The 111,477-nt window shown below is 40.6% G+C and overlaps 5 protein-coding genes across 8 annotated transcripts in view; 3 read left to right on the forward strand and 2 right to left on the reverse strand.

The window, feature by feature from the left end:
- Positions 1-4,291, reverse strand: part of hapln1b (hyaluronan and proteoglycan link protein 1b) — a gene marked incomplete at both ends in the record, with an annotated part of 5,572 nt that extends 1,281 nt beyond the window's left edge. The window contains 4 exons of the mRNA XM_083907795.1: positions 1-200; positions 320-518; positions 756-919; positions 4,186-4,291. The exon at positions 1-200 is cut by the window's left edge and continues 103 nt beyond it. Coding sequence (XP_083763921.1) covers positions 1-200; positions 320-518; positions 756-919; positions 4,186-4,291 — 669 coding nt within the window. The remainder of the gene's footprint in view (positions 201-319; positions 519-755; positions 920-4,185) is intronic.
- Positions 4,292-31,347: 27,056 nt separating this feature from the next.
- Positions 31,348-34,228, forward strand: cetn3 (centrin 3). The gene is made up of 5 exons (XM_083896088.1): positions 31,348-31,451; positions 32,602-32,737; positions 32,961-33,075; positions 33,192-33,383; positions 33,668-34,228. The coding sequence occupies exons 1-5, from the start codon at positions 31,435-31,437 to the stop codon at positions 33,712-33,714; spliced, it is 507 nt and encodes a 168-aa protein (XP_083752214.1). The 5' UTR covers positions 31,348-31,434; the 3' UTR covers positions 33,715-34,228.
- A 5,210-nt stretch (positions 34,229-39,438) lies between these two features.
- On the forward strand, positions 39,439-65,089 carry LOC310928208 (myocyte-specific enhancer factor 2C-like). Of its 4 annotated transcripts, none has more exons than XM_083890705.1 (11): positions 39,439-39,640; positions 42,675-42,795; positions 50,674-50,838; positions 53,411-53,614; positions 60,747-60,890; positions 60,994-61,186; positions 61,280-61,324; positions 61,470-61,642; positions 62,365-62,494; positions 62,828-62,951; positions 63,870-65,089. In XM_083890705.1, the coding sequence occupies exons 3-11, from the start codon at positions 50,785-50,787 to the stop codon at positions 64,189-64,191; spliced, it is 1,389 nt and encodes a 462-aa protein (XP_083746831.1). In that variant the 5' UTR covers positions 39,439-39,640; positions 42,675-42,795; positions 50,674-50,784; the 3' UTR covers positions 64,192-65,089. The 4 variants fall into 4 exon arrangements, with proteins under 4 accessions (XP_083746831.1, XP_083746833.1, XP_083746834.1 ...); XM_083890707.1 differs by having other exon boundaries at positions 60,997-61,186; XM_083890708.1 differs by lacking the exon at positions 61,280-61,324.
- Positions 65,090-73,081: 7,992 nt separating this feature from the next.
- On the reverse strand, positions 73,082-89,030 carry LOC310935243 (arrestin domain-containing protein 3-like). The gene is made up of 8 exons (XM_083899100.1): positions 88,573-89,030; positions 83,850-83,931; positions 82,968-83,115; positions 82,644-82,746; positions 82,263-82,519; positions 78,548-78,701; positions 78,289-78,443; positions 73,082-75,071 (listed from the first exon to the last, which is right to left on the reverse strand). Exons 1-8 carry the CDS (start codon positions 88,934-88,936, stop codon positions 74,994-74,996), a joined length of 1,341 nt encoding a protein of 446 aa, XP_083755226.1. The 5' UTR covers positions 88,937-89,030; the 3' UTR covers positions 73,082-74,993.
- A 3,748-nt stretch (positions 89,031-92,778) lies between these two features.
- Positions 92,779-93,522, forward strand: LOC310942513 (tetraspanin-7-like; the record flags this gene model as incomplete). Its single annotated transcript, XM_083907913.1, has 1 exon — positions 92,779-93,522. The coding sequence occupies one exon, from the start codon at positions 92,779-92,781 to the stop codon at positions 93,520-93,522; it is 744 nt and encodes a 247-aa protein (XP_083764039.1).
- Positions 93,523-111,477: the final 17,955 nt, after the last annotated feature.

The following is a 111,477-nucleotide window of genomic DNA, read 5'->3' on the forward strand; positions in this document are numbered from 1 at the left end:
TTCTCTGGGTGTGGTGATGGGATACTGGACTGAGCCGTCGCTCAGCCAGCCGGCATTGCACCAGTCGAAGCCTCCACTCCAAGCGTCGTAGAGTTGGTCGAAGGACGCCACAATGGCATCCTGGTCCCGACACGCCTGCTCGGCGTCGTGGAAGTTGAGATTGTAGCGACCCAGGCGGGGAAAGTACGGGAAGAGAACGCCTACATGGAGAGGAGAGAAAAATCTTATTCTCTGGCTACTATCGAGCATCATGAAGCTACTCTGACATTCATCTCACGGACATTTTATGTCCACGTGGTCATTCTCTCTCCATTCATACCTTCAAGGTCAAGAGCTACAACTGCTGTTCCATCTTCCAGACCATCAATAACTTCACATTTGTATCTCCCATAATCCTCCAGGGTGAGTTCCGTTATGACCAGAGAAGCATCCATGGGAGAAGAGTCTTGTAAGTGGACCCGTCCATGGAAACTGCCGTAACTCCGTTTGTGAAAATCCATGGAGACAAAAACATCCTCCTAGAGCGAGATAAAGAGTGATGATCAGTGTTTGAAATGGGCCCGTACCGTCCCGTACTGTTCGGAACGCAGTCTTGGCACTTCTTAATTAGGTAAGAGATCCATTTTGAATGCCCATCAGAAAACTTAGACAATAGATGTGTAACAAACACATGTGCAGACTCACGTTAGCATCACAGACTGCTTAGCACAACAACTGAATAATCTTATGTCATAATAAATGAATATTAAGTTAACCTCTTTCAGGTAGTCTGAGGTCAGCTTCGTCCATTTAATCCTCATCTTGTGATTGGGAGGCATTGATGGGTGCCTTTGGATCCTGCATGGTAAAGTAGCATTCCCTCCTCGCCTCGACACAACCTTTGACTCTTTTGCCACCACCGAGAGCTGTGGGCCATTTTCTGCAACACAGAAGAACAAGAACACAAGAACATTATTCTCTCTGTCAGCAGTAATCAATTACATTTACTTGCGTTACTGTAATTGAGTAGTTTTTTGTGTACTTTTGTGTTGTGTTTCAGTTTTCTAACTTTAGGTTTACTTAATTATGTTTTTTGGACGCACTGTTCCTCACTACGTTTAAAATCACATTCATTACTGAGTAAAAACTTAGGGGAAAAAAATCATGCACTGGAAACTTTGATGAATGAGTGAATGATGAAGACAGACAAGTGAATGATGAGGACAGGTGAATGATGAAGACAGACAAGTGAATGATGAGGACAGACAGGTGAATGATGACATGAAGACAGGTGAATGATGAAGACATGAGGACAGGTGAATGATGAGGACAGACAAGTGAATGATGAGGACAGGTGAATGATGAGGACATAAAGACAGGTGAATGATGAGGACATGAAGACAGGTGAATGATGAGGACAGACAGGTGAATGATAAAGACAGACAAGTGAACAATGAGGACAGGTGAATGATGAAGACAGGCAGGTGAATATGAGGACAGGTGAATGATGAGGACATGAAGACAGGTAAATGATGAGGACAGACAGGTGAATGATGAGGACAGGTGGATGATGAAAACAGATGAGTGAATGATGAGGACATGAGGACAGGTAAATGATGAAGACAGACGAGTGAATGATGAGGACAGGTGAATGATGAAGACAGACAAGTGAATGATGAGGACAGACAGGTGAATGATGACATGAAGACAGGTGAATGATGAAGACATGAGGACAGGTGAATGATGAGGACAGACAAGTGAATGATGAGGACAGGTGAATGATGAGGACATAAAGACAGGTGAATGATGAGGACAGACAGGTGAATGATGAGGACATGAAGACAGGTGAATGATGAGGACAGACAGGTGAATGATGAGGACAGACAGGTGAATGATAAAGACAGACAAGTGAACAATGAGGACAGGTGAATGATGAAGACAGGCAGGTGAATAATGAGGACAGGTGAATGATGAGGACATGAAGACAGGTAAATGATGAGGACAGACAGGTGAATGATGAGGACAGGTGGATGATGAAAACAGATGAGTGAATGATGAGGACATGAGGACAGGTAAATGATGAAGACAGACGAGTGAATGATGAGGACAGGTGAATGATGAAGACAGGCAGGTAAATGATGAAGACATGAGGACAGGTGAATGATAGACATACTCTGGTATATAGAGTACATTAAAACTGTATTCTCAACAGACAAAATAACCTGATCACTATGTTTTCTCAATGATAATAATCATATTCTAACTCAACAGTTGACACATCTCTGCTTTCATGTGACTCATTCAATGATAGATTTCTAGGAGCTACACAGTGATAGTTCTATGGTAAGGATAAGGCCGAGTTGCTGTTTTAGGACAGGGGAGATACTCTGAAACCCCAAATTAAGAGGCAAAATCTAAATCATCAAATACTGTACTCTACTGTAGTAGACTGTACTACAATCCTTTTATTTCTTTTTTAAATAATACTTTGATCTCTAGGACTGTGATAGGCTAATAAGGTAGATAACCCTATCTTACTGAAACTAATAATCCCCCACAGAGCAGCATTATCAGCGAGCCACAGACGCAGAACACACTGATAAACCGAGGAAACAAATGACACGGCACAGTGAGTGTCATGAACGCAAAACAGGAGAGGACACTGCAGGAAAAAAGGTTTGTGCTGATGCTGCAAACCTCCGTGTGTCAAAGAAATTAAACTTCTGAGTTCTATTTCTGGGACACCAAATCATAACATAGAATATCTCAGGGGACAGAGTGAGGTCAAAACTGTTATTACAGACATTTTGCACCGTTAGCAAACACCAGCTGTCATAAGAGTGCTTTACATCCTCACTTGCATTTTTTGGCTCCTCTCTCAAATAAGAGTTAAGGTTTTTCGATGTGTGAGACACCAACACTCTGGAGAAACGACCCGGCGAGGCACGCTCACCGACAACACACTAAATGGTGATGTGCCTCACTGGTCAGATCAACAATAGTATTAATGTGTCATGTCTGGGTTTACCAATAGATCAGGGTCCTAGTAAGCTAATACTAGCGAATACAAGCTAATACTATCTACAGAACCTGCAACTCAAGAAAAACACCATCCAATAAGAGTCCACACCTCTGCATTCACACACACTGACTACAACATCCCCTGCTGTGTGGTAATAAAGTAATACAGGGCAATATTTAAGATTTTCCACTCACAAGCCCCCCCCCCCCCCCCCCCCCCCAGTTGCAGAGTGTAACTGCGCTGCTGTCAACAAGGTATGTTTTTTCAGGAATATTACTGATCTCACACAGTTGTAGTCATTTTGTCACGTAAAATAAAGTAATATCAAGTCAAGTTTATACTTCTCTAAACCGTGAAAACAAAGAAAACGTTAACACATGAAGAAAACGTTAATTAATCAAATTTTGTAGTGTGTTGTTAACGTTGTTTCCTTAAATGTTGTTAATGGTATGACCAAAAATTTCAACCATATTATGTTGTCCAAAATTTGAAAAAATTATGTGGGAAAAAAATGTTGGTCCAAATTTTGACAAAAATGTCATACTATACTGTCGACCAAAATTTGACAATTTGTTTTGGGAAATCATTTTTTGGTCCAATATTTGACAAAAACGTCATACTATACTGTAGTTCAAAATTTGACAATTTGTTTTTCGGAAAAAAAAAATGTTGGTCCAAGATTTGGCAAAAACTGTGTTTTCTTAAATGTTGTAGTGTCAAACAGACATGCCAGACATTGCTCTGCTAACCTTGCTAATGTTGCTAAAGTCATGTTGATCTGATGTTTGCCATGTTTGACAGCCTTGCTGCAGTTTGTCCAAGACAACAAAGGAAGAAAACATTTTTCTCAAGCTCAAAGTAGACCGGTTATGCTTGAGCTAAATGCATGAATGCACCCGAGTTGGAATTTTTTGCTTTTTCGTTGCCCAATCGTTGCATTGCCCCTTGGAAAGTTGGGGGTGAAAGGCGGGGTTCAAACAACCATTCACTGTCACAGTCAAACCTCATTGGCTCAACGAGTGTCCAAATCACCTCTGCATTTGGTCTGGTTTGGTTTGGTTTGGTATCCAAACCAGTGACCTTCTTGCTGTGAGACAACAATGCTAGCCACCACACATTGTGTGACCAAATTTAATTCTATGAAAAAAGTTTGCAGAGTAAAAATGGAGGAAATCAAAACTCACCTGTGACATAGATGGTTCTGGAGAGCTCCAGGTCTGGGTAAAGTGTGTCTAAGTCGCTGTCTGCTACAGTTAGTGAAATCAGAACACAGACGAGCACAGGAATCATCTTCACTCACCAAAGTGGGGTCTGATCACTGCAGAGAAAACACAGAGAAGTGAGAGGTTGTTAGAGCCACGGACAGGAACATGCTGTAGTCACATCTCAGCCCTGGGAGTCAAAAACGCCAGAGGAGGAGGAAACGCTGTGCTCGTGTAGATCTGTGTTCTGAATGCAGCTCCGTCCACAACGGCCACAGTGACACAGGGTTTCTCTCTGCATTGCTGTTTCTCCCCCTGAGAGCTCTGTGATTACTGCATCAACCCCCACCACCACCACCAAATATCACCGTCTCTTTCTCACAAAGTCTCACACATTCATATTAAACTACAAAACACCACCAACTTGTCCTTGACGGACAAAGCCGACACACACGATCACAACACAGAGAGAAGTAGAACATCACATATATACACTGTCTGTTGTACATACTGTGCAGTAAATGTTCTCTGTCATCCAGCAGTGAGAGGAACAAGCTGCATGTCCCGCTGACAACTTCAGAGAGAGAGAGAGAGAGAGAGAGAGGCTGATACAATGCAGCGTCACTCCAACACCTTGTGCTTCATACACACACACACACACACACCAACATTATTTTGTTCTTATATATATATTATTATCTACAGCAAAACATATTGAACACTTATATACAAATATTACAAATATATATCTTCAGGTGAAGGATTATTCTCTTTGTAATAACATAAAACATCCAACACAACATTAACAACACACTAATGCCGCATTTCTACCACCTCGTCTCTGCACGGCATGGTTAAGCTTCCGCTAGCATACGCTCTTAGAAATAAAAATGCTAAGTAGAACCATATAAGGTTCTTCGGCTTGTCCTAATAGGAGAACCCTTTTTGGCTCCAGGTAGAACCTATTTATAAAGGTACCCTTTTGGAGGGTTCCACCAAGAACCCCTTTAAAACCCTTTATTCAGGAAAGGGTTTTTAAAGGGTTCTCTGGATCAAAATGGTTCTTACTGGAACCATTAGTGTTACCAAGAACCCTTGAAAAACCCTTCTGGAGAGGGTTTACTCTGGTAGAACCTCCGTCCTTGTAGAAGGACCCTTTTGGAACCCTTATTTCCATGCCGTGCTGAGTCAGGAAAGGGTTTTTAAAGGGTTCTCTGGATCAAAATGGTTCTTACTGGAACCATTAGTGTTACCAAGAACCCTTGAAAAACCCCTTTCTTCGGGAAAGGGTTTTTACAGAAGATTTCCAGGAAGAACCTCAGCCCTTGTAAAAGGACCCTTTTGGAACCCTTATTTCTAAGAGTGTAGTACCTGGTACCAGGTACTATTTTGTAGTACTGGCTTTGGCGAGGTTCCAGGGGCACTGAGTACCTACTCAGCACGGCATGGAAATAAGGGTTCCAAAAGGGTCCTTCTACAAGGACGGAGGTTCTACCAGAGTAAACCCTCTCCAGAAGGGTTTTTCAAGGGTTCTTGGTAACACTAATGGTTCCAGTAAGAACCATTTTGGTCAAGAGAACCCTTTAAAACCCCTTTCCTGAATAAAGGGTTTTAAAAGGGTTCTTGGTGGAACCTTTATGAAAAAGTTCCACCTGGAGCCAAAAAGGGTTCTCCTATGAGGACAAGCAGAAGAACCTTATATGGTTCGACTTAACACTTTTATTTCTAAGAGTGTACAATGATATTTACACCTGAGTTTGATCAACAAGAGCCTCTAAACTCAAAATCATGTTCTTTCAAAGAAGATCTGAAACACGTGGTTGACACCATTAACTCTTACTGTATATTTTCAAACAGCGGAGTCGCCCCCTGGTGGCTATTGAACATATTCTTACTTCAGGGTTGGCCTCAGCCGTCAAACCGTATCCACTTTTTCTACACAGTCCATGCTTTTTTGGATCGCACGTGTTTGAAGAGGTAGTTCTTTGAATCTGAACTGATCCCAAACCATATTTTACATGCACCTCTTTTCCATAACCCTTCCACCCTGCACCCCCACAGCCAGGTGTAGCTCTTGCTGTTAGCAGAATAACCTTGCAGAACACACACACACACACACACACACACACACACTCTGCCTGAACAAAGTCATTATGTATATCGGCATGCGGGTGTGGGGGGGTGAGATATGTCCTTTTTAAAGAGGAGGAGGAGAAAGTGTTCAGTCAGACAGTTCTCTGCAGGACATGAGGGGAGCAGCTGATGTGTGAAATGAGGATAGAGGGAGATACAGAGGGAGGTGAAGCCAATAAAACACAGCAAGAAGAAGGCTAGAGCCAGGAGAGAGGGAGGGAGGGAGGGAGAGAAGGAGGGGTGAGGATTCTGCAGCAAAAAAAAAAGAATGCAGGGGAATCAAAGTGTGGAGCTCCATTAGTAGTTACTCACTCAGATATTAGGTTCTCAACTGTTTACAAGTGAGAGACTGCACATGCATGGTTATTATCTGTGTGTGTGTGTGTGTGTGTGTGTGTGTGTGTGTGTGTGTGTGTGTGTGTGTGTGTGTGTGTGTGTGTGTGTGTGTGTGTGTGTGTGTGTGTGTGTGTGTGTGTGTGTGTGTGTGTGTGTGTGTGAGTGTGTGAGTGTGTGTGACTAAATGTGTCCTCCAGAGTGACAGCATTCCTCAGCCGCCATCTGTGTTGGACTGTAAACAACACCAAGTCTTTATAGGCCAGGTGTGTGTGTGTGTACTTTTGATTTGTGTCAATATCATCAAACAACAAAGTGTAAAAAAATGAAAACCACAAACTCAATATCATTCAAAAATAATTGTATTTTATTTGTTTGAAAATAGACCTTTTTGTTTCCAATGATAAGGATTTCCCTTGCTCCACTTCTTTTGCGCTTGGAGCTCGTTCCCTAATCTCAAAGATAATCTGACAAACGTTAGCTACTGATGTACCTTGTCAGATGTCGGCAGGGAAAACTTGGGGGAACGAGTTCCAGACGGACGGCCACTCCAAGCCTACTGTCTACTTCCTGTCCATTGAGCTGTCACTCCAAAAACTCAGTAGCCAATCAGCAGGCAGCTTCCGAAAGCCCCCCCCCCCCCCTAAAAAAAAACCAGGGAACAGACGCAAAAGAGTCTGAGCAAGTGAAATTTTGGTCGTTGAAAACAAAAAGTCTATTTTCAAACAAATATAATACTATATTTTTGAATGATTACATCAATATTTTATAGTATCATATATTTTATATAAGTTCTTCCTATAAGCAACTTCCTGTTTGTAATGTATAGACAAACACCTAAATGTGTTCCTGCATTCTTAGAAATAAGGGTTCCAAAAGGGCTGAGGTTCTACCTGGAACCATTTGCTTCTGAAAAACCTTTTCCCGAAGAAAGGCTTTGTCAAGGGTTCTTGGTCACACTAATGGTTCCAGTAAGAACCATATAGATCTTGAGAACCCTTTAAAACCCCTATCCTGAATAAAGGGTTTTAAAAGGGTTCTTGGTGGAACCTTTATGAATGATGATGTCTCCTACGAGGACAAGCCGAAGAACCTTATATGGTTCTACTTAGCAATTTTATTTCATTTCAGAGCCGTTTCTTGCTATATGCGGACTATGCAGCTGCATAGGGGCCCCACAGCCACCGGGGGGCCCCCAAACTGCAAGTTCAGACTCATATTTTATTATATTTTTGGAGAATTAAAAGTACCTGTCTTTATTTGCATGTATTGGATGCATTCATTATGCGTATATTTGCAAAGCATGTAAGTGTTTGTGGGGTAATCAGAAAAAAGTACCTCGATTTTGTAAAAATAGGGGCCCCCAAATAGTATCTCGCATAGGGCCCCCAAACAGCTAGAAACGGCCCTGTTTCTAACAGTGTGTTAAATCATGACGTTTACAAAAAATGATCATAAATCTCTTCTCAGTTATTGGATGAAATATTTGATGTACGCTCAATCAGCCACCACTGTTTCTGATCCAGATTGGGGATTTGGCAGGAATTCAAATGTAAAGTTCAGATGTGAGCATCTCAGCAGCATCTTAGCAGATCAGGATGGATGTTGTCATGCTTATATAAGATGGTAATAACTATTAGCAGGTAAAATGTCAACATTTTGTGCTTGATGCTTGGTCTGAGTTCACTGAGTCTTCTTGTTTTGCTATCACACGCTGCGTGGCTCAATCTTGCGTGGCGCACCTTTAACGATCCAGTAAATGCTGTGAAAACATTATCTCACCTCTCTTACCCTGAAATGTCTTCCAAAACTTACAAGCAAATCCATTTTTTTTTTGCATGATATTTAACACCACGAGGAGCAAGCAAGCAAACCTGGAACATCTCCTGGGAATGAGGTCAGACCTAAGCGTGGTAAAAGCTGGAGATGTTTTGCACTTGGAGCTGAAGTAATCTATTGTTCCTCAGAGAAGAGTGAGGCCGCTCCCACTCTCTGACGGCCAAGTCAGGGACTGGAGCTACAAACGGGCCAATGCAAACTTACTACAATAACTCTGCTGTTTTTTGTGTGTATGTGGCATGAGAGATGGTGATTATTACATCCATCCATCCATTATTTACCGCTTTATCCTCCACCGGAGGGTCGTGGGGGGGTTCTGTGCCTATCTCAGCTGACATAGGGCGATAGGCGGGGTACAACCATCACAGAACCACATATAGAGACAAACAACCATTCACTCTCACTTTCACACCTACAGTCAATTTAGAGCAGGGGTCCAAACTGGTGGCCCGGGGGCCACATTCGGCCCCCCAATCGATTACAGGTGGCCCCCGCACTTAATATCATGTTATAATAAAAACATGGCCCATGACATCACCGTCATTTAAACACAGTGTGTAGCTGAGGCACAGCTGCCAGCAAGGTAATAGAATAGAATATATATTTGCTAGCAATGTTTATTATAACCGTAATAATAAGACATTTGGTCATAATTATCCCATTGTTAAATGTATCGTAAACAACATTCAATTACAGTGGCCGAAACGTGTCCTGGTAAGAGTTTTAATTACAGTTGTCCACACTATTATTTATGTTATTTAAAATAAATGTCTGTTTTTGATATTAATACATTCATTTTGCATCATAAATACTATTATTAAAGGTGCATTATGTAATAAATCTAAAGCAACTGGCCATAAAACCCTCCTAATATGTCACAGAGACTAATATAATATAATGTTCATATAACAAACTGAACTCACCAACAACAACAGTACAGACAAAATATTTGCATTAAAAAAATATATTTTGCAGACTGCAAATCATGTTTATGTTTTGAAATCACGTTTTGGCATGTGGCGCCACCTACTGCCATCTACCTATCATTGCAGTCAGTAGAGTCTCAGCTGCCGAGCGGGTTGCCAGTTACGTCAGAAAATGAAACCTAAAAGACCTCGATATATTGAATTTGAATGTAGTAACTGTTTTTGGCCACAGTCTTACATATGGCGCCTTTAAGGCACAACCAAAAAAATCCTGAATATAAATGTGATGAAAAACTCTTTAACTGTAACTCCATCAATCAGTAATTCCCTTATTCCTGGGGCAACATTCATAAAAAAAAAATGTGCATAGGTACAATAAAAACGATCTAAATTGACTTCACAGGGACTTAAATCATAAATCATCCCTTAGGTTGCACACTTACATCCAGTTGGTGAACAATGTGATTGTGTAAGGCTTTTAAAGTAATGGATCCCCAGGAGCTTGGAAAAAAAAAAAAAAACCTCTTAAAACACACACTCGGTTACGAGGAGAGAAGCAAAGTTGAAGGTTAAACCATCACAAAGAAATACAGCTGGCGTGAACACAAAGAGTTTCCACTCCTTGTTTGGTTGTGCTTGAGCTTTTAGTCCCGAGTTTTTGTTAAACAGCAGAAAAGCAATTGTAATTGTCAGTAATTGGATCCATGTTTACATGGCCTTAAACCTCTTCAGCAGAGGAGACGCACTTTCACTGAGTCGTCGCTCCAATGACCTGATAAATGACTATATTCCACATTACGTCGATGTATGTGTTTGATGGACTCTGCACAGTTAAAGGTAGGAGTTTGACTGAGACACAATATAGCTTAAATGAATAAGATCTATCCTAAATCCCAGAGAAGCAGAAACCATGACCCTGATTTTTATCTCCACAGCAGCAGCTTCGTCACCGAGCCTCAAAAACACTGTTGGAAAACTCGGCAGCGACCGTTTTAACCACCGTGAATAAATATGACGACATCACTCCATCTTCAGCTTAGGGTTAGCGGTGATTCTTTTGCATTACTTCTCCAAACAACGTCAAACTTGGCACTGAACTTACTCGTATCAAGACACCTGGAATTTCTAGATAGATTTAGAGAATGTAGACTGGTTTAAAGACTAATGTTTATGTTTTGCTATTCCTGGAGAGTTAAGAGATTGATAGAAGTGTTTATTTTGGTCTTAAGAGAAGTTTTATACATTCTTAGAAATAAGTGCTAAGTAGAACCATATAAGGTTCTTCAGCTTGTCCTCATAGAAGAACCCCTTTTGGAGGGTTCCACCAAGAACCCTTTTAAAACCCTTTATTCAGGAAAGGGATTTTAAAGGGTTCTCTGGATCAAAATGGTTCTTACTGGAACCATTAGTGTTACCAAGAACCCTTGAAAAACCCTTTCTTTGGGGAAAGGGTTTTTTCAGAAGCAAATGGTTCCAGGTAGAACCTCAGCCCTTGTAGAAGAACCCTTTTGGAACCCTTATTTCTAAGAGTGTACAAGTAATGTTCATGTTCTTGAAATTGCGATGACACAATCGTTTAATAAAATCCAGACATTTTTTTTTTGGAGGTTTTCCAAAGGTTTTTTTTCAGTATGTTTTTAAAAATCAGAGGTGAGTCAAAAACAGAAGTTTGAACCGAATTGTGGGTTTGGTGAACCGTTACACCCCTAATCCCTACACATTTACGGTACACTCTTAGAAATAAGGGTTCCAAAAGTGTTCTTCTACAAGGGCTGAGGTTCTACCTGGAACCATTTATTTTTCAAGGGTTCTTGGTAAAACAGGTGGTTCCAGAAAGAAACATTTTGATCCAGAAAACCCTTTGGAACCCCTTTCCTGAATAAGAGGTTTTAAGAAGGTTCTTGGTAACACTTAGGGTTCCAGGCGGAACCAATAGGGGTTCTCCTATGAAGACAAGCCGAAGAAGGGAGGGCTGAAAACAAAAAAAACGGACTATTACTATTACTACTTATTATTGTCGTGACATTGTCTGGTAAGATGTTTTACACTCTGTGCTGTGACACTGTCCCCAGTGTCCTCTGTCCCCAATGTCCCCTGCAGTGGAAAAACCCTCTCACTGGGACCAGATGTGGCATCTCGAGCACACTGAACAAATACTTGAAACCTTGTTCTCGAACCCCCAACAACCCCCCCCCCCCAAACGGGTGCGTATGCAGTGCCATGAAAAACCCGGTCTGAATTAGTGAATTAGCCGATAACCTCATGGCGTTTCTTCCGTGTCCCACTTTAATTAATCTCAGGATGGTGTCGTCGTCGACATGTTCGATGTGTTGTTGTCACTGTTGTTAACGTTTTTTAAAAACACTGACGGTAATCGGTGTGGGTCTAATGTGAAACAAAGCAGTGACGATATTCTTAAGATGTCAGAGTGACAAAAGTCTAAAAAAAAAGTTTTCTCTGGTTCCCTCACTGGCAACCATGTTTTCAAGCTGAGTATGTATTGGAAATATACGGTGGCCCTGAGGTGCAAAACACAAACGCAAAACACAAAAACATTAACTCAAAAGTTTTCTGCTTTTGTTTTTGTGTTTTTTTGATTTGTGTTTTTTGTTTTGCATTTGTGTTTTGTGATTTGCGCTTGTGTTTTGCGCTTGTGTTTTGCACCTCAGGGCCACCATAGAAATATGACATATTGGTTTCACAAGAATGAATAAAACCCCCCCTGACCTCAGTCCAGACGCATAATAAAAACTGGTTGAGGTCCAGAACGTCAATCTGCTGTCAATATAAATGCGCACAACAATAATTGACACATGCATATGATTCATACTTCCAACTCGTCAAAACTCTCTAGTTTTGAGAGTAAATACATTCCTGCTTTGAAGCTGTTTGACAGATACTTAAGCGCTGGAGCAGAGGAGGTGAGCGGCCATTTGACCCCTCGCAAAACCACCTTCTGAGGGAGAAGTAAATGAGGCGTAAAAAGGCAAAAAGGAGGGCGTTACAGACGTGAAGCATGACTGATGACTAAAACCTGATCCAAATAGATATTAGCAGTGGTGTAAAGTTGTATATAAAGTATAACAAAAACGATGCTAATCTCCAGCGATCGAGGGGCACACAATGGCGTAGTGGAGTTTGGAGTAAGATAGCGCTCCCTGTGTTCAGTCCAAAAACTGGACACTTTATTGGACACTCTAAATTGCCCATAGGTTTGAGTGTGAGAATGAATGTCTCTGTGTGTGTGTTGGCCCTGCAATGAACTGGTGACCTGTCCAGGGTGTGCCCTGCCTTTGGCCATGTGTCGGCAGGGATTGGCACTAGCAGCCGTGTGACCGCTCATGTGGAGGTTAAAACAGACAACAAACATTTACAGTGACACTACACTCTTAGAAATAAGGGTTCCAAAAGGGTCCTTCTACAAGGGCTGAGGTTCTACCTGGAACCATTTGCTTCTGAAAAACCCTTTCCCGAAGAAAGGGTTCTTGGTAACACTAATGGTTCCAGTAGAACCCTTTAAAACCCCTTTCCCTTTAAAAGGGTTCTTGGTGGAATACCAAATATTTGCGTTAAAAATATTTTGCAGACCGCAAATCACGTTCATGTTTTGAAATCATCTTTTGGCATGTGACGCCACCTACCGCCGCCTACCAGTCATTGCAGTCAGTAGAGTCTCAGCTGCCGAGCAACCACGGGTTGCCAGTTACGTCTGAGCTACAATGACGGAGAAAACGAAACCTAAAAGACCTCGGTATTTTGAATTTGAGTGTAGTAACCGTTTTTGGCCACATTCTTACATATGGCGCCTTTAATCGTTTACTCAGAAATAAGGTTCTGCCTCATTAAGTCCAGGTTCTGATCCATTTGGACTTTCTCACCCACCACATTGAAAAGATTGAAACCAGGGAAATAAAATAAAACCAGATATGTAACATTTACACTCTTATCGTTTGATAAACCCATCTTCCCTGACAAAGAACAACTTTTTGTTTCTCATCCAACTCTGTTTATATAAAAGCACTGGACTGACTGTTGCTCAACTGTGGCTCTCACCATCTGCACTTACTTTGTCTCCACCCTCCACTGTCCAGCCTCAGGAGGGAAGAAATAATCCCATTCATGTTTGGAGCGTCAGCACAGAGAGAGAGAGACGCCTCAATCACAAGCAACTGTTAACCATGAGCACAAAGGTAAGACTTAGAAGAGTGGCTGATAGAAGCTTTACATTACAGTGCTCAGTAGTGTGATCAAAATGTTTACCACATCTTCTTTAAAGACTGACAGTATCACTGATATCACTGCATTGATGTACTTCCTTGTTTATTTTCCATAACTGTGACTCTGTGAGCCTAATTAATCACCAACAGGTGGCAGCAGAGGCAGCAGCAGTGTGGTGCAATAGTAACAGAATAAGTACATTATACTGACATAGATAAATAAAAACAAATCTAATCTAAATAACTGTTTAACTTTAAAGAGAGAGAGTGTGTGTGTGTGAGTGTGTGTGTGAGAGAGCGAGAGTGTGTGTGAGAGAGAGTGTGTGTGTGAGAGAGAGAGAGAGAGAGAGAGATAGTGTGTGTGTGAGAGAGAGAGAGAGCGAGAGTGTGTGTGTGTGTGTGTGTGTGTGAGAGAGAGAGCGAGAGTGTGTGTGTGAGAGCGAGAGTGTGTGTGAGAGAGAGAGTGTGTGTGTGTGTGTGTGAGAGAGAGAGAGAGAGAGAGAGGGTGTGTGTGTGAGAGAGAGAGAGAGTGTGTGTGTGTGAGAGAGAGTGTGTGTGAGAGAGAGAGAGTGTGTGAGAGCGAGAGTGTGTGTGTGTGAGAGAGAGAGTGTGTGTGTGTCTGTGTGTGAGAGAGAGAGTGTGTGTGTGTGTGAGAGAGAGAGAGAGAGAGTGTGTGTGTGTGAAAGAGTGTGTGTGTGAGAGAGAGTGTGTGTTTATGTGTGTGAGAGAGAGAGTGTGTGTTTATGTGTGTGTGTGTGAGAGACAGAGTGTGTGTTTATGTGTGTGAGAGAGAGTGTGTGTGGGAGAGAAAGAGAGCGAGCGTGTGTGTGTGTGTGTGTGTGTGTGTGTGTGTGTGTTAAGGTTAGTCATATTAGGACGACTTACTATGGGGAAAAAATGTGTTATAATTGAATAAAAATCTGCATTTTCCTTAATTGTGTTTATTGTGTGTTTGTATGCTGCCTGATTTACACTGAAACAATACAATTTACTGCTTTTTTTAAAAATATAAAGACATCAAATTAAAATTGAGCAGAATTAATTCTGACCATTGGTCCGGCCCTCAACAGTATTTTGAGTTTCTCATGTGGCCCCTTACACTCGAGATTGTGTGCATTATATTAAGTTGCTAAAAATCAGTTTCCCCACGAGAAGCCATATTTCCATGGGGAAATATGGCGTAAGAATAAAAATAAAAACGGCGTAAGACGGCTCTTACGCTGTTTTTTGGCACCTGTAGTTTGTTCAATGAAGTCAGTGCTGTGTGTGTGTGTTAGTTCCACACTTCAAACCCACCCCAAAACACTTTTAAGAACTGTGGCTGAGAGTCAGCTGAACACACAAACAGAGCGTTCACAAACAGCTCGGTCAGTTCTCTCACTGAAAAAGCATACATACATTATTTTACTCCCAACCCAGGAGTGTGTCACGTCACCCTCACACCACCTTAGCCATGACAAAGAGTCCTCAGTGTGAAACACAGACGCTCTGTGATGGCGGCAGGTTAATGCTTCATTTAACTGGAGGGGGGGGGTAAAAAAAAAAAAAGGCCTGCGTATGACACAGACATCAAATATAGTTTTTAACGTCAACACTGGAGCAAAAAAACCTCATCAGCCTCATCGCCAAGAAAAAAACCTCCTACTTCCTACAAGGGCCAGTTCTGTCCAGGTACTAAATGGATTATATGCATCACTTTGAGTTACCACAAATAAAACTGCCGACATCAGTCGTCAGACTTTATTTATTGGAAACCAGGGACGCATGTTAACAGCAGGTGTAAATGCATGTAGTGAAGTGCTATCTGGTCGCTATCCGATCCAAGAATTAGGGCCAATTCCAATTCCTATCTTAACCCTCAAGCTCAACCCTTAATCTTAACTGTCCCTCAAAACCAAGTGTTGAGGGTTATTTTGTCACTTAGAAATGGGACACCCCTTAAATGCAGATACGTCTTCAGACTGTAGGGGGCAGAATAACGCGAAAGCTGCGTCCAGTCTGTCAACTCCAAAAAAGATGAAGAAGAAGAACGCATTTACGCCACGATTATTTATTACGATCCGTTTGTCAGTCAAGTTATTAGGTTGTCAGTTAGTTATAAGATGATACTCATACAAATACCACAACCACGGACATATTCAGCTGACAGTTACCACACACCACGGCTTATTGAAAAGTAAACCATAGCAGACGATCGATTGTCCGCGCCGGCTATTGACAAAAGATCGTAAAATAATAATAAATGTTACGCAACAATGACGTAAGTAATCCATAATATGGGCCTAAACTAAGATAATACAATGGTTTTCGTCATTTTTATATCTCTATTAACAAAGAAAATACTACTTAATTTGTAGCGTACTCGTTTCGCTGCTTGTGAAAACACGCAATGCATTCTGGGTAGCCCTTGCTCCCAAGGGGGATTTCGGAAAATCTCAATATTGAAGGCGATACAGCCCTTAAACTCGCCCCTCAACTTAATTTTTCTGAGAATCGGGACAGCACTTAGCACTAGCGGGAGCGCGCATTTTTGAGATTGAGGGTTAAGCAAGGAATTGGAATTCACCCTTCCTCCAAACTAAAGCAGTCCAGAAAGAGAGAGCTCTCCAAATGGATCTTCTTTTACTGACCTCAAGAAAAGAGTCTAAGGAGGTTTCACACTGGATCAGCTGGTCATGGCTCCAGCCCCCCCATGACCCTCATGTGGAGGATAAAGCGTGGATGTCTCAGCATATTTTAAATGCGAAATCATCAGATGCGAAATCATCTTCATCATCTATATTCCTACGACATGACTTTGTCCTGTCTGGAAAATGACAACAGAAAACGCCAACACTGAGCGACAGTGACAAAGACGAAGAAGACACCTGAGGCCGTTCCATCCTCAGGAGACACAATCCCATTGTAAGCTAACGTGATGTCTGCACCACAACAGTGAACCGTAGTGTCTTCTCTGTCATGTGACGCATGACGATCACCTCAACATGCAATCACATGTGTGTTTGTGTGTGGTACGTGTTGTGTGGTGACTTTGTTTGCTAACAATTGAACCTATCTTGAGCTCTACAAAGCATGTTCCTGATCGTTCTCCTTTCAACCTGAAAATATTAAAAGGGGACATATTATGCAAAAAAATCTACTTTTTAATCATTTAAATCCTTATATTTGGGACTCTGAAGGCCCTATCAGTCGGCAATGTTGAAAAAAGATGACTAGCTCATGTTTTTGTGGTCCTCCTCAGTCTAAGTACAGGAGATAAAACCCGATGTTGACTTCCGCACTCACTGGGACATCACAATGCGCTAAAATTCCTGGAATTGTTGTCTCGCGGAGCTCCGCTTTGTCCGTAAAACACGCGAGAGTGCAAAGTCTGTGAAAAGTTATATTCTTGGTTCCACAGTGCAGCACAGAGTTCTACACAAACTTCCAGCCTCAGAGGATTTATCTGTCCAGTGGATACATGTTATATATGACGGCAATGTGCTTGCTAGAGCCTGCAAATCCTCACTTTCCCAAATGCTAACTGCTGTTAGCTCCCAGTAGCCTCTGTGGCTGATGTCATTTCCTGTCCCTTAAGTTTTGTTTTACTTATTTTTAAGGTGGACCTGAAGAGATACTACTAAAGCGAGCGTTCTGAAAAAGGCTTAAGATTAAGATCTTTGATTGCAGAAGATGCTCCACTTTTTATGTTCAGCTTTTCTTTTCTATTTCTTATTTCTAAATCAGGCCAGTAAAGCACAGACATCAGATTCGGACAGTGAATGAATCACTCCTGTGTGTCTTTGACCCTGAGCAGAATCATCAGTTTAAAGATAATCTCAATCCCTGTGCACTGACGACAGAAGCAGCTGTGTATGCAGGTTCAGATTCTCTCTTCATACTCCATCACATGGTGTCAGAGGTCAAAGCCAGAGGTTAAACTTCAGGGCTAGTCACAGTGTTGTAAACAGGGTTAAATCTCATTTCCTCCCCTGCATGACTTTCTATATTTGTGTTGTATTTAGGTTGGTCTGAATAAAATTGTCTGGATTGAGGTTGAGATGCATGATATTGGACCTTTCTCCCCGATTTATGCCAAAACACAGAGATTATTTTGGCTCTTCTGTGTTGAAACTGACATATTAATCAAACTCGGATATACACATTTTCTTCAATGTGCAAAATAAATAACCCTAAAACAATAGGAGTTGCAGAGGATGAAGTCACAGTAGAAGACGTTGTCATAGTGGCGTGTTTGACGATATCCAATAATGCATTTTAAAGCCGATATATCGTAGAATATCGTGCATCATCTAGATTATGGTTTGAAAAATATTATTCACGTACAAATACATGAATAAAATTGTGTACATGAGAGGCAAAAATAGTGAACGTGAGAGGCAAAAATAGTGAATGTGAGAGGCAAAAATAGTGAATGTGAGAGCCAAAAATAGTGAACGTGAGAGCCAAAAATAGTGAATGTGAGAGGCAAAAATAGTGAACGTGAGAGGCAAAAATAGTGAATGTGAGAGGCAAAAATAGTGAACGTGAGAGGCAAAAATAGTAAACGTGAGAGGCAAAAATAGTGAACGTGAGAGGCAAAAATAGTAAATGTGAGAGGCAAAAATAGTGAATGTGAGAAGCAAAAATAGTGAACGCGAGAGCCAAAAATAGTGAATGTGAGAGGCAAAATGATGGCATACACTGGCCCCCATACCAGACAGCTGAACTCTTTCCTTCTAAAGAAATGTTTATCCGTCATTTATATTTCTTATGAACATGGGGAAAGTTTATAAATGAACACATACACAGACACTATTTAGAGTAACACTGCAGCCCGTAAATGGCAAACACATTACTCACCACGACACAAATGTTATTCATGAGGCAAAACGTACACGGCTAAAGCCGCAGGAGAACACACACACTCATTTAACCTGTTGTTCCCTCATTACTGCTCATTTACACAAATTGGAGTCGACTGTGAATGTGTGTGTGCGTGTCCCCCACCCTCCCCTTTTTCATTAGGAGTTGGGGGTGGTTAACATGAGCCACTGCAGGCCACAGTCTTGTATTTGTGTATGTGGACTGGGTGGGTGTAACGGTAATGGGTGGGGGTCAGGGTGGAGCCGCTAAGTCTAAGCCAGCGCACACAGAGAGGGGCTGTGAGGAGCTGGAGCCTCTAAATCACTCCAGAGCTGCAGCACAACATGGTCAACCACAGCTATGATAACTCTCACAAATATGATCGTCTGAGCCCATTGACCGTGAGCAAACAAACGACTCTGACGAGAGACAAAGGAAAAACCTTCGTTTCGAGTCGACGCTTCTTGCGTGTTTTGATGGACGGTCGAATCGAAAGGTGACAAAATGCAGCCTCAAAAATGAATGGTTTCATTCAAAGAGCTTTAGTGAGAGGAACTTCCAGACAGCGATGATACCTTCAGGAAACTGCAGCGCCCCTAAAGCTAAAAATGCTCTAATAACCACACAGTGGAGAGTATTGTTAGTGTAGATGAGGTGAAATGGTTGTATTATGGTATGTCACACGAAAATAATATAAACCCTGGTGTCCTCATGAACATGTCTGTGACATGCTTTGGTCAAAATACCATAAGGATGAAGCACCACAGCAGTTCAATCACCCTGTCAAAACAGCCCTGTTCAGAACGCTCTGTTTAATAGTATCTCTTTAGGTCCACCTTAAAAAAAAGTAAAATGAAACTTAAGGGACAGGAAATGACATCAGCCACAGAGGCTACTGGGAGCTAACAGCAGTTAGCATTTGGAAAAGTGATCATTTTGTAGGCTCTAGCAGGCATATTGCCGTCATATATAACATGCATCCACTGGACAGATAAATCCTCTGAGGCTGGAAGTGTGTGTAGAACTCTGTGCTGCACTGTGGAGCCAAGAATAGAAATTTTCACGGACTTTGCAGACTTCCCGTTTTCGGATGCTGTTGCCCTCGTTAGCGCTCTCGCGTGTTTTACGGACAAAGCGGAGCTCCGCGAGACAACAATTCCAGGGATTTTGCGCATTGTGACGTCCCAACGAGCGCGGAAGTCAACATTGCGTGTTTCATCTCCTGCTCTTGGACTGAGGAGGACCACAAAAACATGAGTGAGTCATCTTTTTTCACACTTTCCCGACTGATAGGGCCTCCAGAGTCCCAAACATAAGGTTTTAAATGATTAAAAAGTTGATTTTGTGTACTATGCCCCCTTTAAATAAAAAACCTGAATCCTGATCCGCGCTTGGATCACTCCCAAAATCAAACCATTAATTCCTTTGGACCTAGCCTACATTCCTAGCATATTCCAGTGAAATGTCCAGTTTGCTGATGATTGATGCTGTTCTCAGACAGACTGATGTGCTGCTCAAACCATAACCTCATCGGCGTCGGAAATAACAGTAACATAGCACTCTTTGGTCTGAGTGTAGTTAGCAAGCCTCGGTTTTGACCGTCAGTCCATTCCTGTACCACAGGAAACGTCACACTCATGTATTCCTGCCAAATGTCCAGGACAAATACTGCATATTTTTTAACTATGAAGCGTGATAACCACGCTACAAAGCTGATCAATTACAGCAGCAGTGGAGAAAGACAAGTGAAGACACTTGAAGACTTTACCTGTGTCAAAAATTTTTTGGGATATCACTGTTACAAGGAAAAAATGCTAACCAAATATGTGCAAATGCAGATAAAGCTGACATTTAAACAGAATTGATTAAGAATTTGAATAAATCTTCCCTTTCAGATTTACCAAATTAAAATATGTGCTTTGAAAATCTGAGTACGAGCTGGGACTGTTAGACTAACTGAATGTGAAGATGAAAATTCCAGTTGAGTCCAGTTGAGGTACGTATACCAAACTGTGACTTTTGCGTACGTTACACCTCCTAATATTGATCTGGACTCATCTGTCGCCACTGTCGATCCCTATCAGGCTGTAACACTCGTCTTTCTAGAAAATAACATTTGAAATGAAGTTGTGCCATTTGCCTTGAACATATCATGTCAAATAATCATTTTTCAGCTGTTGGGGCTTCCTCCTGTTGTCAGCGATTTCCCCTTCCACGAGTGTTTGTGCCGTCTTACTGAGCGCTGTATGTTATGAATAATCTGCCTGTTATTAAAGTAACAATGATTAAAAGTGTGAATAAAGGAATGATTGTGAGTTAACAGTCTGGCTTTTTGCAAAAGTCAAGTTTAAACTAATCTAAAATGATCCTGTAATTGGTTTGAACTTATGTTTTTAAGTGTTTATGAAGCAAAAGACACAGTGAAGAAAAAAATCTGTCTCGGTTGCTTTTGTTCCGTCATGTCGGCTCAACTGTGTCAACTGTTGCGTAGCGGATGTGATTTACAAGACAATAAGTCATCGCAATAACACATTGTGTAAGTTTTTATTTGAGAACATGACGGTCAAATTGTTGAGTGTGAACTATGTGAGTATTTGAACATAAACAGTGGCTGAAAATGTGACGATGTGAGCTACAAACGTCATCGTGACATAAATAAATCACTCATTAGTGTATGTGAGAGATCGATCCACACATTTATCTGTAGTTGTTGCTCTGTCAACGATGAATGCATGAAAAGTAAATGGTATAAAGTGAAATATGAAGTGTAAGAGTATTAGAATACTATAATAATAGTTAATGCAGAAAAGTTTGAGTATTTGATGTCTTATTGAGATGAGTGACAAACGGATAAATCACTAAAGAGTCGACAAAGTCAGGCCTCGAATCAATAAACACCGACACTGGTGGTTAGAAAACATGAATCACCACAACGTAATACATCTTTTATAATATTACTTCAGTTTTTCAACATTCTGAGGGGAAATAAACATGATGGAGGTTTGTTTATTTCCTGTTTTAAGACTTTTCCTTCCATCACCAGCACAAAACTCTGCTCTATTTAAAGGGAAAATATCATCTCTGGACTTCAACATGTCACAAAAACTACAAATTCAGTTCATTAAGTACTGAAAGTAATGGTTTCTAAGTGTTTCCAACCTGAGACTGAAAACCATATGGATTATTATTCTTCCTGCTGTGACACATTTGAACACTGAGATGGAGAAAAGGCTGTTTAACAGTGAGATTTTAGGCTTAAAACGGTGTAGATTATAATCCTTTATCCCTGTTTGCAGCCATGTTTTCAAAAAATCTGAGTAGTTAAAGGAATAATTCAGTCCACAAATACATCATTGAAGTGGAAACTCAATTATTTGTGTTGTTAATGTAGATAATTGAAGTATCTAAGTTATCACTCTTCATAGTTAAACATATACAGTAATTAATGTACATTTAGATGATCTAATCCTAAGCCTATTATCAATATTGTTTGTTTCCCTCTTGTTTAAATTGCGTCACAGTACAAAGACAACACTTCATCACACTCACATCAACACAAACGCAACAAATGTCAAATATTCTACCTTTTTTTCTCTTTCTCTATCTCCTCAGAGCGCTGTGAAGTGTCCACGGTCGGGATGCGGAGGAAAAGCGCAAACACTTTTGCGCACGGTGAGTGAGGTACGAAGAAGAGCAGGAGCAGGAGGAGCAGGAGGTGCATGCGCTCACAGTTCCTCACTGAGCAGAGAAGTGTGACACGGAGCAGAGACTCACTCCTCCTCCTCCTCCTCCTCCTCCTCCTCCTCCTCCTCCTCCTCACTCCTCCTCAATCCTGGGCTTTGTTTTGCGCTCAACTCGCAGTGATGTGACGAGTCTGCGCTGCCAGGACGCGGCCGGGCAGGTGGAGTGTGCGCCCACCCGCGCGCGTAAGTGCGCACATTTTAAAGTTTAATTAAATTAATTAATTTGTGGACATTAAAACTGCAGTTCGTAACTTTTGGGGATTTTTGTTGATGACATTATAAACAGTAGATCAATTAATCCTGGAAAATGTATGTCTTTTATATTATATTATATTATATAATTAAAATGATGATATTATTATATATTTTATTATATAATATTTTCAAACAACAATTTTTAAGAAGCAAAAAAAACATCAATTTAATAATTCTAAAATATATTGAAATAGAAAAATACTTTTCTAATTTTTTTTTGTGGGCGGGCCTTAGAAAGCTGCCTGCTGATTGGCTACTGAGTTTTTGAGTGACATCTCAATGGACCTGTCCGTCAGGAAGTCGTTCCCAGTCGACAGCCGACAAAATAATTGTAAATATCTAACGTTTGTCAGATTATAAACGTTAGTATATTTATATTTATATTATATTTTGTCGGTTGCTGACGGGGAACGACTTCCAGACGGACATCGACTCAGGACCGCGTTGCGACTTCCGGTCCAAAAACTCATGTCCTCTGTCGTTAACCACGACTTAAAGGCGCCATATGTAAGAATGTGGCCAAAAACGGTTACTACATTGAAATTAAAAAATACCGAGGTCTTTGAGGTTTCGTTTTCTGACGTAACTGGCAACCCGTGGTTGTTCGGCAGCTGAGACTCTACTGACTGCAATGACTGGTAAACGGCGGTAGGTGGTGCCAAAACATAAACATGATTTGCAGTCTGCAAAATATTTTTTTTTACGTAAATATTTTGTCTGTACTGTTGTTGTTGGTGACTTCAGTTTGTTATATGAACATTATTCCTGAGTCTCTGTGACATATTAGGAGGATTTTATAACCAGTTGCTTTAGATTTATTACATAATGCACCTTTAAATGTGACAGCATAGCAGAAATTAAATCATGTTTAAATACTTCAAATAGATCTCTGAATTGTGTTATCTCTTCTTTTCTGTTTCGCAATAGTTTAGTTTTTTTCTTTTGTTTATGCTTTAAAAAAGAAAGAATGGAGAAAATGGGAGCAGGGTGGAGTAGAGAACAGATCACTGGTCACAAGTCAAACAACTTTGCCGTCTTTGTTGAAACTCAAGCGAGTTGAGTGAACTCAATATTTAGACGGACGCATCACATGCTTTCCATGAGGCCTGCTGACAAGCCTGATTTAGGGCAGCCCTCGCTGCTCCATGTGGCTCTGCTTCCTCATGCTGTCAGCTCCGTAAAACATCATTAAAGCACTTGTACTTTACATCTGCTCCAATTTAAGGCTTATGTTCTCACTGTGAAAGCTTCATGATATGCTGTCAAAGTTAAACGCTCCCTTTGCTCAAAGCAAAGCGTGCGCTTTTCTGTATTTAGCCGTCACGTACACGACAATAAGACGGGCAGAAGTATATACAAACAAACTTTATTCATCGTAATCTACGCGTTAAAGTGATAGTTCGGGATCTTTGGACGTGTAATTGTACGAGGGTCTAAACACCTCTGATGACATGGATAACATGGTTGGGATGAAGATCAGCAACTCTACATCTGAGGCCATAGTTCTCAGCTGGACAAGGGTGGATTGCTCACTCTGGATGGAGCAGGAGATGGAGACGTTTTTAAATGTCCGTCTACGTTCCAACCATCTCCTATGGTCATGAAGTTTGGGCAATAAAGAGACGTAAACAAAGAGACTGCAAATACAGGCAACCAAAATTAGTTTCCCTCATCTAAAAGAAGCCACCTGGAGGATTCATCAGGGAAGAGCTGAGGAGGCAGAGCTGAGGAAGTTGCTGACGGCTGAGGAACCAGCTGCTGAGGAGGTTGTTGAGGGTTGAGGAGGTTGTTGAGGGCTGAGGAGGTTGTTGAGGGCTGAGGAGGTTGTTAAGGGCTGAGGAGGTTGTTGAGGGCTGAGGAGGTTGTTAAGGGCTGAGGAGGTTGTTGAGGGCTGAGGAGGTTGTTAAGGGCTGAGGAGGTTGTTGAGGGCTGAGGGGGCTGCTTAGGGCTGAGGAACCAACTGCTGGGGGCTGAGGAGGTTGTTGAGGGCTGAGGAACCAGCTGCTGAGGGCTGAGGAGGTTGTTGAGGGCTGAGGAGGCTACTTAGGGCTGCGGAACCAACTGCTGAGGGCTGAGGAGGTTGTTGAGGGCTGAGGAACCAAGTGCTGAGGGCTGAGGAGGTTGTTGAGGGCTGAGGAACCAGCTGCTGAGGGCTGAGGAGGTTGTTGAGGGCTGAGGAACCAGCTGCTGAGAACTGAGGAACCAGCTGCTGAGGAGCCAGCTGCCTCGTGAAAGTCTCCCTGGAGAGATGTTTTGGACATGTCTTTCTGGGGAGGAGACCTTGGAGCCAACCCAGGAAATGCTGGAGGGATTATCTCTCTCGACTGGCCTGGGAAATGCTTGTGATTTCCTGGAGGAGCTGGTGGAAGTGGCTGGAGAGAAGAGAGAGCTGTCTGTGCTTCATTGTTAAGGCCGGTGACCCCCCCCCCCCTCCCCGACCCAGACCCAGACCCGGATAAGTGGAAGACGTCGATGACGGCTCATATCACTTTTTCCTTGTGACCTTTCCTGGCAGACTAGGTAAATAATGATAGATTTCAGTGAGAAGCCCACACTTGCACCCAGAAAGTGAACCGCTGCCCCCTCACACAAGCCTGCAGAGGACTGGTGGAGAGCATCCTCACTACTGCTATTACTGTGTGGTATGGCAACACCAGGAGGCCTCTCCAGAGAGAGCATTAAAATAATTAGGACATAATATACACACAACGCTGCAAGAAGAGAACCAATAACATCATCATCATCTCTTCAACCCTCAGCTGGAGATTTATCTGTTGACCTCAGTAAGGATATCATTGCAAACGGCCTTTTTTCTCCCCCACTTCCCAGTAAAATAATCTGGTTAAATTGTACTTGTGATGTCAGAGATTTGATATTCAGATCAGAGAGATTCCTCTATACTTGGACAGATTACATTTCATGACATGTTCTAAGCTCCAGGGGCGGGGCCTCTGATTGTTTTCAGATGCTAGATCAGCAACGTCCGATGATTTTTTGCATTACAACATCTCGTCAGTCATATCACTGTTTTCATTGTACTTTGTCGCACTCAAAAAAAAAAGTGCTAAGTAGAACCATATAAGGTTCTTCGGCTTGTCCTCATAGGAGAACCATTTTTGGCTCCAGGTAGTACCTTTTTATAAAGGTTCCACCAAGAACCCTTTTAAAACCCTTTATTCAGGAAAGGGGTTTTAAAGGGGGTTTCAGGATCAAAATGGTTCTTACTCTAACCATTAGTGTTACCAAGAACCCTTGAAAAACACCTTCTTCAGGAAAGGGTTTTTCAGAAGCAAATGGTTCCAAGTAGAACCTCAGCCCTTGTGGAAGGACACTTTTGGAACCCTTATTTCTAAGAGTGTACACTCTTAGAAATAAAAGTGCTCAGTAGAACCATACAAGGTTCTTCGGCTTGTTCTCATAGGAGAACCCTTTTTGGACTCCAGGTAGAACCTTTATATAAAGGTTCCACCTGGAACCCTATTGGAGGGTTCCACCAAGAACCCTTTTAAAACCTTTTATTCAGGAAAGGGGTTTTAAAGGGTTCTCTGGCTCAAAATGGTTCTTACTGGAACCATTAGTGTTACCAAGAACACTAATGGTATAAAGAACACTTTATATAAAGGTTCCACCTGGAACCCTTTTGGAGGGTTCCACCAAGAACCCTTTTAAAACCCTTTATTCAGGAAAGGGGTTTTAAAGGGTTCTCTGGATCAAAATGGTTCTTACTCTATCCATTAGTGTTACCAAGAACCCTTGAAAAACCCTTTCATTTGGGAAAGGTTTTTTCAGAAGCAAATGGTTCCAGGTAGAACCTCAGCCCTTGTAGAAGGACCCTTTTGGAACCCTTATTTCTAAGAGTGTAGAGAACACCTCACACCATGTGTTTAGAAAGGCCGTCCCTGACTCACAGCTGAATGCTCCTCACTCTGTCTTCAGTCTAATGAGGACCAGTTGTTGGGTGTTTGCTGGTCTTTCTGTCAGAGAAACCACACACTGCGAATGAATGTTTACTTGAAAATGAGTTATTATCACATTCCCTCTCTCTCTCTCTCTCTCTCTATCTATCTGTTCCTTTGCCTTCATCTATATCGCTCTTATCTGGCTCTTACTGCATGACCTCGCCTCATCATGACGTCACCTTCTCGTCAAACACCTCTTCCCCTCGACATGTGCCGTCTTTCAGTTCTCACTCGCTGTGTTTGAGTGTTTCAAACAGTTAAGTCTCTAAAATAAACAGCTTGTCTGGGTTACTGAGGATATTACAACAGCTATTATGTCGAGGATGAAAGATATATGAGGGGAAAAAATGGCTTTCCTGTAATTATATCATTAAATTCAGATATCTATCCTGAGGCCTTGTTTCTCGACGTCTGAGGCGTTAAGACGGAGGTGTGTGTGTGTGTGTGTGGGGGGGGGGATTTTGTGGTGGACGTGGCCTTTGTTTTGGGGTGTGTACCAACATGGTGTTAATTTTAGACCCTTTAAACAAGGTTTATAGCTGCTTTGATCCAAATCATCACACATGGTTGCTTTTATAGCGCTACCAAAGGAAGAAGATAAAGAAGCTAGAAAAAAGCATGAATAATACAATCATTTAAAGAATTTAAAAAAAAATCAACAATGACATTTTATGTCCTTAATGACTGTGGTTGGACCCATTTGTTAATATACACTATTATAAATAGTAAGGGTTCCAAAAGGGTCCTTCTGCAAGGGCTGAGGTTCTACCTGGAACCATTTGCTTCTGAAAAACCCTTTTCCCCTGAAGAAAGGGTTTTAAAAGGGTTCTTGGTAACACCAATGGTTCCAGTAGGAACCATTTTGATCCAGAGAACCCTTTGAAACCCCTTTCCTGAATAAAGGTTTTTTCAAGGGTTCTTGGTAACACTAATGGTTCCAGTAAGAACCATTTTGATCCAGAGAACCCTTTGAAACCCCTTTCCTGAATAAAGGTTTTTTTCAAGGGTTCTTGGTAACACCAATGGTTCCAGTAGGAACCATTTTGATACAGAGAACCCTTTAAAACCCCTTTCCTGAATAAAGGGTTTTAAAAGTGTTCTTGGTGGAACCCTCCAAAAGGGTCCACCTGGAGCCAAAAAGGGTTCTCCTATGAGGACAAGCCGAGGAACCTTATATGGTTCTACTTAGTACTTTTATTTCTAAGAGTGTACCACTGCATGTTGTCCTTTTTGTGGAAATATTGCTAATCCAGCACCTTCTAAAAGTGGGTCAGAATAAATCTCCACAGCTGTGGAGCAGAGACTGTTTCTCTCCAGTCTCCATGACAAACAGGATATATCTGATTTATTTGAATGCATTGATTAAAAAGATGAGTTCAGTACTTCCTGTATAACTGAATAACTCTGTCTGACACAGTCGCTGAATTATTTATCCACTTTGTTCTTTGAAGTCTCTACACCATCAGTTTGTGGAAAGACTGAATGAAACCAGGTTTAAAAAAAAAGAAAACAGAAGCTGCTTTCTCAGGTCCGGTCTGTTTCTCCCTCCACCCACAGGCTGAATTTCTCTACACATGTGGTTTTGTCAGAAAGCTGCTTCTGTGCAGCTCTGGATAATGTAAACACAGGCTCGGGGTCTTTACGGTTCCCCCTCACTGTGTCCACGTCCTGAACACAAAGTGGCTTCATGACCGATCTGCTCATAGAGCGGCAGCATGAACACAACCTCTGTGTGTAGACGGTGGCTGGAGTTCAAACACAGGACAGCAGCGAGTCATTGACCTCACATGTCTGAATATCTCTACACTCTTAGAAATAAGGGTTCCAAAAGGGTCCTTCTGCAAGGGCTGAGGTTCTACCTGGAGGTTCTACCTGGAACTTCTGAAAAACCCTTTCCTGAAGAAAGGGTTTTTCAAGGGTTCTTGGTAACACTAATGGTTCCAGTAAGGACCATTTTGATCCAGAGAACCCTTTGAAACCCCTTTCCTGAATAAAGGTTTTTTCAAGGGTTCTTGGTAACACTAATGGTTCCAGTAAGAACCATTTTGATCCAGAGAACCCTTTGAAACCCCTTTCCTGAATAAAGGTTTTTTTCAAGGGTTCTTGGTAACACCAATGGTTCCAGTAGGAACCATTTTGATCCAGAGAACCCTTTAAAACCCCTTTCCTGAATAAAGGGTTTTAAAAGTGTTCTTGGTGGAACCCTCCAAAAGGGTCCACCTGGAGCCAAAAAGGGTTCTCCTATGAGGACAAGCCGAGGAACCTTATATGGTTCTACTTAGTACTTTTATTTCTAAGAGTGTACCACTGCATGTTGTCCTTTTTGTGGAAATATTGCTAATCCAGCACCTTCTAAAAGTGGGTCAGAATAAATCTCCACAGCTGTGGAGCAGAGACTGTTTCTCTCCAGTCTCCATGACAAACAGGATATATCTGATTTATTTGAATGCATTGATTAAAAAGATGAGTTCAGTACTTCCTGTATAACTGAATAACTCTGTCTGACACAGTCGCTGAATTATTTATCCACTTTGTTCTTTGAAGTCTCTACACCATCAGTTTGTGGAAAGACTGAATGAAACCAGGTTTAAAAAAAAAGAAAACAGAAGCTGCTTTCTCAGGTCCGGTCTGTTTCTCCCTCCACCCACAGGCTGAATTTCTCTACACATGTGGTTTTGTCAGAAAGCTGCTTCTGTGCAGCTCTGGATAATGTAAACACAGGCTCGGGGTCTTTACGGTTCCCCCTCACTGTGTCCACGTCCTGAACACAAAGTGGCTTCATGACCGATCTGCTCATAGAGCGGCAGCATGAACACAACCTCTGTGTGTAGACGGTGGCTGGAGTTCAAACACAGGACAGCAGCGAGTCATTGACCTCACATGTCTGAATATCTCTACACTCTTAGAAATAAGGGTTCCAAAAGGGTCCTTCTGCAAGGGCTGAGGTTCTACCTGGAGGTTCTACCTGGAACTTCTGAAAAACCCTTTCCTGAAGAAAGGGTTTTTCAAGGGTTCTTGGTAACACTAATGGTTCCAGTAAGGACCATTTTGATCCAGAGAACCCTTTAAAACCCACTTAACTGAATAAAGGGTTTTAAAAGGGTTCTTCTTCTACCTGGAGCCAAAAAGGGTTCTCCTATGAAGCCGAAGAACCTTATATGGTTCTACTTCACACATTTATTTCTAAGAGTGTACCACACAGTTCTCTTCTCCATCAGTGATAGAACCTGGTACCTGATATTTTTTTTTCAGTTCCTGCTCTGATGAGGTTCACCTGAGCCGATACTAAAGTGTGACGTCAACAGACTGGAGGTCACTGATCGGTCGTCAACCCTTAAAAATAAGGGTTCCAAAAGGGTCCTTCTACAAGGGCTGAGGTTCTACATGGAACCATTTGCTTCTAAAAAACCCTTTCTTCAGGAAAGGGTTTTTCAAGGGTTCTTGGTGACACCAATGATTCCAGTAAGAACCATTTTGATCCAGAGAACCCTTTACAACCCCTTTGCTGAATAAAGGGTTTTAAAAGGGTTCTTGGTGGAACCCTCCAAAAGTTGAGTTGGTGGAACCCTTCGTAACCGACCTGGAGCACTTTACGCAGGAGTAAAAATTGGATGAAGATCAGTTAAAAAGACTTAAAAATCCTGAAAACGTGCGTTCATCTCCATTATTTAGCAAAGCAAATGTCTAATGTAATCTTTAGAAAATAAGCTATTATTTTGCTAGCTAATAAGCTCTAGCACTGCTGAAAGCCGCCGATTGTGACCACGTTCGGTGGTATTTCGGTTCAGTGGTTGTGTAAAAGGATGTCACGGCAGTTTGTTGACGAGGTGCTATAGTAATGGAAAACCATACCAAACCAAGAGTCGAGCCGAGCCGAGCCGTGCTGAAACCGTATAGTGGAAAAGCTCCATAACATTAATCGTCGCTGTGTTTTCCAGTAAAAACAGTGAATCTGGTAATGAGCAATTTTTTCAACCCCAATGCTCACATATGGTCTGGGCGGTTTGACCATTGACAAACCCATGAGATCTGAGACACAGCTTTTCTCTCAGCCACTATCTCAGCGTGCACATGTTGCGACAAATGATGCTCTGCGAGATAAGCGGAGACCTGGTGGCACCTACTTTACCCTGATCTGTCCCTGTTGCTGAGAACTCTGTGGGAAACCCGTGATAGTGGTGAACAGGATGTCAGGGGTCAACAGGATGAAAGGCCTCAGACAGCTCAGGAAGTGTTACCCACAAAGTGTTCCCCTTCCTCAAAGCCTATCATATGAATATATCATAAACCGGAACTGAGTGGTATTTCTGATCATTAACAGTGTAATTCTGTGTGATGTGTGATTCTGATTATTATCTTTCATATTTCTTTGCTCCAACTATGGCTTAAGTTTCAAATGATGAACATAAACAAAAGACAGGGACATTCACACTATGTGGTTGCAATGCTCTCTATTGACCAGCAGATGGCAGTAATGACACAATCTTGATTTACAGAAAAGTGTTCAAAAATGTTAATGTTTAATATTATTTATTATTTAGTAATTGATTTAAAAAAAAAAAAGCTTGAATCGATGACTGAAAAAGCTATGAATGAGTATTATTAATATAATAACAATACTTATTATTGTTGTTATTATTCTATTATATGTAATTATTATTATTATTAGTAGTAGTAGTAGTAGTAATAGTAGTAGTAGTATTCAGCAGTAAACTAACGAAATGTTGGTGTGTACCAACTCAACTGCTGAACATGAACGTCTTTGTCTGCGAAAGCGTGTTTCAATAAAGTTTTAGAGAGAGAGAGAAAAAAGAGGTACGCTGTGAGCCAATCAGAGAGCGCTTTGCTGTTTCCTGGTGACCACTGACCAATGAGCGGCTCCTGTGTGTTAGCGCGACAAAGAAAGCGGAAGAGTTGTTTTCGTCGGAACCGTTTGCTGTTTTTTGTTTAACCACGGTGCTTTTTCACCCGAACACGGAGAATGAGTTTGACTCTCAGGTAAAACGCCGTCTCTTATACTATGTGTGTGTTTGTGTAGTGTGTATATGTACTGTGTATGTGTACTGTGTATGTGTGCTTCGTATGTGTAGCCTACTGTGTATGTGTAGCCGACTGTGTATGTGTACTGTGTATACGTACTGTGTATGTGTACTGCGTATGTGTACTGTGTATATGTACTGTGTATATGTACTGTGTATGTGTAGCCTACTGTGTATGTGTACTGAGTATATGTACATGATGTTTCAGAAAGCTAAAACTCAGAGTTAGCTAACCCTGAGACGAGGGAAACTGTGGTTTTTCGGTTTCAAAAAGCTAGTTTAGCTTAACTTAGCTTAGTCGGTTACACTGGCAACATACTACGTGAACTTAACCTGCTCTTAAGCTGAAGCCTGCAGACTGAAGGCAGTGACAGATATTATGGTCTGTCCTTTTCTTGAAGAGCCAGTTGATGTCGAGGCGCAGATACTCCCTTAGCAAAAAGTAGTTTATTCAAGTGTACTACGAGTATACTTATTGTATGCTAAAACTGAGGCCGTATACTTGACGTTTACTTTTTATATACTTAAGAATAGTCTAGTGTACATTACACTATACGTAATGTACATTAATACCTAAACTTACACTTGTACACTTGTATACGTTTTACTACTTTCTGCCACAAAGTACTAATACTTAAACACACAAACAAGTGTTCACTTTTCCTTTACCATTTTACATAGATTGATAGATGACTGTATACGTGTATACTTGAAAGTGTACTTTTGTATACTTACTATGACCTAATAATGTATACTTAAAATATAAACTTAAAAATGGTCCAATTTGGTCCAAAGAAGTATTATTACCTTATTTGTTATTATATACCTTACCTGTTTGAACTACATTTTTATATTTCATATTAGTTTTTCATCTTTAGTTGCTGCCAAGTTTAAAAAAAAATAAAATATATACTCAGAATTGATTGAACTAAGTGTTATTGTAAGTGCTATTAAACCAGCCAGTGTGTGTTTTAAAGTGTTTTAAAGCAGACGATTCCCACACTTCTTTCTGGTTCCAATTCCAATCGTTCCCATGAATGTTTGTGCTGTGATTTCTTCTTCTGTACCGCTTTACTCTATACTACACTTTGGTATCTTTTTCTTTCCAGAACTGAGCTCGTAGCAGACAAAACCAAGCGTAAGAAGAGGCGAGAACTCACGGAGGATCAGAAACATGAAATCAAAGAAGCTTTCGAGCTGTTTGACACCGACAAAGATAGAGAAATTGATTACCACGAGCTGAAGGTAACCAAAGACAACAGAGAATCTTGAACCATAAATAATCAATAGCTCAATGAATCAACAACTGTTTTCACAATCAATCAGTTTGAGCTTGCTTTTTACATTCCTTTTTATTCACCAAGTTGTTGAAATTACGCATTTGAATTTACTGATAGAGGCAGCCGTGCTGTGTCATAGTGACAGACTTGCGTGGTGTTCAGGTCTTCTGCTTGTCTTCGTCTTCCAGGTGGCCATGCGTGCACTTGGCTTCGAGGTCAAGAAAGTGGACGTTCTGAAGATTCTTAAAGATTACGATCGAGAGGGAAACGGGAAAATAACCTTTGAGGATTTCAATGAAGTCGGTAAGTTCAAGCTTCCAAGACGCTTAATCGAAACCGCCTGTCACTGTTGCTCTGAAAGGGATGAATAGTGGTCACACGCGGCATTGAAGAAGTCCTCTCGCCGCTTGTCTCCACAGTGACCGATCGCATTTTGCAGCGCGACCCAAAGGAAGAGATCATGAAGGCCTTCAAGTTGTTCGACGACGACGAGTCGGGAAAGATCAGCCTGAGGAACCTGAGGCGAGTCGCTCGGGAACTCGGGGAGAACATCGGCGACGAGGAGCTGCGCGGCATGATCGACGAGTTTGATACGGATGGAGATGGAGAAAGTAAGTGGTCGCTGCAGTTTCCACGTGGAGGAGGCAACTACGTAGATATGAGGGACTAATGACGCTGAATACAACACGCATGATTTGTTTTTGCTCAGTATTGAAAAGGGGCAGCGAATTATACAATGCGATTATGCAAATGTCATACAACACGGCACATAACAATACAGCATTTGTTAAATATGGCTCTGGCGAAAAGGGAAAGTTGAGTTTTACTAAGAAATCAGGCTAAACACAAAGCATTGTGGGCAATAATGTGAGTATGACGTGACTTTTTCTCTCAGTAAACCAGGAGGAGTTTCTCGCCATCATGAATGGAGACTCTTCGTGAGACCAGCTGCACTTCTGAACGTCTTCAAGAAGCCACTGAAGACATTGTTGGGTTGGTCGTCCACACTCCGTGTCCTCAGAGATGAACCTGTGCCTGAAACTTGAGCCTCTCACTCCCCTGCACCAAAATCAGAGCACATAGATGTCAATCCAGTGCTGCTGCCACCACGTGTCTGTGTGTGTGTAATTCTTCATGAAAACTGATCAAACGAGGCAGAAGACTGATTTTCTTCTAAAGACTTTGGTGCAGGAGAGGGTTACAACTAGATGATCACATTCTTAAACCGGTGCACATCTGAGTAATGGGCTTATTTTTGGGGTTAATCTGTTCTTCAGTTAACGTACCTGTTCCTGCTCATCCCAGGGAATCACAGTCAGCCGTGTCTGTGACGCTGACTCTGTGTCTGTACCTCATTTAAGCACATTTATGATTCTGTAACACTGGCGCTGACCATTTTCCACTCGTTCTATGTGCCATTTACCTGACGTGAATATTTGAATGTGCTATTTATTTTGCCCGCAATCAAATCTTTATGATACGATGACGTTGGTAAGCAAACAAAAACAATTTGTGGAGTCCTGTAACCATTCAGTCATTAAATTAACTCAAACATGTTGACGTGTTACCACTAAGTTGTGGCATTTGGCCCTTATTTGAACAGTTCCCTCATTTTCCACCAGAGGGAGCCAGTCATTCATGACAACACTGATAAAAGCAGGTCGAACTTTAGAAACAAAAGTTGGTGAATTGCAAAATAAAGTAGAAACAAAACATATTTTCACATGAAGGAACAAAACCAATACTTAAGTATTTAGTTTTATGAAAGAAAAACTGTAAAGTCACTAAATATTCACACAGGAACGTCTTCCTCTCTGTTTTTGGTGTAACGTTAGAGCGCCACTTACTGTCCTGTCATATGTACTGCAGCATGCAACCTTTATAAAAGGCCAAATAGGGTTCTCCTATGAGGACAATAAACTTATATGGTTCTACTTATCACTTGTATTTATACGAGTGTACTCTCACAAACAGAATTACATCAGATCTAGATGTCTTTTCACAAACTCCATAAAAAAATCATCAGCTACAAATGCTAGGAGAGCTACCCTTCTAAACCAAATAACATCCTGGTTATTACCAAAAGCAGAAATCACCTGGGAACCTCTCACTTCCACCCTCTCAACGTTCTTGAAACTCTGGGCCCATCAACTCCATCAACTTGTTAAAAGACATTTTGGCCACTACCATCTGCCTGAAAGCCTTCTGCATGGCTAGTGGTAACACAGAATGTGTACCACTCCTGCTAAATTCATTGGATCGCCCTTAAACTTGGTCAGATTACAATTTCTGCAGGTCCTGATCCAGTATGTCTAAGTTAGGTGAGTTTTTGTGCTCAAAGGTGTGCTTAAAGAGTAAGTAAAATAACACAAAAAGATGACAAAGGGTCAACATTTCATCAGGCAAGGCGGTAAAAATGAAGAAGTACGATTCTGAGTGCACTGTATCTGCCGGCCTTATTGCCTAAGGGCTTTGACGGCAGTATCTCCTTTAACGTCAAAGACATTCTGAAGATAACGATGAACGACATAGATTTTATTTTAACTCACCTTTTATTATTGTGTTATTGTCCCCAGTGGACAAATGAGAGTGAGGCAGTAATAACAGACTGAGAGAGCACACACACACACACAGAGAGCGACTCTGCAGGGATAGTGTTACCGAGTATGTGCTCTCAGGCTGAAGGTCAGCATCCACACTGATTATCAGAGCCTGCATCTGGTCATCACTGCTGCTGGGACAGACACCCATGACTTGCCCTTGCACTGGCACATGCTCAGCTGTTGGTCCCGGGCCTGCGCCGGAGCAACGCATGCTCCAGAAATAAACCCACCCAGTTCCTCCCCAGCTACAAGCTCAGAGTCGCCCCCCTGTGGTTTCCACGACATGACTGCGCGTACGCACCCTTTGGTATTGACGGTAATCACCGTGTGTTGATGAGACTTCTAAAAATACCACCGTCATAGCTGGTCAGGTTCTTACTTTCTGCTCAGGGGCAATAATCAAGGTTGGGCTCCAGATGGACAAATGGTAAGAGCTACGACTGGGACAGGGAAAACAACATTCTCATACATATGCAGCTGTCTTTATAGAACCACTGTAGACCTACAGAGTCTGTTAAACTAGTACAGTCCCTGTATCTCCATCTTCGGATGACTTAGCATCACAATTACGCAGATAGTTTCCTTGTGATACGATGTTCTGGATTCAACCTGTCCCACTTTAAACAGCCAGAGAGGAGATGATTAACTTCCTGATTAACTTCCCTTCATCTTCCCCACATCAGAGAGTCACAATGGACACAATCTGACGTTTTGTCTAAGATTCAACTCTTGAGTCTGCTGATTTAAAGATAGCCTTGTTGTCACTGGAAGGGTAAGGGTCTCATATTAGCATAACATTACCGTTAAGGTCAGGTCAAATTGCTTTACACTACACACACAGGTACTGTACTGGCTATAAGATGCTCATCATGGCAATGACAGTAAAAATAAGTAGCAGAAAGAAAAGATGGTGAAGGAAGAGAGGATGAGGAAACAACTGTCAGGCAAGTTGTGACCCTGTTCTGATCAAATGTCCCAAAGGGGTCAGCTAGAGACGCGTGTTAATACCAGGTGTAAACACATGTGGTGCAACACTATCAAATCACTATACGATCACCATTCGATCACCATCCGATCACAATCTGATCACATCTGATAACCATCCGATCGATATCTGATTACCATCCGATCACTATCCGATCACCATCCGATCCAGTCTGATCACATCTGATCACCATCCATAGCTCAGAGCTATGACTGGGACAACAAAACAACATCCTAATACATGTGCAGCCGTCTTTATAGAAAAAAAAATTGCCTTCCTGTTCCAACAACATGAATAAAGGTTTCTGTCATATTTAGTAATGTTGATTAATAGTAATAATCCACAGCAATCCCATGATGAATCAGATGTGTAATCCTTTGACAGCCCTCATACTCATGTCTCTTGGCATATCTACTTATGGATTTGTGTTTTTCAGTCCCAAATACCTCCGATTTCTCAAGTTGTCTCACTCTTTTCAGATTATCACCACATTCTTCTGTTCCACCTGTAAAAGCGGCCTCTCCTGATCTAAACAATGACATGAAGTTACAGCAATGGCCATAACTGTCCTCATGAAGAAGACATATGAGCGAACAGGACACAGACTTGAGGAAGGGAATGCCTCGAGACACGCTGTGGATTGTGGACAATGCTTGGCACTTGGGTGAGGACGGATTGGTTTACACATGCTCATGGCTTTCACAGGAACTCTATCTCCTGGACATTCCAGCTTCAACTGCGCCCGTGCTGCACTGTGGCGGAGCTTCTCTGACACTGGAGGAGCTTCTCTGAGTGTGGCGGGGCTTCTCCGACTGTGGTGGAGCTTCTCTCACACTGGTGGAGCTTCTCCGACACTGGTTGGACAGTGGTGGAGCTTCTCTGACACTGGAGGAGCTTCTCCGACTATGGCGGGGCTTCTCCGACTGTGGTGGAGCTTCTCTCACACTGGTGGAGCTTCTCCGACACTGGTTGGACAGTGGTGGAGCTTCTCCGACACTGGAGGAGCTTCTCCGACTATGGTGGAGCTTCTCCGACTGTGGTGGAGCTTCCCCAACACTGGAGGAACTTCTCCGACACTGGAGGAGCTTCTCCGACTGTGGTGGAGCTTCTCCGACACTTGTTCTGACTGTGGTGAAGCTTCTCTGACAGTGGTGGAGCTTCTCCAACAGTGGTGGACCTTCTCCGACACTGGAGGAGCTTCTCGGACAGTGGTGGAGCTTCTCCGACACTGGAGGAGCTTCTCTGACAGCGCTCTCCTTTTTTGAAAACCTTTTAGCTGTAAAATAAACATGTGACCGTATGCAAGACAATCAATCCGTGTCACTTAGGGAATTCCAATTTGTTCCATCCATTTGTTTTTCTACAGTACTCACATCAACATCAACTTGTCATTTGCTAAATGCTAAGCTAACGTTAACGTTAACTGTCGTAAAACTGTTGTAAAAGATGAGTTTTAGATGGACAGGACAACTATGTGGTTTTGCATGTATATGACGTGTTGAAGGAGCGATTTGTCGGGAGCGTTTTCAGTGATTCGGCAGCGTTTTTTTACGCTCGTATCTGACAGAATCGTAGATCACCATCAGAGTTCGCCAAGCCTCTGTGAGCTGACAGGAGTGGACAGCTGAGGCTAATCCTCGGCCAAGCAGATGCTCGCTGGCCCGATACAGTATGCGGGACATGCTCACCGGTTTGATCTCTCTCTTTCTCCCTGCCTGTAATGTGTAGAGCCGACAGTCTTTGGAGCAGTAATCCTGGGCTCTTAGACCGAGGCCTGCGGAGGCCTGAGTGTCAGCAACACATTTCTCTCTCTCACACACACACACACACACACACACACACACACACACACACACACACACACACACACACACACACACACACACACAGGCAGCAGCTTCACTGACACCTCAGAGCTAAATATAAAGTCAATGACAGGAGCAGGTGATGAGTCCACACCTCCACTCCGTCAGCTCGGACACAGGAGGTCACAGGGTATGAACAGAGACGCGTCTTCTTGTGTTTGTTACCTCTTTAGGAACATTTTGCACATAAACGCTGTTGCTAGCGTAAACGTTGGTGGACCTGATATTCTGTGAAACAAGTGCTACTAACGGTGAAAGTAGCCGTGTTTGTACGGCGGCAGCCATCTTTGAATCCTTCTTTGTTCAGGGTTCAGAGGGCATTCCCGAAGAAGGAATTCTGATGAACTTATAAACCATTGATGTTTTTTTCGATTTTATGGCTCCTCAAACAAATGTGCCCTATCGCCCTGTCCAGGGTGTGACCCCATCTATGTCCAGGTGTGACCCCATCTATGTCCAGGTGTGACCCCATCTACGTCCAGGTGTGACCCCATCTATGTCCAGGTGTGACCCCATCTATGTCCAGGTGTGACCCCGTCTACGTCCAGGTGTGACCCCGTCTACATCCAGGTGTGACCCTGCCTTCGTCCAGGGTGTCACCCCATCTTTGTCCAGGTGTGACCCCGCCTTCGTACAAGGTGTGACCCCATCTATGTCCTGTTGTGACCCCAGGGTGTGACCCCACCTATAATCCAGGTGTGACCCCATCTACGTCCAGGTGTGACCCCGCCTTCGTCCAGGGTGTGATCCCATCTACGTCCAGGTGTGACCCCATCTATGTCCAGGTGTGACCGGCCTTCGTCCAGGGTGTCACCCCATCTATGTCCAGGTGTAACCCCCGCCTACATCCAGGTGTGACCCCGCCTTCGTCCAGGGTGTGACCCCACCTATAATCCAGGTGTGACCGTGCCTACATCCGGGTGTGACTCCGCCTATGTCCAGGTGAGACCCCGCCTACATCCAGGTGTGTCACATTGGTCAAAATTGTGATTCTGGAGGCTTAGTTAAGACCTGGTTTAAGGTTGGGTTTAGTTTAGGGTTAGACTGAGGTTAGGTTTATTTGTGATGAATAAAGTTAAGATAAAGGGCATGTGTTATGTCTATGAGATAAGTGCGTGTGTGTGTGTGTGTGTGTTGATGGGAGGGAAGGGGGCGGGGCTTGAGCCCCAGGGTCTGATCACTGTAAAACTACCTCTGCTCAGTGCAGAAAGAACTCAGATCCAAACACAGCCCAGTTTTGGGTCCCCCCCTTTTTTTCTAAGCCAGCTGGTCTGGCTTAACAGCATTTCTTGTCTTTTTTAAAATATATTTTCCCAGCTTTTTCTTGTTTGATACAAGGGACTGACTGAGCCGAGCCACAGCTGGAGCTGTTGGGGGAACCTTCCAGGTGAAGACCGAAGCAGGAGCACATACTGGTGAGTGGATGTGACGTTGGCATCATCATTTTTTAATCTCAACTTGATTGATATTATTGTATTCGTACGTTCATGATATACATTTATGTATTTATTGACATCTAGTATCTCTTAATTCTGTATTGTTTATATCTGAAACTCTGTTTGGTCTTCACCTCCTCCTGAGGGAAGATCAGTGAACCATGTTCTCTCCATGTTCACCAGTTGTTCCAAATGCTCAGCTGTTTGTGGTCAGAGGAGCATGAGAAACACTGGATTACTAGAACTGTGATTTTTCGTGATAAACGTGAGATTATTTGGTCCTTTTAAAGTGATAGTTCAGGGATGATGGCAGTTAGTCAAGCACTGACTTACTGCTGTCAGTATTCACTCTTAACACCTGTTATACACTCTTAGAAATAAGGGTTCCAAAATGGTCCTTCCGCAAGGTGGTTCTACCTGGAACCATTTGCTTCTGAAAAAACCCCTTTCAAGGGTTCTTGATAACATTTAATGGTCCATTTTGATCCAGAGAACCCTTTAAAACCCCTTTCCTGAATAAAGGGTTTTAAAAGGGTTCTTGGTGGAACCCTCCAAAAGGGTTCTCGTATGAGGACAAGCCGAAGAACCTTATATGGTTCTACTTAGCACTTTTATTTCTAAGAGTGTATAGACCAATGAACAGGAGCCATCTGTGCTGGTTTATACAGATTAGTCGAAGTTGAATGAAGAACAATATCATGTTCATGTAGAGCATTGGTTCTCAAAGTGCGGCCCGTGGGCCAATGGAGGCCCGCAGAAACATTTCTGGCGGCCCCGCAATGAATTACAGTTGATAGTTTTAATCCAGGAGCTACTAAGCTTGTTAAATGTTTATTGGACATTACTGGATACAGACCAATAAACTGTAGAACTGTAATCTGGTCATTAAAATGATTACAAATGGGATTTCTTTATGTTTTTTTTTTTTACTTTGGTGGCCCTCAGTCCAAATTTTGGGTTCCTAAATTGGCCCTCAGGTATCAAAACTTTGAGAACCCCTGATGTAGAGACTTTAAAGGGTTTTCTGAAGCAGATCTGATTCATCGTTAGTCATAATAATGATCACGATGATGACAAAGTTGTCCTATATGAGAAGCAGATGCTAACAGGTGCTAACAAAACAGGTGCTAACAGCTCAGTGAGACTGAAATATGTGTCTGTTCACTATGACTTAGAGATAAAGATATCGTTATTACCTAAAACATCACCTGGAGGCTAATAAAGACATTTTCAATCTCCACATCTGCATAATAAAATAAAGATATTATCATATAGTGTTTTGTGGAGAAGCACGTAACCCGATTACATATGTTTACCACGCAGAGCTGAAACCTGAGCGCAGCATGCCACCAGGCTGTGTGCTCACATGTGCTCTCCTGGCTCTGGTGGTAGAAACAGGACTCTTCCGCTCAATTCCAGAGGGAAAATGTCAGCTGTGTGATTTGAGACATTGACAATATTGTTTTAGAAGATGAACGTAGCAGGTCATGGCTTTTAGAAGCACATATACCGGCCCAAAACAAAAGTTCATGTGGTCTTGGCACACATGTGGTGCTTTTCCACCGCACAGTAACGGCACAGCGCGACTCAGCACGTTTTATTTATTGGTTTTCCAAAACTGTTTAAAAGTTATAATGCTCACAGACACATCAATCAATCTTTATTTGCAGCTGCAAAAATCATATCCTCTTTAGGATGAGGTGGCAAAGTGGTAAACTTCCTTGTTATGAGTTCAAAAAGGATAATCTTAAAGTCTAAACTACATCCTCAGCTGTTAACCTGTAATGTTGAAATGATTCATGTTGTGATACAAATGGGTTTATCTATTGCCTCTTTGGTCCAACACGGTCCAAACCACTTTCAAATTTTGCCATTGTCTTTCTTAGTCCAACCACCGCAGGGCTGGTTGTCCCAGACTCGTCCTTCATTGTCCTCATCATCTAATTTTGCAGTTTAAAATGATTATTTTCAGTAGAAATGATTCATTGTTCAGCTCTAATAAACATTTATCATGGTGGGAAATATTTTCAGACCTAACTGTTTTGTTCCTCACAATACCTTTGCATTACATTAATAATAGTAATAAGAAAAACATATCTTTTAATAATTTTAGTTACATTTGATATTTCACGAAACAATGTCGTGAAAAACTGCTGTGGCATCATTTTATATATTCACAGTAAAATCTATTTAATCCACTATATAATCTATTCAATTTACTATATAATCTATTTAATCTAGTATGTGATCTATTTAATCCACTATATAATCTACAATATAATCTATTAAATCTACTATATGATCTAATTAGTCTACTATATGATCTACAATATAATCTATTTAATCTACTATATAATATATTTAATCTACTTAATTGTCTATTTAATCCACTATATGATCTACTATATAATGATTATATAGTAGATTAAATAGATTATATTATAACCTATTAAAACTACTATATGATCTATTTAATCTACTATATAATCTATTTAATCTCCTATATAATCTATTGAATCTACTATATGATCTATTTAATCTACTATATGATCTGTATGATCTATGTAATCTACTATATAATCTATGTAATCTACTATATAATCTATTAAATATACTATATTATCTGCTAAATCTATATGATCTATTTAATCTACTATATAATCTATTCAATCTACTATATAATCTGTATAATCTACTACATAATCTGTATGATCATGAAGAAACAGATGAGCGCAAGTGAACTTCTAATTCTTTCCACTGAGGGGCAGCAGAGTCGTAAACGTGAAGCTTGACCGTAAACCTGTTGAAAACTTACTAACGATACTTTTTTACACATTTCGTCCTCCTTCGTCTTACTTCACATTTAGTCACAAACACTTTTTTTTCCTGTCCTCTGTTTATAAACGAGTTTTCTTCTCCCTGTGTGTGTGTGTGCGTGTGTTTGTGTGTATATGTGCGCGCGCGCGCTTGTGTGCGTGTGCACGTGATGTTGTTGCCGCCTCCTGACTCACAGGTGCTGGCGCGCGCGTGGTCCAGGACTTGGGAGAGTCGTTGATGGACTGAAGTGAACTGAAGTGGACTGAAGTGGACCCGCTGGACGGAGACGAGAGGAGGACGTGCGGGACTGACCACAGGTGAGTGTTCTCTGACACACACAGACACACACTGACACACACAGACACACACATGACACTTGACAGACAAACAGCAGGACGGAACCCCGGGACACTCCGCGAGTTTCTTCCTCTCGTTTCACCGGCGGACACCGTCTTCCGTTCAAGTTTACTTCCACAGTCGCGTCGCTGTCTTTTGTCTTCAGTTCGGTTGTAGTTTCGTGTGTTTTTGCGGAATCTCCGGCTCGTTTGCTCGGTTTTCTGACCGCCGCCCCCCCCGCCTCAGAGACAACTTTAGTGCCACATGAAGGAGCGAAGGGGCGCTTCTTTTTCACACCACCTGGTAAGAGCTGACTGTGTTTGTTTATGTGTGTCTGAGGGGGGGACTGGAACCGCTTGACCATCTTCCAGAGGCGTTTCACGGTGTGTGTGTGTGGTCATTTAGACCCTTATATTAGACGTGACTAGTCCTTTATGCTACGTTATTACTGATAGTTTAGACTATTGTTTCCCAAACACTGGGTCGGGACCCATAGAAGGTCACGGCAGAATTGTATGGGTCCCCAAACAACACATTTACAAAATGAAGATGTATGTGTTTATATATATATATTAGTGCTGTCAAATGTTAACGCGTCAACGGCGTTTCCATGACGACTGACCGGAAAAAGACGCGCGTGACGTCATGTTTACGTGACTCCGGATTGTTAAAATTAGTCTCTAAAGTAACGCTAAATTTTAAAAAACAGAGGCACACATACGCAGTACACAGGTATGCTAGTTATTTGTAGCGCTGCTTCTTTTCCTTTAATAAACGGACCGCTCCAGTTTGACTGTAGGTGCGCTAACCGGCCGCTAAAAGGAGCTAATGCGGCTAACTGAGCTAACTGGTAAACGGTGCCTGGACTCCAGAAACATGACGTCATGCGCGTCTTTTTCCGGTATGCGTTAACCTATTGCACAGCACTAGTATATATTTTAAAATAACATGCATAGTGTCAGGATACTGACGGTGTGTATATGTGTATATTAGTGCTGGACACTAAGTTAACGCACAACGCGTTTCCATGGCGACTGACCGGAAAAAGACGCGCGTGATGTCATGTTTACGTACCGCGACACTGGAGTCCAGGCACCGTTTACCATTTAGCTCCGTTAGCTGCATTAGCGCCTTTTAGCGTCGGTTAGCGGTCTGTTTATTAAACGTAAAAAGAGCAGCACTACAAATAACCAGCGTACTGTGTGTGTGCACCTCTGTTTTTAAAGTTTACGCGCATTTTTTTCCGGCCAGTCATCATGGAAATGCATCGTGCGTTAACGTGCGTTAAGGTTGACGCCGTTAACGCGCTCATCACTATATATATATATACATACATATGAGGGGTATAACAATACGCGTATTCAGCCTGAACTAAATTTCAGTAAGAACTTATAATAACCACGCAACTGCAGAGTGAAATTGACGGCTCTGTTCTCTGTCCACTGCGTTGTTCACTGCTCTGTTCTGGCAGCGTCTGAATGAGTAAGAAGGATGAGTGCTAGAAAAAAGGAAAGGCAAAAGCTGTAAAGCAGCTTTGAGTGGTCTATAAACTCTGTAAAAACAAACCTTTTAGCTGCTTACAAGCAACATCTAAAACTCATGAAAAACACCTGGGAGCTGCAGAGATGACTGAAGTTGCTGCGTCTTCTTGCCTCAGTTAGCGCATGTGAGACATGTTTTTGGTCAAATGAATCCTCAAAACAGTATCCGAAACACCGTACGTCCGCGAAAATTTCTATTCTTGGCTCCACAGTGCAGCACAGAGTCCTACACAAACTTCCAGCCTCAGAGGATTTATCTGTCCAGTGGATACATGTTATACAGTATATATATGACGGCAATGTGCCTGCTAGAGCCTGCAATTGATCACTTTTCCAAATGCTAGCTGCTGTTAGCTCCCAGTAGCCTCTGTGGCTGATGTAACTTCCTGTCCCTTAAGTTTCGTTTTTGCTTTTTTTTAAGGTGGACTTAAAGAGATACTACTAAACAGAGCGTTCTGAACAGGGCTGTTTTGGCAGGGTGATTGAACTGCTGTGGTGCTACATCCTTATGGTATTTTGACCAAAGCATGTCACAGACATGTTCATTAGGACACCAGGGAACTAGGTTAACTTGGAGAAATAGGGCATAATACTTTATGTCCCCTTTAATTGTTCTCAGCCATCATCAGGGGCCTCCTCTCTGCTTGGGGCTCCAGGCGATTTCCTGCTTTGCCCATCCTCTTGTAACACGGGGACGTAGTGACAGTCCATGTCTCTGAACTGCTCTGTGATTGGTCCAAACCTCCCACGATGGCCCTGGATTTGCAAAGGTTGTAAACAGTTAGTGCAGAAGTGTCATTCTCTCTCGCTCAGATCATTTAAACGCTGAAAGGTAGTGACCACATTTTTACTGTAACTTTTAAGTCATTGTGACATCAGTCACTCACACACAGTATGCTGAGCGTGTGTCTGTTTGAGCCACACAGTGACTCATTCCCTGTTTATAGAGGGGTGTCCCGGACCAATCTGCATGTAATAGATCAGGTTACTGGTGTCTGCATACAAGTCCTTACAGGGAACTCAGAGCAGTCGTCCAGCCAGTGTTTTCGTTTAAAGTCGATCAGATACTCACACACTTGACTCACAAATCCCAACACTTACTTAACTGTAGCTGTATAGTACAGCAGTGCACAGGTGTTTGAAAATTCAGATCACTCATTCATTTAGCCCAAGGTGAATTCTGCATTTCCAGGTGTTTCGTGTAGGAATGATGACGTCTGTGTTTCTAAATGTATGGTAAGTTATAGCCAGAGAGAGAGTACAGTTCTTAATAATAGTATTACTGTTAAATGCACCTGATATGATGACGTGATTTTAAATGCTTATTTCGACATGTGCACTGCAAGTGTGACGAGAAATGGACTCACCCTCATCTGCCGGTTAGTCAGCCTTTCATGACTGGAAATAGAAGTTGTGTGTAGCTTTGTAAACACCCTGCGTCAAAAGTCCTTCTTCCTGATTGAACAAAGCAACACAAATATGGCAAACCAATCAGCAGTAGACGAGCAGCTCAGGAACATGAATGTGTGAATGGTCCATTAAGTGCGTCAGCATTGACTGTGTCAGAAAACCTGATTTATCCCTATTTTAAGCCTATTTAAGTCGATCGTATTATTATCAAAATGCTATTTATCTATTATAAATAACTGAATGTAGTTATGAACGTTAGCATTTATTGACTGTTAGCAACATATCTCTAAAATTCACGGACGGATTTGGAGGAAATTTTCAGGAAATGTCCGCAATGTGACCAGGAAATAGTGATTCAATTTTGGGCGTGATCCGTGGGGGTGTCAGTGGGGGGGCTGAGCTGCCTTGGCGGAGGTCTGTGCTCTCTGAGTGCTTTTCTACTTTTATTTAACTTGGATGTCTTTATTGACAAAATGACTTTTTGACTTTCTGTCATCCAGATTTACTTCAGTAACGCAAACTAAACACACGAGGCAGCAGTAGACTCCTCAGCAAACTTCACTGCCCTGGCCAGAAATGCACAGTGAAACTAGAAAAGCACTCGGAGAGCGCAGACCTCCGTCAAGGAAGGCAGCTCAGCCCCCCCCCCCCCACAAAATAGCGATAAAAATAGTGATAGAGTCTGCGGATCACAGCCAAAATTTTATCGCATATTCCTGGTCCCATTGCGGACATTTCCTGAAAATGTCATCCAAATCTGTCGAGTTACGTTGCTAACTGACAGACAAACAAACAGACAAAGTCCGGCGAAAACATATACCTCCTGGTGGAGGTAAATAAAGCCACAAACACCTGCATAGATTTTTATCAGGTTTTTACCTGTTTTACCAGGTTATTTCAGTACTGTGTCACTGCACACTGGACAAAGTGGATTATCCCTTACAGTACTTATTCCTGATTACTTGTATGATGTTCTTGGTACTTTTACTTGTGTGTTCAAAGTATCTGAGTGCTTCTCTCACCACTTACAGGAACACACACACACACACACACACACACACACACACACACACACACACACACACACACACACACACACACACACTACTTCGTACAGTCTCTGAAGCTCGGCTTGTTGGAAAATAATTGGCAGAGACAGAGCAGCTGAGGACAGTGACAGATGGCTGATATCCATCTTCTCCTCTGCTTAACTGTTTCTCTTTCTGTCTGTGAACCAGAAACCAGTTGTATTGTTGTTTGAGGTAAAAAGTTCATTCCTTTATTTTTGGAGTCCTTCTGATTTACACTGAGGCTATAAATAGTAGGAAGGTTTTGCGAGTGTGCGTCTGTGTAGGGTGCAGGTTTGCTGTCATCCAAGAAAAGATCAAATTGCCTGAAATCACATCTTCTGTTCCAGCACGCACAAACGCTCGAGCTGATTTGTAAAGCGCAACGTTTCCCTCATCGCTTACGTCTCAGTTTGGCCTAAAACTCCCTCTACTCCAGTGTGCGTCATCTATGAGCTCTCTAAATTTAAACCACATTGGTGCTTGTGCTGTTTTCTTCAAGTGAGGTCGGTGTAACACTCCATGAAAATGTTGAGGCACAATTCTGAACTGATGCTTTATTTAGCTTTAGACTGAGGAAACACTGTGGAGCTGTATGAAATAGAATCTAGTCCATAATCTGGATCAGACCCTAACCCTAACCCAAGAAAGCGAGGGATTGTTTGTCACCTGCTCGTCTCCTTCAGTTAATCAGAGCGGGTTGTTGTGGCAAAAACAGAATTTGATTGCGATGGGTGCGGCGATCCCAAGGTGTGCCCAAGCCAGTCGAGGTATAGCCCCAGTCCGATACGAGTCATCGTAACAGATGCCCAAACCACCTCAGATGAGCCCCTCTCGGATGTCCAAGCTCCTCACCCTCATCTCTAAGGCTGAGCCCAGCTACCAAGCAAAGGAAACTCATTTTTGACCGCCTGTATTCGCCTGAATTTCGGTCACTACCCAAAGCTCATGACTGTAGGTGAGGGTTGGAACGTAGATCGACACGTAAAACGAAAATCACCTTCACCACAACAGGCCGATTGTACGTCCGCATCATTGCAGATGCTGATCCCCGATCCGGCTGTCGATCTCCCGCTCCACCCTTCCCCCCACGAGTCCTCGAGATACCCAAACTGCTCCACTTGAGCACCCAGAGTGGGCAATCAACCCTGGTTCCAGCACCGAACCATGGCTTCAAACTTGGAGGTGCTTCACACTCTGTTTGCGAACCCCCAGCAAGAGCTGAAAGTCGTACTTTGATGAAGCTAAGAGGACCACATCATCCACCCCATAGCTAGCTGAAATTCTGTTCATAACTCTTTTGAACAGAAAGGCTGGCAAAGGGCAGTCCTGGCAGAGTAACTAGCCCCAACTAACTAGTAACTAATTTTGACTGCCTGCCGGTTGAACGTCCGCATCATTGCAGATGCTGATCCGCAATCCGCCTGTTGATCTCCCACTCCATCCCACGAGTCCCTGAGATACCCAAACTGCTCCACTTGAGACGGGCCCATTCCCCAACCCAGAGTGGGCAATCAACCCTTTTTCAGCACGGAACCATGGCCTCAAACTTGGAGGTGCTTCACACTCGGTTGCGAACCTCCCCAGCAAGAGCTGAAGCTAAGAGGACCACATCATCCACACCATAGCTAGCTGAAATTCTGTTCATAACTCTTTTGAACAGAAATGGTGGCAAAGGGCCGCCCTGGCAGAGTATCTAAGAGATGAGCTAGATAAAACCAAATTCCATCCAGGCATGAAGTGAGAACCACAGTCAGAATCTATCTTTTGTTCACAGAGCATACCTTCGTCATCTTGTGACGTCAAATCCCCGTTTCATTCTTCATGTCATCCCATGTGCCCGAGGGCTGGCACCTCCTGAAAGTGAGCACGCCTTTTCTCTCTCCGCCCTGCTGCAATGACGGCAGAAGGCTGCCAAGAAAATCTGTCTTTTGCGTTGGGATACATCTGTCTCTGCGTGTGCGAGCATCCAGTTAACTCAGTGACCCAATCTCTTAAGCTCCACTTTAAGAGTGAGACGTGGGTCACGTGGCACACACACACATGTATGCACACCTTGCACTGGTAGTCCATGTACATGTCCTTCAGAGTATTACAGACAAGTTCCCACCTCAAGCCAAGAAATATCTCACTATCAACTGTACACTCTCACTCACACACAGCCCACGGAGACTTAATTCCACCTTAAGTTTATTTGTCTTTCTCGTATAGCCTGAGGTTTGGCATGTGCAGGAAGTGTTGAAGGCAGCGAGTCTGTACAGGAGTTAGCAGCCTGTTAGCAGCCGAGTCATGTGTTATAGAACTGGAACGTATGTTTTCATGATTTTTATTTTATACTTTTTATTAAATATATTCAAAAAATGATTCACTATATGCACGGAGAGTCCCTTACAACTTCCCATTTAACTTCCAGTCAATTGTTGCTAAGGGAAAACTTGGACAGCAGAATGATGGTCTTACCTTGCATCATCTTTTTATTGTGCAGTTTAGTAAGTAGACTCTTAGAAATAAAGGTTCCAAAAGGGTCCTTCTACAAGGGCTGAGGTTCTACCTGGAACCATTTGCTTCTGAAAAAACCCTTTCCCAAAGAAAGGGTTTTTCAAGGGTTCTTGGTAACACTAATGTTTCCAGTAAGAACCATTTTGATCCAGAGAAACCCTGAAAAGGGTTATAAAAGAGTTCTTGGTGGAACCCTCCAAAAGGGTTCTTGGGGGAACCCTCTAAAAGGGTTCCAGGTGGAACATTTATAAAATGTTCTACCTGGTGCCAAAAAGGGTTCTCCTATGAGGACAAGCCGAAGAACCTTACATGACTGTAACTATGTGGTAGGGATGGGAATGACACGACATTTTAAGAGTCGATTGTCGGCCTGGGAAAATATTCTACACTAAACTACTTCATTTAAGGCTCAAAAACATGGCTGGAACGTCCAATATTGACTATCAAAGGAGCGATAATTAAAATGAGGAGCAGAGAAAACTCTGGCACGGATGTGTCGCCAGACGGCTCAGGATTTTGATCCCCGCCCTAAACGTAAGCGCAAGCTCGTTCGTAATCGTCTGTCAAACATTTCTTTAATAACTTTGCTGCTTTACAGTTGACGGCTATATCGCATCGTTTACTGCGTGAGTATTATTAGCGTCACTCTTCGGACAGTAAACGGACGGTAGACCCCCTGGTTCCAGCTTTTCCACGTCTTCACTGTCTTCTTCAAACTCTGGTTGGTTGACAGTTGATAGCATTAGCCTGCAACGTTAGCCTGCGGCCACTGTTTGCAGCGCTCTGAATCTCTGACCGATGGGAATGATGGGAACTCACTGATCGTCCTTTCCTTGTACCTGGGAGAACCACATTTAAGAGGCAATACAATTTACTATACAAACACAAGTTTGATTTTGTAAAGTATTTTATTCCCTTTTTTTGCACCTGACAATAAAAACCTTTGAATCCTCTGAGGAAGCTGGCCCAGTGGGTGTGTCACGGGGTAGAGCAGCAGTGAATGGGTGTGTATGCAAACAGACAATAATATGCTGCCTGTCTGTGCGTGCATGGTGGTTGAACTCTGCAGCTCAGCATGCAACACTAACCACACGCGACCCCTCTCTGGTAATTAGATGCAGTGTTCATACATGTTTTGTTTTTATGTCTTTTGTTGTTTTTATTGGCCTGGAAATGGTCCGACGTTTAACCGCCACCTCTTTAAGTGCTATTACGACGTTCAACTGGTTTGTCATCTTCCTCTACTCACTCCATGTGTGTGTATGACTGGAGAACGATGCCTTTTTCTAATGACTTATTTCAACCCTAATGATTATCATTTGTGGTGGTGTTGTTTTTGCAGAAGCCAGCCAGCAGTTTTGGATTCAAAGTGAGGATCTGTGACGACCTGGAAGTCGAGAGAAGGAGGAGACGTTTGTGAAAAAGAGGACAAACGGCAAAAAGGATAACAAAGATGGGGAGAAAAAAGATTCAGATAGCACGGATTATGGATGAGCGAAACAGACATGTAAGTATTCAGACGTTCACATTAACATTAACTCATAATTTTGACAATATAAAGCTGGGGTTGACCAATATTTGGACTGGCCCATTATTGGGGGCCGATATTTCGCATTTGACTTCATTGATTACTGGCTGTTTTGAAGTGTCCTTAACCCTTTAAATGGTGCTTATATATTGTATATTAGACCTTTAATGTCCCACCAACAATCTTTCGAAGTCAAACATGTCCACTTTGAGCGCAACGCCTTGGATTTAATGTGTCAGCTTAGCACTGCTGTCATTCTAAGCTCATATGTAGTATAAACAAAATGGCTGCTCATTGAATCTTGGATCTGTTGGTTTGAATTTGCTGCAGCTTGGAAAAGCACAAGCTAATCAAATCATGCTGCGCAATTATTCCAGCACTGGCTCTCGTCAATAATATCGAGGGCGAACGTTTGGTTAAGAGGGAAAGGGAACTTGGCTTGTAACTGGAGAGTTGGTGGTTTGAGTCCCCACCAGGTTAAAAAAAAGGGCTGGAGTACCCTTGAGCAAGGTACCCAAGGAGGTATATGTTTGTTCGTTTGTTTGTCTGATAGTTAGCAACATAACTCGAAAAGTCACCAACGAATTTGGATGAAATTTTCAGGAAATGTCCGTAGTGGGACCAGGAACAAGTGCTTTAAATTTGAGCGTGATCCGTACACGTTGTGTGATGGCAGGGTGTATTTTGTAGGCACTGAGCTGCCTTGGCGGAGGTCTTTTCTAGTTTATTTATAAGACCGGTGAAGACACTGCCAAAAACTGCTGATTTGTCTTTTTTGGTGGCATGATGTCTTCGAGTTAGCGTGGACAAAATGACGTTACTTAGTGCAGGCCAGAGAGAAAGAGTTTTGTCATCACAGCAGACAAAACTACGCAGGAAAATGAAGACTACAATAGTAGCTTCATAAAAGGATCCCGTTTGACCGGGACTAAACTCTCTTGAACAGCTGTTCCAGTTTAGTTCTAAAATGATCCCAGACTTAATCCACACACAGTTCTGAGGCTAAAAACTTCCACATGTGGATTCTTCAATCACAAAAAGCTGCTGGTGTGTGCATGTCGGATTACTGAGGATGGAGCTGACAATACTTCATGAACAGAGAAGTGTATTTGTGGCCTGATAGTCCCTCGTGATAATCGAGTCTTTATTCAGCCTGTGAGGAAACGGAACATGGGCCACTGTGTGTTACATAATTGTTCATTTCGTGGCTTTGGTTTTTTTGTAAAATATATTTGGGCTTTTCAGCTGAGATAGGCACAGCACCCCCCGCGACCCTCTGGTGGAGGATAAAGCGGTAGATAATGGATGGATGGATATTTGGGCTTTTCTCTTTAGAAAGACCTAAAATGAGCTACGCCATAACATACCAACGATATCAGCGTTTAAAGACAGACTCTTAAATCACGATCAACACGCGAGAGTGCAGGCGAGGTCAACGGTATCCGAAAACTGGAAGTCCGCAAAGTGCGTGAAAAGTTCTATTCTTGGCTCCACAGTGCAGCACAGAGTTCTACACAAACTTCCAGCCTCAGAGGATTTATCTGTCCAGTGGATACATGTTATACATGACGGCAATGTGCCTGCTAGAGCCTGCAAATGATCACTTTTCCAAATGCTAACTGCTGTTTCATGAGTTGATGACTAGTGTACATTGAACTGTGAAAACATAGGGAGGCGTCTTGTCACTCGTCATTGTGTAAAACAACGTTATGTACATGTGCAGATGATGAGAGTCAGGAGGCTTTTGACTTAGAATGACCGTCATGAGCAGAATCTTGTATCACTTTAACAGCAGTGTGTCATTGTCATTCACCGTCTCCTCCTCCATCACAGACGCACTATAGTTCCTCAAACTGGTGATATCGGGTCATATGATCCTCACAAGCTGTGTTTGACTCTGGGGTGGGGGTGGGGTTTATATGTGAGCATGCATTCAACATAGACCGAGACCTAACAGCTCACTGAAACACACACATACACAACACCTGAGAAAGAAGACTATATTTCTGTATCTGGGGCAGTGGTTCCTCTCTTCCTGTTATGGCAGGAAATGCAGGCACACATGCTTCCTGACCCCCATAGCACAGCAGCACTGACCCCGTCACAGACCTACTGTGGACGTTACATGGTAAACCCATGCCTCAGTGCGTGCGTGCGCATTTAAACCACAGAAGAATATTGAGATTTTTCTCTGTTAAGGGTCACCTATACGATTTTTTTGGTGTTTTCCATGAAAGGTCACACTTTTATTCATCAAAGGAGTTGCAAAATGAATAGAAAATATAGTCAAGACATTGATAAGGTTAGAAATAATGATATTTATTCAAAATAATAATTTTCCCTTCGTCAAAGAACCAGCAAAGCTGTTTTCAGCTGTGCTAACATCATTGCACAATGGTTTTCAAGGGTTTTCTAATTATCCAATAGCCTTCTAATGCGATTAGCAAACACAATGTACCATTAGAACACTGGAAATACATACAATACCTCTGTACACCTATGTACATATTCCATTAAAAAAACAGTGTTTGTGTTATGTTTTTCTTTCAAGGTCACGTTCACCAAGCGGAAGTTTGGCCTGATGAAGAAAGCGTACGAGCTGAGCGTGTTGTGCGACTGTGAAATCGCCCTCATCATCTTCAACAGCACCAACAAGTTGTTTCAGTATGCCAGCACCGACATGGACAAGGTTCTGCTCAAGTACACCGAATACAACGAGCCTCACGAGAGCAGGACCAACTCTGACATTGTGGATGTGAGTAATAACGCACACACACGGATGCCCGTGGACACTCATGGCATCGACAATCTTATCTAAAAGCTCTCTCGATTGTTTTAACCTCATCTCAATTTCTTGTGGCTGCTCAATACAAGTTTAGGCTTCCCTATGGAATTGGGACACCACTATATGCAAATTAGCGTAGTGAACGTAACAAACGTGCTAACCTACGTCACATGTTGACAATTCCACCGGTGGAGCGAGCTAGTTAGCTAGCTGCTTTCATAAATCGTGAGTTGTTTTCTGACATCACACCAACATATTCCAACACATTTCAACATTATAACATGCTTATTTCCTTTGTTTGTGGCATTTAGCTGAGTGCCAACAAAGGATTTCAAACACTGAATTAATAAAATAACCTGTGTCCCTGGTTGCAGCCATACTGTCTGTGAGCAGCTCCTCATACAAGTGCACTTCAAAAAGTCTGAACAATGCCTTTAAAAATGTTAGTTAGCCATCACCATTAAGAGTCTAGCACAATTGTACTGGTTGTAGAACCTGTTTGCAGTGAACAGGGAACAATCACTGGCACTCAGAGGCAACCATGACCTATTAAATGATTTCATACGGTATAATGTTGACAGTGACCGCCTTTGTTGTACAATTGACAGCAGAGCTATAAATAGCAAGTCGACAAATTGATTTATAGTGAAAACGGTCAAGATTGTCACATTTATGGAACATTTGAAAGACGGCATATAACCCTAACCCTAGCCCACTCCAGATTTAACTTGTGTAATGGCATTAGGAGAAAGATGGACACATAATGTGGACACAACACCATGTCACCAAAGGTCAAAGTTAAGCTGTCCAAAGGTCAGAGAGCAGACAGACATCCCTGCAGCAGAGTCTCCTGGACTCATTAAAAAAGCTGTGAGGAGCTGATCAGCTGTCTTTTGATTCAGCTGTTGCTTCCATTTTAAGCGACTCGCTCCACTGAGCTCCGTCGTTTGCCGCCATTACTGGATAACCGTCGCTCGCAGAAAGCACCGCTCGTTAGTTGTCCGTCGCTCTGCGTTTGTCAGATTACAGATCTGATCGTTGAGTAGCTGTCCGATTGCGTACAGGTATTCTGATCCACATTGATCTGTTGGTCACAGATCACAGGAAGTTATGAGAATTTCATACCACGTAAGGTGAGACACACCAAATTATTTGAAGATTGGATTGGGATACTGTACTTTATGCAGTATAATAACAACTAATGTGTTTACTCACTCAGGGGAAACACCAACGATCCAATGACCAAAGTCATGCGAGTAATGTGAATACAAGGTGGAGTTCCATTTCAGGTTGAGTGGCATCAGAGTCAATGTGACCATTGTTATAAGTTAGAGTGTCGATTAGTTGGCAGAACGTCATTTCTGAGTAACTGATTAAGTTTAGGGCTAAGATTTTAATTGCGGGTATGGTTAAGGTTAACTGCTTGTTGTTAAGGTTACTTCTTTAGGCTTTGTGTGTGTGTGTGTGTGTGTGTGTGTGTTTCCTCCACGAGGCCCATCACATGGCCTCTTGGCCAGCCTCGACAGAACTCGGTTTACATGCTCTTTAATTCTCTCTAATCTACTACAATCTTGTTTACCTCATTACTGTAATCTGGCCAAGCAGCTTCTTCTTCATCTCTGCACTCTGTGTCCACACATTCTGAACCAACCAGATTATTTATTGCTCTACATCCACTTTAACCCGAGTTAAAACAGCATTCCCTCTGATTCAAGTTTGCTTTTCCTGTGTGATCCTGATCCTCTTTTATTTACTGCACTTTTATATTATTATAAAAAAAAACCCAGACCCGAATGACGATCGTGTGATAAAAGATTCATAGACTTTACCAAAGCAAAGGCCATAGACTTTACTAAAGTAGAGTTCATAGTTTACTAAAGTAGAGTTCATAGTTTACTAAAGTAAAGTTCATAGACTTTACTAAGGTATAGTTCATAGTTTACTAAGTAAAGTTCATAGTTTACTAAAGTAAAGTTCATTGTTTACTAAAGTAGAGTTTATAGACTTTACTTAAGTAAAGTTCATAGTTTACTAAGTAAAGTTCATAGTTTACTAAGTAAAGTTCATAGTTTACTAAAGTAAAGTTCATAGTTTAGTAAAGTAGAGTTCATAGACTTTACCCAAGTAAAGTTCATAGACTACTCAAGTAAAGTTCATAGAGTTTACAAATGTAAAGTTCATTGAGTTTACAAAAGTAAAGTTCATAGAGTTTGCTAAAGTAAAGTTCATAGAGTTTGCTAAAGTAAAGTGCATAGACTTTACTAAAGTAAAGTTCATAGAGTTTACTAAAGTAAAGTTCATAGTTTACTAAGTAAAGTTCATAGACTTTACTAAGGTATAGTTCATAGTTTACTAAGTAAAGTTCATAGTTTACTAAAGTAAAGTTCATTGTTTACTAAAGTAGAGTTTATAGACTTTACTTAAGTAAAGTTCATAGTTTACTAAGTAAAGTTCATAGTTTACTAAGTAAAGTTCATAGTTTACTAAAGTAAAGTTCATAGTTTAGTAAAGTAGAGTTCATAGACTTTACCCAAGTAAAGTTCATAGACTACTCAAGTAAAGTTCATAGAGTTTACAAATGTAAAGTTCATTGAGTTTACAAAAGTAAAGTTCATAGAGTTTGCTAAAGTAAAGTTCATAGAGTTTGCTAAAGTAAAGTGCATAGACTTTACTAAAGTAAAGTTCATAGAGTTTACTAAAGTAAAGTTCATAGTTTACTAGGTAAAGTTCATAGAGTTTACTAAGTAAAGTTCATAGAGTTTACTAAAGTAAAGTTCAAAGTTTACTGAAGTAAAGTTCATAGTTTGCTAAAGTATAGTTCATAGTTTACAAATGTAAAGTTCATAGAGTTTACAAAAGTAAAGGTCATAGAGTTTAAAAAAGTAAAAGTCATAGAGTTTGCTAAAGTATAGTTCATAGACTTTACTAAAGTAAAGTTAAAAGTTTACTAAAGTGAAGTTCATAGACTTTACTAAAGTATAATTAATAGTTTACTAAAGTAAAATTCATAGACTTAACAGAAGGTACAGTTCATAGTTTACTAAAGTAACCTTCATAGAGTTTACCAAAGTAAAGTTCATTGAGTTTACTAAAGTAAAATAAAGTCATTGGCCCGTGCTTCATGCTAAGCTACATGTCTGGTGTCACTGTGGATGACAGCAGCTCCACACACTGACTGCAGCTATGTAAAGGCTGTGAGCCAGTGAAACACAGTATCTGCCGGACAGGAATTCAGCAGAAGAGAGGCCTCTTTGTTTTTTGTTCTTTTCCTCGTGTGGCGGGTTGGCATGTGCCTGTTTTTTCCGTGCGTGTTGTGTGTATTGTGTTCATTTAGCCTGGGAACCTTGCTGCTATTTTTAAATCAGGAGGAGTTCAGCATTCTTCACTTTTTCTCTCGCAACCTTACTTTGTTTTGGTCTGTTGTCTGTGTGTGCGTGTGCATGCGTCTGTGTGTGTGTGTGCGGCTCTGTCTTTTTTTCAGATTAGAAACAGATGAGATTTTTCCAATAAAGTAAAGAGTGCACACATGCCATGAGTACACACTGAAACGCACACTAGCGCTTGCATGTGCTCGCAGACCAAGTCCAGTTCCTTTGTGTTAGCGTGATCCCTCCCTGCTAAATGGCTGGAAACCAGTAGTGGTCTAAAAATAACCCAGAACGCAGCTAAGAATAGCCATGACGGGCTGCGAGTGTGTGCGTCTGTGGTTACACTGAGTGTGTGTGTGTGTGTGTGTGTGTGTGTGTGTGTGTGTGTGTGTGTGTGTGTGTGTGTGTGTGTGTGTGTGTGTGTGTGTGTGTGTGTGTGTGTGTGTGTGTGTGTGTGTGTGTGTGTGTGTGTGTGTGAAAGAGAGCCACAGGAGGGAAATAAAGAATATGAAGAGAAGTAAGTTAAGGCTGAGTAACCTAAAGGAAGCAGAGTCCTCAGCTCCTCGTCTTCCTTTTCCCCTTCAGGACCAGTTCACTTAGGTCCTGTTCAGACCTGGTTTTAACATCCATATTCGGTGCACCAGTTTCCATTAGTTAATTCAGTCAATAGCTCATTACTAGTTTTGATCTTATCTTGTATCTCAATTTTCAGCTTTCGGTGTTTATATGTGCAAGGTACCCTGTTGGGGTACCAAGCACTGGTCCAGGTCCTGAAGGAGGGACCGGGACACACTTGAGTTCCCGTATTGTCCTTCTCTCAAACAAAGATCGTCTTCTTCATGTGATAAACAGCCATAAGCCCAAGAAGAAAGACAATGAAATGCTGGCTGTCCTCTGTTGTTAACCTTTGTTTACTTTGTAGCATTCTTCTTTGTGGAATCTGTTGGCAGGTCACACTGTATCTTGCTGCTATGACGTCACATTATTTACACGCCCTGCACTGGAAACACAAGCCAGAGCGGGGTGGACCATTCCACACCACACCAGAGTCAGCTGAAAGTTTGCACTGCACAACTTATTTAAAACAAGGTTAACTGTCTTTTGTAATCTTCACAAAACTCAAACTCTTTGACTTACTGGTCCTGAAGTGTCCGAATAATTGACAAGCAGCAGAACAACAACAAAAAGTCAGAGTCAGTTATGACAACAGTTTCCACATGAATACACACACTGATACACTCACACGCACAAAAATATACATACTGTTGTGTAGGTGGTGTAGAAAGTGGTAGAGAAGGTGGTGTAGAAGCTTTGTAGAAGGTGGTGGATAAGGTTTGTAGAAGGTGGTGGAGAAGGTTTGTAGAAGGTGGTGGAGAAGGTTTGTAGAAGGTGGTGGATAAGGTTTGGAGAAGGTGGTGGAGAAGTTTTGTAGAAGGTGGTGGAGAAGTTTTGTAGAAGGTGGTGGAGAAGGTTTGTAGAAGGTAGTGTAGAAAGTGGTGGAGAAGATTGTAGAAGGTAGTGTAGAACGTGTTGGAGAAGGTTTGTAGAACGCGTTGGAGAAGGTTTGAAGAAGGTGGTGGAGAAGGTTTGTAGAAGGAGGTGTAGAAAGTGGTGGAGAACGTTGTAGAAGGTAGTGTAGAACGTGGTGGAGAAGGTTTGTAGAAGGTCGTGTAGAACGTGTTGGAGAAGGTTTGTAGAAGGTGATTTAGAAAGTAATGGAAAAGGATTGTAGAAAGTGGTGGAGAAGGTTTGTAGAAGGTGGTGTAGAACATGGTGTAGAAGGTTTGTAGAAGGTGGTGTAGAACATGGTGTAGAAGGTTTGTAGTAAGTGGTGTAGAATGTTTGTAGAAAGTGGTGTAGAAGGTTTGTAGAAGGTTAGTAGAAGGTGGTGTAGAAAGTGGTGGAAAAGGTTTGTAGAAGTTTTGTAGAAAGTGGTGGAGAAGGTTTGGAGAAAGTGGTGTAGAAGGTTTGGAGAAGGTGGTGTAGAAGGTGTGGAGAAAGTGGTGTAGAAGGTTTGGAGAAGGCGGTGTAGAACGTGGTGGAGAAGGTGTGTAGGTAGGTGTAGACCACCCATGTAAAAGGGCAAGAGCCATGGAAGTAACTGAAAAGAAAGGCAAAGAACCAAAACAGTGGAAGTTTAGATGGATGTGGTGGAAGGATGAAGGGAGGGCTGATGTTATGGTATCTTCATTTCCCCGCCCTCCAGGAAGTTGTTTAAACCACCTGCGTCAAAAGTTACTGATTTTACATCACAGCACACAGGAGCTGTGACTCAAACTGACCACATGAGGCAGCAGAAGACCAGCAGCCTCCTTTGTCCCTTGAGCTAAAACCTCAGATTTTCTCGATGGACTTTGGTGTGGGAGAGTTGACAAAGTTTCCATGTGACAAGGGCTTTAAGCAGGTTTAGATTTTTATTAGTTGGCTAAAATCTGTTTCTCATTGTGTCTGGCTGGCTGCTTTCACATTTAGGAGTATTTTTCTTTACAGTGTGGGACTGCTGCTTTTACTGTACTGAAATAAATGCTCCTCCTCCACCACAGTTCCTGACTTTGTTTTGGTCCAGCTCTTCTGTTTTTATTTAAAAAAAGGAAGGAGTGGGTGTGCAGTAATGACTGCCGACAGTGTGTGTGTGTGTGTGTTTGAAGAGGGGAAAGTAGGCTAGCGGAATCACTTTTAAGTTTCAGTGGACGAGCCAGATTTGACAGATTGTGAGGGAGGGTTTGGGAGTGACGAGAAGGAGACGGAGTAAAAAATAGCCTTCTATGGCCATCCCTCCAGTAGCCACACTAGCATTGGTGGTAGCTGCTGCCTCACCCTTCTCCTCCCTCCTCCCCCAGCTCGCTAAAGTGTAACAGGTGGACATGACTGGGATGAGTGGGATAGCTGCAATGGGCCAAGCGCTGAGTCTGTATGTATGTGTGTGTGTGTGTGTGTGTTTGCTGCAGTCACCCAGTGTCCAGTGACAGACTGGACTAATGGGCTGTGAAGTGCTGAAGCAGGTCACTGAGAGCCAAACCACACACACACACACACACACACACACACACACACACACATAGACCACAGCTATTCTTCTTAAAACACTGCATTGACTTCCAGCCTCAACAAAGCCCGATCACTATCACTTTAACCATAACTACGATTAAAGTCTTAGTCCTGAACTTAATCAGTTCCTCACAAATGAGCTTCTGCATCATTAGGGACCATCAGGATCACCTGACACCTGTCTTAGAGGAGGCAATAAGTAGACTTTACGTTGTCTAAACTGACAAACACACAAAACATGCACACACGCATGAAAGGATGACGTGTTTTTCATAAATCATCATAGAAACATCACTGGTTTCTGTGTGGTCACTGTTCACTGTTGATGTGGCTCAAACGAAGGCGAGAAGTACACCAGGGTGGAATATATGTTCATGTGGCGCCATCGTGTGGTCAAAATATGAACTGCACTATTTCGACAACCTCACAACAGTATTTTGATCCCATACCATGACATTTCACTTGGTATAGCAAGACAATATTTAAAGACGTAGATAATAATAAAATTGCAATAGAACAGAAAGCTTTGTTTACGTTGGACAAAATGATGACGACACTCAGATCAGAGTGTGTCAAGAACACGGATTCATATTTCACTCTTGATGGAATTTGTGAGAAAAGGCGGCTGGCGTAACCCCATTAAAAATATCTTTGTGTGTTCACGTGTCTCCCTCCTCGAAAAACAGACGCTGCGTAAGAAGGGCTTAAACGGCTGCGACAGCCCCGACATCGAGGCCGACGACTCTGCTGGCCAGAGCCCAGAGTCTGAGGACAAATACCGCAAAATCAACGAGGACATTGACCTGATGATCAACAGACAGAGAAACTGTGTAAGTGCAGAAACCTTTTGACAACGTCATAGAGAGAAGAGAAACAACAGCAGTTCACACAATGAACGAACACTAAGTTATGTGTCATCTGTCATATTCCCAGCAGGGTCTGCCTCCTTCAAACTACGACATGGGAGTGACCATCCCAGGCAATAATGCCAGTGGACTGCTGTACTCCCACACGGGCATAGGGGGCAGTCTCGGTAACCACAACCTGCTGCCCATGTCCCACGCTCTCCCGTCCCTGCAGAGGAACAGCATGTCCCCACAAAGGCCCTCAAGTACTGGAAATGTTGGTAAGTGTCATATGACATCATCGTCCAAAGCGTGTCGTCCAAACCCTCCTGATGACTGACACTGTGTGTGTGTGTTTGTGTGTGTGTGTGTAGTACTGATGGGTTCAGAGCTGCCCAGCACTGTGGTCTCCACTGTGGGTAAGAATGGATTCTCTAGATGTTTTGAAGTGTGGTTGTGAGGCACCGACACCCTCTGTGTCCCTTGGACGAGCTTGAGATATACGCAGCTCGACTCTCATTCGATCAAAAAGTGAACGTTTGCTTTCCTTTTTATTATCACCAGGAAATGGCAGCTACAGTAACCACTGCACCTCCCCGGGGCTGCTGTCTCAAGGAGGAGTCTCCAAAAACATGCACGAGAAGAGTCCACCTCCTCCCCAAATGAACATGAGCCGCAAGCCTGACCTCCGAGCCCTGATGCCCCCGTCCAACAAGAGCAACAACATGCCAAGTGTTGTAAGTGGTTTCATCTGCGTTCGTTTCCTTCTCATAATTTTCAGTTTCTCAATACTGCATTGAATAACTGTAGTTTGTGCTTCATTGCTGCTGCTGCTGCTAAGTGTGAGGACTTTGACCTCATCTTGGTAAGAACATACAGCTCTGAATATGACTGTTGTGAAGTGTACTGGGATATCATGGATTTAGTTTAAAGGGGACATATTATGCAAAATCGACTTTTTAATCATTTAAATCCTTATATTTGTGACTCTGAGGCCCTAATGGTCGGCAACGTGTGAAAAAAGATGACTCACTCGTGTTTTTGTGGTCCTCCTCAGTCTAAGTACAGGAGATAAAACACGCGATGTTGACTTCCGCGCTCACTGGGACGTCACAATGCGCTAAATTCCTGGAATTAGTATTGCAACGGTATCCGCAAACCGGAAGTCCCAAAAGTTCTATTCTTGGCTCCACAGTGCAGCACAGAGTTCTACACAAACTTCCAGCCTCAGAGGATTTATCTGTCCAGTGGATACATGTTATATATGACGGCAATGTGCCTGCTAGAGCCTGCAAATGATCAATTTCCAAATGCTAGCTCCCAGTAGCCTCTGTGGCTGATGTCATTTCCTGTCCCTTAAGTTTTGTTTTGCATTTTTTAAGCTGGTCACAACAACTACAGTCGGTACCATTTATCCTGAAGTGTATTGAAATGTTGAAATCTGTTGTTTTTTTTGCAGAATCAGAGAATCAATCACTCTCAAACGGCTCAGACGCTGTCGACTCCTGCCATCTCCATTGCTGCTCAGACTCTACCTGGACCAGGGATGGGCGGGTATCCATCAACACTCACCTCCTCCTATGGCACAGGTGAAACTACGGCGAGAGAGGAGGCCATAATAGTTTAGCATTTTTCACTACTTTGACTTTTTAGAGAGGGTTTTCTCGTTTTAGTTTAGTTTTTATTAGTTGGAGTTTATTGTAATATGCAGTATTTGTTCACTACGTAACTAATGTTATGTACTAACCACACTTTTAGTTTTAGTTAGTGTTGTAAACATAGTTTCAGTTAGTCATGGTTTTTATATTTTTATTTACTTTATTTTAAATTTTAGTTTTTTTTGTGATTTCATTCGTTTTGATAAACTCTAATAACCTTAAAGAGGAGAGAACTGAGACACATTTTCTCTTTGCGTTACTCAGAGTTCTCGCTGGGAACCGACCTGTCCTCTCTGTCGGGCTTTGGAGGTTCTGGTCTGGGATCTGTGACAAACTGGCAGCATCAGCAGATCCAGAATTTGCAGCATCCAGCACTTGGACACATGGGGTGAGCACCTGAAATTAAAAAAAATTAAAAATAATAGAGATGACACAATATGATACATACAGAAAGATATAAAACCAGATACAAATGTCTTTGAAATAGAGCTGCAACTAAGGATTATTTTCAAATGGTGCTAGCGGTGTTGTGAACACTGTCCACTGTCTCTATCTGCTGTTGACGTGAGATTCTGTGCAGAACAATGAGCGAGTAAAGTTACGAAAGAGAGAGAAAATGACGATGGAAATTAAAAATTCCAACATCTCCGTCTCACCAAAGACAAATTTACAAAGACAGACTTTGTCCAAGATCCCGAGGACAATCACTTGTCCACTTACAGAGCGTACCGCACATGAATAAAAGTGGGACGCCGTGGACGAAGCTGAGTCAGGACTTCAGTCCTTGATTTTGAGGGAACTGGTCCTGGAAAGAGCAAGAAGACCCGGGTTCCCCCGCATGGAACAAAGGCCTTTCTGCATGGAGTTTGCATGTTCTCCCCGTGTGTGCGTGGGTTTTCTCCGGGTTCTCCAGCTTTCTCCCACAGTCCGAAAACATGCAGATTTGGGGATTAGGTGAATTGGATGTCACCCGCCTTTTCGACCTAGGTGAGCTGGGATTGGCACCAGCAGCCCTGCATTCCTCAAGCACTAGACGATGGACAGATGATTCAGTTGTTGGAGCCTGCAAATGATCACTTTTCCAAATGCTAACTGCTGTTAGCTCCCGGTAGCCTCTGTGGCTGATGTAATTTCCTGTCCCTTAAGTTTCGTTTGACTTCTTTTTAAGGTGGACCTAAAGAGATACTACTAAACCGAGCGTTCTGAACAGGGCTGCTTTGTCAGGGTGATTGAGCTGCTGTGGTGTGGCTATGGTCTTAGATAAATAAAACTCTCTCTCTGTCTCTCTCTCTCTCTGGTCTCACAGGAACTTGTGTCAGAACTCCAACCTGAACCTCGTCTCCGCTCACCAGAACCTGCACATCAAATCTGAGCCCGCCTCTCCGCCCACAGACCGCGGCATGGGCATGGTCGGCACGGTCGCTGGATTCTCCAGCCGCGGGCCCAGCGACCCGGGCCGCTCGCCCGGCGACAGCGGCTCCAGCTGCGGGAGCTCGTATGAAGGTAACGAGGAGCGCGAGGATTATCACGGCAGTGACGACTTCCTCCTCCGACCTCTGTCCGGTCAGGACGAGCACCACAGCCCGTCAGTCAAACGGATGAGGCTATCAGAGGGCTGGGCCACATGATGGGGGCCGGTTCCGCAACCAGAGGGGAAGGGAAAGGGGTTAGGGTTAGTAAAGTTACCTTATAGTGTTATTATTATAATTATTATTATTATAATCCAATTCTTCTTGTACTGAGTGGGTGTGTTCTGTGTTTAATGGTAACGTACGTGTACGTGAGGGGGGAGCAGAGTCAGACGGGGTCATATAGTGATGTTCTGCTGTATTTATAATATGTACTGTATATGTACACTAGAGGACAGGCGAAAAAACAAACTTGTAAGAAACGGTCTGTAAACTGAACTCCGTTGTTCTCGGATGATTCGACACAGTTTAAAATTAAAAAGTCTGTCTCTAACAGTAAATAATTACACTACAGCGAGGTCAGCTAGCTCAGCTTAGCACAAAGAATGTAAACACAGATAAAACCTTGTCCTGGAATAACTGGAATAATCATGAAGATGAAGGCAACCCCTTTGTGGCACTTAAATAAATCACTGCACGACACGTTGGTGGGGCAGATCGCTCGATTTATAAGTATCTGGACATTTGGTGCCGATATCCATATTTTTTTTTTATTCTAATCTAGATTTGGAATTCAGTCAATAAGTATCAGTATTGATAATTACCAGTATTCAATAAGAATCAATATTGATTAGTATCAGTTTTGACAAGTATCCGTATCGATAAGCATCAGTATCAATTAGTATCCATATTGATAAGTATCAGTATCGATAAGTGTCCGTATCGATAAGCATCCGTATCAATTAGTATCCATATTGATAAGTATCGGTTTTGGTAAGCATCAGTATCAAAAAGCTTCAGTATTGATAAACATCAGTATCGGTAAGTATCAGTATCGATAAATACTGGTATCGATAATCATCAGTATCTATAATCATTAGTATTGATCGTATCAGTACTCATAAGCATCGGTATCGGTAAGTATCAGTATCGATAAATATCAATATCGATAATCATCGGTATCGATAATCATCAGTATCGATTAATAACAGTATCGCTAATCATCAGTACTGATCAGTATCAACATTGATTAGTATCAGTATCCATAAGCAGTACCAGTGTCACATAAAAGATGTAAAAACAAAAACAATGATACTTGTCCACATCAGATTTCATCTTACAAACAAACATTTGTTTGTCTTGAAAAATGAAAAATATGCGATTGTTGAAAGAATAAATGAAATCTGTCTCTGAAAACGTAACAATCATGAAAAGTCTAACTGATCTCAGGACTGTTTCTTACAAGTTGTAAACAACCTGTTTGGTGTAGGGCGTTATTTAACGCAGCTGTTTCTTTTTTCCTTTTTTTTTTTTTTTTTTTTTTTTTTTTTTAAACATGATGTTTCTGTTCAAAGCACAGGATATTTGTGCAAATGTATGCAAACTAACAAAGGTAGAGGTGAATATAAGTCTGGTACTCTGAATAACGTTAAAACCACTGCACACAGGACGTGCTGCAGGTTCTGTTGCAGGTTCAACACATGAAACACGTGAAAGCACACACTTTAAAAAGAGGTCAATGTATGGAAGGTCAAAGGTGGGAAATGAAAGAGAGTATGAGGATGTGCAGTAATAGAAAGCTATGAGAGAGATGAAGAGAAAGAACGTTTTTGGGAGTGATTACAAACATATTTGCAACAGGTTGCATAGAGAAGAAGTTTAGACAAAAAGTGAAGACATACGGAAGCGAATTGCTGCCACACATACAAAAAAAGAGAAACTATCACGTTATTTTGAGATAAGATTGTTTTCTTGTTATAACGAGAAACTATCACGTTATTTCGAGATAAGATTGTTTTCTCGTTATAATGAGAAACTATCACATTTCACTATCGCTCTCGTTATAATGAGAAAACATGTTAACGTGTTAGTTTCTTGTTACGAGAAAACACCTTATCTCAAAATAACTTGATAGTTTCTCGAAATAACGTGATAGTTTCTCGAAATAACGTGATAGTTTCTCGTTATAACGAGAAAACATCTTATCTCGAGATAACGTGATAGTTTCTCGTTATAACGTAATTCTGAGCACCCCATAACGTGATAGTTTCTCGAAATAATATGATAGTGTGTTTTTATAAAGGGAAAACGCCTTATCTCGAAATAACGTGACAGTTTCTCTAAATAACGAGAAAACACCTTATCTCAAAATAATGTCATAGTTTCTTGAAATAACGTGATAGTTTCTTGTTATAACGAGAAAACACCTTATCTCAAAATAACGTGATAGTTTCTCGAAATAACGTGATAGTTTCTCGAAATAACGTGATAGTTTCTCGTTATAACGAGAAAACATCTTATCTCGAGATAACGTGATAGTTTCTCGTTTTAACGTAATTCTGAGCACCCCACTTTTTGTATGTGGCAGCATTAACTCTTCCGTAAAGACACACAGTCGGCATGAATGAATAATTTTCGGAGCTAAAGTGAAATAATCTTACAAAGTTAGCTATTATGTTTGTTTGAAAGGACGTTAAACGCCAAAAGTCAAGATGAAATATTAAAATCATCCGTGTCATGGTTTTTAGTATTCAAAGGTGGTTTGATTTCCAAAGTTAGAAGTGGGTCAAAACTGATGAGAAATGAGACACAGAGGGCGCTAGAATGCGTGTTAGCATGCGCATTAGCTAACAGTGGAAAGTAAAAGCCATAAACAACAGGACAGTGATGCTTTATTCTTTATTGTATTATGTTTCCTTCCTTATATAAAGACGTTTTGGGATGTCCGCAGCGTGATGATGATGATGATGATGATGATTATGAAAAACAGGAAGCACAGGTGCACAGGACTTTTCTATAAAACATTCAGGGAGATTTCTTTCTTTCTTTTTTTTTTTAAACCCAGTTATAAAGTGAACAAATCTCCTGTCGCTGAGCTGTAGCTGGTGTCAGAACCAACATGGCGTCACAGCAGCGCCACCACCTGTTACTGTGTGGTCATTACAACATACTCTGCCACATCTTAAAAGGTCAAGTTCTGTTTAAAAAAAAAAAGAGGGCAGGTTCTGGGACAACAAGCCTCACGCTGATTAGATAAGATGACGACTAAAGCTTGTAAAAGTGAGACAAACATATTTAATTTGACATATTTAAATTTAAGAATATGTATTTCAGTGAATTTTGTAGAATAGAAGTCCATGCCGGAACTTGGTCTGACACCAGCTACAGTCAGAGGCCGAACACAGTAGTTTTTATATATCTATATATATATTTAAAGAGACAGAGAGGTGGCTAAGGGTTGTTCACATTTGAATATTTTGGTTGAAGAACTGTATATTTGGAGAATCAAACCCTCAGTCACATTGTGCCACATATACTGCAAATCAGTTCCCTCGTTAAAATCCCTGTAGTTTCCCTCGTGTGAAAGATGCTGCTGTTTCTTTACAAATGATTTAGTTTCAAGGAATAAAAACAAGGGCAGAGCCCAGATGTCTTTTGGTCAGGAGGTCAGGGGGTCAGGAGGTCAGAGGTCAGGAGGTCAGGGGTCAGGGGTCAGGGGGTCACGCAAAGACAAGGTGGAGTGTAAACTAACCAAAGTTAAATACGCTGTATATCAAATCTGTCACCCACTCATGCTTCAAAAGATTGAACAATTTCAAGTTGTTTTTTTATATTGGAAACGTTGGTGAATGTACTCTGTACTGTACACTTACTCTGTACTGTACACTAACATGTACACTTACTCTGTACTGTACACTAACATGTACACTTTGTACTGTACACTAACATGTACACTTTGTACTGTACACTAACATGTACACCTACTCTGTACTGTACACTAACATGTACACCTACTCTGTACTGTACACTAACATGTACACCTACTCTGTACTGTACACTTACTCTGAGTTCACACACAGCAGTGCTGGAGTTCAATGTTAGCGGCATAAGCTGGCCTTTGTCGCCACTGTCGCCACAGAATGATGCTCAGAGGTAAAAATAAAATCATGTTCAGCTGTTCCCTCGCTCACAAATGTGCTTGTATTTGTATTTTGCAGGTAAAAAAAAAAAAAAAAACTTTAAATATACAGGCTCTGTTACAAACGTCTCTTTGTCATCATTGATTTGAGCAAAACGTGAATAAATAAAACTACTGCAGGTGCAATGTTATTTATTTTACTGCAACCATTCACAACCTTTAAAGGACGTCTGTTGGTGGACGTGTGGTTCTGTTGGTGGATGTGTGGTTCTGTTGGTGGATGCGTGGTTCTATTGGTGTGTGTGTGGTTCTGTTGGTGGAAGTGTGGTTCTGTTATTGGATGCGTGGTTCTATTGGTGGATGCGTGGTTCTATTGGTGTATGTGTGGTTCTGTTGGTGGATGTGTGGTTCTGTTATTGGATGTGTGGTTCTGTTGGTGGATGCGTGGTTCTGTTGGTGTATGTGTGGTTCTGTTGGTGGACGTGTGGTTCTGTTGTTGGAGGTGTGGTTCTGTTGGAGGACCCATGGTTCTGTTGGTGACGTGTGGTTCGGTTGGATGTATGGTTCTGTTATTGGACGTGTGGTTCTGTTGATGGACGTGTGGTTCTGTTGGTGGAAGTGTGGTTCTGTTATTGGCCGTATGGTTCTGTTGGTGGACGTGGGTTTGTTGGAGGTGTGGTTCTGTTGGTGGATGCATGGTTCTGTTGGTGGATGCGTGGTTCTGTTGGTGGAGGTGTGGTTCTGTTGGTGGACGTGTGGTTCTGTTTTTGGAGGTGTGGTTTTGTTGGAGGACGCATGGTTCTGTTGGTGACATGTGGTTCGGTTGGATGTATGGTTCTGTTATTGGACGTGTGGTTGTGTTATTGGATGTGTGGTTCTGTTGGTGGACGTGTGGTTCTTTAATTGGACGTTTGGTTCTGTTGGTGGAAGTGTGGTTCTGTTGGTGGACGTGTGGTTCTGTTGGTGGACGTGTGGTTCTGTTGGTGGAAGTGTGGTTCTGTTATTGGACGTATGGTTCTGTTAGTGGACATGTGTGTCTGTTGGAGGTGTGGTTCTGTTGGTGGATGCGTGGTTCTGTTGGTGGAGGTGTGGCTCTGTTGGTGGAGGTGTGGTTCTGTTGGTGGATGCGTGGTTCTGTTGGAGGTGTGGTTCTGTTGGTGGATGCGTGGTTCTGTTGGTGGAGGCGTGGTTCTGTTTGTGGATGCGTGGTTCTGTTGGTGGATGCGTGGTTCTGTTGGTGGATGTGTTAAGGTTAACTATAACATGACTCCTTTAAAACATGGTGTGAATTGTGCTTAAAAGGCCAGACCACGTCATGATGACAGCCAGGGGGCGCCACAGACCTGACTCCTCTCATCGATGCCTTTGGACTCCAATGCTGCTAATAATGTGGTGAGTTTCAACAACAGCAACAGCATTTTACATAGAACCATTACATTTCTGTATTTATTTCAATCGCTGACCTTTATTTAAGATCATTTTAATCCGAACAAAGTGATTTGCATAATTTAAAACAACATATACCATATACCATTACCTGGTCTGACTATATAGTTGTGTATATAGTTAATTACTCTATAGTTTAACCGAGACATACGATAAGGGGCTGAAATGAAATAGACTGACCAAGACACAATGGTCAAATTTGACCAAAGGTGTTTTATTTTTCCCTGATATATACATTATATAAACATATATGAATATATATTTAGTTTATGTCATTGAAACGTCTCTCGTACTCATTCTCAAAGTCCTCAGTTCGCTGGGAGGAAGCGATGCAGTTAGTATCGTGTACAATGCAAATGTTTTTGTTCTGCCACCAAACCTGAGTGGTGTGTTTAGAATTCCTCAAGGACACGCTGTGGCGTGGCCATCTGCCCAGACGCCTGAGAGGTAGCTTGTTTGTGGTGTCTGTGCACGACTGCTGGGATGACTGTGCGCGCGCGCGTGCAACTTGTGCAAACAAAGCAAACTCGAACTCAAACTTTCGTCGGGTGAACTCCAGAACGTGCGGCGCTAATATAGCATAAGGTCAGGGTGGGAGTCTCTGTGGGAGCCTTTTATTCAACGGGCTCAGGTGTCTCTCGCGACATCTCCGCAGTAATCCAAGAAGCAAACAAAACACACGACACCTCTCTCAGTCAGTGGTGAGGCGAGAAGAAAACTTTGTCGTTCGCAGCAGCGTGAGCAGAGCAGAGGCCATAGTGACAAATCCTCTCAGAAAGCTCCGATAAGGAAGGAACAACAACTTTAAAGGTGCCATGACAGGATGCTTTTATTTGGCCTTAGGGGCCCCTTATACTATATATGAAGCCTTGGTGCAGAATTACAGCCAGTCTCTAAATGAGCTTTCCTAAAACTAGTAATTTCTGTACGTAGCTTTACAAATGCTAACGAGGAGGTGAGTGACAGGTCGAGCTGGAGAATAGGGGCGTGGCCTTGACCGGCCTGCAGCCTCGGCACCATGGGCGCTAATGTTTACAGCGGATGCATCGCAATGACGCGTAGAGTCGTTCAACCTTTCCAGTTTGACCAAGAATCGGATCTGGACGGAGAAGCACCTGAAGAAGTAGAAACTCAGAACTCAGTAGAACTTATACAACAAAAGTTCAGTGCCGTTCTTATTTGTGTTATGGTAGAAAGCGAATACTGATACTGGCATAAAGGCATACCATACATAAATATGGAAAATTGTACTACATGGTTACAAGTATCATAACATTTCTTATGTTGCTAACTAACAGACAGACAAACAAACAAACTCTGCGAAAACACATACCTCCTTGGCGGAGGTCAACGAGGTCGCATTTGCAGACTTTTCCCAGCTGGAACCTGAAGTCACTTGTGAATGGATCACTCTCCTGCACCAATTCCATAGAGAAGATCAGTGATTATATATAGGAGTTGTTCCATCCACTGTTGGCCTCCATCAGTAAGTTTAAATGTGTTGTTTTTACGTTTTTTTAGTGTTTGAAATCCTTCATTTGCCTTTATCTTAGTGACACAAACTGACCAAAAACACAGATTATCTACATGGACTTTGGTGCAGAGGAGTGAGTGCATTATAAACGTCAGTTTCCTGTCAGAACAGGCAGTGTTATTGAGATAAAGTGAGATAAAATGCAGGGTGCACACAGCAATGTTACTGCCATGTGTCAGAATCTACTACCAAAATATCTGAAGTCAACCTGAACACTCAAACTCATCAAAAAATATAGTTTTGCAGTATTTTTATTTACTGCAGGGTTAAATTCTTCTATCACTGTTTTGACACTGCTCTTGTACAAGACAGCTTTATGAATATGGCTCGTGGACCTTTAAAAAAAAATGTGATGCCAATCTTTGTCTTTGTCTGTCTGTGTCTCCAACCAGTTCTAACCAGTTTCTGTTTATCAAGCCTGACAGAAGCCGCCTGTATATTAGCAGCCAAAACATCACTCATGTGACCTCACATCACGCACACGCTAGGAGGGGTTTTGCTCTTGGCATGTGTGCATGTGTCTCGATGTGCAAGACTGTTGTTTAGTTGTCAGTCAAGGTAACGTTTGCCTAGTAACAGAGACACAGAGCTCTCAGAAACGTGATAGACTCTCTGCAGAGTAAAGTTCTGATCAGTTTTACAGACCGATGCATGTGTGGCGTTAGCCAGGCTACGGCTACGGCTGCTCATAGAGACCAGTGTTGTTCGTCCAGCTTGGACGACGGTCGTTTGCATGAAACTTACTTTGATGTGGAAATATCCGCCACTTTTCTTAAGTGTTTACCTCTGTCATTCTTTTGACTTTGAGAGTATGTGTGCGTATGTGTATAACGTATATTGTGTATACTAGTGCGAAGAAGATTTGTCAGTTATGGTAATGCAAGATAAGGAACTTAAAGGCTAACATAAAACAAACACTGTGCAACCACATTAGGCACAACGCACATTTTTTTAAATTTTCGATTAGCATTAGCGTGGCAGACAGTCACAAAACAGCTAGCTACGCTAATGCTAAATTTTAACTAGTGCAGTGCCCGTAGGAAGTATGTATTCCTATAGTGGGAGTTGAAGAAGATTTTTCAGTTATGGTAATGAATGATAAGGAATGTAAAGGCTAACATAGTACAAACACCGTGCAACCCCCAACAGTGTTCGTATTATGTTGGCCCTACGCTAATGCTAACCGTAGCCTCGCTAGTTTACCTTTGGAAACAGGCTCGCCAAGTTAGCCACAAAATATTAGCGTGCTAATGCTAAATAAATATGTGCTTGCGTATTTGTTCTGCGTTGAACCGTGTGAAAATCTCCCTGCTCCAGACAGCGCAGCTGCTGCTGATGAGCCGCTGTCTAGTACCACCTAAATTCAAATTACTCCAAAAAACGTGAAAATCAAGGATGCACACCGTCGGGCCATGCTCCACCCATATCCAAAATCTTAGGGCGATCTGACTAACGGTCAGCGAGATATGCCCGTCACAGACACACACACTTACTTTATAGATAGATGTGTATAATGTAGTGTATTCTATTCCATTCTATTGCCACAGTGACACTGTTCAGACGATCCCTGTGCATCTGGTCCATGTCCATGAAGGTTTGTGATATTTGGCACTAAACAGCCACCATAGTTTAGCCTAACCTTAAACATCACAAATGAATGCCTGACCCTAACCCTTAACCTAATATTAACATAAACCCAATTCCAACCCTAACTCTAACCACAATTCAAATCTTAGCCCCCAAATTAACCACTTCCTCAGTAATGACTTTCTGCCTCATAAGGACCAAGTTTTGGTCTCCACGTGGACTACTGGTCCTGACAAGGTCAGCGTTTGTTTGTGTGTAAACACAACAGGAAAAGGAACTGCTGCATCTGCTGAAATCCTCTCTGCAGAGGGGTGGAGTTTGTTGTATGTGCACAGTGTGTCGAGTCACGCCGGTGAATAAAAACACTGGTTGTTTTATAAAATAGACCTTTTATTTATTTTTATTATTTTTTTTATAAAAAGTTGATCATGACAGCAATAGGATCATGACAATAATATATAATGCACAGAAATGGAATAAACAGCAACAGATATATATATATATATATATGAAAATCTAGTGCAAAATAGAATCACAAAATACAAAAATATATTGCACTTGGTACTTTTAGGTGGAAGAAATGGTGTTTGAACAACATTCTCAATTTGATATATATTCATCTGTAAACATTTTGTCGTGTATATACTTTGTCATTGGTTTTGTGAGCACAAAGCTTCTGTTAAACGTCCACGTCTGCTGGGAAAGTGTTCATCGAGAGAAGCTTCAGGTCAGCGCAGACACCAACAGGCAACATGTGGTATGTTCATGGAGTTGTGCTTTTTCTTTGGGGCCTGTGTGCATTTCCACCTAGACACACACACACACACACACACACACATTCTTGTACTTGGCGCACACTGAGGACCAGCATTTCCGCTTTATAAGTCAACGCAATTACAAATATCTACTTCATGAATGACATCTACAAAGAACTACTGGGTGCAGTACCATAACATGTCTGTAGGTGGAGCCCCAGAGCGAAAAAGTGTGTGAATCGGGGTTTTTGTACCAACAAAGTATAGCATGTTTACAACCTAAGGAAGTGATTTCAACGAAAACAAAACAAAGTGAGGACCGGCCAAAATGTCCTCACTTCGTAAAAATGTCCTCACTTTGTTGGTTAAAAACCCTCACTGGTCCTCCGTATGCCACAAGTACAAGAACACACACACACACATACACACATACACACTCTCTCCCACACACACACACACACACACACACACACATTGACTTCCATTCTTTAGGACAGCATACATTAAGTGTTATCCTTAACCATAACCACTTAAAGTCTAAATCGAAACCTTAACCCTAACTACAATGCAAAAATATGAGCCCTAAACTTAACCAGTTCCCCAGAAAGAAGGTTCTGCCTCATAAGGACCAGGTTTTGGTCTCCGTGAGGTCTACTGGTCCTGACAAGGTCAGTGTTTCTGACAGAAAAAAAGGTCCTAAAGAGGCGACAAATACAACTACACACACACGCACACACACACACACACACACGCATTGTGAGCTTTACCTTTATAGTGACAGTTCAGGTTTTTTCGTAGTGAGGACATCAATAAGTGGCTAAATCAGAAGATCATACATCTGCACTTCAAATAACCTGAACTATCCCTTTAAGAGCTCAAGGCTGGTCATTGTGTGACCATATTCTGAATTGAACGATCAGAAATCGCCTCATCTTCTAGTTACCGCTTTGTCTTTGTCATTATTTTCTCAGCCTCTTCCCTTTTAATGTGTTTTAGCTATGTTCACAGAAAAAAGAGAGACGGTTTCCACCTGAAGTCAGGTCAGATAAGAACACCTTCAGCCCACAGTCAGAAGCTCAAACTATCTTTTTTTTTTTTTTTTTTTTTTTTTTACACACAGGATAGTCCTGCTGTAAATGTGCCATTAAAATCAAAGCGTAAAACTTCTGTTTATATCTGTGGACAGATTCTACTGAAGCGTAAAAAGCCTGCGGGAATCTGCAGAAAACAGAGCCACTGATAGAAAATAAAAGAGTTGTTATGTGCAAAATTCATAGTGAGGCAAGAGGAAGCTTCCGTCCTCCGAGTCCACACAGTGATGTCAGACATCGTGGGCACAGGATATAGAGAATCCAGGATGGCTTCGTTACACCCGCGGTCCGTCCATCGGTGGTCACCTGACACTCTTTTTCGAGCTGACAGTCTCGCGTCAGGGAGGGTCGAGCCTCGGCTATCGTGATATATAATCTGGCGACGAGCTGGTCCGTGTGGTCCTGCAAGCTCGGAGTTGTGTGTCCGGGTTTGTGCGGAAGCCTTCAGAAGTTTGAAGTTTGCGCTCTCCTCAGCGGGACGGACACGTGTCGGGTCGCCGGACGTCTGTGGCCACGCACACTTCCTCTGGGTTTGAGTATGGGTCAACCTGAGGGGAGACGGAGAGAGGGGGCTGCATGTTTACAGAGTGCTGATGCAAGGGCTTCATCTATGTACGCTCTTAGAAATAAAATTGCTAAGTAGAACCATATAATGTTCTTTCGGCTTGTCCTCAGGAGAACCCTGGAGCCTTTTTCCACCAGTAACCCTTTTAAAACCCTTTATTCAGGAAAGTGGTTTTAAAGAGTTCTCTGGAACAAAATGGTTCTTACTGGAACCATCAGTGCGATCAAGAACCCTTTTTCAGAAGCAAATGGTTCCAGGTAGAACCTCAGCCCTTGTAGTAGGACCCTTTTGGAACCCTTATTTCTAAGAGTGTATAAAGAAAGTTGCATCTGTCTGTCTGCGACGGGCATATCTCGCTGACCGTTAGTCCGATCGCTCCAAGACTTTGGATATGGGTTGAGCATGGCCCAATGGTGTGCATCCTTGATTTTCACATTTTTTAGTAGTAATTTTAATTTTTGCCGATTTATCACGCTACACCAGGCAGCCAGCGGCTCATCAGCAGCAGCTGCGCTGTCCGGAGCGGGGGAGGTGGGAGTGAAGAGGCTGTCCTCACGGCGGGTGACGCACACGGTTCAACGCAGAGCATATATTTGTGAAGCATTAGCATGCTGCTACTTTGCGGCTAACTTGGCGGACCTGTTTCCAAAGGTATGCTAGCGAGGCTACGCTTAGCATTAGCGTAGGGCTAACATAATACGAACACCGTTGGGGGGTTGCACGGTGTTTGTATTATGTTAGCCTTTACGTTCCATAACTGAAAAATCTTCTTCAGCTCCCACTATAGGAATACATACTTCCTATGGGCACTGCACTAATTCAAAAATAATAAATAAATAATATACTATATGTAATTAAACAGCTCCTGGAAACAGCGTGTGGGTATGAGCTAAAAAACAAGGCCAGCATCTTGAGAAAAGTTTTAGCATGAAATCTAGATTATATCATTAACGGCTCAGCGGCTGCATGTTTGCTGCTACTCCTCCCACCACAAATATGATTATGACTTCACTTTATGACTTAACGTCACATGATTTTTTTTTTTATTTACCAAGACTGGGAGAGACACACACACAGAGAGAGAGAGAGTCTGCTAAAGGTGTTTTAAAATATAATATTTGCTTTTCATGTTTTCAGAATTTGCTTAAAGACTCAAACTACAGCGTTTTATGCAGTCACGCTGGTAGAATGTCAACATCATTAACATCACAGAGCTCTCCGTCTATTTTTCGTAGAAACTCAAAAGCCTGCAGACGAGTCTGATGTGTGGACACTGTAATCTGTCATCATAAATATGACAGAAGCCTGCAGCCACGCAAACACTCGCTGCAACGACTGAATTTCTTTTTGCTTCTGCTAATGGTTTTTTTTTATTACAGACACAGACTTGACACAATTTCGTCCTCGGTCATACTGTATTAACATGAACTTAAAGCTGCCGTCAGTCACTGAAACGTGTTAAATATCTCTTTGTTCTGATCCACAGCGTTATCCCAATATTCCACAAAGATGTGATCCTCTCTGTTTATGGAGTTATGTCAGGAGCAGTATTTGTGATGGAGGCCAGTGGAGCTGATGTAGGACGGGTGTGATGTGATGTGATGGAGGGGGGTTTGTGAGGTGATGGGAGCAATCTGCTGGTGCCCACATCAGAATCACAATTGGACTTGTTCATGTTTACTCTAGTTCAAGTGTTAGGATTAAACTACACTCGGAGAAATAAGGGTTCCAAAAGGGTCCTTCTACAAGGGCTGAGGTTCTACCTGGAACCATTTGCTTCTGAAAAACCCTTTCTTGGTAACACTAATGTTTCCAGTAAGAACCATTTTGATCCTGAGTAAAGGGTTTTAAAAGGGTTCTTGGTGGAAACCCTCCAAAAGGGTTCCAGGTGGAACCTTTATAAAAAAAAAAGGTTCTACCTGGAGCCAAAAACGGTTCTCCTATGAGGACAAACTGAAGAACCTTATATGGTTTCCCGAAGAAAGGGTTTTTCAAGGGTTCTTGGTAACACTAATGGTTCCAGTAAGAACCATTTTGATCCTGAGTAAAGGGTTTTAAAAGGGTTCTTGGTGGAACTTTATAAAAAAAGGTTCTACCTGGAACCATTTGCTTCTGAAAAACCCTTTCCCGAAGAAAGGGTTCTTGGTAACACTAATGTTTCCAGTAAGAACCATTTTGATCCTGAGTAAAGGGTTTTAAAAGGGTTCCCAAAGGTGGAACCTTTATTAAAAAAAAAAAAAGGTTCTACCTGGAGCCAAAAAGGGTTCTCCTATGAGGACAAACTGAAGAACCTTATATGGTTTCCCGAAGAAAGGGTTTTTCAAGGGTTCTTGGTAACACTAATGGTTCCAGTAAGAACCATTTTGATCCTGAGTAAAGGGTTTTAAAAGGGTTCTTGGTGGAACTTTATAAAAAAAGGTTCTACCTGGAACCATTTGCTTCTGAAAAACCCTTTCCCGAAGAAAGGGTTCTTGGTAACACTAATGTTTCCAGTAAGAACCATTTTGATCCTGAGTAAAGGGTTTTAAAAGGGTTCCCAAAGGTGGAACCTTTATTAAAAAAAAAAAAGGTTCTACCTGGAGCCAAAAAGGGTTCTCCTATGAGGACAAACTGAAGAACCTTATATGGTTTCCCGAAGAAAGGGTTTTTCAAGGGTTCTTGGTAACACTAATGGTTCCAGTAAAAACCATTTTGATCCTGAGTACAGGGTTTTAAAAGGGATCTTGGTGGAACCCTCCAAAGGGTTCCAGGTGGAGCCAAAAAGGGTTCTCTGATGAGGACAAGCCGAAGAACCTTATATGATTCTACTTAGCACTGTTATTTCTAAGAGTGTAGGAGCACTACCTGTTTCCTCAGAGGAAAACATAAACACCTAAATGTGATTATGTTTACAAGCCATTATAATACCACACCCTAGTAGTTTTCAACGACTTCAAGAGTCGTGATGTTTCTTCTATAATAGAAGTCACTCAGCTGTGACTTCCATATATTACAATATGTTGTAATTGTTTAATGTTTACTGCCATTGCCTTTGCCTATAGCAGTGAGTGGTCTCATGACATTTGAAGGTCGACCATATTGTGACCTAGTTTCAAAAGCTCCATGTGAAGTTCCCTCTCCACACGATCTCTTATTTTATTCCATTGCACTGTTGTTGACAACATGTTGTGTGTCTGTGTGTGTGTGTGTGAGTCCCGTACCTCAGAGTAGACTGGCGGGGGCAGATATCTGAACTCTCTGATGTACGTAAGCAGAGCTCTGTGGTCCTCTCCCTCCCCCTCCGATCTATCACAGCCTTGCAGACAGTCTTGCCTGTGCGACTCTGATATTGCCAGATCGCTGTAGCTTGGTGGAGCTGCAGGAAACAAACAAATAAGTAAGTAAGGCATCTCTGCACACACCCGAGAAAAAAAAAACGACACACGTTTTTGCGCCCGCCCATGTTTGCAGACTACATACCCTCAGGAGGCTCGGACAGGCCGAGCCATGTCAAAGTGCTGCAGTTGCTGCTGATGCTCGAGGTGCGGGTGGTGCTGGCGTGGAGTGGTATTGTCCCGATCACCAGGGGTAGAGAGAGAGACAGGTTCAATCCCCCAGGAATGTCCACATACACCTGCAGGCAGAGATATGTGGGGGAAAAGTGTGTTTTAAAGGCCCGGTGTGTAACAGTGAGTGACGTCTAATGGTAAGACTGCGAAAAGGGAACACTAAACAGTTGGACGACACACTGACCGATTCAAATAAATGGGTAATTTAATGGTCCGTGTTTACAGAGCACTTTTCTAGTCTTGACGACCACTCAAATCTGATCGACACCGCAGTTTCGCCCGTTCACACTCCGTCGACACAGGAGTAACCAGCGATTCACACCATCTTCTTCTTCTAAATCGAATCCTAGTCCGCTTGCTCGGAAAAAGTCCGGTTCGTTTTGGGGAGGCGTGAATGCGCAACTGAACTCCACAGAACAAAGAAGTGAACTCCTGGTCCGCCTAAAACATCGGTCTCGGTTCACTTCAAGTGAACCAAATGCAGGAAGCGGACTGCAAGGCAGGGCATTGTGGGTAAACGCAACCAAAACATGCGTGCGTGTTGAGCGATAGTGTCACATGTTCACATCGGATCTGATGCAGTTCCATGTTTTGCTCTGATGTGGAAGAAGTTCAACAGATGAGCCGGTTTTCTTCTTCTCCGTCAGTAATTCTTGACACATCGCCACCTTCAGGCGAGGAGGGGAATAGGTTATTCAAAAGGTTTGGTTGGTTTCACTAAAAGTGTGAAAGCAAACTCGGACCGGCTGAATGTTGTCACCCCTCAACTGAACGACTATTAGGTGTGAAAACGACCAAAGTGGACACATCTGCATGTAGAGCCGGGAACAGAACACGCAACCTTCCAATCGAAAGACGACTCGCTCTACCACTGATCCACACGACGCCTTCCTGATTCAGACTTATGATCCAGACATGTAGGAAGTGCTAAGAACATGAACCTGTTTTTCCTTTTGCCAAACCTCTTCACCTCGTTCTTCTCCTCATCATGTCCTTATCAGGCGTTGGCCACGAAGGATTGAACGACTTCTTCGCCCGTACCAACTTTGTCGTGTCATCCACCGCGTTCTCATCCGGCGAATTCCAAGATATGAGCGACGGAGTTAGTGACCTCTCCACCGGTGCCGCCGCCGCCGCCTCTTCTGCGACCGATTTGGCTATCTCGGCGCTGGGTTGGACGGCGGCGGCGGCGTTTAGCGAATATTGGCGTTCGTGATGTTGCGCAACCAGGTTCTTCAGGATCCCCTTTCTGTCCGGACTGCTGGCGTGACTGTAGTCACAGAAGTTCCTCGACAGCGACGACGTGTTCTTTCCCGGTGCCTCTGGCGACTGTTTGAGACGTTCGCTGCTCAGCCTCGAGCACGAACTTCCCAGCCCTTTTTTCCCCACCTCGTCAAAACGAGCGGAGCCGTGAGTGAGGGATTTGAGGAAGCTTTTGAAACGGGAAGGCTTTTTTTTCTTTACTCGCGACTTGTGAGCGTTCTCCTCCTCCTCCCCGTCCTCCTCCTCCTCCTCCTCCTCCTCCTCCAGCTCCTTTAATTCACTGTAGCCCCGGCCATGTTTGAAGAAGTTCACGAACTTCCGGACAATCGCCGGCTCTTTAATATCCTTCATCTGTCTGTCCATGAGCTTCAGCGGTAGCTGTGCCGTCCGACTGAGGTCGGCTTTCGACTGCCTCTCGGACTCCACCATTCCCTTGAAGTCGTCGTGATCTTTCTGAAGTTTAAATAGCTTGCCCTCTAAATGCTGCAGCTTCTTCTCCATCTTGCTGAACTTGAATTTGAGCTGATTGTGAGCATTCACCTCCTTATCGCGCTCGAAGGTCAGGTTCCTCAGATCTCGTTCCAGGGACCTCCTCTCGTTGACGCTTGCGTCCGGCAACGTCTGCACAGACGCCTCCCAGGTCTTGATCCCTCCTCTGCTTTTAGAGAATTCGGTAAGTTCCCGTTCCCTGCTCAAACGCAGCATGTTGTTCATCTTGTTCATGTTCTTTATCTCGTCCGTCTTCCTGAACATGGTCTTGCTCATGTCGTTCCTCCTGTCGTTCCTCTCGTCCATTTCGTGCATCTTGTGCTTTATGTAATTTACGTTACTTGTCTTGTCCGTTGTCTCTTTAACGGTCGTCTCTTTAATGTCAGTCATTTCCTTCACGTCATTCTTCTTCATCGTGTCATTCGTCTCATTAATGTCAGTCATATCGTTCGCATCGTTGACCTCGTTCACTTCAGTCTCGTTCACGTCTGTCCTGTTGCTCGTGTCAGTCTCGTTCGCGTCGTATGTCATACTCACGTCGGACGTTTCTTTCAAGTCACTCGCCTCGTTCGCGCCAGTCGTCTCGTTCACGTCGGTCGAATCGTTCAACTTCTCGGTGTCACCCGTTTCGTTTGCCTCCTTCGTGTCGGTCGCATCGTGACTCGCGTTCGCGTCGGCCGCTTCGTTAGCGTCGGTCTCGTTCCCTACGCTCGTCTCGTTCGCGCCTGCCGCTTCGTTAGCGTCGGCCTCGTTCCCTTCGCTCGTCTCGTTCGCGTTGGCCGTTCCGTCCGCGTCGCCAATCGCGTCGCCGATCTCGCTCGCGTCAATCGTCTCGTCGGCGCCGGCCTCGTTCGCTTCGTTCGTCTCGCTCGTGTCGGCGGCGTCGTTCGTGTCATTCGTCTCGTCCGTGTTAGGCATCTCGTTCACATCATTCATCTGAACGGAATCCTGTGCGTCATCGATGTCATCCATCGTTTTGTTTTAACGACGTGGCGCGTAGTCTATCACAGAAAGATCAAAGCCGCTCAAATGATGACGACGTTGACGGTGATGATGTCTTCAGAGATCGGACGATGACAGCAGCTGAGAGACTGTGCTCACAGCACAACTGCGATTAAGAACTTTGAACTGCGGAGGGCAGCGTTACGCCTTATCCTCCGAGGACATTTCTTCTTTCTTTGAAGATTGAAATTGAAACGATGACAGAGTAATTCCTTCTGCCTTTTTTTTGTTTTCTTTTTGTTTTACAATTTTACAATTTTTTTTGAAAAACCCTTTCCCGAAGAAAGGGTTTTTCAAGGTTTCTTGGTGACACTAATGGTTCCAGTAAGAACCATTTTGATCCAGAGAACCCTTTAAAAAACCCTTCCTGAAGAAAGGGTTTTAAAAGGGTTATTGGTGGAACCCTCAAAAAGGGTTCCAGGTAGAACCTGGTTCTACACTCTTAGAAATAAAAGTGCTAAGTAGAACCATATAAGGTTCTTCGGCTTGTCCTCATAGGAGAACCCTTTATAGAAAGGTTCTACCTGGAACCTTTTTGGAGGGTTCCACCAAGAAACCCTGGGGAAAAGGTTTTAAAGGGTTCTCTGGATCAAAATGGTTCTTACTGGAACCATTAGTGTTACCAAGAACCCTTGAAAAACCCTTTCTTTGGGAAATGTTTTTTTCAGAAGCAAATGGTTCCAGGTAGAACCTCAGCCCCTGTAGAAGGACCCTTTTTGAACCCTTATTTCTAAGAGTGTACCTAGAGCCAAAAAGGGTTCTCCTATGAGGACAAGCCGAAGAACCTTATATGGTTCTACTTAGCACTTTACTTTTACGAGTGTAGATCATCAGTTTTGCTTTCTACGGACACAAACAAATGCACGACTCACCACCAGGACATACTCCACTCTGATGATGGGACAGTCCAGAATGGAGGGGGACACTGGTGGTATCTTGAGCAGTTTCCCCTCCCAGCTCTGGCTTTTCCCCTGCGGCAGGGCCTCACCTCGCAGATTGGACACCGGCTGCTGGATCTGTTTTCCTTTGCCTTTGGCAAAGAACGTTTGGGTCTGGTACAAGGTCGCCTTTGGCACCACGACCCTGGACGAACAGTTCTCCACCTCGGCAAAGATTTGAATGGACTCGCCTTTGGGAGAAGATAATAGATCAGTCTGTCAGACTGAGAGAGAAGTGACATGAGTGAAATCTCTAAAGCAAAGAGGTAGAGTTAGAGAAGTGAGAGGTTTTGAAGTGTTGTTTTTTTTACTCACCTGGTGTGTAGCCCTTTCGTGCAATCTTAGCACTCAGGGAGATTGGGCCTGAAGCACAGAACCAGCAGCACAGGGTCTTTTCCTTTGTACCAGCCTGAGGGGCCTGTTGACACAATACATAAAATCTCATGAAAACTGTCTATACACATATCATTTTACATTGTTCCCTATTGGAAATGAATGGAAACCGGTGACACCGTTGTCTATCTCTGTGGTAACTATGGTAGGGAATTTGCCTTTTTGAGTTTTTACATCAAATTCTCAGGGTGTGGTCTCCACAGTGCACCATGGGAGGATTCTGGGGGTGTGGTGTACAGTACCTACCAACAGCAGAGGTGTGTTGATGTCGATGTGCTCAAACACAATGAACTCTTTCTTCACTTTGACGGGGAGCAGCCATGGACGGTGCAGCTCCGCTTTGACCCAGTACCTCACGCTGCCATGCTTCCCTTCGAAAGACGTGGCCAATGCCCTGAAAGACGCAGAGAAAGGCCACGTTAGGAAGCGTGGATTACCCAAACCACTTTTATGTATAAATACTATAACAGTCAAAACTCCAGGACAGCAGTTTTTTTTCACGTTCATGAAGTAAAATGACTACTTTGCTTTTAGATCAAGGCTATTCAACTTAAGATCAGGCCCTTCAAGCACTTTGGACCGGCCCGTGGCCCATTAACCCAATACAACCATAGCTTCGCCTATTTCTGGCACTTTGTGACACTTTGCGTCCCTTTTTGGCAAATACTAGTACAGCCAAATACTAGTATGGGCCAACTGTAGAAGTTGTACCTGAATATTATTGGTACTGTTGCTTATATTTCTGCAAAAATAGCCATTTGTAGCCATTGCACCTTAATGTTGTTTATATTGTTATCTCTAATTTTGTAAGAGCCTCATCCAAATGTTGATGGTACGGTAACTGCACTACTTTTTGCACTATACGCAAATTGCATTGTACCTGAATGTTGGTGGTTTTGTTACTTACCTTTTTGAGCACAAAACTAGCAACTATTTCAACAAAGAAGTGCTAAATAATTTATATATATAATAATAATTAAACTCATGCAAGTAAATTATATAGACATTCTCTCTAATAGGTGAAATATTTGCGTTTGTGTAAGTTTGGTTTTTGTAGCCTAACCAATGATGCAGTTTCAGTATTTGGACATTATTGGAAAAATATTTGAGCCCTTGGTAACTACTCACATCTGAGGCAGGTTGAAGCTGAAGGCAAACTCGTGTAGGCCAGAATGCAGAACAGTCAGACCTTCCTCTGGACAATCTTCATCTGAAAAAGACAAAGGACATGTGTCCGTTTACACCTGTATTTACACTTGAGCCGAAACCATAACCCTGTAAACAGGGTCATATACTGGATCAACACACAAATCAAAACACTGAAGCGTCACTTGCAACTTCGTCTATGAAGGTTCTCAGTCATCTAGGACGTTGTCATCTTCAGGAGTGAGTTGAAAGAACTTCACTGATAAGGTGGATGGTGCAACGTGCATGTACTGATCCATTGTCTTTGTTTTCCTGGTAGTTTAATGTGATAATTGGATCATCTCAGCAGGGTTTGGTTCCTTGATAGTGATACAATACACTCCAGGAGTGTTTTAGTGGCTCCTTCTACATGGTTTTTTAAGAGTTTCTAGCCTTTAGCTTGACCTTCTCTGTCTTGGAGAGGTTTCACAGCTTGGTTATTCGTGAATTGGGCGTATATATATATACGGTGTGTTTTTTGGCCCTCATTGTCTTCCACATGAGGGGTTGTGGTGGTGGACTGGAGCCAATCCACGCCTATGCAGGGTAAAAGTGGAACTTCCGGTTGGTTCATTTTCGAACCTGCGGATCGGTGACCTTTTAGCTGAAAGTGTTACGGAAATGGCGGTGAACACAGTCAGAAATGTTTTTTCACGTACACGATATTCGGGCTGAGCAATTTTATCGATTCTGCGATATATATATCTATATGTATTTTTCATCCGCGAGTATGGATACATTAAGTCCCATTCAAATCCCCCCGTGTTCTGCCTGGCACTTCCTTGTAGGACGAGCGATTTGGTCAGCCGGCCACTAGTGTCGCTGTAGAGCATTTATATAGCAAGTGACCCCGTCTTCACGCTCCGACGTCTCCCTCTTCCTGCTTGAAAGCAGATGTGTGGAAGCACTTCGGGTTTAAAAAGACGAAAGTAACACAGTTTTTTTTCGTCCAAGCACCGTTTAGCAGTTAGCTCCGTTAGCCGTTAGCACATCTTTAATTCATTTTGTCCAGTAGACTCTGTCCAGTCAGGGACATATATTGTGTAATTGATGTTTTTTTAGTTTTCAGTTCAATTAATTCAATCCGAGTAAATGGAACACTCACAAGATGTCACCAAAATCACCTTGTCTACTTTAAATCTTTCAGAAAATGAGAATAAGAGTATAGAATTATATCGAATCGTATCGTGAGCTGAATATCGTGATATATATCGTATCGTGTTGCTGAATAGCGTGTATCGTATCGTATCGTGATTCATATTGTAACTTGGGTCGCCTCGCCATCTTTAAAATGCGGGCTCACGCATGAAAGGGTTTTGGAAACACGGCCACACGGACATATCCGAGGCTAGTTTGATTTCTGAAGAAAACTCAGTATGTGTGGTCGATGAAAATGACCTTCTTCTGTCAATGTTTTTATTTGAAATTCTGTCTCCACTCAGCTCAACTTCAGCTTCCTGCCACCTCATCATTCACTCTGCCCCCCCCCCCCCCCCATCTCTGCTTTTTCTGTTTGTCTCACTGTGTGTGTGTGTGTGTCTGTCTATGTGCTATTTGTGTGTTTTCGGCATTAGAGCTGTCACAGCTTGTGTGTGTGTGTGTGTGTGTGTGAGAGACGGAGAGTATGCGCCTGCATCAAGTCACTGGCAGCACAAGAGCAAAGCAGGAGTAGACCGGTATGAACCAGACTGAACAGCTTCCTTCAGCTGGAAACTCCCAACACGCTCATTACAACTCAGCCTCCCATTGGAGGGGGAAGCGTGACACGGATTAGAGGCCGCTCTCTGATTGGTGCAGCCGAGACAAGCCCCTGCCCACAACTGATCCGCCATGTGGTGTGTGTGGCATGAGTGTGAGGAGGGGGTGTGGGGGGGGGGGGGGGGGGAGGAAGGGTGGTGTTGCACACTATCAGTGAACTCCAGGTACAGCTCTCACGCGAATGCTTGAATGAAATATACACGGAGATAGAAAAAGATCACGTTCCCCAACGCAGATCCTTTTTGTTCTTACGCAGCACAAGAATACGGCTCCTAGCCTCAACAGTACAAAAATACTTTGTTAAACGTTCGCGACACTTGGATTCCCTTAGTGTCGTCCATTTTGGAGCTGATAAATATGTCATTTTGTAAAATGTATTATATTTACACGTTCTTTTGGCCAAAATGGCCATTCCCTTGATTATGAATGTGGTTAGATTTAGACACAAAATCATGATTTTTCATCATGGTTGACTGTGTTATCTTTACCTTCAAAACTTGAGAACGATGTTCCTTTACAGATATTAAGAAATATACAATAATAAGAATACAAAACGCTTCCCCTGGTTCATGTAAAAGTAAAACAGCAACAGGGTAAAAGCCTTGACTTCTTCTAAATCCCAAATATAATCAATTGAATGAGTTTTAAGTATGTAAACAAAAAAGAAGATTTGCAATTCTAACATTGTGGCTAAGAAATGCACTAGTCTGACTATTCCTGATTTATCATTAGAACCTAAAACAGTAAAGTGACATATGAACGGGTCATTGAACGCTCCGGAGTTATTTCCTGAGAGCGAATAGTTTTCCACGCCGTCGCGTTTCACCTTGACCTCTGACACCTGACCACAAACGACCCTGAAAACAAAACAGGATGTTTGCCGTGGAGCGAGGCTAAGAGCGAACGCTGATAACGGAGCCAGAGACGAATGATGACGACGAGGTCGTGAAAATGTCTCTGAAGTCTGTGACGCTGCTGTTTTTACGCTCAGCGTGAGGTTTAAAGAGTGTGTTTGAGGACGAGGAGTCTGACCCACATACTGACGATGATAGCACAGCCATGCATCTGACAGTGTTTCACCGAGTCTGAAAAACTAAATACACTCTTAGAAATAAAGGTTCTAAGTAGAACCATATAAGGTTCTTCGGCTTGTCCTTGTAGGAGAACCCTTTTTGGCTCCAGGTGCACTCTTAGAAATAAGGGTTCCAAAAGAGTCCTTCTACAAGGGCTGAGGTTCTACCTGGAACCATTTACTTCTGAAAAAACATTTTCCAAAGAAAGGGTTTTTCAAGGGTTCTTGGTAACACTAATGGTTCCAGTAAGAACCATTTTGATCCAGAGAACCCCTTAAAACCCCTTTCCTGAATAAAGGGTTTTAAAGGGGTTCTTGGCGGAACCCTCCAAAAAGGTTCCAGGTGGAACCTTTATAAAAAAGGTTCTACCTGGAGCCAAAAAGGGTTCTCCTATGAGGACAAGCCGAAGAACCTTATATGGTTCTACTTAGAACTTTTGTTTTTAAGAGTGTAGAACCTTTTTTTATAAAGGTTTCACCTGGAAGGGTTTTTCAGAAGCAAATGGTTCCAGGTAGAACCTCAGCCCTTGTAGAAGGACCCTTTTGGAACCCTTATTTCTAAGTGTGTGCTCAAGTGATGTTCGCACGTTCTTTAAAGCGGGTTCCAATAAACTGTCACTCCAGAAAATAGCTTCAGGTGCTCAGTAACACCTTGCTACAACATCCCATAAATAAGGGTTCCAGCCCTCCTGTGTTCTTCTACAAGGGCTGAGGTTCTAACAGGAACCATTTGTTTTTCAAGGGTTCTTGGTGACACTAATGGTTCCAGTAAGAACCATTTTGATCCAGAGAACCCTTTAAAACCCCTTTCCCGAATAAGGTTTCTTTACAAAAAAAGGGTTCTCCTATGAGGACACACCGAAGAACCTTATATGGTTCGACTTAGCTCTTTTATTTCTAAAGAGTGTACACTTTACACGACGACTCCACCGGTAATCTAGTCGTCCAGTAGCAGCCGATTGCTCCGTAACCTAAGTCACTATGTGCGAAACATTCAAATATGCTGTTTGTGGAGATCACACGTCACAGATAGTAGAAGAAGAAGACGACGACAACATGACACAGAGAGAGAGAATAATAATAATAATAATCAGAGAAATGTCATCTAAAAACATGGCAGTGCTAAATTAAACCCGCTCTCACGAGTCGGAAGGATCCACTCACTCATGGGGTTCTATAGGACGTGGTGTGGTGTGAACTTGGCTTTAACAGTGGGGACACAGGTACTTCTGAACCAGCAGCTGACACACACACACACACACACACACACACACACACACACACACACACACAGACAGACAGACAGACAGGCAGAGTGAGTGTGGTCCTCCCTTCCTCCCTCCCTGGCAGTTTCTGAACAGGTTTGAACCGCTTCGAACAAAGGGAGTTGCCTGAGCTGTGCAGTCTGCTTCAGGATGTCATCAGTGTGTGGGGAAGAAAAAAAAAAAAGAAAATATGTTTCGTTCCGCATCAGTTTGCGTGAGTGTTCGTGACAAATGGTGCAAAACACACATGGGTGCGCGCGTTGTTGTTTTTTATCACAGTGCGTCACGCACACACACACGCACACACACACAGATCCCTTATGCACTTATAAAGTGGTTGGTTCCATGTTCTGGTTCTGGTTCTGGTTCTGACCCCGGTCTCAACCATCAGCTGTTGCATCAGCACCACTGATGCGTTGACGCTCTGCTGCGCTGCGCTGTGACATTTCTGCGCTCCCAAACTTTCTCTTCACGCACACGCACACACGCACACACACTCACAGAGACAGAAGTTTTTGCGTGATCAGCTGTTTTTGCCGCATCACTGATGCGTGGCCCCGACTGCCCTTACCTCTTTCCTCTCCTATCAACGTGTCGTAGTGGTGCAAATATTCCACCTCCTCGTTGTAGTTCTGCGTGTACGCCGTGTTCGCTCCGGCGTTCCGCGACTCCGTCCAGCGGACCTTGGCGACGCCGCGCGCCGCGATGTCCAGACTGCGCACCCGCACGTCGCCGGTCACCTCCACGACCACGCGCCCGGACACCAGCTCTCCGCCGGAGAACACGGGCAGATTGTTCTCGTTCAGGCAGTCGAAGCAGATGGCCAGGGCCCGCACTTTGCCCAGCACCATGGTGAACTCTGTGCCAAACGGCGTAAATGAGAGGCGAAATGTGAGTCGTGGTCGTCGTTGGAAAGCAGCGAGGCGCAAATTCATGCGCCCAAGCTCTGGCTGCCCAGCGCAGAGCTGGGTCTCTGGTTCATCTGGCTGAGGCGCACAGCTGATGGTCCGCTCCAGCGCGCGCTCTCTCTCTCCCTCCCTCTCCCTCTCTCTCTCTCTCTCTCTCCACTCTGCGCTCTTAAGACCTCCGAGCGCAAAAATAACCTCACTGAGCATGTGCGCGCACACACACACAGCTGAGCTGGTACACAATATGCGTGTATAAATATATGTGTACATGTATGCGTATACGATGCGTATCGCATACGTATATATGACAGATCTGACAATTAATCCAGCGCACGCACACGCACACGCACAGAGAGAGAGAAGGTTTGCGCAAGTTTTTCTTAAAAGGACTAAAGAGTGACTTTTATTCATTTTGACTTTGATCTTACTGTGAAGAGCCTCTATGACCAAATACATCACCTCAACCACCAGGGCCACATCTACACAATTCTGTGCCAGGGGGCGATTCTAGAGTCTGTAGGGGCCCCAAGCAAGCATTCCAAGGGGGCCCTTCCTTCCAACCAGTGTTCATCACCATTATGTTATAAATAATCTGACACCAACGAAAAATGTAGGAGTTCAAACTGTTTTTATTTTTATTTTTCAAAATGAAAGACCCTTTCCTCAAGGCCAAGGGTGATTGGTGGCCAGTAGGTGGCACAATGACTGTCTCATCGACGAGTCAGTGATGACTTGTTGATACAACTACAGTCATGAGCAGCAGCAGCAGAGATTGTTGATAAAAAATTATACTGATATTGACTTTAAATGATAGCATAATAACAATGGTGATGACGCGTAGCATAGTAGCCTCGAAATCCTGCAACCTGGAAGACGAGGACTTGAAAACAAGAATAGGAAGACGACAGGTGCCCCGACGGCAGACGGTGCACGGACGACCTAGATAACAGTGCTTCGTAAACAGCGCGGCGTGTTTACTGTTGCACGTAGACGAGCATTTCGTGTTTTTCCAGCTCTGTCGGTTCTGTTAATTAGAGCGGTTTTCTCATATAGAGGGAAAGAACGCATAGAAACGCAAGAAACAACAACAACACATTGTCACTGTTACTGGTGCAGAAACAGGATAGATAGATAGATAGATAGATAGATAGATAGATAGATAGATAGATAGATAGATAGATAGATAGATAGATAGATAGATAGATAGATAGGTAGGTAGGTAGGTAGGTAGGTAGGTAGATAGATAGATAGATAGATAGATAGATAGATAGATAGATAGATAGATAGATAGATAGATAGATAGATAGATAGATAGATAGATAGATAGATAGATAGATAGATAGATAGATAGATAGATAGATAGATAGACAGACAGACAGACAGATAGACAGACAGACAGACAGACAGACAGATAGACAGATAGATAGATAGATCAAGCTCTTACCTTGTGATGTAAAGTTTTCCTCTTGCCTCAAAACCACTTGATTTCATTCACAAGGCTAATATTTGACAGATTATACTTCACCCAGTCATTTTTAATTGGAATCCACTCAGTGATATCATGTACAGCACGGCCCATTTACCAGTTTTTGCACTTTATAATAGTAATTATTATGAAAACATAATCCTGGTCAGCCTGTCATTGTTCTACTGTTTCATCAGGCTTATGTCTGCCCTCTGCTGGAGCTTTGGTGAATATCTCATGTCAATGCTGAATAGCTCATGTGTTTGCTTCAGTGTTGAAGCTGAGGAAGGTGATGTTTTCATCATCAATGGGAGATTTAAACATAGGCCGGGTTCAGCCAAAAATGTATATTTTTGGTTCTATTCCCAATGAAAAAGCAAAAAAAAAAACATCCGTGCTGTACTGAACGCAACCATTTCACTCTGTGGAAACATGGCTTTGAATTACATGATCAAAATTTGACAAATACATTATACTATGTTGTCCAAAATGTGACAATTTTGGAGAAAAATTTTTTGGGTCCAAAATTAGACAAAAACATCATACTATAGTATGTTGTCCAAAATTTTAACATTTTTTTGAAAACTTTTTTTGGGTCCAAAATATGACAAAAACATCATACTACTATGTTGTCCAAAATTTGAAAAATATTTGGGAAAAAAAAATGTGGTCCAAAATTTGATAAAAACATACTATACTATGTCGTACAAAATGAAAAAAAAAATTGGAAAAATAATGTTTGGTCCAAAATAAGACAAAAACATTATACTTTACTATGTCGTCCAAATTTTGAAAAAAAATTGGAATTTTTTTGGTCCAATATTAGACAAAAACATCATACTATACTATGTTGTCCAAAATAAAAAAAATAAAAATAGAAAAAAAAATGTTGATCCAAAATTTTTTTTGATAAAAACATAGTATACTATGTTGTACAAAATTTGACAAGAACATCATACTATACTATGTTGTACAAAATGAAAAAAAAAATTTGGAAAAAAAAATTTGGTCTAAAATTAGACAAAAACATCATACTATACTATGTTGTCCAAAATTTGCCCAAAAAAATTGAAAAAAAATGTTGGTCCAAAATTTGATAAAACACTATACTTTCGTCCAAAATTTGGAATTTTTTTAGGGTCCAAAATATGACAAAAACGTAATTCAAATACAACAGTCGACCGCCAATGACGTCTAACGAAAGTGTTTACTCTTATTTTTGGTAGTTTTGGTGTTTACATACAGTAGTCACAGACACACACAATGGGCTGTCAGCCGATGAGTTACGAACACCACACCTGTGATAACCAGAGTGGTGTAACTCGTCGTTAAAAAGGCAAAAATGGACGTTGAGGTCAGTTGATGTTCTTTACTGAACAACTTCTCAGCAGTTACAAACATACAGAGCCCGAACACACTAGTTTTAGCACGACAAAACCAGATACCCTATACAACTATTTATTAAGAGAGTTTTGCCTCCCAGGAACCAGAGTTGTATAGTTCCGGAAAACATTACACTGATCACTATATATTGGGAAGATTGCTGAATGTCCTGGAAGTTAATGCTGAGATGACGATTCCTGACTCGCACGACTATCACAGAACCACCAGTAAAATATTGACCACGGCTACCGTGAGCGGAAGTATGGCGATCGCGATCAAGAGCAAGTTGCGAACACACTTGGGGAAAGGGCAGCGCCGCCGTTGCTGCCGCAGCTCCACGATGGTCTGCGTGTGTATGCACTGAGCGATGCTCTCCTCCACGCTGGCGTCGGCGACGAACAGCACGGTCCTCACCTTTTTGCCGAACATCCTCGTCAGCGCCTTGACCACGCGCTTGGCCACCGGCTTGCACATGCCCATGTGCGGGACGCGGCCCTCCGGGAGGCAGAACACCGACTGCGTCACGGCCACCAGGCGCGTGATGTGCCGGCCCGTGGTCAAACCGGGGAGGTACCGGAGCGCCCCGGTCATCAGGAACACGTGCTGGATGGTGGAGATAAGGTACAGGCGAATGTGCCTCTTTTGCAGATTTAGATAGAAGTCCTCCGAGGCCGGGCTCTGCTTGTCCCCCTCTCTGTCGAGGTCATTCTTCGCGTTGAGCGTGGCCCCCTCGCCAGTGGGGTACCACATGGAGGTCGGGCATTTCCACGTCCCTACCATGAGTGAGGCCTCTTGTCTTCAGTGTCACGTTTAAAGAGTCTGTGTCGAGCTGAACCAAGTATCAGAGAGAGAGAGTGTGTCGGTTCACTGGTTGGGTTTGCGATGTTGCCTTTTGTGTGTGTGTCTGTGTGAGGTCACGCGTGGCATCAAAGGCGTAAATGACATCGGATGTGATGTAAGAGAATCGAGACGCGTATTATCTCAGAGGCAAACTTAATCGAACTTGAATCTTGATCTTAATATGCAAGCCTTAAGAAACAGAGCCATGCTGCTGCCGTCTCTGCGCTTTCACGCATACCTGAGGAACTTCCTCCTCTGCTCCAACGTCTTATTCTGTATCGTCGGCGTCATCCTGCTGGAAGTGGGGGTGTGGGGAAAGCTGATCCTGGACGCCTATTTCTACCTGGCCCCCGAGGAGAACACCAACGCGACGTACGTCCTCATCGGGACCGGGGCCGCCACGGTTGTTTTCGGACTGCTGGGTTGCTTCGCCGTGTTCCGCGGCACGCCGTGGATGCTCAAGCTCTACGCCTTCTTCTTCACCCTGGTGTTCCTGTCCGGGTTCGTGGCGGGCGTCTCGGGCTTCATCTTCAAACACGAGGTCAAGGCCATATTCGGCGCCGCCTTCGAAAACGCCGTGAAGTCCTACAGCGGCTCGGACAGCAGCGACACGGCGGTCGACGCCATTCAGAGGACTCTGAACTGCTGCGGGGTGAAGAGTTACACCGACTGGAGCGACACGGCGTACTACAAAGACAACGGCCTCCCTGCCAGCTGCTGCAAGGACAACTCCAACTGCTCACCCGAGACCTTGAAAGACCTGTACAAGGCTGAGAATGAGGTGCACAAGTTGGGCTGCTTTGAAATGATAACTCACGCGATGGAGGCCAACCTGGAAGTCATCGCAGGGATCGCCTTTAAAATCGCTTCCTTGCATCTGATTGGGATATTGCTTGCTTGCTGTTTGTCTCAACAAGCTGCATGAGAAATAGTATTAGAAAATGTGCGGGAAGCTAAAAGCTGAACGAAAAACACGGCTGAAAAACCTGGAAGCTAAAAAATGTAAAAACTGGCACAATGAAAAGCTGAACTCTATCAATAGAAAAAGCACAAGTTTATAAGTTAGCATAGGTAGAAGTAGAAGTAAAATAGGGTGTAGTTGAATTAAAAAGCAGAATGAGAGCTACATAATTGAAAGTCTTGTGCTCGGGTCTTCACCAACATATGATCTATTTCTATTTGATATATATATTTATATTCCATTTAGGACGGTTGCTTCCCCGTCAAACTCAAGGCCCGTGGGCCACATCTGGCCCGTCAATGCAATTGTATTATGTCTTTCACACTTCATCAAGTTACCTGGTCAATAAAATAAATAAACAAATGAAATGTGGAATTTGTCGTCCAAAATCTGACAATTTTTTTGAAAAAATATTTTTTGGTCCAAAACTTGACAAAAACGTCATACTATACTATGTCGTCCAAAATGTGAAAAATTTTTGGAAAAACATTTTTTTGGTCCAAAACTTGACAAAAACGTAATACTATACTATGTAGTACGTCATACTATACTATGTCGTCCAAAATCTGCCAAATTTTTTGAAAAACATTTTTTTGGTCCAGAATTTGACAAAATGTCATACTGTGCCATGGAGTCCACAATGGTGCAAATTCACCGTATGTGGAGTTGTTAAATGAATCCACAGTGCCCTAATGGATAAGGCATTGGCTTTCAAAGTGGAAGGTCATGTGTTCAAATCCCTCCTGTGTCTGTGTGTAGTGTGTTGCTTAAATATGACACATTTTTTGAAAAAAAAATTCGTCCAAAATGTAAATAAAATTTCATACTATACTATGTCGTCCACCAATATGTCATACTACACTATGTCTGACCATTTTTTCAAGAGAAAGGTTTTGGTCCAAAATGTGACAAAAACGACATACTATATACTATGTCGTCCAAAATCTGAACATTTTTTTGAAAAACATTTTTTTGGTCCAAAACTTGACAAAAACGTAATACTATACTATGTAGTACGTCATACTATACTATATAGTCCAACATGTGACCATTTTTTGAAAAAAAAAATTGGTCCAAAATTTGACAAAAACTACATACTATACTATGTCGTCCAAAATCTGACCATTTTTTGAAAAATAAAATTGGTCCAAAATTTGACATAAACGACATACTATATACTATGTCGTCCAAAATCTGACCACTTTTTTGAATAAAATTTTTTTGGTCCAAAACTTGACAAAAACGTCATACTATACTATGTAGTACGTCTTACTACACAATGTCGTCCATAATGTGACCATATTTTGAAAAAAAAATTGGTCCAAAATTTGACAAAAACGACATACTATACTATGTCGTCCAAAATCTGACAATTTTTTGAAAAACATTTTTTTAGTCCAAAACTTGACAAAAAACTAATACTATACTATGTCGTCCAAAATGTGACCATTTTTTGAAAAAAAAAATTGGTCCAAAATTTGACATAAACGACATACTATACTATGTCGTCCAAAATCTGACCACTTTTTTGAATAAAAATGTTTTGGTCCAAAACTTGACAAAAACGTCATACTATACTATGTAGTACGTCATACTATACTATGTCGTCCAAAATGTGACCATTTTTTAGAAACAGAAAATAGGTCCAAAATTTGACAAAAACAACATACAATACTATGTCGTCCAGAATCTGACCACTTTTTTGAATACATTTTTTTTGGTCCAAAACTTGACAAAAAACTAATACTATACTATGTCGTCCAAAATGTGACAATTTTTTGAAAAAAAAAAATTGGTCCAAAATTTGACATTAACGACATACTATACTATGTCGTCCAAAATGTGACCATTTTTTAGGAAAAAAGAAATTTGGTCCAAAATTTGACAAAAACGACATACTATACTATGTCGTCCAAAATCTGGCCATTTTTTGAAAAACTTTTTTTTGGTCCAAAATTTGACAAAAACGTAATTCTATACTATGTAGTAGGTCATACTATACTATGTCGTCCAAAATGTGACAATTTTTTGAAAAATAAAATTGGTCCAAAATTTGACATAAACGACATACTATATACTATGTCGTCCAAAATCTGACCACTTTTTTGAATAAAAATTTTTTGGTCCAAAACTTGACAAAAACGTCATACTATACTATGTAGTACGTCTTACTACACAATGTCGTCCATAATGTGACCATATTTTGAAAAAAAAATTGGTCCAAAATTTGACAAAAACGACATACTATACTATGTCGTCCAAAATCTGACAATTTTTTGAAAAACATTTTTTTAGTCCAAAACTTGACAAAAAACTAATACTATACTATGTCGTACAAAATGTGACCATTTTTTGAAAAAAAAATTGGTCCAAAATTTGACATAAACGACATACTATACTATGTCGTCCAAAATCTGACCACTTTTTTGAATAAAAATTTTTTGGTCCAAAACTTGTCAAAAACGTCATACTATACGATGTAGTACGTCATACTATACTATGTCGTCCAAAATGTGACCATTTTTTAGAAACAGAAAATAGGTCCAAAATTTGACAAAAACAACATACAATAATATGTCGTCCAGAATCTGACCACTTTTTTGAATACATTTTTTTTGGTCCAAAACTTGACAAAAAACTAATACTATACTATGTCGTCCAAAATGTGACAATTCTTTGAAAAAAAAAAATTGGTCCAAAGTTTGACATAAACGACATACTATACTATTTCGTCCAAAATGTGACCATTTTTTAGAAAAAAAAAAATTTGGTCCAAAATTTGACAAAAACGACATACTATACTATGTCGTCCAAAATCTGGCCATTTTTTGAAAAACTTTTTTTTGGTCCAAAACTTGACAAAAACGTCATTCTATACTATGTAGTAGGTCATACTATACTATGTCGTCCAAAATGTGACCATTTTTTGAAAAATAAAATTGGTCCAAAATTTGACATAAACGACATACTATATACTATGTCATCCAAAATCTGACCACTTTTTTGAATAAAATTTTTTTGGTCCAAAACTTGACAAAAACGTCATACTATACTATGTAGTACGTCTTACTACACAATGTCGTCCATAATGTGACCATATTTTGAAAAAAAAATTGGTCCAAAATTTGACAAAAACGACATACTATACTATGTCGTCCAAAATCTGGCCATTTTTTGAAAAACTTTTTTTTGGTCCAAAACTTGACAAAAACGTCATTCTATACTATGTAGTACGTCATACTATACTATATAGTCCAAAATGTGACAATTTTTTGAAAAAAAAACTTTGGTCCAAAATTTGACAAAAACGACATACGATACTATGTCGTCCAAAATGTGACCATTTTTTGAAAAATAAAATTGGTCCAAAATTTGACATAAACGACATACTATATACTATGTCGTCCAAAATCTGACCACTTTTTTGAATAAAAATTTTTTGGTCCAAAACTTGACAAAACCGTCATACTATACTATGTAGTACGTCTTACGACACTATGTCGTCCATAATGTGACCATATTTTGAAAAAAAAATTGGTCCAAAATTTGACAAAAACGACATACTATACTATGTCGTCCAAAATCTGACAATTTTTTGAAAAACATTTTTTTGCTCCAAAACTTGACAAAAAAGTAACCGTCATACTATACTATGTAGTACGTCTTACGACACTATGTCGTCCATAATGTGACCATATTTTGAAAAAAAAATTGGTCCAAAATTTGACAAAAACGACATACTATACTATGTCGTCCAAAATCTGACAATTTTTTGAAAAACATTTTTTTGCTCCAAAAAAGTAATACTATACTATGTAGTACGTCAAACTATACTATGTCGTCCAAAATGTGACCATTTTTTGAAAAAAAAAAAATTGGTCCAAAATTTGACATAAACGACATACTATACTATGTCGTCCAAAATGTGACAATTTTTTAGAAAAAAAAATTTGGTCCAAAATTTGACAAAAACGACATACTATACTATGTCGTCCAAAATCTGGCCATTTTTTGAAAAACTTTTTTTTGGTCCAAAACTTGACAAAAACGTCATTCTATACTATGTAGTACGTCATACTATACTATATAGTCCAAAATGTGACAATTTTTTGAAAAAAAAACTTTGGTCCAAAATTTGACAAAAACGACTACTATACTGTCGTCCAAAATGTGACCATTTTTTGAAAAATAAAATTGGTCCAAAATTTGACATAAACGACATACTATACTATGTCGTCCAAAATCTGACCACTTTTTTGAATACAATTTTTTTGGTCCAAAACTTGACAAAAACGTCATACTATACTATGTAGTACGTCATACTAAACTATGTCGTCCAAAATGTGACCATTTTTTAGAAACAAAAAATTGGTCCAAAATTTGACAAAAACGACATACTATACTATGTCGTCCAAAATCTGACAATTTTTTGAAAAACTTTTTTTTGGTCCAAAACTTGACAAAAACGTCATTCTATACTATGTAGTACGTCATACTATACTATATAGTCCAAAATGTGACAATTTTTTGAAAAAAAAACTTTGGTCCAAAATTTGACAAAAACGACATACTATACTATGTCGTCCAAAATGTGACCATTTTTTGAAAAATAAAATTGGTCCAAAATTTGACATAAACGACATACTATACTATGTCGTCCAAAATCTGACCACTTTTTTGAATACAATTTTTTTGGTCCAAAACTTGACAAAAACGTCATACTATACTATGTAATACGTCATACTATACTATGTCGTCCAAAATGTGACCATTTTTTAGAAACAAAAAATAGGTCCAAAATTTGACAAAAACAACATACAATACTATGTCGTCCAAAATCTGACCACTTTTTTGAATACATTTTTTTGGTCCAAAACTTGACAAAATATCATACTATACTATGTAGTATGTCTTACTACACTATGTTGTCCATAATGTGACCATATTTTGAAAAAAAAAGTTGGTCCAAAATTTGACAAAAACGACCTACTATACTATGTCGTCCAAAATCTGACAATCTTTTGAAAAACATTTTTCTGGTCCAAAACTTGACAAAAACGTCATACTATACCATGTAGTACATCCTACTATACTATATAGTCCAAAATGTGACAATTTTTTTGAAAAAAAAACATTGGTCCAAAATTTGACATAAACGACATATTATATACTATGTCGTCCAAAATCTGACCACTTTTTTGAATAAAAATGTTTTGGTCCAAAACTTGACAAAAACGTCATACTATACTATGTAGTACGTCTTACTACACTATGTCGTCCATAATGTGACCATATTTTGAAAAAAGAAATTTGGTCCAAAATTTGACAAAAACGACATACTATACTATGTCGTCCAAAATCTGGCCATTTTTTGAAAAACTTTTTTTTGGTCCAAAACTTGACAAAAACGTCATTCTATACAATGTAGTACGTCATACTATACTATATAGTCCAAAATGTGACAATTTTTTGAAAAAAAAACTTCGGTCCAAAATTTGACATAAACGACATACTATACTATGTCGTCCAAAATGTGACCATTTTTTAGAAAAAAAAATTTGGTCCAAAATTTGACAAAAACGACATACTATACTATGTCGTCCAAATTCTGGCCATTTTTTGAAAAACTTTTTTTTGGTCCAAAACTTAACGAAAACGTCATTCTATACTATGTAGTACGTCATACTATACTATATAGTCCAAAATGTGACAATTTTTGGAAAAAAAAACTTTGGTCCAAAATTTGACAAAAACGACATACTATACTATGTCGTCCAAAATGTGACCATTTTTTAAAAAACATTTTTCTGGTCCAAAACTTGACAAAAACGTCATACTATACTATGTAGTACATCCTACTATACTATATAGTCCAAAATGTGACAATTTTTTGAAAAAAAAAAATTGGTCCAAAATTTGACATAAACGACATACTATATACTATGTCGTCCAAAATCTGACCACTTTTTTGAATACAATTTTTTTGGTCCAAAACTTGACAAAAACGTCATACTATACTATGTAATACGTCATACTATACTATGTCGTCCAAAATGTGACCATTTTTTAGAAACAAAAAATAGGTCCAAAATTTGACAAAAACAACATACAATACTATGTCGTCCAAAATCTGACCACTTTTTTGAATACATTTTTTTGGTCCAAAACTTGACAAAATATCATACTATACTATGTAGTATGTCTTACTACACTATGTTGTCCATAATGTGACCATATTTTGAAAAAAAAAGTTGGTCCAAAATTTGACAAAAACGACCTACTATACTATGTCGTCCAAAATCTGACAATCTTTTGAAAAACATTTTTCTGGTCCAAAACTTGACAAAAACGTCATACTATACCATGTAGTACATCCTACTATACTATATAGTCCAAAATGTGACAATTTTTTTGAAAAAAAAACCATTGGTCCAAAATTTGACATAAACGACATATTATATACTATGTCGTCCAAAATCTGACCACTTTTTTGAATAAAAATGTTTTGGTCCAAAACTTGACAAAAACGTCATACTATACTATGTAGTACGTCTTACTACACTATGTCGTCCATAATGTGACCATATTTTGAAAAAAGAAATTTGGTCCAAAATTTGACAAAAACGACATACTATACTATGTCGTCCAAAATCTGGCCATTTTTTGAAAAACTTTTTTTTGGTCCAAAACTTGACAAAAACGTCATTCTATACAATGTAGTACGTCATACTATACTATATAGTCCAAAATGTGACAATTTTTTGAAAAAAAAACTTCGGTCCAAAATTTGACATAAACGACATACTATACTATGTCGTCCAAAATGTGACCATTTTTTAGAAAAAAAAATTTGGTCCAAAATTTGACAAAAACGACATACTATACTATGTCGTCCAAATTCTGGCCATTTTTTGAAAAACTTTTTTTTGGTCCAAAACTTAACGAAAACGTCATTCTATACTATGTAGTACGTCATACTATACTATATAGTCCAAAATGTGACAATTTTTGGAAAAAAAAACTTTGGTCCAAAATTTGACAAAAACGACATACTATACTATGTCGTCCAAAATGTGACCATTTTTTAAAAAACATTTTTCTGGTCCAAAACTTGACAAAAACGTCATACTATACTATGTAGTACATCCTACTATACTATATAGTCCAAAATGTGACAATTTTTTGAAAAAAAAAAATTGGTCCAAAATTTGACATAAACGACATACTATATACTATGTCGTCCAAAATCTGACCACTTTTTTGAATAAAAATGTTTTGGTCCAAAACTTGACAAAAACGTCATACTATACTATGTAGTACGTCTTACTACACTATGTCGTCCATAATGTGACCATATTTTGAAAAAAACAATTGGTCCAAAATTTGACAAAAACGACATACTATACTATGTCGTCCAAAATCTGACAATTTTTTGAAAAACATTTTTTTGGTCCAAAACTTGACTAAAAAGTAATACTATACTATGTAGTACGTCAAACTATACTATGTCGTCCAAAATGTGACCATTTTTTGAAAAAAAAAAATTGGTTCAAAATTTGACATAAACGACATACTATACTATGTCGTCGAAAATGTGACCATTTTTTAGAAAAAAGAAATTTGGTCCAAAATTTGACAAAAACGACATACTATACTATGTCGTCCAAAATCTGGCCATTTTTTGAAAAACTTTTTTTTGGTCCAAAACTTGACAAAAACGTCATTCTATACTATGTAGTACGTCATACTATACTATATAGTCCAAAATGTGACAATTTTTTGAAAAAAAAACTTTGGTCCAAAATTTGACAAAAACGACATACTATACTATGTCGTCCAAAATGTGACCATTTTTTGAAAAATAAAATTGGTCCAAAATTTGACATAAACGACATACTATACTATGTCGTCCAAAATCTGACCACTTTTTTGAATAAAAATTTTTTGGTCCAAAACTTGACAAAACCGTCATACTATACTATGTAGTACGTCTTACTACACTATGTCGTCCATAATGTGACCATATTTTGAAAAAAAAATTGGTCCAAAATTTGACAAAAACGACATACTATACTATGTCGTCCAAAATCTGACAATTTTTTGAAAAACATTTTTTTGGTCCAAAACTTGACAAAAAAGTAATACTATACTATGTAGTACGTCAAACTATACTATGTCGTCCAAAATGTGACCATTTTTTGAAAAAAAAAAAATTGGTCCAAAATTTGACATAAACGACATACTATACTATGTCGTCCAAAATGTGACCATTTTTTAGAAAAAAAAATTTGGTCCAAAATTTGACAAAAACGACATACTATACTATGTCGTCCAAATTCTGGCCATTTTTTGAAAAACTTTTTTTTGGTCCAAAACTTAACAAAAACGTCATTCTATACTATGTAGTACGTCATACTATACTATATAGTCCAAAATGTGACAATTTTTGGAAAAAAAAACTTTGGTCCAAAATTTGACAAAAACGACATACTATACTATGTCGTCCAAAATGTGACCATTTTTTGAAAAATAAAATTGGTCCAAAATTTGACATAAACGACATACTATATACTATGTCGTCCAAAATCTGACCACTTTTTTGAATAAAAAATTTTTTGGTCCAAAACTTGACAAAAACGTCATACTATACTATGTAGTACGTCTTACTACACAATGTCGTCCATAATGTGACCATATTTTGAAAAAAAAATTGGTCCAAAATTTGACAAAAACGACATACTATTCTATGTCGTCCAAAATCTGACAATTTTTTGAAAAACATTTTTTTGGTCCAAAACTTGACAAAAAACTAATACTATACTATGTCGTCCAAAATGTGACCATTTTTTGAAAAAAAAAATTGGTCCAAAATTTGACATAAACGACATACTATACTATGTCGTCCAAAATCTGACCACTTTTTTGAATAAAATTTTTTTGGTCCAAAACTTGACAAAAACGTCATACTATACTATGTAGTACGTCATACTATACTATGTCGTCCAAAATCTGACAATTTTTTGAAAAACATTTTTTTGGTCCAAAACTTGACAAAAAAGTAATACTATACTATGTAGTACGTCAAACTATACTATGTCGTCCAAAATGTGACCATTTTTTGAAAAAAAAAAAATTGGTCCAAAATTTGACATAAACGACATACTATACTATGTCGTCCAAAATGTGACCATTTTTTAGAAAAAAAAATTTGGTCCAAAATTTGACAACAACGACATACTATACTATGTCGTCCAAATTCTGGCCATTTTTTGAAAAACTTTTTTTTGGTCCAAAACTTAACAAAAACGTCATTCTATACTATGTAGTACGTCATACTATACTATATAGTCCAAAATGTGACAATTTTTGGAAAAAAAAACTTTGGTCCAAAATTTGACAAAAACGACATACTATACTATGTCGTCCAAAATGTGACCATTTTTTGAAAAATAAAATTGGTCCAAAATTTGACATAAACGACATACTGTACTATGTCGTCCAAAATCTGACCACTTTTTTGAATAAAAATTTTTTTGGTCCAAAACTTGACAAAAACGTCATACTATACTATGTAGTACGTCTTACTACACAATGTCGTCCATAATGTGACCATATTTTGAAAAAAAAATTGGTCCAAAATTTGACAAAAACGACATACTATTCTATGTCGTCCAAAATCTGACAATTTTTTGAAAAACATTTTTTTGGTCCAAAACTTGACAAAAAACTAATACTATACTATGTCGTCCAAAATGTGACCATTTTTTGAAAAAAAAAATTGGTCCAAAATTTGACATAAACGACATACTATACTATGTCGTCCAAAATCTGACCACTTTTTTGAATAAAATTTTTTTGGTCCAAAACTTGACAAAAACGTCATACTATACTATGTAGTACGTCATACTATACTATGTGTCCAAAATGTGACCATTTTTTAGAAACAAAAATTTGGTCCAAAATTTGACAAAAACAACATACAATACTATGTCGTCCAAAATCTGGCAATTTTTTTAAAAACTTTTTTTTGGTCCAAAACTTGACAAAAACGTCATACTATACTATGTAGTACGTCATACTATACTATGTTGTCCAAAATGTGACCATTTGTTAGAAACAAAAATTTGGTCCAAAATTTGGCAAAAACAACAAACTATACTATGTCGTCCAAAATCTGGCAATTTTTTGAAAAACTTTTTTTTGGTCCAAAACTTGACAAAAACGTCATGCTATACTATGTCGTCCAAAATCTGACAATTTTTTTTAAAAACAATTTTTTGGTCCAAAACTTGACAAAAAAGTAATACTATACTATGTAGTACGTCAAACTATACTATGTCGTCCAAAATGTGACCATTTTTTGAAAAAAAAAAAATTGGTCCAAAATTTGACATAAACGACATACTATACTGTCGTCCAAAATGTGACCATTTTTTAGAAAAAAAAATTTGGTCCAAAATTTGACAAAAACGACATACTATACTATGTCGTCCAAATTCTGGCCATTTTTTGAAAAACTTTTTTTTGGTCCAAAACTTAACAAAAACGTCATTCTATACTATGTAGTACGTCATACTATACTATATAGTCCAAAATGTGACAATTTTTGGAAAAAAAAACTTTGGTCCAAAATTTGACAAAAACGACATACTATACTATGTCGTCCAAAATGTGACCATTTTTTGAAAAATAAAATTGGTCCAAAATTTGACATAAACGACATACTGTACTATGTCGTCCAAAATCTGACCACTTTTTTGAATAAAAAATTTTTTGGTCCAAAACTTGACAAAAACGTCATACTATACTATGTAGTACGTCTTACTACACAATGTCGTCCATAATGTGACCATATTTTGAAAAAAAAATTGGTCCAAAATTTGACAAAAACGACATACTATTCTATGTCGTCCAAAATCTGACAATTTTTTGAAAAACATTTTTTTGGTCCAAAACTTGACAAAAAACTAATACTATACTATGTCGTCCAAAATGTGACCATTTTTTGAAAAAAAAAATTGGTCCAAAATTTGACATAAACGACATACTATACTATGTCGTCCAAAATCTGACCACTTTTTTGAATAAAATTTTTTTGGTCCAAAACTTGACAAAAACGTCATACTATACTATGTAGTACGTCATACTATACTATGTGTCCAAAATGTGACCATTTTTTAGAAACAAAAATTTGGTCCAAAATTTGACAAAAACAACATACAATACTATGTCGTCCAAAATCTGGCAATTTTTTTAAAAACTTTTTTTTGGTCCAAAACTTGACAAAAACGTCATACTATACTATGTAGTACGTCATACTATACTATGTTGTCCAAAATGTGACCATTTGTTAGAAACAAAAATTTGGTCCAAAATTTGGCAAAAACAACAAACTATACTATGTCGTCCAAAATCTGGCAATTTTTTGAAAAACTTTTTTTTGGTCCAAAACTTGACAAAAACGTCATACTATACTATGTCGTCCAAAATCTGACAAATTTTATTAAAAACAATTTTTTGGTCCAAAATCTGACAAAATGTCATACTGTGCCATGGTACAAATTCACCGTATGTGGAGTTGTTAAACGAATCCACAGTGGCCTAATGGTTAAGGCATAGGCTTTCAAAGTGGGAGGTCATGAGTTCAAATCCCTCCGGTGTCTGTGTGCAGTGTGTTCCCTACATATGACACATTATTTGAAAACAATTTTTTGTCCAAAATGTGACCAAAACGTCATACCATACTATGTCGTCGACCAAAATGTCATACTACACTATGTCTGACCATTTTTTCGAAAAAAAGGTTTTGGTCCAAAATGTGACAAAAACAACATACTATACTATGTAGTACGTCCTACTATACTATGTCGTCCATAATGTGACCATTTAAAAAAACAAAAACGACATACTGTACTATGTCGTCCAAAATCTGACCATTTTTTTGAAAAACGTTTTTTTGTTCCAAAACTTGACAAAAACTATTATGTAGTACGTCAAACTATACTATATAGTCCCAAATGTGACCATTTTTTGAAAAAAAAAAATTGGTCCAAAATTTGACATAAACGACATACTATACTATGTCGTCCAAAATCTGACCACTTTTTTGAATAAAAGTTTTTTGGTCCAAAACTTGACAAAAACGTCATACTATACTATGTAGTACGTCAAACTATACTATATAGTCCAAAATGTAACCATTTTTTGAAAAAAAAAATTGGTCCAAAATTTGACAAAAACGACATACTATACTATGTAGTATGTCATACTATACTATGTCGTCCAAAATGTGAAAAAGTTTTAGAAAACATTTTTTTAGTCCAAAATGTGACTAAAACGTCATACTATACTATGTCGTCCAAAATCTGACCACTTTTTTGAATAAAAGTTTTTTGGTCCAAAACTTGACAAAAACGTCATACTATACTATGTAGTACGTCAAACTATACTATGTCGTCCAAAATGTGACCATTTTTTGAAAAAAAAAAATTGGTTCAAAATTTGACATAAACGACATACTATACTATGTCGTCGAAAATGTGACCATTTTTTAGAAAAAAGAAATTTGGTCCAAAATTTGACAAAAACGACATACTATACTATGTCGTCCAAAATCTGGCCATTTTTTGAAAAACTTTTTTTTGGTCCAAAACTTGACAAAAACGTCATTCTATACTATGTAGTACGTCATACTATACTATATAGTCCAAAATGTGACAATTTTTTGAAAAAAAAACTTTGGTCCAAAATTTGACAAAAACGACATACTATACTATGTCGTCCAAAATGTGACCATTTTTTGAAAAATAAAATTGGTCCAAAATTTGACATAAACGACATACTATACTATGTCGTCCAAAATCTGACCACTTTTTTGAATAAAAATTTTTTGGTCCAAAACTTGACAAAACCGTCATACTATACTATGTAGTACGTCTTACTACACTATGTCGTCCATAATGTGACCATATTTTGAAAAAAAAATTGGTCCAAAATTTGACAAAAACGACATACTATACTATGTCGTCCAAAATCTGACAATTTTTTGAAAAACATTTTTTTGGTCCAAAACTTGACAAAAAAGTAATACTATACTATGTAGTACGTCAAACTATACTATGTCGTCCAAAATGTGACCATTTTTTGAAAAAAAAAAAATTGGTCCAAAATTTGACATAAACGACATACTATACTATGTCGTCCAAAATGTGACCATTTTTTAGAAAAAAAAATTTGGTCCAAAATTTGACAAAAACGACATACTATACTATGTCGTCCAAATTCTGGCCATTTTTTGAAAAACTTTTTTTTGGTCCAAAACTTAACAAAAACGTCATTCTATACTATGTAGTACGTCATACTATACTATATAGTCCAAAATGTGACAATTTTTGGAAAAAAAAACTTTGGTCCAAAATTTGACAAAAACGACATACTATACTATGTCGTCCAAAATGTGACCATTTTTTGAAAAATAAAATTGGTCCAAAATTTGACATAAACGACATACTATATACTATGTCGTCCAAAATCTGACCACTTTTTTGAATAAAAAATTTTTTGGTCCAAAACTTGACAAAAACGTCATACTATACTATGTAGTACGTCTTACTACACAATGTCGTCCATAATGTGACCATATTTTGAAAAAAAAATTGGTCCAAAATTTGACAAAAACGACATACTATTCTATGTCGTCCAAAATCTGACAATTTTTTGAAAAACATTTTTTTGGTCCAAAACTTGACAAAAAACTAATACTATACTATGTCGTCCAAAATGTGACCATTTTTTGAAAAAAAAAATTGGTCCAAAATTTGACATAAACGACATACTATACTATGTCGTCCAAAATCTGACCACTTTTTTGAATAAAATTTTTTTGGTCCAAAACTTGACAAAAACGTCATACTATACTATGTAGTACGTCATACTATACTATGTCGTCCAAAATCTGACAATTTTTTGAAAAACATTTTTTTGGTCCAAAACTTGACAAAAAAGTAATACTATACTATGTAGTACGTCAAACTATACTATGTCGTCCAAAATGTGACCATTTTTTGAAAAAAAAAAAATTGGTCCAAAATTTGACATAAACGACATACTATACTATGTCGTCCAAAATGTGACCATTTTTTAGAAAAAAAAATTTGGTCCAAAATTTGACAACAACGACATACTATACTATGTCGTCCAAATTCTGGCCATTTTTTGAAAAACTTTTTTTTGGTCCAAAACTTAACAAAAACGTCATTCTATACTATGTAGTACGTCATACTATACTATATAGTCCAAAATGTGACAATTTTTGGAAAAAAAAACTTTGGTCCAAAATTTGACAAAAACGACATACTATACTATGTCGTCCAAAATGTGACCATTTTTTGAAAAATAAAATTGGTCCAAAATTTGACATAAACGACATACTGTACTATGTCGTCCAAAATCTGACCACTTTTTTGAATAAAAATTTTTTTGGTCCAAAACTTGACAAAAACGTCATACTATACTATGTAGTACGTCTTACTACACAATGTCGTCCATAATGTGACCATATTTTGAAAAAAAAATTGGTCCAAAATTTGACAAAAACGACATACTATTCTATGTCGTCCAAAATCTGACAATTTTTTGAAAAACATTTTTTTGGTCCAAAACTTGACAAAAAACTAATACTATACTATGTCGTCCAAAATGTGACCATTTTTTGAAAAAAAAAATTGGTCCAAAATTTGACATAAACGACATACTATACTATGTCGTCCAAAATCTGACCACTTTTTTGAATAAAATTTTTTTGGTCCAAAACTTGACAAAAACGTCATACTATACTATGTAGTACGTCATACTATACTATGTGTCCAAAATGTGACCATTTTTTAGAAACAAAAATTTGGTCCAAAATTTGACAAAAACAACATACAATACTATGTCGTCCAAAATCTGGCAATTTTTTTAAAAACTTTTTTTTGGTCCAAAACTTGACAAAAACGTCATACTATACTATGTAGTACGTCATACTATACTATGTTGTCCAAAATGTGACCATTTGTTAGAAACAAAAATTTGGTCCAAAATTTGGCAAAAACAACAAACTATACTATGTCGTCCAAAATCTGGCAATTTTTTGAAAAACTTTTTTTTGGTCCAAAACTTGACAAAAACGTCATGCTATACTATGTCGTCCAAAATCTGACAATTTTTTTTAAAAACAATTTTTTGGTCCAAAACTTGACAAAAAAGTAATACTATACTATGTAGTACGTCAAACTATACTATGTCGTCCAAAATGTGACCATTTTTTGAAAAAAAAAAAATTGGTCCAAAATTTGACATAAACGACATACTATACTGTCGTCCAAAATGTGACCATTTTTTAGAAAAAAAAATTTGGTCCAAAATTTGACAAAAACGACATACTATACTATGTCGTCCAAATTCTGGCCATTTTTTGAAAAACTTTTTTTTGGTCCAAAACTTAACAAAAACGTCATTCTATACTATGTAGTACGTCATACTATACTATATAGTCCAAAATGTGACAATTTTTGGAAAAAAAAACTTTGGTCCAAAATTTGACAAAAACGACATACTATACTATGTCGTCCAAAATGTGACCATTTTTTGAAAAATAAAATTGGTCCAAAATTTGACATAAACGACATACTGTACTATGTCGTCCAAAATCTGACCACTTTTTTGAATAAAAAATTTTTTGGTCCAAAACTTGACAAAAACGTCATACTATACTATGTAGTACGTCTTACTACACAATGTCGTCCATAATGTGACCATATTTTGAAAAAAAAATTGGTCCAAAATTTGACAAAAACGACATACTATTCTATGTCGTCCAAAATCTGACAATTTTTTGAAAAACATTTTTTTGGTCCAAAACTTGACAAAAAACTAATACTATACTATGTCGTCCAAAATGTGACCATTTTTTGAAAAAAAAAATTGGTCCAAAATTTGACATAAACGACATACTATACTATGTCGTCCAAAATCTGACCACTTTTTTGAATAAAATTTTTTTGGTCCAAAACTTGACAAAAACGTCATACTATACTATGTAGTACGTCATACTATACTATGTGTCCAAAATGTGACCATTTTTTAGAAACAAAAATTTGGTCCAAAATTTGACAAAAACAACATACAATACTATGTCGTCCAAAATCTGGCAATTTTTTTAAAAACTTTTTTTTGGTCCAAAACTTGACAAAAACGTCATACTATACTATGTAGTACGTCATACTATACTATGTTGTCCAAAATGTGACCATTTGTTAGAAACAAAAATTTGGTCCAAAATTTGGCAAAAACAACAAACTATACTATGTCGTCCAAAATCTGGCAATTTTTTGAAAAACTTTTTTTTGGTCCAAAACTTGACAAAAACGTCATACTATACTATGTCGTCCAAAATCTGACAAATTTTATTAAAAACAATTTTTTGGTCCAAAATCTGACAAAATGTCATACTGTGCCATGGTACAAATTCACCGTATGTGGAGTTGTTAAACGAATCCACAGTGGCCTAATGGTTAAGGCATAGGCTTTCAAAGTGGGAGGTCATGAGTTCAAATCCCTCCGGTGTCTGTGTGCAGTGTGTTCCCTACATATGACACATTATTTGAAAACAATTTTTTGTCCAAAATGTGACCAAAACGTCATACCATACTATGTCGTCGACCAAAATGTCATACTACACTATGTCTGACCATTTTTTCGAAAAAAAGGTTTTGGTCCAAAATGTGACAAAAACAACATACTATACTATGTAGTACGTCCTACTATACTATGTCGTCCATAATGTGACCATTTAAAAAAACAAAAACGACATACTGTACTATGTCGTCCAAAATCTGACCATTTTTTTGAAAAACGTTTTTTTGTTCCAAAACTTGACAAAAACTATTATGTAGTACGTCAAACTATACTATATAGTCCCAAATGTGACCATTTTTTGAAAAAAAAAAATTGGTCCAAAATTTGACATAAACGACATACTATACTATGTCGTCCAAAATCTGACCACTTTTTTGAATAAAAGTTTTTTGGTCCAAAACTTGACAAAAACGTCATACTATACTATGTAGTACGTCAAACTATACTATATAGTCCAAAATGTAACCATTTTTTGAAAAAAAAAATTGGTCCAAAATTTGACAAAAACGACATACTATACTATGTAGTATGTCATACTATACTATGTCGTCCAAAATGTGAAAAAGTTTTAGAAAACATTTTTTTAGTCCAAAATGTGACTAAAACGTCATACTATACTATGTCGTTGACCAAAATGTCATACTACACTATGTCTGACCATTTTTTAGAAAAAACTATTTTGGTCCAAAATGTGACCAAAACGTCATACTATACTATGTCGTCCAAATTTCGACAACATTTTTTTTAAATAAACATAAAAAACATGTATAAATTGTCATATACATTAACATCACGTGTTTAATATGAGGGTATATACATGTTTATACAATGTTCATAGGTGAAGCGAGGAGTGTAAACAAAATCCTGATCATCGCACACAAAAAGTGTATTTTCAAAAAAATAAAATACAATCATTTTGAATGATTACATCCATATTTTATTTGCATTTTGTGTGTTGTCCTTTTGTGAAGTGTACCTGACACAAATCTAATTCCATATTAAAGAGCCAGTGTAGACATTTTTTGGTCAAATTATTATCATTTGGCAGCAATTGAAGATAAAAAAGCATCATAGTTAGTTTTCGATAAGGGTTCAATCACCTGATTATATGCTAAATAACCCTAACCCTGCACTATACCTTTAAAACACAGTTAATGAGAAAAAACACATATACATTAATTCCATGCAACAGCAACACGCCTTCATCCGTGCACATGCTTATTCATAACATTCATAACAATA

This window comes from Microchirus variegatus (assembly GCF_963457635.1).
Source record: "Microchirus variegatus genome assembly, chromosome: 1".
NCBI lineage: Eukaryota > Metazoa > Chordata > Actinopteri > Pleuronectiformes > Soleidae > Microchirus > Microchirus variegatus.

Coding starts and splice junctions, on each gene's coding strand:
- LOC310935243 (XM_083899100.1), bottom strand. CDS start 88,936: ATGAATTTGCGCCTCGCTGCTTTCCAACGACGACCACGACTCACATTT. Junction 82,747..82,967: donor TCAACACACCTCTGCTGTTG/GTAGGTACTGTA, acceptor TTGTGTCAACAG/GCCCCTCAGGCTGGTACAAA. Junction 78,702..82,262: donor GAGTGGAGTATGTCCTGGTG/GTGAGTCGTGCA, acceptor CTCTGCCTGCAG/GTGTATGTGGACATTCCTGG.
- LOC310928208 (XM_083890705.1), top strand. CDS start 50,785: ATGGGGAGAAAAAAGATTCAGATAGCACGGATTATGGATGAGCGAAAC. Junction 50,839..53,410: donor TGGATGAGCGAAACAGACAT/GTAAGTATTCAG, acceptor TTTTCTTTCAAG/GTCACGTTCACCAAGCGGAA. Junction 60,891..60,993: donor TCAACAGACAGAGAAACTGT/GTAAGTGCAGAA, acceptor TCATATTCCCAG/CAGGGTCTGCCTCCTTCAAA.
- cetn3 (XM_083896088.1), top strand. Junction 32,738..32,960: donor TTGATTACCACGAGCTGAAG/GTAACCAAAGAC, acceptor TTCGTCTTCCAG/GTGGCCATGCGTGCACTTGG. Junction 33,076..33,191: donor TGAGGATTTCAATGAAGTCG/GTAAGTTCAAGC, acceptor TTGTCTCCACAG/TGACCGATCGCATTTTGCAG.